This window comes from Salmo trutta, chromosome 23 (assembly GCF_901001165.1).
Source record: "Salmo trutta chromosome 23, fSalTru1.1, whole genome shotgun sequence".
Classification (NCBI taxonomy): Eukaryota; Metazoa; Chordata; class Actinopteri; order Salmoniformes; family Salmonidae; genus Salmo; species Salmo trutta.
In genome coordinates, this window is record NC_042979.1 from 147,683 (window position 1) to 291,861 (window position 144,179).

At 42.3% G+C, this 144,179-nt stretch overlaps 1 protein-coding gene across 14 annotated transcripts; it reads right to left on the minus strand.

The window, feature by feature from the left end:
- Positions 1 to 16,696: 16,696 nt before the first annotated feature.
- LOC115159070 (mitogen-activated protein kinase 10-like) lies at positions 16,697 to 110,811 on the minus strand. 14 transcript variants are annotated; one of them, XM_029708427.1, is made up of 15 exons: positions 110,742 to 110,811; positions 110,570 to 110,611; positions 93,823 to 93,894; positions 79,665 to 79,834; positions 66,858 to 66,987; positions 66,402 to 66,460; positions 64,982 to 65,120; positions 64,398 to 64,563; positions 63,314 to 63,385; positions 55,248 to 55,430; positions 39,480 to 39,604; positions 28,664 to 28,690; positions 27,445 to 27,508; positions 26,965 to 27,042; positions 16,697 to 18,011 (listed from the first exon to the last, which is right to left on the minus strand). In XM_029708427.1, exons 2-15 carry the CDS (start codon positions 110,570 to 110,572, stop codon positions 17,869 to 17,871), a joined length of 1,431 nt encoding a protein of 476 aa, XP_029564287.1. In that variant the 5' UTR covers positions 110,573 to 110,611; positions 110,742 to 110,811; the 3' UTR covers positions 16,697 to 17,868. The 14 variants fall into 14 exon arrangements, 11 of the variants coding, with proteins under 11 accessions (XP_029564287.1, XP_029564297.1, XP_029564290.1 ...); XR_003868835.1 differs by adding an exon at positions 25,650 to 25,823 and having other exon boundaries at positions 17,896 to 18,016; positions 110,570 to 110,811; XR_003868833.1 differs by adding an exon at positions 25,650 to 25,823 and having other exon boundaries at positions 17,896 to 18,016; positions 26,936 to 27,042; positions 110,570 to 110,811.
- Positions 110,812 to 144,179: the final 33,368 nt, after the last annotated feature.

Sequence of the window (144,179 nt, forward strand, 5' to 3'; positions counted from 1 at the left end):
TCTCTGTCTTTGGAGATCTGACTGCCGACCCACACGGACCAGACCGGGCCAATACCATCTGGATCCAGTTAGGGCTGTAGCAACTGAAACTTGTGAAAGGGGGGTGGGAGAATGTACCTAGGACTCAAGGAGACTCATTGAGAAGGACAATACCGTATGGATCCAGTAAGTGAATTGGCAGTGCAGTTTGCGATGGACTATCTAGGGGGCTGAAAGGGGTTGGAAGAATGAGACGTAAGGAGACACGTACATTGAGAGAGACATATAGAAGGACTGTACCACCTGGATTGAGTGAGGGGTGAGAGAGGGTGGGAGAATGTAAGGAGACAATATCCATTGGATCCAGTAAGAGGGGTGCAGATTGCACTGTACCACCTGAATCTAGTAACAGGGATGGGAGAGAATGTATGGAGACATATTGAAAGGGACAATAATGTATGAATGAAAGCAGAAGATGGGTAGAGGGGCAAGACTGGACTATATGGATTCAATGTGAAGTGAGATGGGGTACTGCTGGATCTCAACTATTCTGACTGACTGTGGCAATATTAGTGAAGATATCAGGGAGCTGGTTACCTGCCTTACCCTCCATAGACTCATCCTTAAAGACTGAACTACCCAGAAAACCCTTCTCCCCATTTACCTTTGCAATTCACCCAAATATATAACTAACCCTTGTTACTGTTACATGTTATCCTGTATCTGCCTAGCCTGAATGCCAGCCTGTTTGTTTTATCATTCTAACTCCCTGTCAGTCGTTTGAGTTGGCAACAGCTTAAACAGATCTGGGACCAAGCTAGTATCTGCCTGTGTACATAGTGGGAAAACACTGCTAAAGAAAACCATATTATGTATGTAAAAATGTTTACTAAAATATTTGAATGACACATTGTATATCAAGGCTTTCCCTTTTTTTCCAAAGTTCTGGTATTGATTGACATTATGTACTGTGATTTAATTTTCTGTCCCAAATTGAGTTTATATAACTTGTGGCTTTTGCTTCAGTGCCATTTCACTCATCCCATGACCAAAAAAGGAGAGACAGAAGTGAACATGTAAATATTTTATAAAATATGGTAGACACTTCACTTCGTTTGTCTGTACTGTGGCTTTAAGCATTTTCAGACAGGAATGATGTGGGTAGTAATGGAGAACGCTTTGTAGGTTATATTAAATCTAAATACAAGTCTGCCAAGGTTAGTGATGATTCAACATAATGATCATCTAAGTATCAGTGTCAAGAGGCGAGTAGAATAGGGTTTCTCTGTGATGGTTCTCAAGCACTCCTGGGTAGACTGTAGATAGTATTTTTCAAGATTGTAATATAGAGCACATATACTGTAATAGATAACTGTTTATGGTGGTACAGATTCAGACTGCAGGAGCGTAACCCTGGACCTTGTGGTGTATTATGATGGTGTAGAGAAGCACTCCGTCATGTAGAATAGGATTTCTCTGTGCTGGTTCTCACTCAGATCCACTTGTCAAAATCACCTGGTGTTGATACAGTGCCACTGTAGCACCATAGATATAGATACTAGCCCATGGTAGCCCATGTGTTGTCATTACAGACGGAGTGCTAGCCAATTGTAAGAATATGTTGGGAATCTTTAGCGTTACTGTGAACCAATGGGGGTGTAGCTTGTGTGCCTGTGTGGTTCCTCTAGTCTCTAAATATCACAGCTAGGTTAGTGTTGGTGGACCTTGTGAGAGTACGCAAATACAGCAGAACGTGTGCTAGTGAGCGAGCAAAGTTTGTATTGCGGGGACATTGGGAAAGTTTGCTTTTCTGATGTAGCTTTAAAAGTGACTGTCTTCAGATTGCTAAACTATACAGCTATGCAGAGGTGGAAAAAGTACAAAATTGTCATACTTGAGTAAATGCAAATATACCTTAATATAAAATGACTCAAGTAAAAGTGAAAGTAACCCAGTAATATACTACTTGAGTAAATATTACTTGAGTAAAAGACTAAAAGTATCAGATTTTAAATGTACTTAAGTATAGTGGTGGAAAAAGTACTCAATTGTCATACTTGAATAAAAGTACAAAGTCAAATTAAATGCTATACTTCAAATTCCTTATATTTAGCAAACCAGATGGCACAATTTTCTTTTTTATTACGTTTTCTGACAGCCAGTACTCCAATACTCAGACATAATTTACAAAGGAAGCATTTATGTTCAGTTTAGTGAGTCCACTTGATCAGAGGCAGTAGGGATGACCAGGGACGTTCTCTTGATAAGTTTGTGAATTGGACCTTTTTCCTGTACTACTAAGCATTCAAATTGTAGCTAATACTTTTGGGTGTCAATGAAACTGTATGGAATAAAAAGTACATTAGTACATTCCTAAATAAAGTAAAAGTAGTCAAAATTATAAATACCCCAAAAAACTACTTAAGTAAAAATATTTTAAAGTGCTACTTAAGTAAAGAAGTTTGACAATACAACAACAGAGTTACACATGGAATAAACAAACATATAGTCAATAATACAGTAGAAAAAGTATATATACCGTGTGTGCAAATGAGGTAAGATAAGGGAGGTAAGGCAATAAATAGGCCATGGTGGCGAAGTAATTACAATATACCAATTAAACACAGGACTGATAGATGTGCAGAAGATGAATGTGCAAGTAGAGATACTGGGGTGCAAAGGAGCAAGATAAATAAATAAATACATTATGGGGATGAGGTGGTTGGATGAGCTATTTACAGATGGGCTATGTACAGGTGCAGTGATCTGTGAGCTGCTCTGTCAGCTGGTGCTTAAAGCTAGTGAAAGAGATTTGAGTCTCCAGCTTCAGTGATTTCTGCAATTTGTTCCAGTCATTGGCATTAGAGAACTGGAAGGAAAGGCGGCCAAACGAGGAATTGGCTTTGGGGGTGACCAGTGAGATATACCTGCTGGAGCGCGTGCTAGAGGAGGGTGCTGCTATGGTGACCAGTGAGCTGAGATAAGGCGGTGCTTTACCTAGCAAAGACTTGTAGATGACCTGGAGCCAGTGGGTTTGGCGACGAGTATGAAGCGAGGGCCAGCCAACGAGAGCGTACAGGTCGCAATGGTAGATAGTATATGGGGCTTTGATGACAAAACGGATGGCACGGTGATAGACTGCATCCAATTTGTTGAGTAGAGTGTTGGAGGCAATTTTGTAAATGACATCGCCGAAGTCGAGGATTGGTAGGATGGTCAGTTTTACAAAGGTATGTTTGGCAGCATGAGTGAAGGATGCTTTGTTGCAAAATAGGAAGCCGATTCTAGATTTAATTTTGGATTGGAGATGCTTAATGTGAGTCTGGAAGGAGAGTTTACAGTCTAACCAGACACCTAGGTATTTGTAGTATTCTATGTCAGAACCGTCCAGAGTAGTGATGCAGGACGGGAAGACAGGTGCAGGCAGCGATCGGTTGAAGAGCATGCATTTAGTTTTACTTGCATTTAAGAGCAGTTGGAGGCCACGAAAGGAGAGTTGTATGGCATTGAAGCTCGTCTGGAGGTTAGTTAACACAGTGTCCAAAGAAGGGCCAGAAGTATAGAGAATGAAGTGATCATCTGTGTAGAGGTGGATCAGAGAATCACCAGCAGCAAGAGCAACATCCTTGATGTATAAAGAGAAGAGAGTCGGCCCGAGAATGGAACCCTGTGGCACACCCATAGAGACTGCCAGAGGTCCGGACAACAGGCCCTCCGATTTGACATACTGAACTCTATCAGAGAAGTAGTTGGTGAACCAGGCGAGGCAGTCATTTGAGAAACCAAGGCTGTTGAGTCTGCCAATAAGAATGTGGTGATTGACAGAGTTGAAAGCCTTGGCCAGGTCGATGAATACGGCTGCACAGTAATGTCTCTTATCGATGGCGGTTATGAAATCGTTTAGGACCTTGAGCGTGGCTGAGGTGCACCCATGACCAGCTCTGAAACCAGATTGCATAGTGGAGAAGGTACGGTGGTATTCGAAATGGTCTGTAATCTGTTTGTTAACTTGGCTTTCGACGACCTTAGAAAGGCACGGTAGGATAGATATAGGTCTATAGCAGTTTGAGTCTAGAGTGTCTCCACCTTTGAAGAGGTGGATGATCGCGGCAGCTTTTCAATCTTTGGGAATCTCAGATGATACGAAAGAGAGGTTGAACAGGCTAGTAATAGGGGTTGCACCAATTTCAGCACATAATTTTAGGAAGAGAGGGTCCAGATTGTCTAGCCCAGCTGATTTATAGGGGTCCATATTTTGCAGCTCTTCACAGATCATCAGCTATCTGGATTTGGGTGAAGGAGAAATGGGGGCGGCTTGGGCGAGTTGCTGTGGGGGGTGCAGGGCTGTTGACCGGTGTAGGGGTAGCCAGGTGGAAAGCATGGCCAGCCGTAGAAAAATGCTTATTGAAATTCTCAATTACAGTGGATTTATCGGTGGTGACAGTGTTACTAGCCTCAGTGCAGTGGGCAGCTGGGAGGAGGTGCTCTTATTCTCCATGAACTTTACAGTGTCCCAGAACCTTTTTGAGTTTGTGCTACAGAATGCAAATTTCTGTTTGAAAAAGCTAGCCTTAGCTTTCCTAACTGCCTGTGTATATTGGTTCCTAACTTCCCTTAAAAGTTGCATATCACGGGGCTTTTCAATGCTAATGCAGTACGCCACAAGATGTTTTATTGCTGGTCAAGGGCAGTCAGGTCTGGAGTGAACCAAGGGCTGGCTATACAGTTGAAGTCGGAAGTTTACATAGTTGGAGTCATTAAAACTCGTTTATCAACCACTCCACAAATTTCATGTTAACAAACTATAGTTTTGGCAAGTCAGTTAGGACATCTACTTTGTGCATGACACAAGACATTTTTCCAACAATTGTTTACAGACAGATTATTTCACCTATAATTCACTGTATCACAATTCCAGTGGGTCAGAAGTTTACATACACTAAGTTGACTGTGTCTTTAAACAGCTTGGAAAATTCCAGAAAATGATGTCATGGCTTTAGAATCTTCTGATAGGCTAATTGACATCATTTGAGTCAAATGGAGGTGTAGCTGTAGATGTACTTCAAGGCCTACCTTTAAACTCAGTGCCTCTTTGCTTGACATCATGCGAAAATCACAAGAAATCAGCCAAGAAATTGTAGACCTCCACAAGTATGGTTCATCCTTGGGAGCAATTTCCAAATGCTTGAAGGTACCATGTTCATCTGTACAAACAACAGTACACAAGTATAAACACCATGGGACCACGCAGCTGTCATACCGCTCAGGAAGGAGACGTGTTCTGTCTCCTAGAGATGAACTTACTTTGGTGCAAAAGTGCAACTCAATCCCAGAAGAACAGCAAAGGACCTTGTGAAGATGCTGGAGGAAACCGGTACAAAAGTATCTATATCCACAGTAAAACGAGTCCTATACGACATAACCTGAAAGGCCGCTCAGCAAGGAAGAACAGACGGCTCCAAAACCACCATAGAAAAGCCCGACTACGGTTTGCAACTGCACATGGGGACAAATATCGTTCTTTTTGGAGAAATATAATCTGGTCTGATAAAACAAAAATAGAACTGTTTGGCCATAATGACCATCGTTATGTTTGGAGGAAAAAGGGGGAGGCTTGCAAGCCGAAGAACACCATCCCAACCGTGAAGCACAGGGGTGGTAGCATCATGTTGTGGGGGTGCTTTGCTGCAGGAGGAACTGGTGCACTTCACAAAATAGATGGCATCATGAGGAAAGACAATTATGTGGATATATTAAAGCAACATCTCAAGACATCAGTCAGGAAGTTACAGCTTGGTCGCAAATGGGTCTTCCAAATGAACAATGACCCCAAGCATACTTCCAAATGTGTTGCAAATTGGCTTAACCTGTTGGGGACAGGGGGCAGTATTTGCACGGCCGGATAAAAAACGTACCCGATTTAATCTGGTTACTACTCCTGCCCAGTAACTAGAATATGAATATAATTATTGGCTTTGGATAGAAACCACCCTAAAGTTTCTAAAACTGTTTGAATGGTGTCTGTGAGTATAACAGAACTCATATGGCAGGCAAAAACCTGAGAAGATTCCTTACAGGAAGTGGCCTGTCTGACCATTCCTTGAGCTTCTTGACTCTGTTTATTGAAAACTGAGGATCTTTGCTGTAACGTGACACTTCCTACGGCTCCCATAGGCTCTCAGAAGGCGGGAAAAAGCTGAATGATGTAATTCCAGCCCAAGCTGAAACACATTAGCACTTTTGGCAAGTGCTCTATCAGAGGACAATGGGCTTAGGCGCGTGCACGAGTCGACCCCATGCTTTTATTTTCTTTCGTCTTTTATCCTAAACACAGATTCCCGGTCGGAATATTATCACTTTTTTACGAGAAAAATGGCATAAAAATAGATTTTAAACAGCGGTTGACATGCTTCGAAGTACGGCAATGGAATATTTTGAAATCTTTTGTCACGAAATGCGTCGTGCTCGTCACCCTTCTTTACCCTTTCGGATAGTTTCTTTAACGCACGAACAAAACGCCGCTGTTTGGATATAACTATGGATTATTTGGGACCAAACCAACATTTGTTATTGAAGTAGAAGTCCTGGGAGTGCATTCTGACGAAGAACACCAAAGGTAATAACATTTTTCTTATAGTAAATCTGACTTTGGTGAGTGCTAAACTTGCTGGGTGTCTAAATAGACTCTCGTTAATCTAACCACACTGTCCGATTTCAAGAAGGCTTTACAACGAAAGCAAAACATTAGATTATGTCAGCAGAGTACACAGCCAGAAATAATCAGACACCCATTTTTCAAGCTAGCATATAATGTCACAAAAACCCAGAAGACAGCTAAATGCAGCACTAACCTTTGATGATCTTCATCAGATGACACACCTAGGACATTATGTTATACAATACATGCATGTTTTGTTCAATCAAGTTCATATTTATATCAAAAAACAGCTTTTTTACATTAGCATGTGACGTTCAGAAAAAGCATACCCCCCGCAAACTTCCGGGGAATTTACTAACAATTTACTAAATTACTCACGATAAATGTTCACAAAAAGCATAACAATTATTTTAAGAATTATAGATACATTACTCCTCTATGCACTCGATATGTCCGATTTTAAAATAGCTTTTCGGATGAAGCACATTTTGCAATATTCTGAGTAGATAGCCCGGCATGACAGGGCTAGCTATTTAGACACCTGGCAAGTTTAGCCTTCACCAAAATCACATTTACTATAACAAAAATGGTCTTACCTTTCCTGTTCTTCGTCAGAATGCACTCCCAGGACTTCTACTTCAATAACAAATGTAGGTTTGGTCCCAAATAATCCATAGTTATGTTCCATCAGCGACGTTTTGTTCATGCGTTCTAGACACTATCAGAATGGTAAATAACGGTCGTGCGCACGGCGCATTTCGTGACAAAAGATTTCTAAATATTCCATTACCGTACTTCGAAGCATGTCAACCGCTGTTTAAAATCAATTTTTATGTCATTATTCTCGTAAAAAAGCGATAATATTCCGACCGGGAATCTGCAATTAGCTAAACAGCTGAAGGAAAATACTGCACGGGGTCGAATCGGGCACGCGCCTAATTCCATTGTCCTCTGATGGGCCACTTGGAAAAGGCGATAATGTGTTTCAGCCTGAGGCTGCCTCATCATCGTTCAGGTTTTTCCGGGCTCTGAGAGCCTATTGGAGCCGTAGGAAGTGTCACGTTACAGCTAAGATCCTGACTCTTCAATAAACAGAAGCAAGAACAACAACACCTTGTCAGACAGGCCACTTCCTGCATGAAATCTTCTCAGGTTTTTGCCTGCCATAGGAGTTCTCTTATACTCACAGACACCATTCAAACAGTTTTAGAAACTTTAGGGTGTTTTCTATCCAAAGCCAATAATTATATGCATATTCTAGTTACTGGGCAGGAGTCGTAACCAGATTAAATCGGGTACGTTTTTTATCCGGATGTGAAAATACTGCCCCCTAGCCCAAAGAAGTTAAGAATAAATGAATATATGGACGAGCAATGTCAGAGCGGCATAGACTAAGATATAGTTGAATAGTATGGAATAGTATTGAATACAGTATATACATATGAGATGAGTAATGCAAGATATGTAAACATTATTAATAAAGTGACTAATGTTCCATTTATAAAAGTGGCCAGTCTATGTATATAGGCAGCAGCCTCTAATGTGCTCGTGATGGCTATTTAACAGTCTGATGGCCTTGCTGTTTTTCAGTCGCTCGGTCCCAGCTTTGATGCACCTGTACTGACCTCGCCTTCTGGATGATAGCGGGGTGAACAGGCAGTGGCTTGGGTGGTTGTTGTCCTTGATTATCTTATTGGCCTTCCTGTGACATCAGGTGCTGTCGGTGTCCTGGAGGGAAGATAGTTTGTCCCTTGGTGATGCGTTGGGCAGACCACACCACCCTCTGGAAAGCCCTGCAGTTGCGGAGGGTGCAGTTGCTGTACCAGGTGGTGATACAGCCCGACAAGATGCTTACAATTGTGCATCTGTAAAAGTTTGAGGGTTTTAGGTGCCAAGCCACATTTCTTCAGCATCCTATGGTTGAAGAGGCGCGGTTGCGGGTGGACTGTGTGGGTGGACCAACTTGAAGCTTTCCACCTTCTCCACTGCTGTCCCGTTGATGTGGATAGGGGGGGGTGCTCCCTCTGCTGTTTCCTGATGTCCACAATAATCTCCTTTGTTTTGTTGACGTTGAGTGAGAGGTTATTTTCCTGGCACCACACTCCCAGAGCCCTTAGCCTACAGGGAGGAGCTGAGGGCTCTGGGAGTGTGGAATATTCCTGGTATCACACTCCCAGAGCCCTCACCTCCTTCATGTAGGCTGAGGGCTCTTTGAGTGTGGTGCCAGGAAAATAACCTCAACATCAACAAAACAAAGGAGATGATTGTGGACTCCAGGAAACAGCAGAGGGAGCACCCCCCTAATATGACCCATTATGAAATGGGCATGAACAAAAAAGACGTCATCCATATGCCCTGGAATAGCGAAAGGAGGCCACTTTCCCACCATTACGTTTTTCACTTATGTCAGGGCTACTCCTGTTATTTCGCTGTGCAACAGGTGATATTCTGACCAAACTCTGTATGCCATGGGCTCTCCAACCCTGCTACCCAGTGCTTAATTTGGGAAACCAAGTGAAATCTGTATGGGAACATCGCTAGTAACATGTTTTCACAACTAAACATATTTCATTAAACTGTTGACAGACCCGCTAGAGAAAGGAATGGAGAGAGGGGATGAGAAATGCATGATGGTGAGATATTCTGTTGCTAAAGGTAATGTGTCAGCCTATTAATTATGAAAATATAAAAAATTCCTTATTTTAGGCTATTCAAAATTTAGGCTAGACCAATTTGTTTGTTTTTCTGCTGTTTCATTATGTTAGGTTTTGAAACAACATCCACAACAAACATGTTTTCCACTCAGTTTCAACCTGTTGTTGAACTTTTTTCATACTGTTTTGATGATGTCAGAGGGACTAGAGGGACAATAGAGCCCTGAGCACCAGGCCATTAGCAACCTGATGATTGTTAGCCAGTTGGGTACTACTAATGCATGTCCAGAGTGCATAAGAGAAGATTACCGTGACTCAGTGGTCATGTAGAATTTCACTGCAGTCATGACTCATGATAAGGTCTCCGCAACAACACCGGGTGCTATTTGGGACATACCAAACTCAACGAGAAACTTTGTTTCCATGCCAACTCCGCCCTGTTTCTAAGGGAGATTTGGGAGATGGACAGGAGGCAGCACTGTAAGGCCAACGACAATAGTGTGCACACACACACAGATAGAAACATTCTCTTAAAGCAATATAAAAAAAAGCATACTCATTCCCAAGTTCAAAGTTTGTTTATTTTCAATCACATACATATATACATTTTTACATATACTGTGCTTTTAAAATGTTAAGTGTTTTAAACAGGTTTCAGTATTTTTTTTCTCTTTTTAACCATTTTCTTTGTGTTTGTTTTATTTGATTGCAATGCAAGCCTTGGAGCTTGAGATCGATCGTCAGTGTGAACCAGATAAATTATTTTCAACGTGATAACCATCATGTCAACTAAATGGTTCACTTAACTTACATCAGAAAAAGAGAAGGAATGGGAAAAAAATCTGAAACGCCCTGATTCAGACGAACCAAATCACCTGTTTAGATTTCAACTTCACATAACAACTCTCAACATCAACTATAATCTGTTCTGTTCTTAACATTATTAGCTATTCACAACATCAGCCTCTTGGTTTAACTATAATAATTGTTTATTGCGCTGTTATAGTATGATCATCAAGAAGTAATAATGGACACTAGCATTGTTGTTTCAATGACTAGGATAGACTCATTTGAAATGAGTCAAAGAGATTTTGGATAAATGTTATGCCACATATGTTCCTATGACATCTTATGGCATAAAAACAACGGTTGAGCAATACAGACAGGCCTCGTGGACAATTCATTAACTGTAAAGGCAAGATTTAATTTTGTCCAAAAGCTTTTGTGTCTTTCACAAAGACTTTCAGATCAAATGCATGTCATATTGAAGGGTCTTTAATAACAGAAATTATCATTCTGTATTGATACCCCTTCCCCAACCATAATGTCCCAACCAAGTCTAATTCTAGTTTTAATGTGACTATACACAAATACACTGTATATACCCCTGATCATTTTTCCAATGACATACTCTACCACGATACTGTTAAATGTACACAACAAGAACACACAACAGTTTAAAGAAAACCCTTACATTGACTCCTCTGCCCTGAGGGTCCTCATAACATAGTGTACAAAGTTAAGGCCCAAAACATCTGAGAACATTGTTAAAAATAACGCCCTTTGTCCACATGCCTTTTCCCATTAAATTCAGCTGACAAATACTGATTTATTTGAAGTCATAGGTGTAGTAGGAAACCACATCGTTTACATTCATTTCTGACACCTACAGTAAATACTGATGTGCTAGCTGTCTAAAAGAAGCAGTTGGAATAAAATAGGCCCACTTCCAGCACTTTAGAACATGTACTTTTCTGAAGAAATTTGAAGATGTTTTTGTTATTGTATGTGTAGGATAAAAAGTTCACAACAAATAAAATTTTTTGCATTTAATGATCGTCCCTGTACAGTTTTAGTTGTTAGTGAGAGATTCAGACTTTCAAAACAAGGACCCGCTTCACTTCACTAATAATAATGACAAACGTGTGGGTTCTTATATTTAAAAACATCCAGTGGAAAATGTACAACAGCACATCATGCTTCTGTCTGATTTGTGTGTAGTATGAACTAATTCCCACCATACTGCTCTACAAAGGCAAAATGCAGTACCAACACAATTGTTTTACTGCAAAATCTGACTTCAAAGTAGTTTTCTGTCTAGACAGATGGCAATTTCTGATACTCCATGATATATTCTGATCAACTGGCTTGTTCTTGTGTCAGGAAACGAAATACCACATTAAATCAGATAATATACCTGACCATTTCAACAGATCAAAGATTTTTGACCAAATTTGTAGTTACTGGGTTTTGCCTTTGTAGGGCAGCATAAACCAGTGGTAAGAAAACGATGTTGTTAATTGATCTAAAATACTATATACATTAAAGTTATACCCCGTTCTAAAACATTTCTTAGAGCCTGTGAACAGGAAGCCGAGCCCTATCCTGGATAAATCTCAGAACCCCCGTTTTGCACTTTATTAGCTCTTTAAAGTGTATATGACTGCACTGTACTGTATACAGTACTTACAAGTACTTGCCCACTTATTTACAGTATGGAGACATTAGAAATAAGGGTGTAATTCTAATTGAAATGTGACTATCAATATTACTTCTATAGGTTTTTATTAATTATGACATACTATCTATCTATTTACAGTATTTATATGGTATTGTCCATGTAAGCAAGAAAGTTATACATTTTTGCTAATGCACTGGCTTGCAACAAACATGCAGGAATACCTTAACAATTTGAATGTCATAACAAGACAAATACGCACAATGAAACATTGCTGCTATCCCAACCAATCTCCCAATGTTTCCGTAAACTGTGCTTAATCTAGAAGTGTAGTAGATTAAACTACCACGTATGGATCTCATGCTTATATACAGTATACAAACAAAAGTAAAACTGATTATTTCATCCCTTTATTGAAATGTAAGGACACTGATCAAATAAGACATTTACAGATACAAAACAAAACCATACAAATTAGGAGGTATTCTGCTCAGTTGCTAGGTAACTATATAGGTCAGAAGAACATTTATATGATGATGACTATCTGATAACAAGTCCATTGTGTTTTAAAAAGTAGGTTTAAATTCTACATTATTTAGTTATTCAAAGATGCAACAATAACATGGGAATGGTCGTAGTATAGTTCCAATAGGGAGGACATGGGCATCGGACACTAGTGGTGACTATGTGCATCTACAGTATGTGCAGACAATGGGTGTGACATCATGCGGAAACAGATTGAACAGGACACGCTAGACACTCGGTTTCAACATTTCTGGTAACTTTCCAAAAAATGTCCAGGTTTTCCAGAAAATCCTGGTTGGACAAGGGAATTAGCAGTGAGGGAATCTTCCAACTGGGAATCCTCCAAATGAGATTTACGGAAAAACACAGAATTTTGGGAAAGTTACCATAAATATTGCAATCCTAACAGACACCAACTTCAGATTCTACTTCAAATAATACCTAAATTCAGCATCTCAGTAATGGGATCCATCGATCTTTAGCTTAATTTCAGTGCCCGCATCATTGTTATTACTGTATATCTAAGATGAGGAAACAGCATCATTCCAAACAAGGCACTTCCCATTATTCTGATTCAGTCTATGAAAATAATAAATAAATCAATAATAAATAAACTTCCAGTCAAAAATTATATTTAACATTACTGGTTTTATAGGTAGTCTGTATATCATCAGATTCCCATTTGACAAAATATGGCATTACAGTTAGAGGTCGACCGATTAATCGGAATGGCCGATTAATTAGGGTCGATTTCAAGTTTTCATAACAATCGGTAATTGGTATTTTTGGCCACCGATTTGCCGAATTGTTTGTTATTTATTTATTTAAAAAATATATTTAACACCTTTATTTAACTAGGCAAGGCCTAGGAATGGGGGTTAACTGCCTTGTTCAGGGGGGATTCGGGGATTCGTTTTTGCAACCTTCTGGTTACTAGTCCAACGCTCTAACCACCTGCCTGACATTGCACTCCACGAGGAGCCTGCATGGCAGGCTGACTACCTGTTACGCGAGGGCAGCAAGAAGCCAAGGTAAGTTGCTAGCTAGCATTAAACTTATCTTATAAAAAACGATCAATCTTAACATAATCACTAGTTAACTACACATGGTTGATGATATTACTAGTTCATCTAACGTGTCCTGCGTTGCATATAATCGATGCGGTGCCTGTTAATTTTTCATCGAATCACACCCTACTTCGACAAACGGGAGATGATTTAACAAGCGCATTTGCGAAAAAAGCACTGTCGTTGCACCAATGTACAGTGGGGGAAAAAAGTATTTGATCCCCTGCTGATTTTGTACGTTTGCCCACTGACAAAGAAATTATCAATCTATAATTTTAATGGTATGTTTATTTGAACAGTGAGAGACAGAATAACAACAAAAAAATCCAGAAAAACGCATGTCAAAAATGTTATAAAATGATTTGCATTTTAATGAGGGAAATAAGTATTTGACCCCCTCTCAATCAGAAAGATTTCTGGCTCCCAGGTGTCTTTTATACAGGTAACGAGCTTAGATTAGGAGCACACTAGGAGCACACCAGCAGCATACCACCCTGCATCCAACTGCTGGCTTGCTTCTGATGCTAAGCAGGGTTGGTCCTGGTCAGTCCCTGGATGGGAGACCAGATGCTGCTGGAAGTGGTATTGGAGGGCCAGTAGGAGGCACTCTTTCCTCTGGTCTAAAAAATATCCCAATGCCCCAGGGCAGTGATTGGGGACACTGCCCTGTGTAGGGTGCCGTCTTTCGGATGGGACGTTAAACGGGTGTCCTGACTCTCTGAGGTCATTAAAGATCCCATTGCACTTATCGTAAGAGTAGGGGTGTTAACCCCGGTGTCCTGGCTAAATTCCCAATCTGGCACTCATACCATCACGGCTGTCTAATCATCCCCAGCTTACAATTGGCTCATTCATCCCCCTCCTCTCCCCTGAAACTATTCCCCAGGTCGTTGCTGTAAATGAGAATGTGTTCTCAGTCAACTTACCTGGTTAAATACGGTAAAAATAAAAAATAAATAAAAACACTCTTAAAGGGAGTGCTCCTAACCGCAGCTTGTTACCTGTAAAAAAGACACCTGTCCACACTCTCCACCATGGCCAAGACCAAAGAGCTCTCCAAGGATGTCAGGGACAAGATTGGAGACCTACACAAGGCTGGAATGGGCTACAAGACCATCGCCAAGCAGCTTGGTGAGATGGTGACAACATTTGGTGCGATTATTCGCAAATGGAAGGAACACTGTCAATATCCCTCGGCCTGGGGCTCCATGCAAGATCTCACCTCGTGGGGTTGCAATGATCATGAGAACAGTGAGGAATCAGCCCAGAACTACACGGGAGGATCTTGTCAATGATCTCAAGGCAGCTGGAACCATAGTCAACAAGAAAACAATTGGTAACACGCTACGCCGTGAAGGACTGAAATCCTGCAGCGCCCGCAAGGTCCCCCTGCTCAAGAATACTGTATATCTGAATGATTCAGAGGACAACTGGTGAAAGTGTTGTGGTCAGATGAGACCAAAATGGAGCTCTTTGGCATCAACTCAACTTGCCGTGTTTGGAGGAGGAGGAATGCTGCCTATGACCCCAAGAACACTATCTCCACCGTCAAACATGGAGGTGGAAACATTATGCTTTGGGGGTGTTTTTCTGCTAAGGGGACAGGACAACTTCACCGCATCATTTGACGGGGCCAGGTACTGTCAAATCTTGGGTGAGAACCTCCTTCCCTCAGCCAGGGCATTGAAAATGGGTCGTGGATGGGTATTCCAGCATGACAATGACCCAAAACACACGGCCAAGGCAACAAAGAAGTGGCTCAAGAAGAAGCACATTAAGGTCCTGGAGTGGCCTAGCCAGTCTCCAGACCTTAATCCCATAGAAAATCTGTGGAGGGAGCTGAAGGTTCGAGTTGCCAAACGTCAGCCTGGAAACCTTAATGACTTGGAGAAGCTCTGCAAAGAGGAGTGGGCCAAAATCCCTCCTGAGATGTGTGAAAACCTGGTGGCCAACTACAAGAAACGTCTGACCTCTGTGATTGCCAACAAGGGTTTTGCCACCAAGTACTAAGTCATGTTTTGCAGAGGGGGTCAAATACTTATTTCCCTCATTAAAATGGAAATCATTTTTGTAACATTTTTGACATGCATTTTTCTGGATTTTTTGTTGTTATTCTGTCTCTCACTGTTTAAATAAACCTACTATTAAAATTATAGACTGATCATTTCTTTGTAAGTGGGCAAATGTACAAAATCAGCAGGGGATCAAATACTTTTCCCCCCCACTGTACCTAACCATAAACATCAATGCCTTTCTTTAAAATCAATACACAAGTATATATTTTTAAACCTGCATATTTAGTTAATATTGCCTGCTGACATGAAATTGTGTCACTGCTCTTGCGTTCATAGCCTGGCTCGTTGCGAATTAATTTGCCAGAATTTTACGTAATTATGACATACCATTGAAGGTTGTGCAATGTAACAGGAATAATTAGACTTAGGGATGCCACCCGTTAGATAAAACACGGACCGGTTCTGTATTTCACTGAATGAAAAAAAAACGTTTTGTTTTGGAGATGATAGTTTCCGGATTCGACCATATTAATGACCTAAGGCTCGTATTTCTGTGTGTTTATTATATTATAATTAAGTCTATGGTTTGATAGAGCAGCCTGACTGAGCGGTGGAAGGCACCAGCAGGCTCGTAAGCATTCTTTCAAACAGCACTTTCGTGCGTTTTGCCAGCAGCTCTTCACAATGCATTGCGCTGTTTATGACTTCAAGCCTGTCAACTCCCAAGATTAGGCTGGTGTAACCGATCTGAAATGGCTAGCTAGCTAGCGGGTGCGCGCTAATAGCGTTTCAAACGTCACTCGGTCTGAGACTTGGAGTAGTTGTTCCCCTTGCTCTACATGGGTAACGCTGCTTCGAGGGTGGCTGTTGTCGATGTGTTCCTGGTTCGAGCCCAGGTAGGAGCGTGGAGAGGGACGGAAGCTATACTGTTACACTGGCAATACTAAAGTGCCTATAAGAACATCCAATAGTCAAAGGTATATGAAATACAAATCGTATAGAGAGAAATAGTCCAATAATTCCTATAATAACTACAACCTAAAACTTCTTACCTGGGAATATTGAAGACTCATGTAAAAAGGAACCACCAGCTTTCATATGTTCCCATGTTCTGAGCAAGGCACTTAAACGTTAGCTTTCTTACATGGCACATATTGCGCTTTTACTTTCTTCTCCAACACTTTGTTTTTGCATTATTTAAACCAAATTGAACATGTTTCATTATTTTTTTGAGGCTAAATTGATTTTATTGATGTATTATATTAAGTTAAAACAAGTGTTCATTCAGTTTTGTTGTAATTGCCATTATTACAAATAAATAAAACAATCGGCCCGATTAATCGGCATCGGCTTTTTCGGACCTCCAATAATCGGTATCGGCGTTGAAAAATCATAATCGGTCGACCTCTAATTACAGTAGTACTCATTCAATGTAAATTAAAATGGATGCGATTTGAGGAACAAAACTAAAAACTAAACTATGAGGTAAACCCCCCCAAACTGTTCTGTGCTTCCGACAGTAACACACATATAAGGCGACTGTCTCCTGAACTTCTCTCCTTCACACCAAAGTAGTGACACAGAAACAGAGTGAGTGACCTCCCTGGTTGGGGTTAGGTGACATTGGGAATGACATGCAAGGCTGTTGGTGGGACTGTCCACCCACAGTATCTATAGTTGTAATTTATCATATAATTAGTGTTAGCTTTTGTAATCATGCAGCAGGACTAAAAGGCAAGGGGTCAAACTAAGGTGAAAGGTTAGGGGTCAAATGTCAGGGGTCAAGGTGGTGATGTCATGTGGCAAGGTGTGCTATAGAAGAACTTCCATTACTGGCCGTCAGTCCCTCAGTCCGTCCGTCCGTCCGTCCGTCTGTCTGTCGGCCAAGCTCACAGCTGTACAGAATTACATGTTTACAAAGGGTGGGGGTGCTATGCTGTGTCGAGCACTAGCACTAACCCCTGCGGAAATAATTACATAAAAACACACCAATCTGTCAACCACACAGGAGACAACCCCAAAGACCAAACCCAGAGGTTATTAAAACATAGCAATACACTCACATAGGGGAAAGTGAATGGAGGTTTATATATTGCTGTACAGTAATGTATGAAAAGGGCCCACCTTGCCACATCGACTGAAGCACAGGCGCTTGCAAGGAATTGGGTTACCAGCAGCCAGTCAATTTACACTTCACAGAAAGATGCCTGTCTCAGTGTTTTTTAAAACATTTTATGGTGCCATATTTTTTTTGGGGGATGGGGTGTATAAGTAAAGTAACTAGAAGTTCATAAATGTATTATTTCAGTTTTTTCCTTATACTTTTGTGGTTTCTTTTTTAATGAAAATGCAGGCTTAACTTTCATAATCGTTATTCTTTACGTTTTTTTAAAAATCCCTTTTTTCTTTTTAATAATCTTTGTTCTTTTTCAGGTTTTGGTGGGTTGGTTGGTTGTTTGGACATAGCGTTTCACCTTCTGAAGAACATTGGGTTGTGCAGGCAGGCTGCTAGTCACCTGCAACACCCCAGGGGTCCTGCGGAGGTCTCCAGGCTGCTGTCGGTGTCTGAGGCCAGGGTCTGGTCAGTGGACATGGAGGAGATATCGTTGACGGAGGGGGAAGGGAGGCTCTCACCACTGCTGTTCACGGCTGCACCTGTGCTGAGGGAATCAACAGACAACCGGGTTACAACGAACTGAGAGCCCCACAGACCAGAGTTGGGGTCAATTCCATTTAAATTCCAGTCAATTAAGGAAGTACACTGAAATTCAAATTCCAATTTACTTCAACGCTTTTCAATTAGAAAAATGTGGAATTGGAATTCCGTTTGCTTTCTGAATTGACTGGAATTTTAATGGAATTGACCCCCCCCCCCCCCCCCCCCCCGCCCTGCCACAGACACTACTGGTCAGTCTCAGTCAGTCACAACCCGTATTGTGACACATGACCCCACACAGAAACTGGACACTCGGTCACAACACAACCAAATAGTACACCCAGAACCCCACATACAAACATGTGTTACCAGACAGGTGAGAGGCGAGTTAAGGCTGGGGTACTCTGTCGGCTATCTCCTTAAATACAATAATATCATATTAGTGTAATGATAAGAATGTAAGACTTTTATGTTTAAAGATGTGGTTCCCTATCTACCTACCTGTCTTTGGAAACATTACAGACCAGGGTGACATTTCAGCATTCATGTGCAACTTTTTACCACTAGATGGTGATGAATTTCTGCAAATATACAGACATGCTTAGGCTACAGGACAGTATAGTACAGTACAGTATTTTAATGCACTGTAGGTACAGTATGGATAGTAGCCAGACCATTTCTAATACAATATAAATATATTTGAGGCAAATGTCTTTCAATAGGCAGCCCTGTTTCAGTCTTAACTTCTTGAGGCTACCTGGGACGTTAGCGTGCCGCCCGTGGCGCACCCTATCAACAGCAGGTGCATTTCAAGAGCGGCAAATTTGAAACCAAATAAATGTACAAATTCAAATTTCTCAAACATACAACTAACTTACAGCCTTTGAAAGATAAACATCTTCTTAATCTAACCACGTTTACCGATTTCAAAAAGGTTTTACGGGGAAAGCATAAAGTTAGGTTATGTTAGGAGAGTACATTGACAATAGCGGTGTGCAATGCATTGTCGATTCAAAGACAGGCTTCACCAAAACCATACAATCAGCTAAAATTATGCACTAACCTTTTACAATCTCCATCAGATGACACTCCTAGGACATTATGTTAGACAACGCATGCATTTTTAGTTCTATCAAGTTCATATTTATATCTAAAAACAGTGTTTTACTATGGCGTTGATGTTCAGGAAATCGTTTCCCTCAAATACCGGCAGTCAAGTCATGACAACAAAATAATTAATTAATATTAGAAAACATTGCTAAAATATTATATTGTCATTCAAAGAATTATAGATTTACATCTCTTGAACGCAATGGACTTGTCAGATTTAAAATTAACCTTACTGGGAAATCACACTTTGCAATAATCTGAGCACTGCGCCAGAAAAATACGCATCGCGATACAGACTAACCGCCATGTTGGAGGAATCTAAAATCGAAAATACTATATAAATAATCCATTACCTTTGATTCTCTTCATCAGATGTCACTTCCAAAGAGTCCCAGGTCCATAACGAATGTAGTTTTGTTCAAAAAAGCTCATCATTTATGTCGAAAAACCTCTGTGTTGTAGCGCATGATCTAAGCCAGCCGGACTTCACTTCACTTCAAGAACGGAAAAAATATATTTCCGTTCGTTCAAACATGTCAAACGTTGTATCGCATAAATCATTAGGGCCTTTTTTAACCAGAACATGAATAAAATTCAAGGCGGACCATTGGGTTTTCTTTTAAAACGTTTCGGAATGAGAGTACCCACCATCAAATCGCGCGCCAGGTGTCTAATGGACCATCACGTTCCATGGCTCTTATTCGGTCAGATCTCACTGTAGAACACTCAAAACACTTTGTAAAGGCTGGGGACATCTTGTGGAAGCAATAGGAAGTGCCAGAATATTCCTCACCCCCTTTGTTTTTCAATGGCATAGGCTCAAAGTCAATTCAACACATCAGGTATCCACTTCCTGTCAGAATCTGTCTCAGGGTTTTGCCTGCCAAATGAGTTCTGTTATACTCACAGACACCATTCAAACAGTTTTTGAAACTTTAGGGTGTTTTCTATCCATATATAATAAGTATATGCATATTGTAGTTACTGGGTAGGTGTAGGAGGCAGTTAAAAATGGGCACATATTTTTTCAAAAAATTCTCAATACTGCCCCCTATACCCTAACAGGTTAAGTTTCATCTTGTAAGCAAGAGTTTGGTGAGTGGACAGTTATGCTTTTAAGATTAATAAGCGTTTGCCAGTGTTTGCCGGTGTTCTGGCTTGTTAGGATGTTTAACCGAGGGTTACATTTATACAAATGTTGAATTATACTGGGTTTGTTTTCCAATCATTTTTTTAAATAGATTTTTTAAGTCATCCCAAGTGGATGGGGTTGGTCACGGGGGATATATGCCTTCTTTTTTTTATATATATATTTTTTATTATCCTTCAAATATGCATATTGCATAAGATACATAAGGTAACTGAGGTGGTTCCCTCCAGAATCCCTTCCCTATGTGTTAACTTGATTATGTTCACCCTGGATAGAGCTCTACTGAGGTTCAGTTTAACATGGTAGTATTTTGCTCTAGTCTAGGAGAGGTAGATGCAGCCTTCCAACGGGGGGAAGGCCAGCATAGGGGTCCAAGGGGTCACAACCCGTATTGTGGATTTCTGGATTTCTTCTGGGTATTTTGTTGTTTTTAGCAGTTGTTTTTATTTTATTTATATTTTATTACTCTGACCTTTCAGCACACTGGCCATGTGATTGTACTAACATTCATTTCTAATTATTATGCCTAATTCACATACTCTAAGCTCCACTTGCTTTATCAGCTGGAACTTTAATGGAATTAACCATGCGGTCAAGCGTAGCCGAGTGTATGCTCAAGTCCGGACAGCAACAATGATAAACTAAAGAGAGGATGGGTAGACCAAATATTTAAAATACTTTGGTGCTAAGGCCAGAGGGGCAGCCATCCTTATCAGAAAAGGCACCCCGTTTGTCTCCTCCAAAGTAATTTCAGATACTAATGGCAGAAATATTATAGTGATGGAGAAATATTTTTACACACAGGTTGTTCTGGCTAACCTCTATGGTCCTAATTGGGATGACGCTCAATTTTTCTCAGACCTCATTGCAACACTTCCTGACCTTAACTCTCATAATTTGATACTGAGTGGAGATTTCATGTCACGACTCCTACCGAAGGTGGCTCCCCTTCCTGCTCGGGTGGTGCTCGGCGGTCGTCGTCACCGGCCTACTAGCTGCCACTGATTCACTTTTTCCCCCTTTCTGTTGATTGTTTACACATGTTTTGTGATGGGCTGATTAGCTGGGTTATTTTATCCAGTAGGCCCGCCTGCTCTGTGTGCGGGATTGTTTTGTGTATTTTGCTTCTGTGCACGCTCATGTTTGAGGTGCTGGTACGTGGTTTTCCTCGGACTGTTTCAGTCCCCAGTGTTTGGGGCACTTTGTTTTTGTGTGTGCCCTGTATATCCGAGGGGTGTCTTGCGTTCGCCGTTGTGTACATTAAAGCATTACCCTGTACTCTCTGCTTCCTGCACCTGACTTCGCACCCACTACGCCCAGAGCCTTACATTTCAATTGTGTATTACATCCAAGTCTAGGCAGATCCAGACCAAAGCCCAACAATGTAATTTCAAAATCAGGTGCAGTAATCAACAAATTTCTAGAATCCTATAATTTGTCTTATCCATGAAGCAGGAGCAATCCCACTGGTAAATATTACTCATTTTTTTATCCAGTCCACCACTCATACACTACGATTGACTTTTTCCTGCTGGATAATATAATTATTCCTTTTGTAACTAATAGCATCGTTTTCTCAGACCATAGCCCTGTCCAGCTAGATATCTGCTTTCCGGACAGTACAGCGTCCCAACGCGCATGGTGACTTGACCCACTACTACTATACTGTAGTGCCTTTAAAAAATACATATCAACTCACATTGATGTCTTTTTACAGATCATCAACTGCACCCCTGACGTGTCTCACTCTACTGTGTGGGAGTCGTTAAAAGCATATCTAAGGGGCCAAATTATTTCATACACAGTGTATGACAATAAACAGCGCACTAAACGCTTATGGTTGTTATCTCAACTCATTCTAGATGTGGACAACAGATATGCCTCTTCTCCAACTCCTGAACTCTACAAAGAGAGACTGCTACACCAATCGGAATTTGACAATCTTTCCACTGAACACACGGAGCAGCTTCTGTTTAAGTCAAGGCAGACATTTTATGAACACAGAGAGAAAGCTGGCAAGTTGTTATCTCACCAGCTTCAACAATCTGCGGCTAGCAGCACCATACCTGAAATGTGTGTTGCAGCTGATTTAACTTCTACCAATCCCAAAGAAATCGCCAATCAATTTAAGCAATTCTACTCTGCTCTTTACTTGTCAGAGTAAAGAGCAGAATTTCTAGACAATCTGCATGAATGCATGAATTTCTAGACAATCTGGACATCCCCTGTCTCAATTCAGATGAACAAACTAACATGGATGCCTCAATAAGTGATGACGAAGCTACTCTGGCAATCCAGTCCATGCAGAGCAGTAAAGCTCCTGGGCCTGATGGCTTCCCTATTGAATTTTATTAAGCATTCTCCTCTGAACTATCCCCTAGGCTCAGCTCAATATACAATGAAATCCTTTCTAGTCAGAAACTGCCCCAGACATTTACCCAGGAGACCCATTCTGTTTTGCTTAAAAAGGACAAGAACCCCCTAGACTGTGGCTCATACCGCCCTATAAGCCTTTTGTGCTGCGATTATAAAATTCTCACTAAGGTCCTCTCGTGCCGTTTAAAGACAGTGATGCCTAATATAATTAACTCTGACCAAACCAGTTTTATCTCAGGTAGGCAATATTTCTATGGTATGCGGCGGATGTTTAAAGTTCTTTATTCTGCCCACTCAACTCGACAGCCAGAGGTCGTCATCTCTCTTTATGCAGAGAAGGCTTTCGACCGGGTTGAGTGGGAATATCTATTTACAGTGCTAGAGAGATTTAGGTTTGGCCCGTCATTCCTTTCCTGGATTAAGATTTTGTACTCATTCCCAGTGGCTTCTGTTCGCACCAAGAATGTTAACTCAAGCTACTTCCCTCTCACACAGGGTTACGAATTGGTTAATTTGAAATGACTCACTCAGACATCTTATTGAAATATGCAGAACTTAATATTTCCTTTAGAGGATTAGATAGGGCTATTTCATTTAACTTCAGAGCAAATGGCTCTATCTATAGTTTCTTGTAGATTAAAATCTGATTGAGCTCGTTCTGTTTTCCCGGGCTGGATTCTACACCAGCATAACATGGTATGGCAGAATGGGTAACCCCTTGCCCCCTATGACATGGTTGTCTAAAAACATTAGCAGAAAACAAATAGATGAGGGGTCACCTAGTTCAGGATGTCCCACACAGCTGATTCAAATAATCAAAGCTTGATAATGAGTTTGTTATTTGAATCAGCTGTGTAGGCTGGAGCAAAAACCAAATGTGCACCCATGGAGGCCCCAGGACCGAGTTTGGGAAACTGACCAAGTTAAAGAGCAGAATTTTAAACTAAAGATACAAAAATTTAAGCAAGTAGGAACACAAAAGGTGTTTGGTTCTTGTAAAAGCCCTATGCTCCCATAGCAATAGAATAGTTTTATTTCTTTGTATGCTCCTATCTTCCCGGAGCAGACATTTAAGCTTCCTGTTGAATCTGGGGCGTTAAACTACAGTAGGTAGCTAGCAAACCTCAAGTCTTTGTCCTAGACAAAGCATCAGACAGCGAAGAATTAGAAAGATGACCAGATACAAAAGATCTACTGTACCTGGTCTTGTGTGGCTCACTTGGTAAAGCATGACACTTGCAACACCAGAGTTGTGGGTTTGATTCCCAATGGGCAACAAGTATGCAAAATGTATGCACTCACTACTGTAAGTTGCTTTGTATCTGTCTGCTAAATGACTTAAAAACCTGTTGGGGATAGGGGGCAGTATTTGCACGGCCGGATAAAAAAACGTACCCGATTTAATCTGGTTACTACTCCTGCCCAGTAACTAGAATATGCATATAATTGTTTGATTTGGATAGAAAACACCCTAAAGTTTCTAAAACTGTTTGAATGGTGTCTGTGAGTATAACAGAACTCATTTGGCAGGCCAAAACCTGAGAAGATTCCAAACAGGAAGCGCTCTCTCTGACTATTTATTGGCCTTCTTGATCATCTCTAAGCAAAACAGGGGATCTCTGGCATAACGTGACATTTTCTAACGCTCCCATAGGCTCTCAGAAGGCGCCAGAACGATGAATGGTGGCTTTGCAGGCCATGGCTGAAAAACATTAGCGCATTTGGATAATGGTCGATCTGAGGACAATGAGACTGGAGGTGCGTGCACGAGCCGACACCATGTTTACTTTCTCTCTCTTTGAAAGAAAACAACGACTCCCGGTCGGAATATTATCTTTTTTTTACGAGAAAAATAGCATAAAAATGTATTTTAAACAGCGTTTGACATGCTTCGAAGTACGGTAATGGAATATTTTGAATTTTTTTGTTACGAAACGCGTCGGGCGCGTCACCCTTCTTTACCCTTCGGATAGTGTCTTGAACGCACGAACAAAACGCCGCTATTTGGGAGTGCATTCTGATGAAGAACAGCAAAGGTAATCAAACTTTTCTAATAGTAAATCGGAGTTTGGTGAGTACAACACTTGGTGGGTGTCAAAATAGCTAGCCTGTGATGGCCGGGCTATCTACTCAGAATATTGCAAAAAGTGCTTTCACCGAAAAGCTATTTTAAAATCGGACATAGCGAGTGCATAAAGGAGTTCTGTATCTATAATTCTTAAAATAATTGTTATGTTTTTTGTGAACGTTTATCGTGAGTAATTTAGTAAATTCACCGGAAGTGTTCGGTGGGAATGCTAGTCACATGCTAGTCACATGCTAATGTAAAAAGCTGGTTTTTGATATAAATATGAACTTAATTGAACAAAACATGCATGTATTGTATAACATAATGTCCTAGGATTGTCATCTGATGAAGATCATCAAAGGTTAGTGCTGCATTTAGCTGTGGTTTGGGTTTATGTGACATTATATGCTAGCTTGAAAAATGGGTGTCTGATTATTTCTGGCTGGGTACTCTGCTGACATAATCTAATGTTTTGCTTTTGTTGTAAAGCCTTTTTGAAATCGGACAGTGTGGTTAGATTAACGAGAGTCTTGTCTTTAAAATGGTGTAAAATAGTCATATGTTTGAGAAATTGAAGTAATAGCATTTCTAAGGTATTTGAATATCGCGCCATGGGATTACACTGGCTGTTGAGTAGGTGGGACGCAAGCGTCCCACTGGCCCAGAGAGGTTAAATGTAACCAGCCAGTTAAGAGAAAAAGTGAGTTTGCGAAGGCTTTGCTAAAACGATCCCTCTTGGTCCAGAGCATGCCAATGGTGCGGTGATATGTAGGCAGCCCATCAATCTCATGTTTATGTGTCTGTAGCAGTGGGAGGCGGGTGATTAAAGGACAGTGGAAGACATTTCATCTGACCTCCAATAAAACAGGGAGGCAAAATTACAATTTATGGCTCAAACATAGATTGTATTCAATAACAGAATAACATGCTTACTCTAATGCTATCCATCTATGTAAGCCCTGAGCCAAGTGGTGCTGAAAGGCAGTGCTTTAGAGCCTGGTACTGCTACTGCTGTGAAATATTGCCATCTGGGGTTCTTCAGCTGCACTGCGTCTGTCCTCTGCTCTCCTCAGCAATAGGAATACCCATCTGCTTAATTGCAGAGTTCTAGAGAGGAAGGGAGACAGAGAGAGGGAGAGGTAGAGAGATGCGGGACAGAAAGAGAGGGGGGGTGAAGGGAGAGAGCTACAGTATCGCACTGCGTATTAAATCAATCCCAAGGAAGCAGTTTAGCCTTATCACTAGATCCCAAGCCATCCCCGAATACAGCATACATAAGGAGACTTTGTACAGTATGAAAACGTTCTCTGCAGAAAATTGCTGAGGAGAATGACCGAGGCAAGTTGTTTTCCTCTCTCAGCAACACTAGACTCTGGACGGACGCCATAATAATATTACCAATACTGTGCCATCATGATTCCACACTGCTCCACAGTGGCCATACAGGTGAATGACACGCAGCTGCCGCTTTGGTAAACACCACAATATTAAATTTTTTACTGAAAAAAGATTCTAGTGCTATCTAGAAGAGTATGGACCAAGGACCCCAGCCTTAAATCATGATATGTGACAGTGCATACACAGATGTGAAAAAACATATACATAGCCTACATGACCTTTTGCATAGAGTAGGTGGATAGCAACCTTTTTAATCAATACACATTAACACTGCTCTGTTACTCAATATAGACTGGAGTCACAGATATGTCTTTCTAAACACTTAATTGCATACAGTAATACCATTCAAATAAAGATGAATCACTGCACATACACAAAACATGCAAGTTTGGTGAAAAATGACCAAATCTACAGTTTAGATCAGGGGTGGGCAATTCCAGTAACCCGAGGGCCTGATTGGTGTCACAGTTTTGCCCCAGCCCCAGCTAACACACCTGACTCCAATAATCACCTATCATGATCTTCAGTTTAGAATGCAATGTGATTAATCATCTGTGTTTGCTAGGGATGGAGAAAAAGTGTGACACTAATCACGCCCCTAGTACTGGAGTTGCCCACCCCTGGTTTAGATGGATACTTTTACATACAGATATAATTACTCATGTACAAATTCCTACACATATAACACTTATGTAGCCTATCAATTATATTTGTCTCGGGAAAACACGATGGGAGACAAAGACGCATGGGTCAACGCACAGATGGATTTCTCTGTTACAAGAAGAACCCAGTGATTATACAGTATTATTAAATCAACTTACAGAGGGACTAGGTTATGCACTGAGAGTACCTGAGGGAGAGGGTTGTCCCTTCATCACCCCGTTCTTCGTCCTCTCCTCAAAGTTCATCACCTCTTTGTAGATTAGTTCTGAAAAGTGAGAGAAGGAGCGAGCATGAGAGAGAGAGGAGAGAGAGAGAGAAAGAAAAGGGGAGGATAAAACGTTAAAATACCAGCACAGAAATCTATTCTCTGCTCTAGCTGTCTGTTGTAAGTCTAATTATCATGGGAAGGCTACAAGGTCATTGGAAAAGTTAATATAGAAAGTTAGTAAACAGAAACAAATAGAAAACAGATAGGAAAACTTCATTGTTGACAAGCTTCTACAGTAGGTAACTAGATAGAAAAGCAGTGAATGTAAGTTGGGAATTGTCTCCATAGAGACCACAAACGTTACAACTTACAAATAATTGAGCCTTTATTCAGAGATACTCCAATAGAGGCATCCATAGCAATAGAATTAGTAAGTATAAAGGAATATGACATGTTTACCTTTCCATTCATCGATAGAGTGTTCTCTCTCATCCAGCTGTTTGTCGTAGATAGCAGGAGGAGGCTGGAGGGAGGAAAATAAATAGACTGTTTGCTGAACCTGGTTTTAGCAATGTCTAAGACATTGGTGATATCTAAGAACTGCCAGTATCATGACAGCATTTAAATTATCCCTTGAAAACAATACAATTTAAAGTTTCAACTATAAATTAAATGACACAAGCTCTAAATATATGCAACACTAGCCATCTTTACAAAATATGTAGTAGCCGTACGCACGCACAAAATGAATGAGAGTTCTGTAAATCAGCAGAGGGGACATAACATACACTCTCAGCATCAGTTGCATGAGGTGTTTGAACAGCCAAACCCATTCACTGCACAGAACAAGTGTAAAGGACGAGTAAAAGTAGAACAGAGATAATGATGAGAACAAAGAATGGTAAGATACAGAGGTGGGTTGGGATGACAATAGGCTACCGAATTGAGATGAAGAATGAAAGAAAAGGAAGATATTTCTTACAATCATTTACAATGCCTCTTTCATGACAATGAATCTCTGAACAACTAAGACAATCTACTCTAGTTTTCCTTTATGATTAGATGATTGACAGGAAGAAGGACAACACCTCCTCTGGGGATGTAGTAATAATAATAATATTTAACTTGTAGAACCTACAGACCAGGCTCTTCAAATATTTCCATATGATTATGTTGTTTAACATCCTATAGCATGCCAGCCTATATTGCTTTCCATTAGTGAGGAGAAAGCCACACAGACACAGCACAGCACACATACATTCTGCCACATCATCTCTGTAAGAGTTGTTGTAACAACTTAAAGGAAGTGTTATAATGCACCATAAAATGTAATATAACTCATTATAAATTCCCTTAAAGTCATTATGTGTGTGCCTCATAGAACATGTTAGTGAGGGGTTTCTTCGGATGGTGCAACTTTGGTCATATTATATTTGTAAAGCTCTATATGCTGTACAGTTTTTATATGCTGTTCTATATACTGTACACTTACAACCAAAAAGGTAGCACCATTTTTCTAAGAGGTCATTGAAAAAGAGCTGAAGATTGGGTTTTGGACAGCCGTCCCAAAATATATGTAGTACAGTTTTGTACAGTCATATCTGGTCATATCATGTTTGCAATGCTCTATATGTTGGATGATATATATTTCTTTTGAGGTAGGACAGTTTTTATTTACCATTGATATTTGGACGAGATCCCTGGCCTTCATCAGCATGAAATGACAATAGAGAGGGGGGAAAAACAGTACAACATTAGTTTCAGGGAAATTGTAATGTCATAGATGACCAATATAATATATATACAGTATATATACTGTATATCACATCTATACATCCTCATATATGCTACATCAACTAACATCATCATGTAGGGTATCACTTTTTGGTAATATTTGCTATGATAAACTAAAATGTATGTTTTAACAAAAGAATGAGGCATGCTACAAATTAAATATATACATTAACACAGTCATATAATACTTTAAAACACATATTACTATTTTCAAAGAAAGATATTATAGTGAAGGAGTGTGATTCGATCTCAAATAAGGAAGTAGCAATAAACTTGATCAATTTATTAATTGATCTTGTTGAGAGGCATTGATACATTTATTTTTATATAAAGTCGTAGCCTGAAATCCAAACTAATATACACTGCATTCAAAAAGTATTCTATTGTTACAGCCCTATTCTAAAATGGATTAAATATTTTTTTGTCCTCAATCTAAACACAATAACCCAAAATGATGAAGCGAAAACAGTTTATTTTTTATTTTTGCTAATGTATTAAAAATAAAAAACAGAAATACTTAATTTACATAAGTATTCAGACCCTTTGCTATGAGCATCGAAATTGAGCTCAGGTGCATCCTGATCTTCAACTGATCATCCTTGAGATGTTTCTACAACTTGATTGGAGTCCAACTGTGGTAAAATCAATTAATTGGACATGATTTGGAAAGGCACACACCTGTCTATATAAGGTCCCACATTCGAAAACATAATGTTAAATTTCACTGCGATGTGGATGACACACAGCTGTACATTTCATTGAAACATGGTGAAACCCCAAAATTGCCCTCGCTAGAAGCCTGTTTTTCAGACATAAGGAAGTGGATGGCTGCAAACGTTCTACTTTTAAACTCGGACAAAACAGAGATGCTTGTTCTAGGTCCCGAGAAACAAAGAGATCTTCTGTTGAATCTGACAATTAATCTTGATGGTTGTACAGTCATCTCAAATAAAACTGTGAAGGACCTCGGTGTTAGTCTGGACCCTGATTTCTCTTTTGAAGAACATATCAAGACTGTTTCAAGCACAGCTTTTTTCCATCTACGTAACATTGCAAAAATCAGAAACTTTCTGTCCAAAAATGACGCAGAAGAATTAATCCATGCTTTTTGTGAGAGATGTGAGAGATGCAGACTCGGTCTCAACCTTTAAGTCTTTACTGAAGACTCATCTCTTCAGTAGGTCCTATGATTGAGTGTAGTCTGGCCCAGGAGTGTGAAGGTGAAAGGAAAGGCTCTGGAGCAACGAACTGTCCTTGCGGTCTCTGCCTGGCCGGTTCCCCTCACTCCACTGGGATTCTCTGTCTCTAACCCTATTACAGGGGCTGAGTCACTGGCTTACTGGTGCTCTTCCATGCCGTCCCTAGGAGGGGTGCGTCACTTGAGTGGGTTGAGTCACTGACGTGGTCTTCCTGTCTGGGTTGGCGCCCCCCCTTGGGTTGTGCCGTGGCGGAGATCTTTGTGGGCTATACTCGACATTGTCTCAGGATGGTAAGTTGGTGGTTGAAGTTATCCCTCTAGTGGTGTGGGGGCTGTGCTTTGGCAAAGTGGGTGGGGTAATATCCTGCCTGTTTGGCCCTGTCGGGGGGTATCAACGAATGGGGCCACAGTGTCTCCTACCCCTCCTGTCTCAGCCTCCAGTATTTATGCTGCAGTAGTTTATGTGTCGGGGGGCTAGGGTCAGTCTGTTATATCTGGAGTATTTCTCCTGTCTTATCCGGTGTCCTGTGTGAATTTAAATATGCTCTCTCTAATTCTCTCTTCTCTCTTTCTCTCTTTCTTTCTTTCTTTCTCTCTCTTGGAGGACCTGAGCTCTACGACCATGCCTCAGGACTACCTGGCATGATGACTCCTTGCTGTCCCCAGTCCACCTGGCCGTGCTGCTGCTCCTGTTTCAACTGTTCTGCCTGTGGCTATGGAACCCTGACCTGTTCACCGGACGTGCTACCTGTCCCAGACCTGCTGTTTTCAACTCTCTAGAGACAGCAGGAGCTGTAGAGATACTCTCAATGATCGGCTATGAAAAGCCAACTGACATTTACTCTTGAGGTGCTGACTTGTTGCACCCTCGACAACTACTGTGATTATTATTATTTGACCATGCTGGTCATTTATGAACATTTGAACATCTTGGCCGTGTTCTGTTATAATCTCCACCCGGCACAGCCAGAAGAAGACTGGCCACCCCTCATAGCCTGGTTCCTCTCTTGGTTTCTTCCTAGGTTTTGGCCTTTCTAGGGAGTTTTTCCTAGCCACCGTGCTTCTACACCTGCATTGCTTGCTGTTTGGGGTTTTAGGCTGGGTTTCTGTACAGCACCTTGAGATATCAGCTGACGTAAGAAGGGCTATATAAATACATTTGATTTGATTTGATTTTAACAGTGCATGTCAGAGAAAAAAAACAAGCCATGAGGTCGAAGGAATTGTCCGTAGAGCTCCGAGACAGGGACAGATCTGGGGAAGGGTAACAAAACATTTATGCAGCATTGAAGGTCCCCGAAGAACACAGTGGCCTCAATCATTCTTAAATGGAAGAACATTGGAACCACCAAGACTCTTCCTAGAGTTGGCCGCCCGGCCAAACTGACCAATCAGGAGAGAAGGGCCTTAGTCAGGGAGGTGACCAAGAACCTGATGGTCACTCTGACAGAGCTCCAGAGTTCCTCTGTGGAGATGGTAGAACATTTACATTTTACATTTAAGTCATTTAGCAGACGCTCTTATCCAGAGCGACTTACAAATTGGTGCATTCACCTTATGATATCTAGTGGAACAACCACTTTATAATAGTACATCTATATATTTTTTTGGGGGGGGTGGGTAGAAGGATTACTTTATCCTATCCCATGTATTCGTTAAAGAGGTGGGGTTTCAGGTGTCTCCAGAAGGTGGTGATTGACTCCGCTGTCCTGGCGTCGTGAGGGAGCTTGTTCCACCATTGGGGTGCCAGAGCAGCGAACAGTTTTGACTGGGCTGAGCAGGAACTGTGCTTCCGCAGAGGTACGGAGGCGAGCAGGCCAGAGGTGGATGAACGCAGTGCCCTTCTTTGGGTGTAGGGACTGATCAGAGCCTGAAGGTACGGAGGTGCCGTTCCCCGCACAGCTCCGTAGGCAAGCACCATGGTCTTGTAGCAGATGCGAGCTTCAACTGGAAGCCAGTGGAGTGTGCGGAGGAGTGGGGTGACGTGCGAGAACTTGGGAAGGTTGGACACCAGACGGGCTGCGGCGTTCTGGATGAGTTGTAAGGGTTTAATGGCACAGGCAGGGAGCCCCGCCAGCAGCGGGTTGCAGTAATCCAGACGGGAGATGACAAGTGCCTGGATTAGGACCTGCGCCGCTTCCTGTGTAAGGCAGGGTTGTACTCTGCGAATGTTGTAGAGCATGAAACTACCGCCTTGATGTTAGCTGTGAAAGACAGGGTGATGTCCAGGGTCACGCCAAGGCTCTTAGCACTCTGGGAGGAGGACACAATGGAGTTGTCAACCGTGATGGCGAGATCATGGAACGGGCAGTCCTTCCCCGGGAGGAAGAGCAGCTCCGTCTTGCCGAGGTTCAGCTTGAGGTGGTGATCCGTCATCCACACTGATATGTCTGCCTGGTTATCAGAAAGGGGGAAAGGAGAAGATTAATTGTGTGTCGTCTGCATAGCAATGATAGGAGAGACCATGTGAGGATATGACAGAGCCAAGTGACTTGGTGTATAGCGAGAACAGGAGAGGGCCTAGAACTGAGCCCTGGGGGACACCAGTGGTGAGGGCACATGGTGCAGAGACGGATTCTCGCCACGGCACCTGGTAGGAGCGACCTGTCAGGTAGGACGCAATCCAAGAGTGAGCCGTGGCGAGCCGGGCAGGAGTAGTAACCAGATTAAATTGGGTACGTTTTTTATCCGGCCGTACAAATACTGCCCCCTAGCCCCAACAGAAACGAAGATAGAATGTCGTCAACCTTCTTTTCAAAATTTTTGACGAAGTCATCCGCAGAGTGGGAGGAGGGGGGGAGGGGGAGGAGGATTCAGGAGGGAGGAGAAGGTGGCAAAGGGTTAGAGGAAGATGCTTGGAATTTAGAGTGGTAGAAAGTGGCTTTAGCAGCAGAAACAGAGGAAGAAAATGTAGAGAGGAGGGAGTGAAAAGATGCCAGGTCCGCAGGGAGGCGAGTTTTCCTCCATTTCTGCTCGGCTGCCTGGAGCCCTGTTCTGTGAGCTTGCAATGAGTCGTCAAGCCACGGAGCAGGAGGGGAGGACCGAGCCGGCCGGGAGGATAGGGGACATAGAGAGTCAAAGGATGGAGAAAGGGAGGAGAGGAGGGTTGAGGAAGCAGAATCAGGAGATTGGTTGGAAAAGGATTGAGCAGAGGGAAGAGATGATAGGATGGAAAAGGAGAGAGTATCAGAAGAGAGAGAGCGAAGGTTGCGACGGCGCAATACCAACTGAGTAGGGGCAGAGTGAGTAGTGTTGGAGGAGAGCGAGAGGGAAAAGGATACAAGGTAGTGGTGTTGGAGGGGAGTTGCAGTGAGATTAGTAGAAGAACAGCATCTAGTAAAGATGAGGTCAAGCGTATTGCCTGCCTTGTGAGTAGGGGGGGACGGTGAGAGGGTGAGGTCAAAAGAGGAGAGGAGTGGAAAGAAGGAGGCAGAGAGAAATGAGTCAAAGGTAGACGTAGGGAGGTTAAAGTCACCCAGAACTGTGAGGGGGGATCCATCCTCAGGAAAGGAATTTATCAAGGCGTCAAGCTCATTGATGAACTCTCCAAGGGAACCTGGAGGGTTATAAATGATAAGGATGTTAACCTTTTGAGGATAGGGGGCAGTATTGAGAATTTTGGAAAAAATATGTTCCCATTTTTAACTGCCTCCTACACCAACTCAGAAGCTAGAATATGCATATTATTGTTCAGGTTTGGATAGAAAACACTCTGAATTTTCTAAAACTGTTTGAATGGTGTCTGTGAGTATAACAGAACTCCTATGGCAGGCAAAAACCTGACAAGGTTTCAAGCAGGAAGTACCCTGTCTGACAAGGAGTCGTGCGTCTTGCATCTTTTTATTGAAAAGTAAGGATCTTAGCTGTAACGTGACAATTCCCAGGGCTCCAATAGGCTCTCAGAACCCGCGAAAAACCTGAAGGTTTACGAGGGAGCCTCAGGCTGAAACACATTATCACCTTTTGTAAGTGGCTGCTCAGAGGACCTTTGAATGAGGCGCGTGCACGATTCGCTCCTGAGGAGAAATTTTATTCGGCTGTTTAGGCTCAATGCATACTCCCGGTCGGAATATTATCACTTATCTATGAGATAAATGGCATAAAAATTGGTTTTAAACAGCGGTTGACATGCTTCGAAGTACGGTAATGGAATATTTAGACATTTTTGTCACGCCAATGCGCCATGCGCGACACCGTGAAGAAGCATTCTGATAGTGTCTAGAACTCACGAACAAAACGTCGCTGTTTGGATATAACGATGGATTATTTGGGACCAAACCTACATTTGTTATTGAAGTAGAAGTCCTGGCAGTGTATTCTGACGAAGAACAAGCAAGGTAAGAACATTTTTCTTATAGGAAATGTGATTTTGGTGGAGGCTGACCTGGGTGGGTATCTAAATAGCTAGCCCTGTGATGCCGGGCTATGTACTTAGATTATTGCAAAATGTGCTTCATCCGAAAAGCTATTTTAAAATCGGACATATCGAGTGCATAGAGGAGTAATGTATCTATAATTCTTAAAATAATTGTTATGCTTTTTGTGAACGTTTATCGTGAGTAATTTAGCAAACTGTTAGTAAATTCCCCGGAAGTTTGCGGGGGTTATGCTTTTTCTGAACGTCACATGCTAATGTAAAAAGCTGGTTTTTGATATAAATATGAACTTGATTGAACAGACATGCATGTATTGTATAACACAATGTCCTAGGTGTGTCATCTGATGAAGATCATAAAAGGTTAGTGCTGCATTTAGCTGTGGTTTGGGTTTATGTGACATGATATGCTAGCTTGAAAAATGGGTGTCTGATTTTTTCTGGCTGGGCACTCTGCTGACATAATCTAATGTTTTGCTTTTGTTGTAAAGCCTTTTTGAAATCGGACAGTGGGGTTAGATTAACGAGATTCTTGTCTTTAAATAGCTGTAAAATAGTCATATGTTTGAGAAATTGAAGTAATAGTATTTCTAACGATTCAAAAATCGCGCCACTGGATTTCAGTGGCTGTTACGTAGGTGGGACGAGTTCGTCCCACATGCGCCAGAAAGGTTAGGGCTAGGGGGCAGTATTGAGAATTTTGCCCATTTTTAACTGCCTCCTACACCAACTCAGAAGCTAGAATATGCATATTATTGTTCAGGTTTGGATAGAAAACACTCTGAATTTTCTTAAACTGTTTGAATGGTGTCTGTAAGTATAACAGAACTCATATGGCAGTCAATACCCTGAGACAAATTCTGACAGGAAGTGGATACCCTATGTGTTGAATTACCTTTAAGCCTATGCCATTGAAACACACAGGGGCTTATTAATATTTGAGCACTTCCTATTGCTTCCACTAGATGTCACCAGTCTTTACAAAGTGTTTTGAGTCTTCTACTGTGAGATCTGACCGAACAAGAGCCATGGAACGGTGATGGCCGATTAGACTCTGGCGCGCGAGTTCATGTTGGTTACTCTCGTTCCAATACGTTTTAAAAGAGAACGCAATCGTCCGCCTTGAATATTATTCATGTTCTGGTTAAAAAAGGCACTAATGATTTATGCTATACAACCTTTGACATGTTTGAACGAGCGTAAATATTTTTTTTCCCCTCGTTCATGAAGTGAAGTCCGGCGGGCATAGATCATGTGCTAACAACACGGAGCTTTTTGGACATAAATGATGAGCTTTTTCGAACAAAACTACATTCGTTATGGACCTGGGATTCCTGGAAGTGACATCTGATGAAGAGAATCAAAGGTAATGGATTATTTACATAGTATTTTCGATTTTAGATATCTCCAACATGGCGGTTAGTCTGTATCGCAAAGCGTATTTTTCTGGGCGCAGTGCTCAGATTATTGCAAAGTGTGATTTCCCAATAAGGTTATTTTTAAATCTGGCAAGCCGGTTGCGTTCAAGAGATGTAAATCTATAATTCTTTGAATGACAATATAATATTTTACCAATGTTTTCGAATAGTAATTATTTAATTTGTTCTGCTGACTTGACTGCCGGTTATTGGAGGGAAACGATTTCCTGAACATCAACGCCATAGTAAAACGCTGTTTTTGGATATAAATATGAACTTGATAGAACTAAAAATGCATGTATTGTCTAACATAATGTCCTAGGAGTGTCATCTGATGGAGATTGTCAAAGGTTAGTGCATAATTTTAGCTGATTTTCTGGTTTTGGTGACGCCTGTCTTTGAATTGACAAAACATTACACACAGCTATTGTCAATGTACTCTCCTAACATAATCTAACTTTATGCTTTCGCCGTAAAGCCTTTTTGAAATCGGACGACGTGGTTAGATTAAGGAGATGTTTATCTTTCAAAGGGTGTAAGATAGTTGTATGTTTGGAAAATTTGAATTTTGACATTTAATTGGTTTGAAATTTGCCGCTCTTGATATTTCACCTGTTGTTGATAGGGTGCACCACGGGTGGCACGCTTGCGTCCCACATAGCCCCAAGAGGTTAATTAAGCTTGAATGGGCTAGTGACTGTGACAGCATGGAATTCAAATGAGGAGATAGACAGATGGGTCAGGGGAGAAAGAGAGAATGTCCACTTGGGAGAGATGAGGATTCCAGTGCCACCACCCCGCTGACCAGATGCTCTCGGGGTATGCGAGAACACGTGGTCAGACGAGGAGAGAGCAGTAGGAGTAGCAGTGTTTTCTGTGGTAATCCATGTTTCCGTCAGCGCCAAGAAGTTGAGGGACTGGAGGGTAGCATAGGCTGAGCATAGGCCTTGTTGGCCGCAGACCGGCAGTTCCAGAGGCTGCCGGAGACCTGGAACTCCACGTGGGTCGTGCGCGCTGGGACCACCAGGTTAGAGTGGCAGCGGCCACGCGGTGTGAAAAGTTTGTGTGGCCTGTGCAGAGAGGAGAGAACAGGGATAGGCAGACACATGGTTGACAGGCTACAGGAGAGGCTACGCTAATGCAAAGGAGATTGGAATAAACACTCTATGACACTCAATGACACTCAAATATAACTTTCCAACTTCCACTTTAGAAATTATAATTGATGTAAACTACAATGGTTCAATGTTACCAGGAATAGGCTCAAACTTTGTTTATTCAGCTAGATAACTTGGTACAGTATTCTTCCAGCTTCTTCCAGTGCACCGTGTCCTATGACGCTGTAGCTAACTAGCATGCTAGCATCCAATAACACACGGTTAGCACCAATACTTGGTTACAACAAACTACCAATGGATCATTCGTGTCCGTGTCTGGTACCTTTCATAACGCAGAAGTGATTAAACGTTGGCTAGCTAACACAAAGTCAGTCCTGCTAGCTACACAAGTGGACTACTCATCTCGAATGTTCAGAAAGTTAAGTAGGATAACCATCTCTGCAGCACTCCATCAATCAAGCCTTTATGGTAGAGTGGCTAAACGGAAGCCACTCCTCAGTAAAAGGCACATGACAGCCCGGCTGAGGTTTGCCAAAAGGCACCTAAAGGACTCTCAGACCATGAGAAACAAGATTCTCTGGTCTGATGAAACCCAAGCATCACTTCTAAAGGAAACCAGGCACCATCCCTACAGTGAAGGATGGTGGTGGCAGCATCATGCTGTGGGGATGGTTTGCAGTGACAGGGACTGGGAGACTAGTCAGGATCAAAGGAAAGATGAACAGAGCAAAGTGCAGAGAGATCCTTGATGAACATCTGATCCAGACTGCGCAGTACCTCAGACTGGGGCAAAAGTTCACCTTCCAACAGGACAACAACCCTGAATATCCGTGACTGGCCCAGGCAGAGCCCGGACTTGAACCCGATCGAACATCTCTGGAGAGACCAGAAAATAGCTGTGCAGCGACACTCCCCATCCAACCTGACAGAGCTTGAGAGGATCTGCAGAGAAGAATGGAAGAAACTTCCCAAATACAGGTGTGCCAAGGTTGTAGCATCATACCCAAGAAGACTCGAGGCTGTAATCGCTGCCAAAGGTGTTTCAACAAAGTACTGAGTAAAGGGTCTGAATATTTATGTAAATGTGATATATAAATTTGTATTTTTAATACATTTGCAAAAGAATCTCAAAACATGTTTTTGCTTTGTAATTATGGGGTATTGTGTGTAGATTGATGAGGGGGAAAAACAATTTAATTACATTTTTAGGTTGCAGGGATGTTCTGAGAACAATTTACTCTGGTTAATTGATTGTTTTCCTTTGAAGTTTTATTAATTGAATAACTTCCGTAAAACATTTATTGAATATTTCAATAAGTTTTGCTGATGCTAAGAACGGAATGTTTTTAAATAACTGTTAGTAATGAAATACCAAGAAAAAAACTTTTTTTTGTCAAGTTCCTTAAATGTGCTGAGAATTTTCCAAAGCCAAACAACTATCCTGCACCATTCCCAGAAAGTTGTGGGAAGGTTGTATGCAAAATACAACCATGCTTTCACCAAGCTCTAAGAAACATATGGTTCTCAGAACCAAAAAAGTGTTAAACAAATCAAAATATATTTAATATTTGAGATTCACACTCTTGGCATTCTCTCAAGCAGCTTCATTAGGTAGTCACCTGGAATGCATTTCAATTAACAGGTGTGCCTAGTTAAAAGTTAATTTGTGGAATTTCTTTCCTTCTTAATGCGTTTCAGCCAATCAGTTGTGTTGTGACAAGGGAGGGGGGTATACAGAAGATAGCCCTATTTGGTAAAAGATCAAGTCCATATTATGGCAAGCACAGCTCAAATAAACAAAGAGAAACGACAGCCCATCATTACTTTAAGACATGAAGGTCAGTCAATCAGGAACATTTCAAGAACCTTGAAAGTTTCTTCAAGTGCAGTCGCAAAAACCATCAAGCGCTATGATGAAACTGGCTCTCATGAGGACCACCACAGGAAAGGAAGACCCAGAATTACCTCTGCTGCTGGGTGATTTCCTGGTGACACTGTCTGTGATTTATTTAGAATTCAAAGCACACTTAACTAGCATGGCTACCACAGCATTCGGCAGTGATATGCCATCCCATCTGGTTTTTCAACAGCCCAATGACCCAAAACACACTGTGTAAGGGCTATTTGACCAAGAAGAGTGATGGAGTGCTGCATCAGATGACCTGGCCTCCACGATCACCCGACCTCAACCCAATTGAGATGGTTTGGGATGAGTTGGACCGCAGAGTGAAGGAAAATCAGCCAACAAGTGCTCAGCATATGTGGGAACTCCTTCAAAACTGCTGGAAAAGCATTCCTTATGAAACTGGTTGAAAGAATGCCAAGAGGGTGCAAAGCTATGATCAAGGCAAAGGGTGGCTACTTTGAAGAATCTCAAATATAAAATATATTTTGATTTGTTTAACACTTTTTTGGTTACTACATGATGTGTGTTATTTCATAGTTTTGTAGAAAATAGTAAAAATAATGAAAGACCCTGGAATGAGTAGGTGTGTCTAAACTTTTGACTAGTACTGTATGTGCTGGCTGGGTACAGACTCATCCACATAGAATGACGTCATTCTAATTCCTTCATTGCTTTTCCTACTCACCGCCTCCACCTCGGCTGGGTCGTACCAAACGTTGATGTAGGGGTGCTGTAAGGCTTCATCCACTTGTATCCGCTTGGCTGGATCAATAATCAACATCTTAGACAACAGATCTCTGGCCTGGCTAGCTGTGAAGACAGAAATAGAAGCAGATTCAGGTTCCATACCGGGGTCAGAGTCAAGGCAAAAGACATGAGAGAGGAAGAAAATCAATCAGCAATAACACACTGTATCAAACAGATTGCATCTGAAATGGCACCTTATACCCTATGTAGTGCACTACATTCGAATAGGGCTCTGATCAAAAGTAGTATGCAATATAGGGAATCGGGTGCCATTTCAGACACAGCCAAGGTGTGAGACAATAGTTTACAGTGCCTTTATGATTCTCCCTCTATTTCCATAGCCACCACAGTCAAGGCTTAAAGGGGAATGGAAACACTTTAGGAAGTAAATCTAAGCAAAGAGATGTATTCAATCCACAAATACTAAACATGTGCATTTAACATAAAAACATCTCTATATTCAGTATTTTGATCATCAACAAGGTTTATTTGTGCTATGGTCAGCACCCTTTTTTAATTGCCATAGTAACGACTGACGCCAGTGCGTCACTGGCAGGAATTAGCAAATTGTCTGTGGTATTGAGTTTTCGCGCGGAGAGTGAACCGAAGAGAGTAAGGTTAGGTGTGGACAATGAAGATGGCAACAACAAGTAGTAATTCAAACATGAACTGTATAGCGCCAGGCTATATGAATTGGCAACAAAAAAATTCCTTGGTAAACTACCATCCTGCCCAAGGACCCACAACTTTTGAAGAACTGGCTTCATGTCCTGAAGAGGAAGGACGTGCCAGTTCGAGCTAGAAGGATCTGCAGACAGCACTTCGCGGAGGCAGACTTCGTGATGAAGGGCACTTTCGATCCAGCAACCGGGAGTTTCCGAATGGAAAGGAGTCATAGGCCTACGCTGAAGCCCTCTGCTTGCGCCTCCATTTGACATTTTGAGGGTTATGGTATTTTTTTTATTCATTTCACCTTTACAGTATTTAACCAGGTAGGCTAGTTGAGAACAAGTTCTCATTTGCAACTGCGACCTGGCCAAGATAAAGCATAGCAATTCGACACATACAACAACACAGAGTTACACATGGAATAAACAACACATCGAGTCAATAATACAGTAGAACAAAAGAAAACAAAAAGTCTATATACAGTGAGTGCAAATGAGGTAAGTTAAGGCAATAAATAGGCCATGGTGGTGAAGTAATTACAATATAGCAAATAAACACTGGAATGGTAGATGTGCAGAAGATGAATGTGCAAGTACAGATACTGGGGTGGAAAAGAGCAAGATAAATAAATGAATACAGTATGGGGATGAGGTAGGTAGATAGATGGGCTGTTTACAGATGGGCTATGTACAGGTACAGTGATCTGTGAGCTGCTCTGACAGCTGGTGCTTAAAGCTAGTGAGGGAGATATGAGTCTCCAGCTTCAGAGATTTTTGCAGTTCGTTCCAGTCATTGGCAGCAGAGAACTGGAAGGAAAGACGACCAAAGGAGGAATTGGCTTTGGGGGTGACCAGTGAGATATACCTGCTGGAGCGTGTGCTACGAGTGGGTGCTGCTATGGTGACCAGTGAGCTGAGATAAGGCAGGACTTTACCTAGCAGAGACTTGTAGATAACCTGGAGCCAGTGGGTTTGGCGACGAGTATGAAGCGAGGGCCAACCAACAAGAGCGTATAGGTCGCTATGGTGGGTAGTGTATGTGGCTTTGGTGACAAAACGGATGGCACTGTGATAGACTGCATCCAGTTTGTTGAGTAGAGTGTTGGAGGCTATTTTATAGATGACATCACAGAAGTCGAGGATCAGTAGGATGGTCAGTTTTACAAGGGTATGTTTGGCAGCATGAGTGAAGGATGCTTTGTTGCAATATCGGAAGCCGATTCTAGATTTAATTTTGGATTGGAGATGCTTAATGTGGGTCTGGAAGGAGAGTTTACAGTCTAACCAGACACCCAGGTATTTGTAGTTGTCCACGTATTCAGAGCCATCCAGAGTAGTGATGCTGGACGGGCAAGCAGGTGTAGGCAGTGATCGATTGAATAGCATGCATTTAGTTTTACTTGCGTTTAAGAGCAGTTGGAGACCACGGAAGGAGAGTTGTATGGCATTGAAGCTCCTCTGGTGTCCAAAGAGGGTCCAGAAGTATACAGAATGGTGTCGTCTGCGTAGAGGTGGATCAGAGAATCACCAGCAGCAAGAGCAACATCATTGATGAGAGTCGGCCCGAGAATTGAACCCTGTGGCACACCCATAGAGACTGCCAGAGGTCCGGACAACAGGCCCTCCGATTTGACACACTGAACTCTATCAGAGAAGTAGTTGGTAAACCAGGCGAGGCAATCATTTGAGAAACCAAGCCTGTCGAGTCTGCCAATAAGAATGTGGTGATTGACAGAGTCGAAAGCCTTGGCCAGGTCGATGAATACGGCTGCACAGTAATGTCTCTTATCGATGGCAGTTATGATGTCGTTTAGGACCTTGAGCGTGGCTGAGGTGCACCCATGACCAGCTCTGAAACCAGATTGCATAGCGGAGAAGGTACGGTGGGATTCGAAATGGTCTGTAATCTGTTTGTTAACTTGGCTTTCGAAGACCTTAGAAAGACAGGGTAGGATAGATATAGGTCTGTAGCAGTTTGGGTCTAGAATGTCACCCCCTTTGAAGAGGGGGATGACCGCGGCAGCTTTCCAATCTTTGGGAATCTCAGACGATACGAAAGAGAGGTTGAACAGGCTAGTAATAGGGGTTGCAACAATTTCGGCAGATCATTTTAGAAAGAGAGGGTCCAGATTGTCTAGCCCGGCTGATTTGTATGGGTCCAGATTTTGCCGCTCTTTCAGAACATCAGCTATCTGGATTTGGGTGAGGGAGAAATGGTGGGGGCTTTGGCGGGTTGCTGTGGAGGGTGCCGGGCAGTTGACCGGGGTAGTGGTAGCCAGGTGGAAAGCATGGCCAGCCATAGAGAAATGCTTATTGAAATTCTCAATTATAGTGGATTTATCGGTGGTCACAGTGTTTCCTAGCCTCAGAGCAGTGGGCAGCTGGGAGGAGGTGCTCTTATTCTCCATGGACTTTACAGTGTCCCAGAACTTTTTTAAGTTAGTACTACAGGATGCAAATTTCTGTTTGAAAAAGCTAGCCTTAGCTTTTCTAACGGCCTGTGTATATTTGTTCCTAACTTCCCCGAAAAGTTGCATATCACGGGGGCTATTCGATGCTAATGCAGAACGCCACAGGATGTTTTTGTGCTGGTCAAGGGCAGACAGGTCTGGAGTGAACCAAGGACTATATCTATTCCTATTTCAACATTTGTTGAGTGGGACATGCTTATTTAAGATGGTGAGGATGGCACTTTTAAAGAAGAGCCAGGCATCATCTACTGACGGGATGAGGTCAATGTCATTCCAGGATACCCCGGCCAGGTCGATTAGAAAGGCCTGCTCGCAGAAGTGTTTTAGGGAGTGTATGACAGTGATGAGGTGTGGTCATTTGGTCGCAGACCCATTACGGATGTAGGCAATGAGGCAGTGATCGCTGAGATTTGGATTGAAAATAACAGAGGTGTATTTGGAGGGCGAGTTAGTTAGGATGACATCTATCAGGGTGCCCGTGTTCACGAATTTGGGGTTGTACCTGGTAGGTTCACTGATAATTTGTGTGAGATTGAGGGCATCAAGCTTAGATTGTAGGATGGCCGGGGTGTTAAGCATGTCCCAGTTTAGGTCACCTAGTAGCATGAGCTCAGAAGATAGACGGGGGGCAATCAATTCACATATGGTGTCGAGGGCACAGCTGGGGGCAGAGGGAGGTCTATAGAAAGCGGCAACAGTGAGAGACTTGTTTCTGGAAAGGTGAATTTTTAGAAGTAGAAGCTCGAATTGTTTGGGTACAGACTTGGATAGTAATACAGAACTCTGCAGGCTATCTTTGCAGTAGATTGCAACTAAGACACGACTAAGACATCCAGGTTGGCAGAGTGTGCTAAAGCAGTGAGTAAAACAAACTTAGGGAGTAGCCTTCTAATGTTAACATGCATGAAACCAAGGCTTTTACGGTTATAGAAGTCAACAAATGAGAGCACCTGGGGAGTGGGAGTGGAGCTAGGCACTGCAGGACCTGGATTAACCTCCACATCACCAGAGGAACAGAGGAGAAGTAGGATAAGGGTACGGCTAAAGGCTATACGAACTGGCCGTCTAGCACATTCGGAACAGAGAGTAAAAGGAGCAGGTTTCTGGGCACGATAGCATAGATTCAAGGCGTAGTGTACAGACAAAGGTAAGGTAGGATGTGAGTACATTGAAGGTAAACCTAGGCATTGAGTAATGATGAGAGAGATATAGTCTCTAGAGACGTTTAAACCAGGTGATGTCATCGCATATGTAGGAGGTGGAACAACATGGTTGGTTAAGGCATATTGAGCAGGGCTACAGTGAAATATGACAGTAATCACTAACCAGGACAGTAATGGATGAGGCATATTGATATTAGAGAGAGGCATGCGTAGCCAAGTGAACATATGGGTCCAGTGAGTGGTTGGGCTGACTGGGGACATGGCGATTCAGACAGTTAGCAGGCCGATGCTAACAAGCTAACAGTTAGTAGGCCATGGCTAAACAAACTAGCAGTTAGCAGACCGGGGCTGGCAAACTACAAGTTAGCAGGCTGGGTCAGCAAGCAAGCAGTTGGCAGACCGGGGCTAGCAGTTAGCAGACCGGGGCAGGCAAGCTAGCAGTTAGCAGACCGGGGCAAGCAAGCTAGCAGTTAACAGACCGGGGCCAGCAAGTTAACCTTTGGGGGATGTCGTGATGGGGGTAAGTCTGTTTTTTTACCTCTTCGTGTGGTGACGTCGATAGACCAGTCGTGGAATTAGTAGGGTTTCAAGTAGCTCTAGGTTGCTAGTAGGCCGCGGTTAGCAGAATGGGCCTTCAGCGGACATCGCGCCTGAGGGGCCTGTTAGAATCCCCGGGCAGATTATGTCGGTATTCCAGTCGGACCCCTTCTACCGGCAGTAGAAGGGGTCCGGATATTGTAGCCCAGGAGTGGGCTTCGGTGGTAGCACAGGAGCCCTGGCCGGGCTAGCTTCAGGCTAATTGGTGCTTGCTCCGGGATGGAAACGCTAGCCAGGAGTAGTCTCCCGGGATTGTGGTTAGCTAGTTGCGAAGATCCAGATGAAAATGTTCAGAGTTTGCGGTAGGAATCCGGGGATATAGGGAGAAAAAATAAATAATAATAATAGGTCCGTTATGCTCTGGTTTGAGTCACGTTGTTCGAACTGGCGAGAGCTTTCCGAGCTAAAGGTGAGCTGATGACCGCTAGCAATGGTTTGCTGACTGATAGCTGGTAGGTAGTTAGCTGGCTAGCTTCAGTTGAGGGATTCCAGATCCGAAGTACATAGAAATACTTTCGGAAAAAAAACAGATCCACGCCACATTGGGTGAGGCAGGTTGCGGGAGAGTATTTAGAAGTTGGGGTTTAGGAAAATATTTTTTTTAAATAATGCGAAGAAAAAGATGTAAAAAGATATATACAAGGGACACGACAGGACAAAGACAAAGACGTCTGACTGCTATGCCATCTTGGATTCATAATGGTTAACCTGTTAGGGTATAGGGGGCAGTATTGAGAATTTTTTGAAAAAATATGTGCCCATTTTTAACTGCCTATTACACCAACTCAGAAGCTAGAATATGCATATTATTGTTCAGGTTTGGATAGAAAACACCCTAAAGTTTCTAAAACTGTTTGAATGGTGTCTGTGAGTATAACAGAACTCATTTGGCAGGCAAAACCCTGAGACAGATTCTGACAGGAAGTGGATACCTGATGTGTTGAATTGACTTTAAGCCTATACCATTGAAAAACAAAGGGGGTGAGGAATGTTTTGGCACTTCCTATTGCTTCCACAAGATGTCCCCAGCCTTTACAAAGTGTTTTGAGTCTTCTACAGTGAGATCTGACTGAAGAAGAGCTTTGGAACGGCGATGGCCCATTAGACACCTGGCGTGCGAGTTGATGGTGGGTACTCTCATTCCGAAACGTTTTAAAAGAGAACCCAATGGTCCGCCTTGAATTTTATTCATGTTCTGGTTAAAAAAGGCCCTAATGATTTATGCGATACAACGTTTGACATGTTTGAACGAACGTAAATATATTTTTTCCGTTCGTGATGTGAAGTGAAGTCCGGCTGGCTTAGATCATGTGCTACAACACGGAGGTTTTTGGACATAAATGATGAGCTTTTTTGAACAAAACTACATTCGTTATGGACCTGGGATTCTTTGGAAGTGACATCTGATGAAGAGAATCAAAGGTAATGGATTATTTACATAGTATTATCGATTTTAGATCTCTCCAACATGGCGGTTAGTCTGTATCGCAATGCGTATTTTTCTGGCGCAGTGCTCAGATTATTGCAAAGTGTGATTTCCCAGTAAGGTTAATTTTAAATCTGGCAAGTCCATTGCGTTCAAGAGATGTTAATCTATAATTCTTTGAATGACAATATAATATTTTACCAATGTTTTCTAATATTAATTAATTATTTTGTTGTCATGACTTGACTGCCGGTATTGGAGGGAAACGATTTCCTGAACATCAACGCCATAGTAAAACGCTGTTTTTAGATATAAATATGAACTTGATAGAACTAAAAATGTATGCATTGTCTAACATAATGTCCTAGGAGTGTCATCTGATGGAGATTGTAAAAGGTTAGTGCATAATTTTAGCTGATTTTATGGTTTTGGTGACGCCTGTCTTTGAATCGACAATACACTACACACAGCTATTGTCAATGTACTCTCCTAACATAACCTAACTTTATGCTTTCCCTGTAAAACCTTTTTGAAATCGGAAAACGTGGTTAGATTAAGGAGATGTTTATCTTTCAAAGGCTGTAAGTTAGTTGTATGTTTGAGAAACGCTAACGTCCCACATAGCCCCAAGAAGTTAACGACCGACCATCATCAACATCACTGACTTTGGAGTCAAGCAAAAGCGACTGAATGGAGGAGTCAATGCAACGGAGCCTGAGGTAACGTTAATGTTAACCAGTCATGACTGTTGTTGACTAGGCTATTGTTAGACACTGGACAACTTTGTTGCAACTCTAGTTCAAGGTAACTACCTAATTGCGTCTGAAGTGTTTTGTGTAACACCCCCCAGCAAATAACGTTAGCAAGCAACTCAACTGCAACTAAAATTGCAACAGTTTCTCCTTGTACTCCTGTTATTAGGTAGTTACTGTAGCTAATGTAGCTTCCACCTCAGATTGTCAAGTACTGTAATACATTTTGTTGACAGATTTGTTTTTGTCATGTTTTGTTAGCTCCACCTCATTTAGCTAGACTGAAGTTGACATAGTTAATGTTTGCTGAAAAATAAATGTCCCTGTATTTGCTGTGTGTGTGTGTGTGTGTGTGTGTGTGTGTGTGTGTGTGTGTGTGTGTGTGTGTTGACAAAGCATACGAGACAGAGAGCTTGTTAATGCTGATATATTGACTGATATATTTGGGTTGAGTTGTTTTAGGATGACATCTTCATCCCTGAAAATTTTTTCATCCTGGAAGAGACTGTGCAGGTTAGTGCAGCATGCCAAACTGACCCCTAGGTGCCAGAGTGTTCCTGTGCTGCTGTGGAGAAGAGGTCCACCATCACTAAAGAGCCCAGCAGGATTGCGCTCACAACCATCAGTATACAACCGAGTAATGTCCTTATACGCCACAGATGGAGCTGACGGAGAGTGAGATCAGTGAAGACCAGAACTCGCTGTATGAACCTGAGAGCTCAGAATCACAATCATCACAGTGCGAGCCAAGATGTAGTATCGATCACTTTGGGGGAGCAGCTGGTGTTCCGAAAATGAAGAAAGAGCAGGCCATTCAACAGCGAATTCAAAGATACACATCGGAGTGGAATTGTTTTTCCACATCAACAGATGTGCTACCTTGTCCCAGTCCCGCTGTTTCGATTCTCTCTCTCAACCTGTGAATACTCTGCTATGAAAAGCCAATTGACATTTATTATTGTCATGTAAAAAGGGCTTTGTAAAATACATTTGAGTGATTGATTGTTTGCTGTGCTGGATGCTGTGTATTCACTAACTGTCTGAGTAATGGGACATTTTTATAGTATCTGCAACATATTTTGGTGTGTATTTAATCTGCATCTTAACTTCTTAAATGGCAATCAGCAGTAGAAACAATAACACAGTATCTCCCTGCTCCTCTTTCGGTAAAAAGCTGAGGGATGGGGCTGGAGAAATGTAACCACTTTCAAATTCATAGACAGAGCTATAGATGCAAGGACTGACCATCCATGATATCAAAATTGCAATCTTGTTTCTATGATCTGTACCCAGTTCGCTTTGGATACAGGCGTCTGCTAAATGGCATATATTATTAAAGTCTACTTTGACTCTGCCAACTAGTGTAGCTGCCCAGTGTAGTTACCATTCCTTTCCAATAGATGGCATCCAAAGCTAGTTGAAGTCACTACTCTAGCAACAGGTACACGGATTAGTGCGTGTTGAAAGTAGTTTTATCTTCAAAGCAAGTGTATCTGGTGACGCTTGAACCTGTTGTTATAGTGGACAAGCTAACTAATACTATTTTTACATAAGGCGCAGGCATTAGGTCTTTGACTTGAAAAAAATGACAGCAGGCTAGATTTACTAAATTAACTTTGCCTTTGCTTCGGGGTACGTGCGCTTTATGGAAGAAACGACACTCGCAGGGATGAGACACCATACACCTTGTCCAATTCTCCCTTGTGCCCATAGGGTGAACTGGCAATAAACTGTTAGCCTGTATGCTCTGCAAACAAAATCACAAGAAAAGTTAGTCTGATATCGAAACTAAATCACAATGTATGATTGTGTAATGGAGCACGCCCCATTATTGGTTAGAATGAGATTTCATGAATGATGATGCTGTCTGCGATTTGAACTCCGGTCGTCTAATCTAAAAGGTAAATGTCTTACCATCGCGCTGAACAGCGCTGGGGATAAACATCATTATAGGATACTGATTGTATATATTGAGCACCTATCCATCTATCGATATTAACCTTAAACAATTTATAATCAAGCAACATTTCACCAATTATTTAACTGACATATCGGCTGCTGACTGGTTGAGTAACCTCTTCTGCCAGGAAGTCCTTCATAAGGATTAGTGACACGTCCAATAAATACATTGCCATCCAGACTTACAGGAACCTCTGACTGGATGTAATACAGCCACCATCCGCTGGGATTTTGTAGAGAAATGGTGGTGATACAGCACAACACACACACTCCTACTCTAGCCATTATCTGGCAGCATCCCCACTCACACCTGTTTGTGTTTGGTTACGCAGACCCTCTAGCTGAGGTGATTCAGGCGGCATATCTGTGTTTTTACTACTACAAGAATGAAGTATTTGTTCTGGGGCAACGATTGGCTCAAACATGAACGGCTTCAGTAGGTTTATTGGTTCCCTAACTACCGTAAATTCCGGACTATAAGCCGCAACTTTTTTCCCATGCTTTGAACTTCGCGGCTTAAACAATGACGCGGCTAATATATGGATTTTTCCCGCTTTCAAATTTGTGGGTCCTGACAGCGTGGAGCATTGTCAAAAAATCCACTATCATCAACGGGTTTCGAAAGGCTGGAATGCTGCGTGTTGAAGAGGGCTCAGCGGGGGATTTGCCTCCGGATGAAAGTGACGAGAGCGACAATGAAAACGATCCAATATCGGATGAAGCAATTCTGAGGCTATTCAACTCTGACACCGAAGGAGATGGTTTCAGTGCACAGGAGGAGGAAGATAGTGACCAATGACTTTCTTGGTAGGCTACTGTTTACTGCTAATTTTTATTTTTTGTTACAAGCCGTCTTTCGTTAAAGCCTATTTATTTTTGTTACAAACCGTGTTTCGTTAAAGCCTATTTATTTTTGTTACAAACTGTGTTTTGTTAAAGCCTATTTATTTTTGTTACAAACCATGTTTCGTTAAAGCCGATTTATTTTTGTTACAAGCCGTGCTTCGTTAAAGCCTATTTATTTTTGTTACAAACCGGGTTTCGTTAAAGCCTATTTATTTTTGTTACAAGCCGTGTTTCGTTAAAGCCTGTGAAAAGTTAATTTGTTTCAATGTGCCGGTAAGCACCTGCGGCTTATAGACATGTGCGGCTTATTTATGTTCAAAATATTTAAAAAAATTAAATTCAGTGGGTGCGGGTTATATTCAGGTGCGCTTAATAGTCCGGAAATTACGGTAACATTATTTCATTCTCTGTAATAAACTAATTCTCAGACTTGGAGCTACTCGGTAAATTCAGCCATTTTTGGGAGTTCCAGCCAATAACTGACAGCTAAATACATAATGCTCTCAAACATTTTTCACACTATCGTGCTGACCTGAACCGTAATGTGCTGGCTCAGATATGTTATTTTAATTTTGTCCATGGTGGATGCGTAACCAGGCCAGCATAGTACAGCTCAGCTTTGCTCGGCTAAGTAGTGTAAAAATTGTTTACCATAATTTTTGTAACACCATTGGTGTAACACAGTAGCTCTAAAACAGTCTCTAACACACTCCCTCTCAAATACAATCGCTCTAACTCTTACGCTTCCTTACATCTCTACTATGTCTCTGGCTGTGAGTATCCATTACAGCCTCTATGACTCAGTGGGTGATTCCTCCTATCGCCCCTTTCCTGTGCCATGTATCTGCAGAGATCAGGCAGGCAGCAGGCAGCAGGAGGAATATAGAGTGATTCCTGTGAATTTCCTTCCCAAACGTACAACATTAGCAGCAGCAACAACAACACACCAGAGCAGCAGCTTTAATTATACAGTATTTAGGGAATATGTCTTCCTTGGATATATCCTACTAGGATATTCTCTGGTAGCCTCCTGTAGGAATACTTAATGGGAATATTTTTTGTAAAGATTTTTTTCTCAGGAAATGTAGTGCATGACATCTTGGTTTAAAACATCTTCCTCTGAATTCATTTTATTTTTTAATATATATATATTTTTTTTACATTTGTGGGACAAAACTGTTTGTATTATTTAAAATGTTTATTTTTTATTCCAAATATTTGAAAAATGTATTTCTTTGCAAAGAGAGGTATTTTTTATATATTTTTTTTTCTTCTTCATTTTTTGGTATTTCTTTCCTTAATTGTTTTCAATCATTGGCATGTAATACCATTGACATGGACCCCCAGACTACCCTCCACACCTACCCCAGAACACCCCATCCTCTTCAGCCCAATACCTCCATGTGGTGGACACACAAAACAAACAAGCAATTACTCTAACTACAAAAGCACATTAAATAAAAACACCACAATAAAAAAATTATAATACAAAAATAATAATATTGAGAATTGTAATATAACTGTCGATCAGGAGCACATTTCCATTGTCAATGAAATCAGGCCCATCTCTCATGACGTGTTATTTGGTCCCACTTATCAGTAAAATCTTGTGACCTCCCAGTTTCTTTTGAAATCAATCCTTCTAGTGTATAAAAGTGTTTGACAGTTATTTACAAGTTTAAAAAAGGAAAGCTTTCCCCAGCAGAATTAAGAGATTGTATATCATGTTGCGTCTATCCCTTAAGTCACCCAATATAACTGTTGGTCGAGATATAACAAAATTGTTTAGAACAGGGAGTAACCACTGTTTTACTTTTACCCAAAAGTTAGCAGCTATGGGCCTCCCGAGTGGCGCAGCGGTCTTAGGCACTGCATCGCAGTGTTGTGGTATCACTACAGGCTGGGGTTTGATCCGGACGTGACCGGGAGACCCATAGGGGGGCGCACAATTGGCCCAGTGTCATCCGGGATTAGGGGAGGGTTTGGCTGGGGGGGCTTTCCTTGGCTCATCGCGCTCTAGCGTCTCCTTGTGGCGGGCCGGGGACCTGCAAGCTGACTTCAGTCATCAGTTGAACAGTGTTTCCTCTGACACATTGGTGCAGCTGGATTCCAGGTTAAGCGAGCGGGTGTTAAGGAGCAGCGCAGCTTGGCGGGTCATGTTTCGGAGGATGCATGACTCGACTTTCACCTCTCCCGAGCCCGTTGGGGAGTTGCAGCGATGAAACAAGATTGTAATTGGATCGCAATTGGATATCACAAAATTATATCTTCAACTAAAGATGGAGTGTAATGTTGTTTTATAAATCAAACCAAAAACCTGTTGTTTTCAAGGGATTGGAGTATCAAACTGCTCTTCCTAGAAAGAGTGGAATATGTGTGTCAAGACAACCAATTTGTTGTTTTCCAAATGAAAATGGTATGGCTTCATTGATTTTAACCATAGTTCCCATCTGTGAGATTTAATATGAAGTCTACAAACAAACAGTTTCTCTTTTCTTTCCCTTAACTTTTTCCTCCATTCTGTTGGAATTGCTGCCAGTAACTGATTGTTATTATAATTTGTACATACACTCAGTTGACAGTTTATTAGGTACACCACCCCGTTCACAAAAATTGATCGCTCCTACAGACAGTGAGTCATGTGGCCGTGGCTTGCGATATAAAGTAGGAAGACAGGCATCAAGGCATTCCGTTACTGTTCGATTGAATGTTAGAATGGGCAAAACGAGTGACCTAAGCGACTGAGCGTGGTATGATCGTCAGTGCCCGGCACGCCGGATCCAGTATCTCATAAACGCCCTCCTGGGCTTTTCAAACCCAACAGCATATAGGGTTTACAGAGGATGGTGCGACAAACAAAAAACATCCAGTCAGTGGAAGTTCTGTGGGCAAAAACATCTCATTGGTTAGAGAGGTCGAAGGAGAATGGCAAAACTCGTCGATCCACTCCTAGAAGCGGCTCCAGTGGGCATGCGATCACCAACAGTGGACAATTGAGGAGTGGAAAAACATTGCCTGGTCTGAGTCCCATTTCCTGTTGCATCATGCTGATGACAGTGTCAGGATTTGGCATAAACAGCATGAGTCCATGGACCCAACCTGCCTGGTGTCAACGGTATAGACTGGTGGCGGTGGTTAACCTGTTAGGGTATAGGGGGCAGTATTTTCACGGCTGGATAAAAAAATGTACCCAATTTAATCTGGTTACTAATCCTACCCAGTAACTAGAATATGCATATACTTATTATATATGGATAGAAAACACCCTAAAGTTTCTAAAACTATTTGAATGGTGTCTGTGAGTATAACAGAACTCATTTGGCAGGCAAAACCCTGAGACAGATTCTGACAGGAAGTGGATACCTGATGTGTTGAATTGACTTTAAGCCTATGCCATTGAAAAACAAAGGGGCTGAGGAATGTTTTGGCACTTCCTATGGCTTCCACTAGATGTCACCAGCCTTAATAAAGTGTTTTGAGTCTTATACTGTGAGATCTGACCGAATAAGAGACTTGGAACGGTGATGGCCGATTAGACCCCTGGCGTGCGAGTTGATGGTGGGTACTCTCGTTCCGAAACGTTTTAAAAGAGATCCCAATCGTCCGCCTTGAATTTTATTCATGTTCTGGTTAAAAAAGGCACTAATGATTTAAGCTATACAACGTTTGACATGTTTGAACGAACGTAAATATATTTTTTCCGTTCGTGAAGTGAAGTGAAGTCCGGCTGGATTAGATCATGTGCTAACAACACGGAGCTTTTTGGACATAAATGATGAGCTTTTTTGAACAAAACTACATTCGTTATGGACCTGGGATTCCTTGGAAGTGACATCTGATGAAGAGAATCAAAGGTAATGGATTATTTACATAGTATTTTCGATTTTAGATCTCTCCAACATGGCAGTTAGTCTGTATCGCAATGCGTATTTTTCTGGGCGCAGTGCTCAGATTATTGCAAAGTGTGATTTCCCAGTAAGGTTAATTTTAAATCTGGCAAGTCGATTGCGTTCAAGAGATGTAAATCTATAATTCTTTGAATGACAATATAATATTTTACCAATGTTTTCTAATATTAATTAATTATTTTGACTGCCGGTTATTGGAGGGAAACGATTTCCTGAACATCAACGCCATAGTAAAACGCTGTTTTTAGATATAAATATGAACTTGATAGAACTAAAAATGCATGCATTGTCTAACATAATGTCCTAGGAGTGTCATCTGATGGAGATTGTAAAAGGTTAGTGCATAATTTAGCTGATTTTATGGTTTTGGTGACGCCTGTCTTTGAATCGACAATACATTACACACAGCTATTGTCAATGTACTCTCCTAACATAACCTAACTTTATGCTTTCCCCGTAAAACCTTTTTGAAATCGGACAACGTGGTTAGATTAAGGAGATGTTTATCTTTCAAAGGGTGTAAGTTAGTTGTATGTTTGAGAAATTTGAATTTTGATATTTATTTGGTTTCAAATTTGCCGCTCTTGAAATGCACCTGCTGTTGATAGGGTGCGCCACGGGTGGCACGCTAACGTCCCACATAGCCCCAAGAAGTTTTAAGGGAATGTTTTTCTGGCACACATTAGGTCCCTTGATACCAAGTGAGCAACAATTGAATGCCACAGCGTATTTGAACATTGTTGCTGACCAAAACATTGTTGCTGACCATAGGGCATCTTTGGGATGAGATCGAACGGGCTGTTTTCAGCATGAATGTACCGTGGTCCAATCTGCAACAACTGCATGATGTCATTGCGTCAACATGAACCAACATTCCTGTGGAACGTTTTCGACACACTGTAGAATCCATGCCTCAAAGAAATCAGGCTGTTCTGTGGGGTCCGATACGGTACTAGATGGGTGTACCTAATAAACTGTCTGTTCATATACATTGTGCAGTGTTTGAAATTAAAATTCCCATTACTGTCAATGATATCATTTTTAAATCAAATCAAATTTTCCATCATCTGCATATAAGGACATTTTGGTTTCAAGACCATCGATACTTAGAGCTACTATATTACAATTGTTCCTGATTCTGATGGCCAGCAGATTGATAGCCAATTAGAATAAATAAGGCAATAGTCGGACCGCTCTAAATAACTAAAAGTTGTCAGATAAATACCCATTATTCACTAACTTACAGACTGTATTCGGATATAAGACTCTAAACCATTGAATAAACAACCAACATTTTAATACTGAAGGCATCCATAAATGAAATCCCATTTTATCTCATCAAAAGCCTTCTCAAAAGCTGCAAGAAAAAATCAAACCTGACTTTTCTTCCTTTACATAATGTTCAATAGTTTCAAGAAAATAATGAATATTGTCACTAATGTAGCCAGATTCCTCACTTTGGTTAATTCTACTCATAACTTTCTTAATTCTAAGTGCTAAACATTTTGATAGAATACGGGAGACACAGCACAATTCAGTGAGTGGTCTCCAGTTACATGGCTTTTATATTGACCATTTGCCTCCTGCTTCAATAGTAATGTAATCATCCCATCTCTTTGGGTGGTTGATAGTTACCCCCCATTGAAATGAAAAATGTAAGCAGGCGAGAAAAGTTTATTTAATTTCTGTAAAAAAAAAAGAAAAAAAAGAAATTGGTAAAACATCAAAGTCAGGAGATTTGCCTGAATTGATCTAACCAATTTAAGTGAAGCTATATTACTTAAATTAGGCTGGCCCCTAGCGAGCCACATTGCCTCAAACTGCACAACCTCCACACACATACTCTAAGGGCTGTAAGCATAGAATTAGAAATACCAGAATTATTAGGCTATAGAATACTTTATTGTCTCACTTACCTTTGAGTTTGTTGTGCTCTGAGTCTGCAGGGAAGAGGCAGTCGGGGAAGAGCTTGGGAAAGGTGAGGCCTGCATATTTGGGTCTGTTCTCTACATAGTTACGGACAGTGGGCTGCAGCTTCTTCATAAACTCTGGTGAGGGCGTGCCCAGCTGCTCAATCACCTTATTCCATTGGTCGATATCTGAGAGGGGGTGGGGTTAAAAAAAACACACAACAAACCTGTACAGGACAGCACTCTGGCTGTCTCAAATAAAAAACATATAGGCTTTAACATATAGCACTAACCAATTGAAGGGGATAATTGCATAGGCCTACAATAGTCCTACAAGCAGATGCGTAAGAGCCACATTGGGACATATCACTAAATGGAGGGACATGAGCAAAGTGTAACAGTAACAGACCACTTTTCTATAATCTGCCATTTCTTAAACAAGTTCTCTTCCATACTCTCTTCCATATTTAATTAGTTCAATCGCAGTAAACCAGCAGATTTCTTCCTATTCTGAGAGTCAAACAGATGTGGATCAACATTGTGCAATATTGTGCAGTGGCGGTATGGACTGTGAGTAGGTTCACAAACGAACAAGGCCTTGTAAATTCTATGAATCACTGCAAAAAGGTGTCAACTTGGTAAGGAGGGATTTCCAGTGGAGTGGAGTTTGCCAATTTTGCAATATGTGTTGTGCATGGTCCCTGACAAATAAACTAATTAAATAGATAATAAAAGATCTACATTGTCGACAATAAACACTAGTATAGTACCTTCTATACTGACGCAAAACTCTCCAGATGTACGTGTCAGAACGATGTATAGAGAGTCCTGTCTGAATGTACTATTTGTCAGAGACTTCACCCCCCTCTCCTCATCTCATCTGCAATGGTAATTCCACTGCTTTAGTCTGCTATAAGAAAGACCCTATTAATACTAAAGCTTTTGTTATTACGTTATAGCCCTTCCCATTTCCCATAGCCTTAAAGGGGTTCCAAATGGCAGCCTATAACCTATATAGTGCACTACTTTTACCAAGGGCCCCTATGTATGTAAGGACACACGCTGGAGATGAGAAGCAGGTACAGAGAATGAACATTTAATGGAAAACGGACTTCAAACAAAACAAGAACAGCATCTGGACAGGGGGAACAAAACAACATTACGACAATAATGCTGACACAGGGAACAAAACTGAGGAACAGACAGATATAGAGGGAGCAATAAACAACGTGAACGAGTCCAAGTGAGTCCAATGAGCACAGATGCGCGTAATGATGGTGACAGGTATGCGTAATGGAGGGCAGCCTGGCGCCCTCGAGCGCCAGAGAGGGGAAGCGTGAGCAGGTGTGACAGTACCCCCCCCCTCTAGGGGCACCACCCGCCATCCCACCTGGGCGAGCCTGACGGGCCAGCTGAGGCATGGGCACTGGACTAACCGGCTGAGGCGTAGAAGCACGACGAGCCGGCTGAGGCGTGGGAGCCTGACGAGCCGGCTGAGGCGTGGGAGCCTGATGGGCCGGCTGCAGCATGACGTGAGATGGGAGCCTGCCGAGCCAACCGAGGAAAGGAAACCTCTCGAGCCAGCTAAGGCGTGAAAGCCCGACAAGCCAGCTGAGGCACCCCCGGTTCCATCAGCGGCAGCACCCGGACCCGACGTCACCACCAAAAACAAAAAACAAGAACTACCTGATGCTTCAAATAGTGATGTCAGCATTCTGTAAGGACAGACACTGGAGACGAGAAGCAGGTACAGGGAGTGAACATTTAATAGAAAACGGACATCAAACAAAACAAGAACAGCGTTTGGACGGGCGGAACAAAACGACATTACGACAATAATGCTGACACGGAGAACAAAACTGAGGAACAGACATATAAAGAGGGGTCAATCAACAACGTGAAGGAGTCCAGGTGAGTCCAATGAGTGCAGATGCGCGTAATGATTGTGACAGGAGTGCGTAATGGAGGGCAGCCTAGTGCCCGAGGGGAAGCGGGAGCAGGCGTGAGAATATAGGGAATAGGGTGCCATTCGGGACATAGTCACAGTGTTAGTGAGCGAGGCCAACACTTCACTGGTGGGAATGATTTCCTCTTTGGTTTCCTAGCCCTTTAAATGATTTAAACTGTTTCCTAATGCTGGGTTAAATAAGTTGCAAGCACATTTGTGTTTAATGTGCGTTTTACAACTAGCAGATAGCAGATTGAAACAGCTCCTAGTTCTCTCTCTAATTTATAACCAATGCTTTATGAATATGCAGATTATTGTACTGGTACTGTACAAAGTTCCAAATGCCAATTGGTGTGATTTTGTGTTAGATTGCTGTTTTTATTGGGAGATATCGATTTCCATTTCATTTATTACAAATGGCAAATAAACTTGAAACTTGATTTGAATTATCAGCACTATTTTGGGATAGGAACAGAGGGGGAAAGGATGGTGTGTGTGTTTGTGTGTGAGGGTGGCCAGGCTGGGGGGGTCTATGTCTTTTTTCTCTCCATCTCGCACAGGTGGGTGCCAGTTCAAAGAGAGCGCAAGCAAGCCAGGACATCCAGAAACACATGACCTCATCCTGCTGGAATGCCGTTTTCATTTCCTCTTTGTCTACATCACACTTTGGGAATCACATCTACACAATGCAGGAAAAGGAGTCCAATCTACACAATGCAGTGAGAGGAGCCTTGGCTTTCATTCCTTAACATTATTCTACATTGATGTTAAGCTGTCTAATTTGATTTAAAACATTGCTGGAATTAAAACAGTTCCATATAGATAAATATGTTAATTTGTGTTTAATTAAAAATAAAGTATTTGTTTTTTTATACATATGAGTATCCCTCATCATGAAATTAGGCTATTTTCTAAATGTTCAGATTTTATGATGGTGTTCAAACTGCTCATCTCGATGACAGACCTGATATATTGTAAAGGCTGGAAGAAGGCCAGAATGATATATGTGTAGCCGATGTGAAATCACTAGCTAGTTAGCTGTGGTGAACTAGTAGCACAGCCAATGTGTCGATGTATTGATACGAGTTACAGTCTACAGACGGAGGCAAGGATACCTCTCCAAATGTTCTATATAGAACTGCTTTAAGGGCCATGTATGACGCTAGCCATTTAACCCTATACAGTATTTGGTTCTTCTAGCAGTGTACAGTATAGTGTTGATGACAGTACCAGAAGGAGACAAGGAGGCAAGGATATGGTCGGTGCCTGGGAACAGCACTGTTCCTCTTATCACCTCTCCAAAGATGCAGCCCACAGACCACATGTCCACTGCAGCCAGACACAGTCCCATACCAGTCACCCAGCATACATGACATGCAGATACATACATGACACGTCACACAAACTCCATAAACCACACACTGCACGCAGACATGCAAAACAATGCCACGTCTTTGTGAGTCCTGTCTGTCATGTAATTGCAAACAAGTTATGTTTTGTGTACCACAACAATGGCTGTTAAACTTAAGACACTGCTGTCTTTGTCAGTTATTATCTAGCAGTGGTCACCAACCGGTCGATCGCGAGACATTCCTAGTCGATCACCAAACATTTCTTTAGAAAAGCCAACGATAAAGTCTTGTACAATTTTTTTACTTATTCGTGTTTTGCGCTGTTGGCGGTAGATGCACCTGATTCAGAAGCATTGCGAACTGGGTAGGCGAGGTGTTCACATTTGGGACCATTTCATTTGTCTAAAAAGACAAACTCCGCCTACCCGGTGGACCGGGAGATCTGTGGCTAAATAATGTGTGTCTACTGCCCTGGAGATCTGTGGCTAAATAATGTGTGCCTACTGTGCTGGCCAATCCGATAGCTCAAACCACTGTACCTACAGGTTCCAAGACTCTGGCCACAGCAAAGTTTGATACTAGCCTACCTAAGATTTAATAACTTTTAAAATCATGACCAGAGAGAGAATATCAAAGAATACAGCAAAGAGCTGCTGTTTTTATGAGTGAGCCCACATTTAAGTTTTTATTAAGCACTGTGAACACTATTACAAAACATTATTACAAAACATAAAACACGCTTCTCCCTACTTCCGCTCGGGCTGCAATGAATGAGTAGCCAAGTGTATCGATAGCCCTGCATTTTTATTATTAGCAGCTCGTCTTGTCTATTTTAATATTGAGGAATATTTTACTTTCTCTGGTCATAGGAACAACATTAATTTGTGCATGAGGCAGATGCGGATGCGGTGCAACTCGAGTTTCTCCAGGTGGAAGACGGTGTCCCCTCTGTCTGGCCAGTCTCACCAGAGGAAAGGAAGGAGAGCAGGGACCGTGAGAGGCGGACCCTCTGCTGCTCTCTCCCTCCCTTTGCTGAGACTAATGCCGTGTTCAAAACAACTGGGAACTGGGAATTTTGTTTTTGAACGATCATCCAACTCGGAATTCCAAGTCAGAAACTCATCTTTCTGAAGCGCAGACTTTCCGACCTGAAGATCACTGACGTCATGATTTGAGCTGATTTGTTTTTTGTTTTTTAGTTCCCAGTTTATGCTCAGCTGTGCCTCGCAAGTGCTACACCAACTGATCTATTTTGTTATCAAAGCTTTAGTTTTGAAATATATTATTGTCGGGGAGAACAATATTGGCAGGCCAGGCATATAACCAATATGCTGTGATAATGTATTAGGCCTACTGCACAAACCTTATTCCTAAAGAGCTGTTTTTATTAGGTTAATGTTAAAAAATGTAATCATGTAAAAAAAAACTCTGCGCAATAGATCTTGCTTTTTGACTGCGAAAGTGATCTTGACTCAGAAGAGGTTGGTGACCACTGATCTTGCAAGAGTATGTGAGTAACGCCACACTGTCCTTACAGGGCTTTTCTTAAAGTACAAATCATGCAGAAGAGGACTGTAGGTTCTCGTAACTTCGTAACTTCCAGATGATGACACATTGGCCTTACAGTGCATTCTGGATTTCAGCATGAATACAGGTTTCTGAAGGGGTTCAACTCAATTCACTGTTGGTGAATAAATTAATACTTATGATTGATTATTACTTATGACTGATTGTCTAAGAGCCACCCAATATCCTTGTTTTGTCCTGGCATACACCCTGATAGATGCACGCACGCACGCACACACCCTCAAAGCTAGAATGCTAAAAATCGGTAATTATCGGCATGCATGTTGCTCTCCCATTAGCTCCAGGGGGTGGCCCGGTGTCTGACCCCACAGTGTATACAACACACTCCAGGCAGACGCACATGGCGCCAGAAATATTCCAATAAATATTCAGAGTGAGGGATGTCTCATTCTGCCAAAGGGGTGCCAAAATAAAATAGGTTAAATACAGGATGGATTCCCATAGAAATATAATTAGTCATTCCATGATGGATCCATGGCTTTGTCATCACATACTTCAAGTAATTCCTTTATATAAACAGGACTTGGAGAAAAACATTTTTTTTTAGGGGTTACTGAATTTATGGTGAATTATTGAAATAGTGATATATTATTATTAAATATATTATTTGAGCTATTAGAGGTGTTGTGAAGCCAGCCAGTACAGTAGCAAGATTGGTTAGAGACAATAGAGCTACGTGGAAACCATTGTACCTAACAGAGGAGTACAGGCCACGTATTGATTTGATTCACCTTCAGAGAGTCTGAGAGTCATAGGGCTCTATTTTCGGCTGCCATTAACGCACGCTCTTTGGCAATTTTGACTTGTAAAAGCCAGGCGCCAGGGTTGGTAATTTACTTGTCTTATATCAGCTTACTTGTGCTGAGGAGGGAGGGGTGGAAATATTTTAGTTGTGTCCTTAAAAACGTGCACCTATGTGCAAATTTCAAGCAGCGCTACTGGTGATATTTAAGACTCACAAAAACCTGTTCTTAGCTGTAACTCAATTGGTTATGGCATCGATTTTTCCAGCGGAGGCGCACAGTAGCCTGATCAATGATTATATGCTAATGTTTTATTAAAATATCACCAGCAGCAAAACAGTCAACAGACATTACATTTTTTTCTTTATATTGGACATTATTTTTGTCCATGCAGCTTCTGTGAAAAGCTTGGACTCATTATGCCCATTGAATGAAAGTTGTCAGTGACTGTAGGGAATCTGTTTAGGCACATCAAGTTATTACAATAGACTGCTTATTGTTTTTCCTTTGTAATTTTGTTAACAAAATGGATCTTCCACTTTCGTCTGTTGGACGTAACTGTCAAATTGCGGGAATAGTGGAGCAGGTTGAGAGTTTCAAGTTCCTTGGTGTCCACATCACCAACAAACTAACATGGTTCAAGCACACCAAGACAGTCGTGAAGAGGGCACGACAAAACCTATTCAGAAGAAAATATTTAGCATGGGTCCTAAGATCCTAAAAAGGTTCTACAGCTGCACCATCGAGACGATCCTGACTGGTTGCATTTTTCCTGGTATGTCAACTGCTCGGCCTCCAACCACAAGGCACTACAAAGATAAGTACGTACGGCCCAGTACATCACTGGGGTGAGCTTCCTGCCATCCAGGATCTCTATACCAGGCGGTGTCAGAAGAAGGCCCTAAAAATTGTCAAAGACTCCAATCCACCCTAGTCATAAGACTGTTCTGCGCTAAGATGTACCATTGCATTAGGTTTGTTAAAATAGAGCTCATAGTAATAATCTAAAAATAAATAGATTTGTCTGCATTTATTTTTCAAAATGTTGTATCAGTAGAAAAAGTGCACTGCATGCATTGAATATGTATTTTTTGTGATACAAATAACTTCCATAATCTAACTGTTCATTCACTATATATACAAAAGTATGTGGACACACCTTCAAATTAGTGGATTTGGTTATTTCAACCACACCCGTTGCTGACAAGTGTATAAAATCGAGCACACAGCCATGCAATCTCCATAGACAAACATTGGCAGTAGAATGGCCTTACTGAAGAGCTCAGTGACTTTCAACGTGGCGCCGTCATAGGATGCCACCTTTCCAACAAGTCAGTTCGTCCAACAAGTTCATTTCTGCCAAGATAGAGCTGACCCGTTCAACTGTAAGTGCTGTTATTGTGAATTGGAAGCATCAAGGAGCAACAACAACTCAGCCGCAAAGTGGTAGGCCACACAAGCTCACAGAATGGCACCGCCGAGTGCTGAAGCACATAGCACGTAAAAATCTGTCCTCGGTTGCAACACTCACTACCGAGTTCCAAAGCTTGCCGCCATTGAACTATGGAGCAGTGGAAACGCGTTCTCTGGAGTGATGAATCAAGCTTCATCTGGCAGTCCGACGGACAAATATGATTTTGGCGGATACCAGGAGAACGCTACCTGCCCCAATGCCTTGTGCCAACTGTAAATTTTGGTGGAGGAGGAATAATGGTCTAGGGCTGTTTTTCATGGTTCAGGCTAGGCCCATTAGTTCCAGTGTAGGGACATTTTAGCACTACAGCATACAATGACAATCTTCCAACTTTGTGGCAACAGTTTGGGGAAGGCCCTTTCCTGTTTCAGCATGACAATGCCCCTGTGCACAAAGCGAGGTCCATACAGAAACGGTTTGTCGAGATCGGTGTGGAAGAACTTGACTGGCCTGCACAGAGCCCTAACCTCAATCCCATTGAACACCTTTGGGATGAATTGGAACACCGACTGCGAGCCAGGCCTAATCGCCCAACATCAGTGCCCGACCTCACTAACACTCTTTGCTATTATAGCAGCAAAGAGGGGACCAACTCCATATTAATGCCCATGATTTTGGAATGAGATGTTCGACGAGCAGGTGTCCACATACCTTTGGTCATGCAGTGTAAAATCCAAACATGATTGCAAACACGACATGCACAACTCTTGTTGAAACATTTTCATACAACAAAGACACCTTCCCTGTAAACTAACACAATGTAAGATTTTAAATATACAGAACGAGTGAAATTATAATCTGCAGTGCAATTTATGTAACTTTTTTTGAACAATTTCTGTGAGGTCGTACTTTATCGGAGCTCCTGTTTATTAAACATTTTACAGTGTGTTCACAGCTGTGGGGAAATGGCACCCTTATTCTTTGAACGAGATCAACTGCCATTATTTACATTATCTGAATAAGGATACAGTCACGGCCAGGGAACAGGATTTTGTGACGCACCATTTCTCCCATAATGCACCCCACCGACCATATATCCACTGCAGGTACAGAGAGAGAGTGAGAGATAAGTCAGAGGTTAGCATTAGAAAAGAAAACGTAGGCTCTTTCTCAGTTTCTTTATCCTCGATTCCTTGCATCCTTTCTCCTCTCTTCTTTCTCAAAACGAATTAGAGGTGAAGATTCAAGGTCCCTCCCCTTGGACCTTCAAGTTCTCCTCCGATGCGTTTTCAGAATGAGGTGAGGATATGATAGAGGGTGCAAGGAATCGAGGAATTGAGAAAGAACCCTTGTCGGTAGAGAGCTATTGGAAACAAAGTAATTTGAATGTGGCAGATGATTATTCAGACTGAGAAATAATTAGTGTGAGAGAAGAGAGGTAGCATGCAGACAAATGACTATTCCACTAATAAAGAGAAGCAGTTAGAGTCTCCAGGGGCTTTGCTGGTGGCAGCTAAATTGTAATTACTTGCTACTATGGCCTATTTATTGCCATACCTCCTCATGCCATTTGCACACACTGTATATAGACTTTCTTTTTTTCTATTGTGTTATTGACTGTACGCTTGTTTATTCCATGTGTAACTCTGTGTTGTTGTTTCTGTCGCACTGCTTTGCTTTATCTTGGCAAGGTTGCAGTTGTAAATGAGAACTTGTTCTCAACTAGCCTACCTGGTTAAATAAAGGTGAAATAAAAAAAATAAAAAAATAAAGGTTTATTTACGCATTCATTTACTCAATCCATGCAGTGGAGGCTAGAGTTAGCTACCGGAAGTAACTTTATCTAATTTTCAAAAGGGTACGCTGATTCGAAACACAGTGCACTTCAGTAATAGATAAGGTGACAAAGAAGAAGATATGCTTGTGTTCTGTGTTACCAGAGGTGTCAGTGAGTTATGGGTGTTAATTGACCACAACCCTGGCTGTTAGTGCAAGTGCATGTTACAATGTTAGAACGCACCCAGCAGAGGTGTGTTACAGTATTAGAACACACCCAACCAGCAGCATGTTACAGTGTTAGAACACCATAACACATTCTCGAACCTGTCTTACCGTTCTCTTTGTACCCCATGCCCAGGATGACCTCTGGAGCTCTGTAGTACCGTGTCACCACGTACGGGGTCATCATGAAGCTGGTACCTGCAGTCCTGGCCAGGCCAAAGTCCAGGATCTTCAGCGTACAATCAGACTTCACCACTATATTGCTAGGTTTCAGGTCCTTCAGAGGGAAAGCAACATCAAAGAGATGAGGATTATTGAGTAAAAGTTTAACGGGTGATGCTAGCTACTACAGTATTTTTATTTTAAATGTCGACAGATGGTGTTTCACAGCAGACAAAACCGGTTGCAACGACGTAATTTCCACCAGCGCTGCCCACTGGGTTATGAGCAATGCAAGGTTGAGCATGAGTAATGTTTACTATATCCAGAACATCCTAGTACATAATATCAATGGCTAGGGTTACTGCTGGAGACCTGATGGAAAATTTGATTAATTATATTTCTAGGTTGGAGGACGTCTCACCATGTGAATGATGCCAGCGGAGTGCAAGTGTTTGATGCCACACACACACATGCGTACAGTACACGTAAAGGCACACGCACTCACACACACACACACACACAAGCCTTCTCACCCTGTGTATAATTCCAGCTGAGTGCAGGTGTTTGATGCCACACAGCATCTGGTAGAGCAGGTAGGACATTCTCTCATGGTCTAGCTCCATCTGAATCACCTGGCATAGGTTGGCATCCATCAGCTCCATCACCAGGTATCTGGGATGGTGATACATACAGTTATAGTATGTTTTCACAACTGGTAATGCACTGAGGCTGAGACTGGCTTTCTGGACACAGATTAAGACTAAAAAGCATGTTCAATGGAGAATATGGCTGTAGTAAAATAATCTCCAGAATGTCACTGTCATCTTTGCTTCAGAAAACCCTATGAACACCAGAGAGAGACGGGGTAACAAGGAGAGGTTCTAATAGCCTACACTTCGGCATAACTCTTATAATAACTTTCACTGGAATAGAGGTCTAATAAAAGAGATGAGATGCTTCAACCCAAGAGGCCCTACTCTAATGTGGGCTCCCGAGTGGCGCAGTGGTCTAAGGCACTGCATCTCAGTGCTAGAGGTGTCACTACAGCCCCTGGTTTGATTCCAGGCTGTATCACAACCGGCAGTGATTGGGAGTCCCATAGGGTGGCGCACAATTAGCCCAGCGTCGTTAGGGTTCGGCCAGGGTAGGCTGTCATTGTAAATAAAAATGTGTTCTTAAATTACTCGCCTAGTTAAATAAAGGTTAAATAAAAAAAATACTTATGATTCCCTCTCCTCCCTACCACATCTCTTCTCTCCTTCCTCCTTTATTCCCCCTTTACATCTATTCTCAACACAATGGACACCACACAGCAGAACATCAATGGGAATCTACATACACTTTGTTTTACAATGATTAATGACTGTCATCGTGCTCGTTACCATATTGAGCATCTTGTCATCTTATCATAATGCCTTGACACACATAATTGACTGAATTCGCAGGTGTATTTCTCCTTTTCTGTACATACAAAAATGTACATACTTAAAAATGATTTTACTGTACATAGAAAAGCCCATACTTTTTTAAATTGCTGTAATACATTTTTCATTTCAAGCACATACTTTGTTTAATTTTGTGCAGTTTTGGATTGAAAACAAACTCCATTCCTCAGAGACACACCATTCCTTGCACTGCCTTAGACAAGCATGCTGCCTTCCATTCACTGCAGTATCAGCAACCTACACATTCATGAATCATTCAGTAAAAGACACAGAGCCTGAGGCTTCAAATTATACTACACTAATATCACTTTCTCTGACATCACTCTTAGTGGTTATTTTCTCACACTGAGAATAATTTAACAAGAGTCTTGTAGGTAGGTAATATAATCTTGCTCATCTGAAATCAGATTTAAAAGTCAGATGAAACTAGAAATGTATTTGCCTACATAAAGTAAATATAATCTCACAATTATTCCTTTTTCCTCTGAATATTGTTAACTGTACTTACACATCCTGAAAGTCTTCTAGTGATTTCTGTGGTGTGAAAACATTTAATAAACTGATGATCTGAAAAAGAAAGACAACAGAGAAAAAAACTGGGTCAACATTCAGTATCAGGTTAACCGAGTCCATCTACAGTAACAACAATAACAGCACATTGATTTCTTTTGCCATATTGAAAACTGGATATAGGGACAGAGAAAGAGACAAAGAGAGAGACAGACAGAGAAAGAGAGGGACATCTGCCCTGTGAGGATTATATCAATGGAAAGAGCTCTCTCTCTCTCTCTCTCTCTCTCTCTCTCTCTCTCTCTCTCTCTCTCTCTCTCTCTCTCTCTCTCTCTCTCTCTCTCTCTCTCTCTCTCTCAGCACCACAGAATGGGCCAATAAAAGACGACAAAACACCAGCTAGACTATCATCTTGTTATTTGTTTAGCCATAGAGACAGGACATTGTATCTCACATTTTTGTGATTGACACATTTCATGAGCACCAGTTCCCTGTATGCCCTCTTGGCATGGGTCTGGTTCTGAAAGGGTCTGCTGAGCTTCTTGATGGCCACGTTTCTGTCGAGGACTGCATCGTACCCGGCACTGCAGAAAACACAGGACAAAAACATTGAATTAGAACCACAGGAATGTACCAGTCAACTTCCTGTCGTATGGGGGGCTTTGTCCATTCTAGTCATTCTGTTTCTATATGACAAAACAGGAAGTGAGTCAGAGACTGCACATGGCAGACAAATGAGAATGATAAGTGAAGTCCTGTGAAAGATTGAAGGGTTTGTTATTGATCAAGATCGGTGGTCCTGGGCTGTTCCAGGGCCTTTCTGTCTGTTCTGACCATGATTGTAAACTAGCCTGGTCCCTGATCTGGTTCTGCTGTATAGCCAACTTCTATGGTAGTTGGCATGCCAAACAGCACAAACAGATGTGGGACCAGGCTAGGGTGTAACCATATCAAGCCATTTGTGCTGATAATAGAATTACATAGGGAATACCTGTACATTGACTTTAATGCAGACTTTTGATGCCAGAGAAAATCCACCGAACCACCAGTGTAGACATATCCTTTGGGGCCCTGGTCAAAAGTGGTGCACTATATACAGTGCCTTCGGAAAGTATTCAGACCCCTTGACTTTTTCCACATTTTGTTACGTTACAGCCTTACTCTAAAATGGATAAAACAAAAATCCTCAGCAATCTAGACACAATATCCCATAATGACAAAGTGAAAACAGGTCTTTAGACATTTTTGCTAATTTATTAAAAATAAAAAACAGAAATACCTTATTTACATAAGTATTCAGGGCCTTTGCTAGGAGACTCGAAATTGAGCTCAGGTGCAACCCAATGGTCACTCTGACAGGGCTCTAGAGTTCCTCTGTGGAGATGGGAGAACCTTCCAGAAGGACAACCATCTCTGCAGCACTACACCAATCAGACCTTTATGGTAGTGGCCATAAAGGTTGTTCTTCCTTTACTCCTCAGTAAAAGGCACATTACAGCAGGCTTGGAGTTTGCAAAAACGCACCTAAAGACTCTCAGACCATGAGAAACAAGATTCTCTGATCTGATGAAACCAAGATTGAACTCTTTGGCCTGAATGCCGAGCGTCACTTCTGGAGGAAAGCTGGCAATATCCCTACGGTGAAGCATGGTGGTGGCAGCCTCAAGCTGTGGGGATGTTTTTCAGCGGCAGGGACTGGGAGACTAGTCAGGATCGAGGGACAGATGAACGGAGCAAAGTACAGAGAGATCATTGATGAAAACCTGCTCCAGAGCGCACAGGACCTCAGACTGGGGTGAAGGTTCACCTTCCAACAGGACAACAACCCTAAGCACACAGCCAAGACAACGCAGGAGTGGCTTCGGGATAAGTCTCCGAATGTCCTTGAGTGGCCCAGCCAGAGCCCGGACTTGAACCCGATCTAACATATTTGGAGAGACCTGAAAATAGTTGTGCAGCAAAGCCCCCCATCCAACCTGACAGAGCTTGAGAGGATCTGCAGAGAAGAACGGGAGAAACTCCGCAAATACAGGTGTGCCAAGCTTATACCCAAGAAGACTCGAGGCTGTAATCGCTGCCAAACGTGCTTCAACACAGGACTGAGTAATGGCTTTGAATACTTATGTAAATGTGATATTTCAGTTTTATATTTTTTTATACATTTGCAAAAATGTAAAAAACCTATTTTAGCTTTGTCATTATGGGGTATTGTGCGTAGATTGATGAGAAAAAAGTTTAGAATAAGGCTGTAACGTAATATACAGTACTCATTCAAGCGTTTTTCTTAATTTTTTACTATGTTCTACATTGTAGAATAATAGTGAAGACATCAAAACTATGCAATAACACATATGGAATAATGTAGTAAGCCAAAAAGTGTTAAAAACAAATCCCCCCCCCCCGGATAGATTGTTGCTTCCATCAATGTAATTGTCTGCATCATTTCCAATCACCCATATATTTTTGGGGTAAATATATATCTATATATACATATGAACATACGTACATACACACACATACCCATATACAGTTGAAGTCAGAAGTTTACATACACCTTAGCCAAAAACATTTAAACTCCGTTTTTCACAATTCCTGACATTTAATCCTAGTAAAAATTCCCTGTCTTAGGTCAGTTAGGATCACCACTTTATTTTAAGAATGTGAAATGTCAGAATAATAGTATAAAGAATGATTTATTTCAGCTTTTATTTCGTTCATCACATTCCCAGTGGGTCAGAAGTTTACATACACTCAATTAGTATTTGGTAGCATTGCCTTTACATTGTTTAACTTGGGTCAAACGCTTCAGATAGCCTTCCACAAGCTTCCCACAATAAGTTGGGTGAATTTTGGCCCATTCCTCCAGACAGAGCTGGTGTAACTGAGTCAGGTTTGTAGGCCTCCTTGCTCGCACACGCGAGCAAGGAGTTCTGCCCACATATTTTCTATAGGATTGAGGTCAGCGCTTTATGATGGCCACTACAATACTTTGACTTTGTTGTCCTTAAGCCATTTTTACACAACTTTGGAAGTATGCTTGGGGTCATTGTCCATTTGAAAGACCCATTTGCGACCAAGCTTTAACTTCCTGTCTGATATCTTGAGATGTTGCTTCAATATATCAACATAATTGTCCTACCTCATGATGCCATCTATTTTGTGAAGTGCATCAGTCCCTCCTGCAGCAAAGCACTCCACAACATGATGCTGCCACCCCCGTGCTTCATGGTTGGGATGGTGTTCTTCAGCTTGCAAGCCTCCCCCTTTTTCCTCCAAACATAACAATGGTCATTATGGCCAAACAGTTCTATTTTTGTTTCATCAGACCAGAGGGCATTTTTCCAAAAAGTACAATCTTTTTCCCCATGTGCAGTTGCAAACCGTAGTCTGACCTTTTTATGGCGGTTTTGGAGCAGTGGCTTCTTCCTTGCTGAGCAGCCTTTCAGGTTATGTCTATATGTCTATAATCCATGCTTTTGTTACTTCTAGGCTGGACTACTGCAATGCTCTACTTTCCGGCTACCAGGATAAAGCACTAAACAAACTTCCGTTAGTGCTAAATATGGCTGCTAGAATCCTGACTAGAACCAAAAAATGTGATCATATTACTCCAGTGCTAGCCTCCCTACACTGGCTTCCTATTAAGGCAAGGGCTGATTTCAAGGTTTTACTGCTAACCTACAAAGCAATACATTTACATTTACATTACATTTAAGTCATTTAGCAGACGCTCTTATCCAGAGCGACTTACAAATTGGTGCATTCACCTTATGATATCCAGTGGAACAACCACTTTACAATAGTGCATCTAAATCTTAAGGGGGGGGGGGGGGTTAGAAGGATTACTTTATCCTATCCTAGGTATTCCTTAAAGAGGTGGGGTTTCAGGTGTCTCCGGAAGGTGGTGATTGACTCCGCTATCCTGGCGTCGTGAGGGAGCTTGTTCCACCATTGGGGTGCCAGAGCAGCGAACAGTTTTGACTGGGCTAAGCGGGAACTGTACTTCCTCAGAGGTAGGGAGGCGAGCAGGCCAGAGGTGGATGAACGCAGTGCCTTTCTTTGGGTGTAGGGCCTGATCAGAGCCTGAAGGTACGGAGGTGCCGTTCCCCTCACAGTTCCGTAGGCAAGCACCATGGTCTTGTAGCGGATGCGAGCTTCAACTGGAAGCCAGTGGAGAGAGCGGAGGAGCGGGGTGACGTGAGAGAACTTGGGAAGGTTGAACACCAGACGGGCTGCGGCGTTCTGGATGAGTTGTAGGGGTTTAATGGCATAGGCAGGGAGCCCAGCCAACAGCGAGTTGCAGTAATCCAGACGGGAGATGACAAGTGCCTGGATTAGGACCTGCACCGCTTCCTGTGTGAGGCAGGGTTGTACTCTGCGAATGTTGTAGAGCATGAACCTACAGGATCGGGTCACCGCCTTGATGTTAGTTGAGAACGACAGAGTGTTGTCCAGGATCACGCCAAGGTTCTTAGCACTCTGGGAGGAGGACACAATGGAGTTGTCAACCGTGATGGCGAGATCATGGAACGGGCAGTCCTTCCCCGGGAGGAAGAGCAGCTCCGTCTTGCCGAGGTTCAGCTTGATGTGGTGATCCGTCATCCACACTGATATGTCTGCCAGACATGCAGAGATGCGATTCGCCACCTGGTTATCAGAAGGGGGAAAGGAGAAGATTAATTGTGTGTCGTCTGCATAGCAATGATAGGAGAGACCATGTGAGGATATGACAGAGCCAAGTGACTTGGTGTATAGCGAGAACAGGAGAGGGCCTAGAACAGAGCCCTGGGGGACACCAGTGGTGAGAGCACGTGGTGCGGAGACAGATTCTCGCCACGCCACCTGGTAGGAGCGACCGGTCAGGTAGGACGCAATCCAAGCGTGGGCCGCGCCGGAGATGCCCAACTCGGAGAGGGTGGAGAGGAGGATCTGATGGTTCACAGTATCAAAGTCAGCCGATAGGTCTAGAAGGATGAGAGCAGAGGAGAGAGAGTTAGCTTTAGCAATGCGGAGCGCCTCCGTGACACAGAGAAGAGCAGTCTCAGTTGAATGACTAGTCTTGAAACCTGACTGATTTGGATCAAGAAGGTCATTCTGAGAGAGATAGCAGGAGAGCTGGCCAAGGACGGCACGTTCAAGAGTTTTGGAGAGAAAAGAAAGAAGGGATACTGGTCTGTAGTTGTTGACATCGGAGGGATCGAGTGTAGGTTTTTTCAGAAGGGGTGCAACTCTCGCTCTCTTGAAGACGGAAGGGACGTAGCCAGCGGTCAAGGATGAGTTGATGAGCGAGGTGAGGTAAGGGAGAAGGTCTCCGGAAATGGTCTGGAGAAGAGAGGAGGGGATAGGGTCAAGTGGGCAGGTTGTTGGGCGGCCGGCCATCACAAGACGCGAGATTTCATCTGTAGAGAGAGGGGAGAAAGAGGTCAAAGCACAGGGTAGGGCAGTGTGAGCAGGACCAGCGGTGTCGTTTGACTTAGCAAACGAGGATCGGATGTCGTCGACCTTCTTTTCAAAATGGTTGACGAAGAGAGAGAGGGGGGAGGGGGAGGAGGATTCAGGAGGGAGGAGAAGGTGGCAAAGAGCTTCCTAGGGTTAGAGGCAGATGCTTGGAATTTAGAGTGGTAGAAAGTGGCTTTAGCAGCAGAGACAGAAGAGGAAAATGTAGAGAGGAGGGAGTGAAAGGATGCCAGGTCCGCAGGGAGGTGAGTTTTCCTCCATTTCTGCTCGGCTGCCCGGAGCCCTATTCTGTGAGCTCACAATGAGTCGTCGAGCCACGGAGCAGGAGTGGAGGACCGAGCCGGCCTGGAGGATAGGGGACATAGAGAGTCAAAGGATGCAGAAAGGGAAGAGAGGAGGGTTGAGGAGGCAGAATCAGGAGATAGGTTGGAGAAGGTTTGAGCAGAGGGAAGAGATGATAGGATGGAAGAGAGAGTAGCGGGGGAGAGAGAGCAAAGGTTGGGACGGCGCGATACCATCCGAGTAGGGGCAGAGTGAGAAGTGTTGGATGAGAGCGAGAGGGAAAAGGATACAAGGTAGTGGTCGGAGACTTGGAGGGGAGTTGCAATGAGATTAGTGGAAGAACAGCATCTAGTAAAGATGAAGTCAAGCGTATTGTCTGCCTTGTGAGTAGGGGGGGAAGGTGAGAGGGTGAGGTCAAAAGAGGAGAGGAGTGGAAAGAAGGAGACAGAGAGGAATGAGTCAAAGGTAGACGTGGGGAGGTTAAAGTACCCAGAACTGTGAGAGGTGAGCCATCCTCAGGAAAGGAACTTATCAAGGCGTCAAGCTCATTGATGAACTCTCCAAGGGAACCTGGAGGGCGATAAATGATAAGGATGTTAAGCTTGAAAGGGCTGGTAACTGTGACAGCATGGAATTCAAAGGAGGCGATAGACAGATGGGTCAGGGGAGAAAGAGAGAATGTCCACTTGGGATAGATGAGGATCCCAGTGCCACCACCCGCTGACCAGAAGCTCTCGGGGTGTGCGAGAACACGTGGGCAGACGAGGAGAGAGCAGTAGGAGTAGCAGTGTTATCTGTGGTAATCCATTTTTCCGTCAGTTCCAAGAAGTCGAGGGACTGGAGGGAAGAATAGGCTGAGATGAACTCTGCCTTGTTGGCCGCAGATCGGCAGTTCCAGAGGCTGCCGGAGACCTGGAACTCCACGTGGGTCGTGAGCGCTGGGACCACCAGGTTAGAGTGGCAGCGGCCACGCGGTGTGAAGCGTTTGTATGGCCTGTGCAGAGAGGAGAGAACAGGGATAGACAGACACATAGTTGACTGGCTCCCGAAGATGCTACGCTAATGCAAAGGAGATTGGAATGACAAGTGGACTACACGTCTCAAATGTTCAGAAAGTTAAGCTTACGTTGCAAAAATCTTATTGACTAAAATGATTAAAATGATACAGTACTGCTGGCTGGTGAAGTATGCTAGCTAGCAGTGGCTGCGTTGTTGACTTTGTTTGAAAGTGTAGCTGGCTAGGTAACCTCGATAATTACTCTAAACTACACAATTATCTTAGATACAAAGACAGCAAAGACAACTATGTAGCTAGCTAACACTACACTATTCAAATCGTTCCGTTGTAATGTATTATTAGTTTCTACAGTGCTGCTAGTCGGTAGAAGTTGACTAGCTAGACACTGTGGGCTTGCTCCAACCTATCTTTCCGATTTGGTCCTGCCGTACATACCTACACGTACGCTACGGTCACAAGACGCAGGCCTCCTAATTGTCCCTAGAATTTCTAAGCAAACGGCTGGAGGTAGGGCTTTCTCCTATAGAACTCCATTTTTATGGAATGGTCTGCCTACCCATGTGAGAGACGCAGACTCAGTCTCAACCTTTAAGTCTTTACTGAAGACTTATCTCTTCAGTAGGTCCTATGATTAAGTATAGTCTGGCCCAGGAGTGTGAAGGTGAACGGAAAGGCTGGAGCAACGAACCGCCCTTGCTGTCTCTGCCTTGCCGGTTCCCCTCTTTCCACTGGGATTCTCTGCCTCTAACCCTATTACAGGGGCTGAGTCACTGGCTTACTGGTGTTCTTCCATGCCGCCCATGGGAGGGGTGCATCACTTGAGTGGGTTGAGTCACTGACGTGGTCTTCCTGTCTGGGTTGGCGCCCCCCTTTGGGTTGTGCCATGGCGGAGATCTTTGTGGGCTATACTCGGCCTTGTCTTAGGACGGTAAGTTGGTGGTTGTAGACATCCCTGTAGTGGTGTGGGGGCTGTGTGCTTTGGCAAAGTGGGTGGGGTTATATCCTGCCTGTTTGGCCCTGTCTGGGGGTATCATCGGATGGGGCCACAGTGTCTTCTGATCCCTCCTGTCTCAGCCTCCAGTATTTATGCTGCAGTAGTTTATGTGTCGGGGGGCTAGGGTCAGTCTGTTACATCTGGAGTATTTCTCTTGTCTTATCCGGTGTCCTGTGTGAATTTAAATATGCTCTCTCTAATTCTCTCTTTCTCTCTTTCTTTCTTTCTCTCGGAGGACCTGAGCCCTAGGACCATGCCTCAGGACTACCCGGCATGATGACTCCTTGCAGTCCCCAGTCCACCTGGCCATGCTGCTGCTCCAGTTTCAACTGTTCTGCCTGCGGCTATGGAACCCTGACCTGTTCACCGGACGTGCTTGTTGCACCCTCGACAACTACTATGATTATTATTATTTGACCATGCTGGTCATTTATGAACATTTTGACATCTTGACCATGTTCTGTTATAATATCCACCCGGCACAGCCAGAAGAGGACTGGCCATCCCTCATAGCCTGGTTCCTCTCTAGGTTTCTTCCTAGGTTTTTGGCCTTTCTAGGGAGTTTTTCCTAGGGAGTTTTTCCTAGCCACCGTGCTTCTTTCACATGCATTGCTTGCTGTTTGGGGTTTTAGGCTGGGTTTCTGTACAGCACTTTGAGATTTCAGCTGATGTACGAAGGGCTATATAAATACATTTGATTTGATTTTGATTTTGATTTTGATTTGATTTATATCGGACTCGTTTTACTGTGGATATAGACACTTTTGTACCTGTTTCCTCCTTCAACTTCACAAGGTCCTTTGCTGTTGTTCTGGGATTGATTTGCGCTTTCGCACCAAAGTACGTTCATCTCTAGGAGACAGAACATGTCTCCTTCCTGAGCGGTATGACGGCTGCGTGGTCCCATGGTGTTTATACCTGCGTAGTATTGTTTGTACAGATGAACGTGGTACCTTCAGGCGTTTGGAAATTGCTCCCAAGGATGAGCCAGACTTGTGGAGGTCTACAATATTTTTTCTGAGGTCTTGGCTGATTTCTTTAGATTTTCCCATGATGTCAAGCAAAGAGGCACTGAGTTTGAAGGTAGGCTTTGAAATACATCCACAGGTACACCTCCAATTGACTCAAATGATGTCAATTAGCCTATAAGAAGTTTCTAACGCCATGACATCATTTTCTGGATTCTTCCAAGCTGTTTAAATGCACAGTCAACTTAGTGTATGTAAACTTCTGACTTCATCTGTATACACAGGGTGCTTTAGCAAACAAACAGCAGAGACCTGAAGACACCATACAACCTGGAACTGAGCTTGCTAGGACAGACCAGAATAAATGTTGTGGATCTTAATGTTTTTCCTCATAAACCTGGACTATCGGACCACCATTTTATTACGTTCGCAATCCCAACAAATAATCTGCTCACACCCCAACCAAGAAGCATTAAAAGTTGTGCTATAAATTCTCAGACAACCCAAAGATTCCTTGATGCCCTTCCAGACTCCCTCTGCCTACCCAAGGACGTCAGAGGACAAAAATCAGTTAACCACCTAACCGAGGAACTCAATTTAACCTTGCGCAATACCCTAGATGCAGTTGCACCCCTAAAAACTAAAAACATTTGTCATAAGAAATTAGCTCCCTGGTATACAGAAAATACACGAGCTCTGAAGCAAGCTCCAGAAAATTGGAACGGAAATGGCGCCACACCAAACTGGAAGTCTTCCGACTAGCTTGGAAAGACAGTACCGTGCAGTATCGAAGAGCCCTCACTGCTGCTCGATCATCCTATTTTTCCAACTTAACCTGTTATGGATAGGGGGCAGTATCTTCACGGCCGGATAAAAAACGTACCCGATTTAATCTGATTATTACTCCTGCCCAGAAACTAGAATATGCATATAATTATTAGTTTTGGATAGAAAACACCCCAAAGTTTCTAAAACTGTTTTAATGGTGTCTGTGAGTATAACAGAACTCATTTGGCAGGCCAAAACCTGAGAAGATTCTGTACAGGAAGTACCCTGTCTGACCATTTCTTGGCCTTCTTGATCATCTCTATCCTAAACAAGGGATCTCTGCTGTTACGTGACACTTCCTATGGCTCTCATAGGCTCTCAGAAGGCGGCAAAAAGCTGAATCGTGGCTTTGCAGGCCCTGGCTGAAAAACATTAGCGGATTTTGATAGTGGTCAATCAGAGTACAGAGACTGGCGCGCGCGTGCACGAGGCGACCCCATGTTTTTATTCTTTCGTCTTTGAACGTAAACAACGACTCCCGGTCGGAATATTATCGCTTTTTTACGAGAAAAATGGCATAAAAATTGATTTTAAAGAGCTGTTGACATGCTTCGAAGTACGGTAATGGAATATTTAGAATTTTTTTGTCACGAAACGCGTCAAGCGCGTAACCCTTCGTCACCCTTGGATAGTGTCTTGAACGCACGAACAAAACGCCGCTATTTGGATATAACTATGGATTATTTTGAACCAAACCAACATTTGTTATTCAAGAAGTCCTGGGAGTGCATTCTGACGAAGAACAGGAAAGGTAATCAAACTTTTCTAATAGTAAATCGGAGTTTGGTGAGGGTCAAACTTGGTGGGTGTCAAAATAGCTAGCTGTGATGGCGTGCTATCTACTCAGAATATTGCAAAATGTGCTTTCACCGAAAAGCTATTTTAAAATCAGACATAGCGAGTGCATAAAGGAGTTCTGTATCTATAATTCTTAAAATAATTGTTATGTTTTTTGTGAACGTTTATCGTGAGTAATTTAGTAAATTCACCGGAAGTGTTTGGTGGGAATGCTAGTTCTGAACGTCACATGCTAATGTAAAAAGCTGGTTTTTGATATAAATATGAACTTGATTGAACAAAACATGCATGTATTGTATAACATAATGTCCTAGGAGTGTCATCTGATGAAGATCATCAAAGGTTAGTGCTGCATTTAGATGTGGTTTTGGTTTTTGTGACATTATATGCTAGCTTGAAAAATGGGTGTCTGATTATTTCTGGCTGGGTACTCTGCTGACATAATCTAATGTTTTGCTTTCGCTGTAAAGCCTTTTTGAAATCGGACAGTGTGGTTAGATAAAGGAGAGTCTTGTCTTTAAAATGGTGTAAAATAGTCATATGTTTGAAAAATGGAAGTTTTTGGATTTTTGAGGAATTTGTAATTCGCGCCACGCCTATCATTGGATATTGGAGCAGGTGTTCCGCTAACAGAATGCCTAGATGTAAGAGGTTATTAACAAACAGATTACCGACCATTTCGAATCCCACCGTACCCTTCTCCGCTATGCAATCTGGTGTCAGAGCTGGTCATGGGTGCACCTCAGCCACACTCAAGGTCCTAAACGATATCATAACCGCCATCGATAAGAGACACTACTGTGCAGCCGTATTCATCGACCTGGCCAAGGCTTTCGACTCTGTCAATCAACACATTCTTATCGGGGGAGACAGCCTTGGTTTCTCAAGTGATTGCTTCGCCTGGTTCACCAACTACTTCTCTGATAGAGCTCAGTGTATCGAATATGAGGGCCTGTTGTCCGGACCTCCGGCAGTCTCTATGGGGGTGCTACAGGGTTCAATTCTTGGGCCGAATCTCTTCTCAGTATACATCAATGATGTCGCTCTTGCTGCTGGTGTTTCTCTGATCCACCTCTACGCAGATGACACCATTCTGTATACTTCAGGCCCTTCTTTGGACACTATGTTAACTAACCTCCAGACGAGCTTCAATGCCATACAAATCTCCTTCCATGGCCTCCAACTGCTCTTAAATGCAAGTAAAACTAAATGCATGCTCTTCAACCGATCGCTGCCCGCACCTGCCCGCCCATCCAGCATCACTACTCTGGACGGTTATGACTTAGAATATGTGGACAACTACAAATACCTAGGTGTCTGGTTAGACTGTAAACTCTCCTTCCAGACTCACATTAAGCATCTCCAATCCAAAATTAAATCTAGAATCGGCTTCCTATTTCGCAACAAAGCATCCTTCACTCATGCTGCCAAACATACCCTCGTAAAACTGACCATCCTACCGATCCTCGACTTCGGCGATGTCGTTTACAAAATAGCCTCCAACACTCTACTCAACAAATTTGATGCAGTCTATCACAGTGCCATCCGTTTTGTCACCAAAGCCCCATATTCTACCCACCACTGCGGCCTGTACGGTCTCGTTGGCTGGCCCTCGCTTCATACTCGTCGCCAAACCCACTGGCTCCAGGCCATCTACAAGTCTCTGCTAGGTAAAGCCCTGCCTTATCTCAGCTCACTGGTCACCATAGCAGTACCCACCCGTAGCACGCGCTCCAGCAGGTATATCTCACTGGTCACCCCCAAAGCCAATTCTTCCTTTGGCCGCCTTTCCTTCCAGTTCTCTGCTGCCAGTGACTGGAACGAACTGCAAAAATCTCTGAAACTGGAAACACTTTTCTCCCTCACTAGCTTTAAGCACCAGCTGCCAGAGCAGCTCACAGGTCACTGCACCTGTACATAGCCCATTTTTAAATAGCCTATCCAACTACCTCATCCCCATACTGCATTTATTTATTTATCTTGCTCCTTTGTACCCCAGTATCTCTACTTGCACATTCATCTTCTGCACATCTACCATTCCAGTGTTTAATTGCTATATTGTAATTACTTCGCCACCATGGCCTATTTACTGCCTTACCTCCCTTATCCTACCTCATTTGCACACACTGTAAATTTACTTTTTCTACTGTATGTTTTTTTTATTCCATGTGCAACTCTGTGTTGTTGTATGTGTCGAACTGCTTTGCTTTATCTTGGCCAGGTCGCAGTTGTAAATGAGAACCTACCTGGTTAAATAAAGGTGAAATAAATAAATAAAAAATAAAAACGTATGGTTCAGTTTGGCTGCATGGTGGCTCTGTGGACAGGAAAAAACATTCATGCAAGCTCATTGGCTCATAGCGGCCATATTGTTTGAGCTACAGTCCTGCATTCAAAAACATGGGTACATTGATGTTATGTACCAAATTTGGTAGTGATCAGTTAAGCGGTTCTGGAGAAGAAGATGTTTAAAGTAGTCAACATTAATACAAATGGTCCAAAATACATCAATCGCATATTGCATGATCTGTTTGATGTTGAGTTGTAATATTTGGCAAGCATGGTAAAATGACAGAAGTAGCTCATCCTAGGGCGATGTACCCTATTTGTCCTAATGGTGGCACAGTGGGCCCACAGCTTGAACCCCAGCATTGCTGCTTGCAGCTTTAATAATCCATTTGGTATTCTTCTATGACTCTTCATTAATCAAACTCATGGTTTTTATCTCACACATACTGTACAAACACATATACAAATACATGTGCCACCTTGATGCACAGTATAAATCTTTGCAAAGACCAAAAATACAAAAATGCAATGACCAAAAATTAAGTTATACAGTTGGTTTTTCCTCTATAATGTACATTTTCATTCACTACACTATAAAGAGTGTAAAATGAGGATTCCAGTACTCACCAGACGATTCCCTGAGCTCCAGAACCGATGGGTTTTAGATTCTGGTAACGTTTGAGAACTGTGAAGGTGGAATCTCCTACTTCCACACTGTAGAACTGGTTGTCCACTTTGCATTTGCTCATGTTGTAATGCTTACCAATGTATGACACATCCAATTGTTTACCAAAACCCTGCAGTAAACAAACAAACAAAGGTCAGTGACGTCATGTTCACCTCTCTGACTGGCTCTACCACCAGTTGAATTATTACATTTAAGTAATTTGTTCGTCCATTTGTTTGTGCGTTTATTCGTTCATTCAAATCAAATCAAATGTTATTAGTCACATGCGCCGAATACAACACAGTGAAATGCTTACTTACGAGCCCCTAACCGACAGTGCAGTTTCAAAAAATACAACAAATACGCTATATATACAAAAGTAAATTAGTGGATTCGGCTATTTCAGCCACACCCATTGCTGACAGGTGTAAAAAAAAATTGAGCACACAGCCATGCAATCTCCATAGACAAACCTTGGCCTTATTGACGAGCTCAGTGACTTTTAATGTGGATGCCACCTTTCCAACAAGTCAGTTCATCAAATTTCTGCCCTGTGTGGTGGATGAATCAGAATTAGTTGGGTAACATAGATAATTAACCTCTCTCGGGTCAACAGCCAGTGGAATCGAGTGGCGCGATATTCAAAAACCTTAAAAATGCTATTACTTCAATTTCTCAAACATATGACTATTTTACACCATTTTAAAGACAAGACTCTCGTTAATCTAACCACATTGTCTGATTTCAAAAAGGCTTTACAACGAAAACAAAACATTAGATTATGTCAGGAGAGTACCCAGCCAGAAATAATCACACACCCATTTTTCAAGCTAGCATATAATGTCACAAAAACCAAAACCACAGCTAAATGCAGCACTAACCTTTGATGATCTTCATCAGATGACACTCCTAGGACATAATGTTATACAATACATGCATGTTTTGTTCAATCAAGTTCATATTTATATCAAAAAACAGCTTTTTACATTAGCATGTGACATTCAGAACTAGCAAACATACCGAAAACTTCCGGTGAATTTACTAAATTACTCACGATAAACGTTCACAAAAAACATAACAATTATTTTAAGAATTATAGATACAGAACTCCTTTATGCAATCGCGGTGTCAGATTTTAAAATAGCTTTTCGACAAAAGCACATTTTGCAATATTCTGAGTAGATAGCTCGCCATCACGGGCTAGCTAATTTGACACCCACCAAGTTTGGCGTTCACTAAACTCAGAATTACTACAAGAAAAATTGGATTACCTTTGCTGTTCTTCATCAGAATGCACTCCCAGGACTTCTACTTCATCCACAAATGTTGTTTTGGTTCAAAATAATCCATAGTTATGTTCAAATATCCTCTATTTTGTCTGTGCGTTCAGGTCCCTATCCGAACGGTGATGCGCGGACGCATGTCGTGACAAAAAATGTCAAAATATTCCATTACCGTACTTCGAAGCATGTCAAACGCTGTTTAAAATCAATTTTTATGCGTTTTTTCTCGTAAAATAGCGATAATATTCCGACCGCGAGACGCTGTTTTCGTTCAAAGACTGAAAGAAGAAAATGGACTCTTCACGTGCAAGCGCGTACCTGTTTCATTGTTCTCAGATCGACCACTATCCAAATGCGCTACTGTTTTTCAGCCAGGGACTGCAGAGTCATCATTCCCCGTTCTGGCGCCTTCTGAGAGCCTATGGGAGCCTTAGAAAATATCACGTTACAGCAGAGATCCTCTGTTTTCGATAAAGAGGCTATAGAAGGCAAAGAAATGGTCAGAGAGGGCACTTCCTGTATGGAATCTTCTCAGGTTTTGGCCTGCCATATGACAGCCACCATTCAAACAGTTTTAGAAACTTTAGGGTGTTTTCTATCCAAATCAAACAATTATATGCATATTCTAGTTTCTGGGCAGGAGTAATAACCAGATTAAATCGGGTAGGTTTTTTATCCGGATGTGAAAATACTGCCCCCTACCCAAGAGAGGTTAACCTCTTATGGCTAGGGGGCAGTATTTTCACGGCTGGATAAAAAACGTACCCGATTTAATCTGATTATTAGTCCTGCCCAGAAACTAGAATATGCATATAATTATTAGCTTTGGAGAGAAAACACTCCACAGTTTCTGAAACTGTTTGAATGGTGTCTGTGAGTATAACAGAACTCCTATGGCAGGCAAAAACCTGAGATGCTTCTGTTCAGGAAGTACCCTGTCTGAACATTTCTTGCCCTTGTTGATTCTCTCTATCTTTTACAAAGGATCTCTGCTCTTACGTGACACTTCGCACGTCTCCAATGAGGTCTCAGAGCCCGGGAAAAACAGGAATGACGTAATTCAAAGCCCTGGCTGAAGCACACGAGAGCAAAAGCTGAGTGGTCACTCAATGGACTAAGCCTTACGCTCGCGACCCGCCCCGCCCCCGGCTTTCGGTTTTTCCCTCAGTATACAGACAGGTAGATTCCCGGTCGGAATATTATCGCTTCTCTACGAGATAAATTGCATAAAAATTGGTTTTAAACAGCGGTTGACATGCTTCGAAGTACGGTAATGGAATATCTAGACATTTTTTGTCATATTTTGCGTCATGCTCGTGGCCGAGATTTAGCGTTGGAATAGTGTCTAGAACGCACGAACAAAACGTCTTGATGGAACATAACGATGGATTATTTGGGACCAAACCTACATTTGTTATTGAAGTAGAAGTCCTGGCAGTGTATTCTGACGAAGAACAAGCAAGGTAAGAACATTTTTCTTATAGGAAATGTAATTTTGGTGAAGGCTAAACTTGCAGGGTGTCTAAATAGCTAGTCCTGTGATGCCGGGCTATGTACTTAGATTATTGCAAAATGTGCTTCATCCGAAAAGCTATTTTAAAATCGGACATATCGAGTGCATAGAGGAGTTCTGTATCTATAATTCTTAAAATAATTGTTATGCTTTTTGTGAACGTTTATCGTGAGTAATTTAGTAAAATCACCGGAAGTGTTCGGTGGGAATGCTAGTTCTGAACGTCACATGCTAATGTAAAAAGCTGGTTTTTGATATAAATATGAACTTGATTGAACAGACATGCATGTATTGTATAACATAATGTCCTAGGTGTGTCATCTGATGAAGATCATAAAAGGTTAGTGCTGCATTTAGCAATGGTTTGGGTTTATGTGACATGATATGCTAGCTTGAAAAATGGGTGTCTGATTATTTCTGGCTGGGTACTCTGCTGACATAATCTAATGTTTTGCTTTCGCTGTAAAGCCTTTTTGAAATCGGACAGTTTGGTTAGATAAAGGAGAGTCTTGTCTTTAAATAGCTGTAAAATAGTCATATGTTTGAAAAATGGAAGTTTTCGGATTTTAGAGGAGTTTGAATTTCGCGCCCCGCCCATCATTGGATATTGGAGCAGACGTTCCGCTAGCGGAATGTGTAGATGTAAGATTAAGATGTTTTATTAGTATAATATGCTTATGTGAGATACTTGTCATTAGAAAGTGTCCTTTGGACTCTGGTGTCTTTCAGTTGCATGTTTCCCTTAGCTGGGGCTCAGTCACGTGGGGCCCAGAGAAGGGGAGAGGTCAGACTTGTCTTCATGTGAATGTGTCTTTACCTATTCTTAAACCATGTGAAGGGATGGCGTGATTAATGGGGAACCAATGACTTGTCTCCACAATGTCTGTGAGCAAGTCACTCCCTCCTTTTCTTTATTGTGGGGAGGTTTATGGCAGTGTCTGGGAACATTGTATGTCCTCACTTAGATCTCGCACTTATCCTGTGATAGTATATGGCATAGAGGTTCACTCCCCCTAGTGAGCCTGTCCAGGAGTGGGGTCAAGAGGGGGTTTGCTTGAGATGGGAGTATCTAGAGTTGACAATTGATATATGCCATTGGATGAAATTGTGTTTTTGTTCTATGAAGTACCAGGGATAGAACCTCGTCATTAGGAATCAAACTGAACAATAATTTATAGTGAATGCTATCTGGCTGTAAATACTCCTCTCTAAAGTAAACAGTCTTTCTTTGTGAACCATTCCTAAATGTCTGTGGTTTGTCATGTCAAAAGGGGGTGGATATTTGGGTATAAAATATCTCAGTAGCCATTGTGTTGAAACCTTACTAGTTCATTCAAGAGAGTGCATTATTGAAGGTTAAGTGCTTTTGCAAAAGTATCTTAAGTATTAAAGATGTAGTTTAACTCCGACTGGTGTGTTTGTAACTCTCCTCATTTGGTAACGCAGAAATTAGCCACCACACCTGATAGAGCTACCCCAGTCAACTAAGTGATGTTATTGTGCTGTTTTGCTCAGCTGCAAAGTGGTAGGCCGCACAAGCTCACCGAACGTGACCACCGTGTGCTGAAACATGTAAAAATTGTCTGTCCTCGGTTGCAACATTCACAACCGAGTTCCAAACTGCCTCTGGAAGCAACGTCAGCACAATAACTGTTTGTCGAGAGCTTCATGGAATGGGTTTCCATGTCCAAGCAGCCGCACACAAGCCTAAGATCACCATGTGCAATGCCATGCGTCGGCTGGAGTGGTGTAAAGCTCGCCACCATTGGACTCTGGAGCAGTGGAAACGCGTTCTCTGGAGTGATGAATCACGCTTCATTCACCATCTGACAGTCCGACGGATGAATCTGGGATTAGAGGATGCAAGAACACTACCTTCCCAAATGCATAGTGCCAACTATAAAGTTTGATGGAGGAGGAATAATGGTCTGGGGCTGTTTTTCATGGTGCGGGCTAAGACATTTAGCTCCAGTGAAAGGAAATCTTAACGCTACAGCATACAATGACATTCTAGACAATTCTGTGCTTCCAACTTTGTAGCAACAGTTTGGGTAAGGCCCCCGTGCACAAAGCGAGGTCCATACAGAAATGGTTTGTCTCGAATGGTGTGGAAGAACTTGACTGGCCTGCACAGAGCCCTGACCTCAACCCCATTGAACCTTTGGGATGAATTGGAATGCCGACGGCGAGCCAGACATAATAGCCCAACATCAGTGCCCGACCTCACAAATGCTCTTGTGGCTGAATGGAAGCAAGTCCCCACAGCAATGTTCCAACATCTAGTGGAAATCCTTCCCAGAATAGTGGAGGCTGTTATAGCAGCAAAGGGGGAACCACTCCATATTAATGCCCATGATTTTGGAATGAGATGTTGGACGAGCAGGTGTCCACATACTTTTGGTCAAGTAGTGTATATAATACATTTTTTATTAATATCATGATGACCACAATATGTCTGCAACATAAAGGCATATATTATATATTCAGACTGCATAATACAAACAAATCAATCAATCACGCGCCTTCAAAAAGAAATTCACACACCTTTACTTTTCCCCATTTTGTGATTTTACAGCCTGAATTTACAAAATGTTCACTGGCCTACACACAATACCCCATAATGTCAATTCGGAATTATGTTTGTTTTCTTTACAAATACATTAAAAATAAAAGCTGAACTGTCTTGAGTCAATAAGTATTCAACCTCTTTGTTATGGCAAGTCTAAATAAGTCCGATGTTTACATACACCTTAGCCAAATACATTTAAACTCAGTTTTTCACAATTCCTGACATTTAATCCTAGTAAAAATCCCTGTTTTAGGTCAGTTAGGATCACCAATTTATTTTAAGAATGTGGAATGTCAGAATAATAGTAGAGAGAATGATTTATTTCAGCTTTTATTTCTTTCAACACATTCCCAGTGGGTCAGAAGTTTACATACACTCAATTTGTATTTGGTAGCATTGCCTTTACATTGTTTAACTTGGGTCAAACATTTCAGGTAGCCTTCCACAAGCTTCCCACAATACGTTGGGTGAATTTTGGCCCATTCCTCCGGACAGAGCTGGTGTAACTGAATCAGGTTTATAGGCCTCCTTGCACGCACACGCTTTTTTAGTTCTGCCCACACATTTCCTATAGGATTGAGGTCAGGGCTTTGTGAATACCTTGACTTTGTTGTCCTTAAGCCATTTTGCAAACAACTTTAGAAGTATGCTTGGGGTCATTGTCCATTTGGAAGACCCATTTGCGACCAAGCTTTAACTTTCTTACTGATGTCTTGAGATGTTGCTTCAATATATCCACATAATTGTCCAACCTCATGATGCCATCTATTTTGTTAAGTGCACCAGTCCCTCCTGCAGCTAAGCACCCCACAACATGGGTTCAAATACAGCCCAATACCATTTGACTCATTCTCCCCTGTCTTTCCAACATTTTACTATCTCTTCAATAAAGTAACAAAATTACAAAAGGAGTGGGACTGCTCCACTCCATGTGATCCCTGCAAGAACTGAACCCACGGCCTTGGTATTGCCAGCGCCACGCTCTCACCAACTGAGCCACATAGGACCCACACATGACTCTGTGTGCATATCAGTATATGTCCAGTCCAGTCTAGTAATTGATTGTCCAAAGATGCATACATAATCCAACTATACTCCATGACAAATCACGTCCGCATAATTCTGGATAAGAGAGCTGTGAACTTGCACTACAGAGATACTGTATATAGCGCTTTAATTATATTTCTATGCACAGCACACTGTGGGCCCTGGTCAGAAGTAGTGCACTACATAGGAAATAGGGTGGCATTTGGGTCACATGCAATATCTAAAGAGAACTAGACTAAGGGAAAAAAATCTACAGTCAGTCCATTAAATCCAGTTCTATCAAGAGACCTGCTTTTCATCCTAAGAGCCTACTAACAATTAAACTGACAAGGCTAATTTGATCGTAATTAATAGAAATGTTATATAATTGCAATATTTTATTGAAGTTAGTGGGGGGCTCTAGACAGCTTTTATTAACTACAGGTTACATCCCAGAGATGTATCCATCCATTCACTGTTGACTATGCTGCAAATGATCAAAATCTTTTTTTCTATATATTTTACACAATTGGATGCCATTTATGATATGATGCCAGTGGTTAGAATCGCAACAAATAACAAATAATCAACCCCAATCAGTTTCAGTCTAACATAAGAATCTTCCATTGGTTCGTTATCAACACTAGCACCAGTAGTGTAACATTGTCCCATACTGTATGTGATGTAGCTAACTCTTGGATGACATGACAACTATAATGATAACAATCTATTACAGGGCTTCCCAAATAATTTTGGCTCACAACCCCATTTTGATATTTGAAAAATCTCATGACCCCAACCATGTGAAAAAAGTATTTAATTAACAGCCAATGCTAACTTTTTTATTTGGGGCTATGGCAGTCAATTAAAAAACATTCTAACAGTATTTCTGATGGTCTTCTCAACTCACCATCACATACTTTTAATGTGGGGTTATGACAGTCAATTGCAAATTTGTCTGACAAAATGTATTTTATCTCACCAACACTAATGAGATGGGTGTGCTAGATGCATGTCGCATCAGAGCTTCTCAAAGTCAGGGGGTGCACCTCATCTCTGCTGTCATATCCAACCTGGATCGATATTTGGTTTTAATGCAGATGAGAGCACTGATGGTACTTTCAAGACAAATGGGAAATCTGAAGAGGTAAAATCATGACGTCAGTGATCTTCAGGTCAGAAAGAGTTCCAGAGTTGGAATTCCGAGATGGATGTCCATTCAAAAAAATGTTTTCCAGTCAGAGCTAGATTTCCCAGTTGTCTTGAATTCACTGATGTCTGAAGTCGGAGATTTCCGAGTTCCCAGTTATTTTGAAAGCGGCATTAATGCCCAGAGGGTATTTATTCCCTTTGAGTCAGGAACCAAATCTCCCCCGTAGAGACCCGTGAATGCATTCGATCACATGACAGCTCAATCAGCTGTCCGATTTCACTTACCGGCATGTCAACTGAGCCAGGATCACAGTCAAACGGATTGAGAAGTAGGTCCCAAAGTGCTCTTCCAAGCGTTGGCGGTGAGCAGTCATCACTCGTGTGGGACACTTACTGATGCTGTTTTCTGTTAGAATCTTGCACAGCCGAGGGAAGTTGGCATGGTTCGCTTTTGAAAGACTCTCTTTCCAATAATAATAATTTCCTCTGAATCCACTGATTCGGTCACTCATCTGTAGAATGTTTTTGTATTTCCCCTGCATGCTTGCGTTCAGTTCATTCAGTTTCTCAAATATATCTATTACATAGGCAAGGAGACATAGTTTATTTTCATTACACAGAAAGTCAATCAGGTTTATTATTTATTGCTTTACATCCATTGTGAATGACAACAGGTCCTCTCTCAATGCGAAAAAATCTTTCCAACACTCCCCCTTGATAACCACCAAGATGTAAAATAAAACATTGTCATGCTCTGATCAATATCTCCACATAGTTTTGCGAATAGGCGAGCGCGCAGTGGATGTGGTTTACAATCAAAGTTACCTGCTGCAGTATATCTCAGAGTTCTGTGCTCAGCTCTTTCATAAAATGTGTCCATATGGCAGAGGGAGACACATTCATGACTAGAGTGCAGAGGCCTGCCCGCCCTCCCGCCATAGATGGAGCCCCATCTGTGCAAAAGCCCACCATTTGATCCCATGGAATTTTTCGGCAATATAGCCACACAGCACACTGAATATCCCCTGTGCCGTTGCATGCACAGGAATCGTGAGACAGAACAATATGTCGTTGTGAATAGCAGTCCCGACGTATAGTATAGCAAATAAAAGTCAATGCATGGGCATCTCGGACCTCACAGCTAACGTCCATTTGGGGAGTTTTTGAGTTGTTCAGTCAGAGTTTCCTCTTGATTCCTAGCAATAGCATACATTCTTTGTTTAATAGTGTTATCTGACAAAGGTATTGATCTGAGTTTCTATGCCTCTACTTCCGCACACATTGTTTCACCATATCAATTGCGGCCGGCAGTGGCGGACTGGCCGTCGGGACATTTCCCGGTGGCCTGAGGGTCGCTTTGGCCTGCCGTGAATAGTCAACTTGACCAGCTATAATATAGCAAGCAGGAATGAGTTGACGGAGAATCCACGCATCAGGCGCGACTCTCACTCTCTCGCTGCAGTGTCCCCGCACGAGGCTGCGCGTGACAAAAATGACATCAGGTCTCTCCGCAACGCAGATAGCAACCGTCTACCTGCTTCTCTACTGATAACATTTTAGACAAGTCGCACGGTGAAATGGACGGTCAGAAAAGGAAAGGTGGAGCAGAGAAGGAGAGAATAAAAAAGAGAAAGGTCCTTGCCACAGACGCAGCTAAATGTTGCAAAATAAGCGACATGTTCGCCAGGAAGGGACCAGGTCAGTCAAAAACATTAGCTAAAACACACACGCCACCCAGCTAAGTAGCCTAGCTAATAATTTTATTTACATTTTTTTATCTTTATTTAACTAGGCAAGTCAGTTAAGAACACATTCTTCTTTTCAATGATGGCCTAGGAACAGTGGGTTAACCGCCTTGATCAGGGGCAGAACGACAGATTTTTACCTTGTCAGCTCAGGGATTTGATTTTGCAACTTTTTGGTTACTAGTCCAACGCTCTAACCACTAGGCTACGCTGCCGCCCCCAATAATAGCGACACAACAGCCGGTAGGCTTAACAGTTTGCACGTCTTGTGTTTTCGTGGAGGAATTATATCATAGCAATGAGTGCAACATAGCGATCAACTAGTAAAAAATAGTAAACCTAGACTATGGACTTGCCAGCATTCGGTCATGACTCATGCTCATAAGCTAGGGAAAGTGCACATACACTGTACAGCGAAACAGGCTACAGTAACGTATCCATAATACATTCATGAACATAACACAGTACTGCCTGTGTGACACAGCACAAGCAATGACAAAGATAATTAGCACCATTAGTACCAGCATTACAAGTTACTACAATAATATACAGCTCTGGGAAAAATGAAGACCACTCCAAATTAAGAGACGACTCTTAATTTTTTCCAGTGCTGTATTAATGTAGCCTACTGATACACTAATGATAGTGTGTATGACAATAGAGTATTTTCTTTGCAAAGGTGGAGAAGGAAGCAGCAGCAGCACTAGAGCTTCAGGTGCTCCTGCAGAACTGGAGATGGTGGTCAGTTCAGAGTCAGACTCAGAGCAGGAACCTTCAGGTACAACTTAAGAGCACAAACCTAAACATGTAGGCTATGCTTTTAGATTAATATGTGCTTTATTTATGAGATTATCAGTAGGACTGTAATCGGGGGGCATACAATCGATAACTGCACAAGTAATGTAAATGTAAATCTCATTCTGCATAGCAACCAGAAGTGCAGAGAGAGAGAAAGAGAGAGAGAGAGGTTCAGAGCCCAGTACAGGGAAAATAGAAAGGGACAGCAAAAGCACTGTAAATCCATTTTGTTATTTTTCCAGTCCTCAGTCCAAGGATTTTGACTTATTTTTTCAGTACCACCCAAAACAAACCCCTCAATGTGTCATTCCCAATGTATCCCAATCCAAAGATGGCACAAACAGAGGATGGCTGACATACAATAAAGTAACTCACTTCTGCTCAGTATGTCTGGCATTCGCAAAACCTTCAGCCAGTGGTAGTGCATTTGTCAAAGGAGGCATGCAGGCCTGGAAACATGCCCATCAGAGTACAGGAACATGAGAGAAGCAAGATCCATAGAGAAAGTGCAGAAGCCTTTTTCCACAGAGCCAGCAAGCAGACATCTGTACCTTTCTGAGTGATAAGCAAATGTCACTTCAACAAGACCAGGTCAGAAAGAGGAGGCAGGTCATGGAACGTGTGATTGATGTAGTTAAAGTTATTGGTAAATGTGGGCTTAGCTACACAGGCACGAAGCTGCATATAACTTGGAAAATATGGCCGTCAATCATGGCAAATTCCTTGAGCTTATATTGTTGTTAAGCAAATATGATGTCTGCCTACAAGAGCATGTTATTGATTGCATTGAGAAGAGCAAGACGCAGATGGGAAGTAAAGGAAGAGGGTCCTTGGTAACTATGATGTCCAAAACAACAGCAAATAAAGTAATTGAAGTCATCAGAATGTTGATTCAGCAGACAATTGCTGTTGAAGTGAGAAAGGCAGGGATGTTCTCGATACAAATGGACACAACACAGGATTTAACATCCAAAGACCAGTGTGCAGTAGTTCTGCAATATGTCACTGATGTTGTCCACGAGAGACTGATTGCGGTCATTGACTGTGAGTCATCGACTGGACAGTACTTAGTGGACCTTGTGAAACAGACCCTTGAGAAGATGGACATAGATATCAAACAGTGTGTTGGTAATGCAACAGACAGAGCAGAAAATATGCAGGGACAATACAGGGGCTTCTCTGCATTGCTCACAGTAGAGTCTCCTAACCAAGTACACAAATGGTGTCACTCACATGTCCTCAACCTTGTGCTAACTGACACCACTGGGGTTGTTGTGGCAAGTGAATCCCTTTTTTCACTACTGAATGACATTGCAGTGTTCGTTCGAGATTCCTACAAGTGCATGAAGCTATGGGAGGAAACCAGTGAGGACAGGAGACACAGACGGCTTGATGTATTTTGGTGAAACACGCTGGTGGGCCAAAGACGAGGCCTTGAGGAAAGTATTTGGAAGCTTTGCAAAGTCTGACCGTGCACTTTACATAGATGTGGCCATCACTTTGGAAAGAATTGAAAAGGATGTGACCATAAAACCTGCCTTCTGAAGCAAGGCCCAAGGGTACAAGGATGCTCTCCTAAAGTATGAAACCATACTTACAGCTGAGGTTTTTCTCAGGATATTTGAGCAGCCGTCCCCTCTCTCTAAATACTTGCAAACAAGTGGCATGGATATTGTAAAAGCACAGCACTTGGTGACCGGAACAGAGGATAACATGAGAAATTGTGCCCGAGACTTTGAGGGTGTGAAGAAGGCAGCAGACAACTTTGTTGAGAGGGCCAATGGCATTCTGGAGGAGTAGCAGGACTGTGATGCCAAAGCTCAGACTGCTCTCCCAGAGAAGAGAACAAAAAAAGAAGAGAAAACCAGGTGAGTTGGTAGAAGACGAGCCCATTGCTACTGGACACTGTTGTTGAAAGTATTCACTGCCTTTATGCAGCAAATGCAGTGCTGTGAGCAGATGTCTCCTGCATGAATCCAAAGCATTTTCCTGAGATCAGAGAAAAGGGCCTTCCAAAGATAGCCATGAAGGAGCTCAGCAAATGCTTACTGAAATTTGATGAACATGCCACTGTTGAGGCATTGCAGGCTGAACTGATCAGCCTTGCACAACAGTGGGAAAGACTGAAACAGTCAGCATTGGAGGAGTAAAACACCAGGGCTGCCGCCACCAGTGATGAATCAGTGGAAGGCTTTGAGGATCCTGATGAAAGTGTGGAGTTGGTGAGCAGAAGTTGTTCTACATGTAAAAACTGCCCGATATGCTGCTATCTTCTCCTGTTTCAGTACAATCTGCTCACGGATCCGTATCACATCATTGGTTTGGGCTACAAGTGACCTCCTCACCCTATCCATCACTCAGGTGGCTAGTGAGAGGACCTTCTCCACCCTGAAATTCACGAAAAACCGCCTAAGAACCTCCCTCACTCAAGAGAACCTTGAAGCGTTCCTTTTGATGGCAACAGAGAAGGATATTCTTATGGGACTTGACAAAGATGACATCATTGACAAGATGGCAGAGAGCAGTGAGTTACTTCGCCGCCTACTGGTTTACTAGTGGTAATTACTTACTGGTTACTCTGAAGTAGCTATGCTGTGACTATTCCTTAACAGGCTGACATGGGTGAAAGAAAATTTGCTGTTGACTTAAAGCTTTTGTACAGAGGCATGTTTTTGGACTTTCGTATTATACTTGCAGTTATGTAGCCAATGTTCAATTTCATTGACTCAGTGTATAGATGTGTTTATTTTTGTGCTGTTTGCTTTATGGACACCAGTGAGTGAACATTGTAATCCCCAAAAAATTGTAGAGGAGTGCTTTTTCGACTTTTGTATTATACTTACTTACATTGTTGTAGCTGATGTTCAAGTTCAGTGAATGTGTGTGTGTGAAGTTTTTTGATACTTTTGAAATGCTTGATGCTTGAATATAAAGATAATCATTCGAACATTTGCGCTAACTCTGTATATCTCCTTCTCTTTTTAAAAAGTGTAGGCTAATAGTTTTGTGTGTCTAGCCTTGTACATTTGTATATGCTATGATTGGTGTACTCCTAGTGAGTTTTTGCCATAGCATACCTTGAAAACTCAGTGTTCAGATTGGCTACTTGTTGGTCAGTCCCAAATGTTTGTATTTTGCAATGTGCATAACTTTCTTCCCAGATGAACATAGTGGCCAAATGTATAACTAGTTTGGTACCCGTTACATCAACAAATAGGGTTAGCCTACAAAATTAGCAGTCTGGTGGTTTGCGTGAACAGGGTGGCCTGGGATGGAGTCAAATTCCCGGCCTGAATTATTGTTTCAGTCCGCCCCTGGCGGCCGGTAATGTCAAAGTCTCTGCAATAGTGTGTGGTTTCATAGCATAGCGGGCCTAGCCATGTGTGGCCTTTTCCCATGATCTAAGGGCGCTCTCTGATTGAATTTCTCTTTAACTCTGTAAGATTTGAATAATTCTCATAAAATGTTTTAAGGCTAACCACATTAGAATGATTTTTAGATACAAAGACGATGTTATAATATATATATATATTTTTTTGTATGTATATTTTTTCGGAAATTCTGCCGGGACCCCGTTTTCACAATAGGTGGCCCAACATGGGGTCGTGACCCCTGGTTTGGGAATCGCTGATTTATTAACACTAACGCTAACAAAAAGTAGTTAGCTACAGCACATACAGTATAGGACAAGGCTACAGTGGTGTGTTTGTGTCTCATATGATGACCCAACAGGTCTCATATGATGACCCAACAGGTACTACAATGGTGTGTTTGTGTCTCATATGATGACCCAACATGATGATGCATGATGACCCAAAACCATTGATTTGGATAGATGGTACACTTGCCACAAAGCCTGTTTTAGCATGGGTGGCCCCGTAGAAGGCTTTCACCACCACCATTTTAAGGCAGACCTAGTCCCTCAATAGTGCTGACCCCCTTTCCAGCTCTATGAAACAGACATAACACTAATGAAGAGGAAATGGAAGTGAATGAATACTGTACCTTATTTTACCTGTAAGGAACACACACCTGACAAAAGGCTATTTTCACATCTAGGACTGGTTCACTGCAGTAATAGAAGAAATGCCTGCTCATAAATACCTGCAAAACACAAACAGAGGAGAGAGGAGAGGTTAGAGAGGAGAGGTTCATTCATTTATTAATCCTTGTTTTATCAGTTAGGTTGCCTAAGAACACATTCTCTCCAGCAACAACATTTACATTTAAGTCATTTAGCAGACGCTCTTATCCAGAGTGACTTACAAATTGGTGCATTCACCTTATGATATCCAGTGGAACAACCACTTTACAATAGTGCATCTAAATCTTTTAGGGGGGGGTTAGGATTACTTTATCCTATCCCAGGTATTCCTTAAAGAGGTGGGGTTTCAGGTGTCTCCGGAAGGTGGTGATTGACTCCGCTGTCCTGGCGTCGTGAGGGAGCTTGTTCCACCATTGGGGTGCCACAACCTGTGGAAGGCAGAGGAGAGGGGGGGTCTTTCTAGACTTTGGCAGTGTAGCCTGGTCTCAGATCTGTGCGTACGGTAGCCAACTTGTATGTTTTTTTTTTATGACAATAACTATAGTAGTTGTCAAGACACTGGGTGAAAAGGGATATCTTTACATTACACGTTTTTTATATTCTAAAGAATACGGACCATTTTCAATGCATAATTTGAGTTTTGTGGATATGCACCATATCCTATATCTGAATCCAGATATGTCTTTTAGATATACAGTTCCAGTCAAGTTTGGACACACCTACTCATTCAAGGGTTTTTCTTTATTTTCACTATTTTCTACATTGTAGAATAATAGTGAAGACATCAAAACTACGAAATAACACATATGGAATCATGTAGTATGTTGCATTTATATTTATGTTCAGTATAGATAAAAAGACAAATTATGTTACAACTTCCTCCAGTCTCCTCCTACTAATAGTGAGCGTGCAACTTTCAAACAATGTCCCCCACTCTTCCTTAACAGCAAATCAAGGAAATTCTGATGAGCACGACAATTTTTGGGGGATATTTTTCATCAAAAGTAAAGGACAGTAATGTTACGAGTAAAACAGGAAGCCCAGGTTTCAATAGGCAACAAGATATTAATGTGTCATGAAAGGAGTGTGGACATATGGCCTGGCGAAGCGGTTTTTAGGTACTGATAATTTTGAGTTTTTCACTCTGCTGGTCTCGGCAAGAAATTACGAGTCCTCGTTGTCCGAGACCAAGTAAAAAAAATTCAGACACCGAGACAAAACCTAGGGACTCAATATGTGGTGTTGAGACTGGATTCAGGACTGAGACCGGTCTCAAGTCCTGCAACACTGCAAAGCAGCACACATAAAACATGAAAGTAAATTGCAGCAGCAGCAGCAGCAGACATATAAAAATAATGACGACGGGCTGAAACCCTGGAAATTTTACTCATGTGGCTTTCTGGTATTATGATGCAATAATTTCCATGGTAATGTAGAATGTTCATTCAAATTGTTAACTGATGTGGCTCATGCAACGGAATGTATTTTTTGCAAGGTCAGTTGAGTTGAATCAACAAATCACAGCACATATTGATAAGTACACTTGCTTTTACTTCCTGCTTTTACTTCCTGCTTTGCTCCTATGGATACACTCGCAATGGCCGCCAGTCCACCCATTATGTCATTGTGTAGTTAGCTGTTTTCTTTGGCAACTGTGGTATTCGCGGGATAAACGCCTCCATTCTGTACATTAGCTTGGAAAAATGAACTCCCTGAAGGGACTCAGCACTGCGTCGTCTATTATTTCCAAGGTAATTTACAGAACGTCTATATCCCTTACATAGTATAGTGGTTGAGCATTGGGCAGCATATTACTAAAGTAGTGATCCTTTATTTGGCCTGAATATCTCTGGCCATCCTATTCTCCCCAGTAGGATCCTACACTATATATACAGGTTTTATCTCTGAGATTAGAGTACCTCATGATAAGCTGTAGACCACACTACCTACCAAGAGAGTTTTCCTCTATATTTTTCATAGCTGTCTATTTACCACCACAAACCGATGCTGACACTAATACAGCTCGTTGAGTGCGGTCTAAGGCCATAAGCAAAATGCTCATCCAGAAGCGGAGCTCCTAGTGGACCTGGACTTTAATGCAGACAAACTTAAATCCGTTTTACCTCATTTCTACCAGCATATCACATGTGCAACCAGAGGAAAAAAAAACTCTAGACCAGCTTAACTCCATGCACAAAAACATATAATTCTATCCTCCTGATTCCTGCTTACCAAAATATTTTCTGAACGTCACGCGCCGATGTAAAATGCTGTTTTTAGATATAAATATGAACTTGATCGAACAAAAAATGCATGTATTGTGTAACATGATGTCCTAGGAGTGTCATCTGACGAAGATCGTCAAAGGTTAGTGCTGCATTTAGCTGTGTTTTGGGTATTTGTGATGCATGCTAGTTGCTTGGAAATGGCTGTGTGGTTATTTGTGTCTATGTACTCTCCTAACATAATCTAATGTTTTGCTTTCGCTGTAAAGCCTTTTGGAAATTGGACAACGTGGTTCGATTCAGGAGAAGTGTATCTATAAAATGGTGTAAAATAGTCCTATGTTTGAGAACTTTGAATTATGACATTTTGTGGTTTTAAATTTGGCGCTCTGATTTTTCACTGGCTGTTGAATAATGTGGGACGATTTCGTCCCACCTCCCCTAGAGGTTAAGAGCAGTTGGAGGCCACGGAAGGATAGTTGTATGGCATTGAAGCTCGTCTGTAGGGTTGTTAACTTCTATGGGCTAGTCCCACCTGCGGGACACAGCCAGTGAAATATCAGGGCGGAAAATTCAAAAACAACAAAATGTCATAATTCAACTTTCTCAAACATACGACTATTTTACACCATTTTAAAGATACACTTCTCCTTAATCTAACCACATTGTCCGATTTCAAAAAGGCTTTACAGCGAAAGCAAAACATTAGATTATGTTAGGAGACTACATAGACAAAAATAATCACACAGCCATTTTCCAAGCAAGGACATATGTCAATAAAACCCAAAACACAGCTAAATGAAGCACTAACCTTTGACGATCTTCATCACATGACACTCCTAGGACATTATGTTACACAATACATGTATGTTTTGTTCGATAAAGTTCATATTTATATCCAAAAACAGCATTTTACATTGGCGCGTGATGTTCCGAAAATGTATTCCCACCAAAACGTCCGATGCACATCAATTTACAAAAATACTCATCATAAACGTTGACAAAATACATAGCAATTATTTTAAGAATTATAGATAGACTACTCCTGGATGCAACCGCTGTGTCAGATTTTAAAATAGATTTACGGAGAAAGCACATTTTCAATATTCTGAGTACATAGCTCAGCCATCATGGCGAGCTATTAAGACACCCGCCAAATTCGGGGCAACCTAAACTCAGAATTAGTATTAGAAATATTGTATTACCTTTGCTGATCTTCGTCAGAATGCACTCCCAGGACTGCTACTTCCACAAGAAATGTTGTTTTTGTTCCAAATAATCCACATTTATATCCAAATATATAACGTTTTGTTTGTGCGTTCAGGTCACTATCCAAAGGCAAACCGCGCTCGACGAAAAGTCAAAATGTTCCATTACCATACTTAGAAGCATGTCAAACGCTGTTTAAAATCAATCTTTATGGTATTTTTAACGTAAAATTGCAATAAATATCACTGAATTACAGAAATATCCTCCAATCCTCTATATGTAATTATTGGCGGAGAGTTACATCATATTTTTCTATATACTGTAGGCCTACCATAGGCGACATGAGTCCCACTAGTGTTGAGTATTTGAACCCCAGTGTCCCGCGTGCCTGCATTCTCTAGTACAGCCACTATTGAAGGCTATCAAATGCTTCTCAAAGATGCCCTCTGGTGGTCAAACTAGCACTAATGGTACCAGTGGTTCACACTTAAATAACTTGCCATAGAATTCTGTGTCACCGTGCAAGCTGCGCCACAGTACGCTGCAAATTTTAAAGGACAAACCACTGTATATAGGGAAAAGGGTGACATTGGGGATGCACACAACTACAATATGGCTACCTGGCTGGCTTAGCATTAGTCAGCTGGGTGGGTGCATAGAGACAAAATAAAAACCACATCCAGTATTCCCATCGGCTCAATCAATTTATGTAACCTAATAACTGTAGCTCTCTGCAGAGCATATTGCTTTGGTTCTCAACAGACAGTGGCTATCCTTACTGTATTCACATTTTATTGAAGCCTTATTAGGGTCTCATTCACAAGGGTGCCCTGATCACAGTAATACAACAATCAATATAATATGAAACAAAACAGCAATCAATACAATGTTAAATAAAATGAATTTAGGGCTGACCCCAATTAGTTGACTGGTCAATTATTTGGTTGATAGGCTGTTGGTCGACCAAACTTTTTTTGTCGAGCAGCAGTAGCAAATATATATATAGATATGTTTTTTTTATGGCACACGAGACACCTGTCTGATTCGCACCCATCTCATTGAAGAGGCTGAGACAACAACCATCGTGGAGGCTGTGTGGATGGCATAGTCCAAGAAGAAGAGTGTTTAAAATGTACAATGCAAGTTTCTATAAAATGCACAATGCGCTCCCTCACGCCAATTTGTGCACATTCAATGTTTCATTGTGTGAATTGTTTGCCTTGATTGTTAGTGTCTATCAATTCCCCATTACATATGTAACCAGTAGTAGCCTACGTGTACCATTAATTACTATAATTTCTAATATACTGTATAATGTTTGTTTGGTTATGGTAATTTCTGTTAATGCATTCAATATACAGTTGAAGTCAGAAGTTTACATACACCTTAGCCAACTACATTTAAACTCAGTTTTTCACAATTCCTGACATTTAATCATAGTAAAAATTCCCTGTCTTAGGTCAGTTAGGATCACCACTTTATTTTAGGAACGTGAAATGTCTGAATAATGGTAGAGAGAATGATTTATTTGAGCTTTTATTTCTTTCATCACATTCCCAGTGGGTCAGAAGTTTACATACACTCAATTACAATTTGGTAGCAATGCCTTTAAATTGTTTAACTTCGGTCAAACGTTTCAGGTAGCCTTCCACAAGCTTCCCACAATACGTTGGGTGAATTTTGGCCCATTCCTCCTGACAGAGCTGGTGTAACTGAGTCAGGTTTGTAGGCCTTCTTGCTCGAACACGCTTTTTCAGTTCTGCCCACAAATGATCTATTGGATTGAGGTCAGGGCTTTGTGATGGCCACTCCAATACTTTGACTTTGTTTTCCTTAAGCCATTTTGCCACAACTTTGGAAGTATGCTTGGGTTCATTGCTTTGGTTCATTTGGAAGACCCATTTGCGACCAAGCTTTAACTTCCTGACTGATGCCTTGAGACGTTGCTTCAATATAGCCACATAATTTTCCTACTTCATGATGCCATCTATTTTGTGAAGTGCACCAGACCCTCCTGCAGCAAAGCACCCACATAACATGATGCTGCCACCCCCGGGCTTCACGGTTGGGATGGTTCTTTGTCTTGCAAGCCTCCCCCTTTTTCCTCCAAACATAACGATGGTCATTATGGCCAAACAGTTCTATTTTTGTTTCATCAGACCAGAGGACATTTCTCCAAAAAGTACGATCTTTGTCCCCATGTGCAGCTGCAAACCGTAGTCTGGCTTTTTTATGGCAGTTTTGGAGCAGTGGCTTCTTCCTTGCTGAGCAGCCTTTCAGGTTATATCGATATAGGACTCGTTTTACTGTGGATATAGATACTTTGTACCTGTTTCCTCCAGCATCTTCACACGGTTCTTTGTTGTTGTTCTGGGATTGATTTGCACTTTTCGCACCAAAGTACGTTCATCTGTAGGAGACAGAACGCATCTCCTTCCTGACTGGCGGGCGGCTCTGGCTGCGCCGGACTGGCGGGCGGCTCTGGCAGCGCCGGACAGGCGGGCGGCTCTGGCGCAGGACGCACCAGGCTGGGGAGACTTGCAGGAGACCTGGCTCTGGGCGCAGGCACAGGACTCACCAGGCTGGGGAGACATGCAGGAGGCCTGGCTCTGGGTGCAGGCACAGGACTCACCAGGCTGGGGAGACATGCAGGAGGCCTGGCTCTGGGAGCAGGCACAGGACTCACCAGGCTGGGGAGACTTGCAGGAGGCCTGGCTCTGGGCACAGGCACAGGATTCACCAGGCTGGGGAGACATGCAGGAGGCCTGGCTCTGGGAGCAGGCACAGGACTCACCAGGCTGGGGAGACATGCAGGAGGCCTGGCTCTGGGAGCAGGCACAGGACTCACCAGGTTGGGGAGACTTGCAGGAGGCCGGGCTCTGGGCGCAGGCACAGAACTCACCAGGCTGGGGAGACATGCAGGAGGCCTGGCTCTGGGCGCAGGTACAGGATTCACCAGGCTGGGGAGACTTGCAGGAGGCCTGGCTCTGGGCGCAGGCACAGGATTCACCAGGCTGGGGAGACATGCAGGAGGCCTGGCTCTGGGAGCAGGCACAAGACGTGCAGGGCTGGGGAGGCGCACAGGAGCTGGGGCTGGCACCTGGTGCGTGGGGCTGGCACAGTCTTCACCAGACAGCTAGCACGCACCTCAGGACGAGTATGGAGAGCTGACTCAGGTGACATCAATTCGAGGACACGCTCCGTAGGGCGAACGTCGTGCCTCATGCACCAACACAGCAGCTCTCTCATATCTCTCTCCTCCAATCTCCCCATCAACTCCTTCACTGTCTCTGCTTCGCTCCCTTCGCTCACCTCCAACTTCACCCCGACTGGATCTGGTTCCATCATCGGCACCGCAGACCGTCCCGTGTGCCCCCCCTCAAAATAAATCTTGGGGCTGCCTCTCCTCCTCTTGCCGTGCCAGCCGATCCTCCCAGAAATGCCGTTCTGCCTTCCCTGCCTCTATCTCCTCCGGCGGGCGGCGGTATTTTCCAGCCTGTCTCCAGGGTCCCTTTCCGTCCAGTATCTCTTCCCAAGTCCAGGAGTCCTGAACCCTCTGCTCCTCCATACCACGCTGCTTGGTCCGTTGAAGGTGGGTGGTTCTGTAACGGCTGTCTTTGGAAGAAGAGGACCAAGGCGCAGCGTGGTGAGTGCTCATCATTTAATATATATTCTGAGAACACAAAGAGAAAACGACAGCCTAACAGTTCTGTCAGGTCTACAAAACACTAAACAGAACTTATCCACCCACAAAACCCAAAGAAAAACAGGCTACCTAAGTATGGCTCCCAATCAGCGACAATGATGTACAGCTGTCCCTGATTGAGAGCCATACCAGGCCAAAACAAAGAAATACAAACACATAGAAAAAAGGACATAGAATGCCCAAAACCCCAAAACACACAGAAAAACACCCCCTGCCACGCCCTGACCAAACTACAATAACAAATAACCCCTTTTACTGGTCAGGACGTGACAATTATAAGTGAAATAATCTGTCTCTAAACAATTGTTGGAAAAATTACTTGTGTCATGCACAATGTAGGTATCTTAACCGACTTGCCAAAACTATAGTTTGTTGACAAGAAATTTGTGGAGTGGTTGAAAAATGAGTTTCAATGACTCCAGCCTAAGTATATTAAAACTTCCGACTTCAACTGTATTATTATTCCAGTCTTTTACCATTCCCATTGTTGTCAGAGTGGACACGTTGTTTACAGAGCGCACAACCAATGCTACACAAGTTTGGTTCATTTTATTTCATTTATGAGTTTTGTCAATTTAGTCTCTGTCTTTCGTTTGGAGTGCTACTGTCAATGTTGAGTAAAGACATGCACCTGATTACGCATAGAAGTAGACCTATAGACTACCTGGCCTGTGCGCAAATGTAGGCATATAAATGTGCCCATTTGGGGATCTGATAGTATTTCTGATTGGCTTAACGCACCACCACTAATGAGCTGTGGAGCTTCTCAAAGTAATGTTTTCTTCACCTCAAACAGCAAGCAAATTAAGTATTTTACATCCATTGAGAATGACAATAGTTCCTCAATGTATTTTAAAAATCTTTCCAGCACTCTCCCTTTCGATAACCACTCAGCGTGAAAGGGAAAAATATAATGCTCTGATTCAGTGGAAACGTCATAAAATAAGTCTACCTGATGAGCTCTTATCCCTTGCGCAAAATAGCCTACAGCTGTGTCTGCCCCAAGTTCACTGGAAACTCTGAGGGACCAGAATATTTCATACAATGTTGCAAGTTTGCTAGCGAGAGCTTTTGGATGGACCCGATAGTTGATACAATGTTTCAAGTTCGTTGCAGACAGGCATGTATAGCCAATGTGATTCATAGGATATTTAATTTTATCAGGATATTTTCTACCTGCAGGATGCAATGATTTTATTTGTTGGCTTTATATGTAATCTATTTTTATATACAGTGGGGGGAAAAAGTATTTGATGCCCTGCTGATTTTGTACGTTTGCCCACTTACAAAGAAATTATCAGTCTATAATTTTAATAGTAGGTTTATTTGAACAGTGAGAGACAGAATAACAACAAAAAAATCCAGAAAAACGCATGTCAAAAATGTTATAAAATTATTTGCATTTTAATAAGAGCGTCTGCTAAATCGCTAAAATGTAAATTAAATGATGGGTGAGGTATCCAATAGTCAATTATTTGGTGGTTCTCGCTTTTATTCCTGATATTTTAAATTCTTCAAGTTTTATATTCTACGGGCTGCCATTATAAATAATGGATGATCAGGCGATGTTTAGAAAAATGTGTTTATTATTCATATATGCTCCTCAGAAAGGTAACAGTGGAGGGAGAGCTGTCTAGTAGTAATTGTTCGATATTCTTCGGGCTGCTAGCCTGATCCTGAGACTTCAATAATTACAGTGCCTTCAGAAAGTATTCATACCCCTTGACTTATTCCTCATTTTGTTGTTTTACAGTCTGAACTCAAAATGGATTAAATATATGTTTTTCTCACCCATCTACACACAATGCCCCATAATGACAAAGTGAATCCATTTTTGATAATTTATTGAAAGTGAAATACAGAAATATCTCATTTACATAAACATTCACACCCCTGAATCGATACATGTTAGAATCTTCTTTGGCAGCGATCTTCCTGGCTAAGTCTCTAAGAGATTTGCACACCTGGATTGTACAATATTTGAACATAATTATTTTTTAAATTCTTCAAGCTTTGTCAAGTTGGTTGTTGATCATTGCTAGAAAGCCATTTTCAAGTCTTGCCATAGATTTTCAAGACGATTTAAATCAAAACTGTATCTAGGCCACTCAGGAACATTCAATGTCGTCTTGGTAAGCATCTCCAGTGTATATTTGACCTTGTGTTTTAAGTTATTGTCCTGCTGAAAGGTGAATGTGTGTCCTAGTGTCTGTTGGAATACTGACTCAATGTAATGCTGTGCGCTAAGAGTCAGGAAGCAAGTTCAGAGAGTGAGAGATTTAATCAATAAACGAAACATAATACAAAACAAGAAACACGAACAACGCACAGACATGAAACAGAAACAATAACGCCTGGGGAAGGAACCAAAGGGAGTGACATAAACTCAGCAAAAAAAGAAACGTCGCTTTTTCAGGACCGTCTTTCAAAGATAATTTGTAAAAATCCAAAATAACTTCACATATCTTCATTGTAAAGGGCTTAAACACTGTTTCCCATGCTTGTGCAATGAACCATAAACAATTAATGAACATGCACCAGTGGAACGGTCGTTAAGACATTAACAGCTTGAAGACGGTAGGAAACTAAGGTCACAGTTATGAAAACTCAGGATACTAAAGAGGCCTTTCTACTGACTCTGAAAAACAACGAAGAAAAATGCCCAGGTCCCTGCTCATCTGTGTGAATGTGCCTTAGGCATGCTGCAAGGAGGCATGAGGACTGCAGATGTGGCCAGGGCAAAAAATTGCAATGTCCGCACTGTGAGATGCCTAAGACAGCGCTACAGGGAGACAGGATGGACAGCTGATTGTCCTCGCACTGGCAGACCACGTGTAACAATACCTGCACAGGATCGGTACATCCGAACATCACACATGCGGCACAGGTACAGGATGGCAACAACAACTGCCAGAGTTACACCAGGAACGCACAATCCCTCCATCAGTGGTCAGACTGTCCGTAATAGGCTGAGAGAGGCTGAACTGAGGGCCTGTAGGCCTGTTGTAAAGGCAGGTCCTCACCAGACATCACCGGCAACAACGTCGCCTATGGGCACAAACCCACCGTTGCTGGACCAGACAGGACTGGCAAAAATGTCTCTACACTGACAAGTCACGGTTATGTCTCACCAGGGGGGATGGTTGGATTCGCGTTTATTGTCGAAGGTTTGAGCATTACACCGAGGCCTGTACTCTGGAGCGGGATCGATTTGGAGGTGGAGGGTCCGTCATGGTCTGGGGCGGTGTGTCACAGCATCATCGGACTGACCTTGTTGTCATTGCAGGCAAACGCAACGCTGTGCGTTACAGTCAAGATATCCTCCTCCCTCATGTGGTACCCTTCCTGCAGGCTCATCCTGACATGACCCTCCAGCATGACAATGCCACCAGCCATACTGCTCATTCTGTGCGTGATTTCCTACAAGACAGGAATGTCAGTGTTCTGCCATGGCCAGTGAAAAGCTTGTATCTCAATCCTATTGAGCACGTCTGGGACCTGTCGGATCAGAGGGTGAGGTCTAGGGCCATTCCCCCCCAGAAATGTCCAGGAACTTGCAGGTGCCTTGGTGGAAGAGTGGGGTAACATCTCACAGCAAGAACTGGGAAATCTGGTGCAGTCCATGAGGAGGAGATGCATTGCAGTACTTAATGCAGCTGGTGGCCACACCAGATACTGACTGTTACTTTTTATTTTGACCCCCCCCTTTGTCCAGGGACACATTATTCAATTTCTGTGAGTCACATGGCTGTGGAACTTGTTCAGTTTATGTCTCAGTTGTTGAATCTCGTGTGACTATGGTGACAGGTTTGTGGGATAATGAGCAGCATGATGACCTAGAGGCCGGAGAGGCAGCACACGTGACACTGAATCAGGTTGTCCTCTAGGATTGTGCTTGTGCTTAGATCGATTCTGTTTATTTTTGTACATATTGTTTTATCTCCCTAGTCCTTGCCAATGACAAGCATACCCATAACATGATGCAGCCACCATGCTTGAAAATATGAAGAGTGGTACTCAGTGATTTGTTGTCTTGGATTTGCCCCTAACATAAAGTGAATTGCTTTGCCAAATTGTTTTTGCATTTGTTGCAAATAGGATGCATGTTTTGAAATGTTTTTATTCTGTACAGGCATCCTTCTTCTCACTCTGTCATTTAGGTTAGTATTGTGGAGAAATGACAATATTGTTAATTCATCCTCAGTTTTCTCTTATCACAGCCATTAATGAGTAGTGCAAGTGTATTGCCTAATGTCAAAACAGTGTTATGTACTGTAACATCACATTCAAAGGGTAATTTTATTGTATTAACTGGTTGTTAAAATGTTTTATTTTATTCAACTAGGCAAGTCAGTTAAGAACAAATTCTTATTTACAATGACGGCCTAACAAAAGGCAAAAGGCCTGCTGCGGGGACGGGGGCCGGGATTAAAAATGAAAAATAAATATAGGACAAAACGCACATCACGACAAAAGAGACAACACTACATAAAGAGAGACCTAAGACAACAACATAGCAAGGTAGCAACACATGACAACACAGCATGGTAGCAACACAACATAATAGCAGCACAAAACATGGTACAAACATTATTGGGCACAGACAACAGCACAAAGGGCAAGAAGGTAGAGACAACAATACGTCACGAATGCTTGAGTCTTTGAATGAAGAGATTGAGATAAAACTGTCCAGTTTGAGTGTTTGTTGCAGCTCGTTCCAGTCGCTAGCAGGAGTAGTAACCAGATTAATTCGGGTACGTTTTTTTATCCGGCCGTGCAAATACTGCCCCCTATCCCCAACAGGTAGGGGGCAGTATTTGCACGGCCGGATAAAAAACGTAACCGATTTAATCTGGTTACTACTCCTGCCCAGAAACTAGGATATGCATATAATTATTAGCTTTGGATAGAACACACCCTAAAGTATCTAAAACTGTTTGAATGGTGTCTGTGAGTATAACAGAACTCATATGGCAGGCAAAAACCTGAGAAGATTCCAAACAGGAAGTACCCTCTCTGACCATTCCTTGGGCTTCTTGGCTCTGTTTATTGAACATTTAGGATCTTTGCTGTAACGTGACACTTCCTACGGCTCCCATAGGCTCTCAGAACCCGGGAAAAGGCTGAATGATGTAATTCCAGCCGCTGGCTGAAAAACTTTAGCACGTTTGGATGGTGGTCGATCAGAGGGCCATCAGACTGAGGCTCGTGCAAGAGGGGATCCCATGCTTTTACTTTCTCTCTCTCTGAACGTAAACACGCTTTCCCGGTCGGAATATTATTGCTTTTTTACGAGAAAAATGGAATAAAAATTTATTTTAAACATCGGTTGACATGCTTCGAAGTACGGTAATGGAATATTTAGAATTTTTTTGTCACGAAAAGCGTCGGGCGCGTAACCCTTATTTACCCTTTCGGATAGTGTCTTGAACGCACGAACAAAACGCTGTTGTTTGGATATAACAATGGATTATTTGGGACCAAACCAACATTTGTTATTGAAGTAGAAGTCCTGGGAGTGCATTCTGACGAAGAACAACAAAGGTAATTAAACTTTTCTAATAGTAAATCGGAGTTTGGTGAGTACCACACTTGGTGGGTGTCAAAATAGCTAGCCTGTGATGGCCGGGCTATCTACTCAGAATATTGCAAAATGTGCTTTCACCGAAAAGCTATTTTAAAATCGGACATAGCGAGTGCATAAAGGAGTTCTGTATCTATAATTCTTAAAATAATTGTTATATTTTTTGTGAACGTTTATTGTGAGTAATTTAGTAAATTCACCGGAAGTGTTCGGTGGGAATGCTAGTCACATGCTAATGTAAAAAGCTGGTTTTTGATATAAATATGAACTTGATTGAACAGACATGCATGTATTGTATAACATAATGTCCTAAGATTGTCATCTGATGAAGATCATCAAAGGTTAGTGCTGCATTTAGCTGTGGTTTGGGTTTATGTGACATTATATGCTAGCTTGAAAAATGGGTGTCTGATTATTCATGGCTGGGTTCTCTGCTGACATAATCTAATGTTTTGCTTGCGTCCCACCTACTCAACAGCCAGTGTAATCCCGTGGCGCGATATTCAAATACCTTAGAAATGCTCTATTACTTCAATTTCTCAAACATATGACTATTTTACACCATTTTAAAGACAAGACTCTCGTTAATCTAACCACACTGTCCGATTTCAAAAAGGCTTTACAACGAAAGCAAAACATTAGATTATGTCAGCAGAGTACCCAGCCAGAAATAATCAGACACCCATTTTTCAAGCTAGCATATATAAGCTAGCACAGCTAAATGCAGCACTAACCTTTGATGATCTTCATCAGATGAAAATCCTAGGACATTATGTTATAAAATACATGCATGTTTTGTTCAATCAAGTTCATATTTATATCAAAAACCAGCTTTTTACATTAGCATGTGACTAGCATTCCCACCGAACACTTCCGGTGAATTTACTAAATTACTCACGATAAACGTTCACAAAAAACATAACAATTATTTTAAGAATTATAGATACAGAACTCCTTTATGCACTCGCTATGTCCGATTTTAAAATAGCTTTTCGGTGAAAGCACATTTTGCAATATTCTGAGTAGATAGCCCGGCCATCACAGGCTAGCTATTTAGACACCCACCAAGTGTGGTACTCACCAAACTCCGATTTACTATTAGAAAAGTTTGATTACCTTTGCTGTTCTTCATCAGAATGCACTCCCAGGACTGCTACTTCAATAACAAATGTTGGTTTGGTTCCAAATAATCCATAGTTATATCCAAATAGCGCCGTTTTGTTCGTGCGTTCAAGACACTATCCGAAGGGTAAAGAAGGGTGACGCGCCCGATGCATTTCGTGACAAAAAAATTCAAAATATTCCATTACTGTACTTCGAAGCATGTCAAACGCTGTTTAAAATCAATTTTTATGCGATTTTTCTCGTAAAAAAGCGATAATATTCCGACCGGGAGTCGTTGTTTTCGTTCAAAGACTGAAAATGTAAACATGGAGTCGTCTCGTGCATGCGCGCGCCAGTCTCATTGTTCTTAAATCGACCACTTACCAAATGCGCTACTGTTTTTCAGCCATGGCCTGCAAAGTCATCATTCAACGTTCTGGCGCCTTCTGAGAGCCTATGGGAGCGTTAGAAAATGTCACGTTACAGCAGAGATCCCCTTTTTTGGATAGAGATGATAAAGAAGGCCAAGAAATGGTCAGAGAGGGCGCTTCCTGTTTGGAATCTTCTCAGGTTTTGGCCTGCCAAATGAGTTCTGTTATACTCACAGACACCATTCAAACAGTTTTAGAAAATTTTGGGTGTTTTCTATCCAAATCAAACAATTATATACATATTCTAGTTACTGGGCAGGAGTAGTAACCAGATTAAATCGGGTACGTTTTTTATCCGGCCGTGCAAATACTGCCCCCTATCCCCAACAGGTTAAATGTTAATTTGTGGAATTTCTTTCCTTCTTAATGCATTTGAGCCAGTCAGTTGGGTTGTGACAAGGAAGGGGTGGTATACAGAAGATAGCTCTATTTGGGCCAAGTCCATACTGCTATGGAGGATAAGTTCATGAGAGTTAGCTGCACCTCAGATTGCAGCCCAAATAAATTCAGTAACAGGCACATCTCAACATCAACTGTTCAGAGGAGACTGCATGAATCAGGCCTTCGTAGTCGAATTGCTGCAAAGAAACCACTACTAAAGGACACCAATAAGAGACTTTCTTGGGCCAAGAAACACGAGCAATGGACATTAAACCCGTGGAAATCTGTCTTTTGGTCTGAGTCCAAATGAGAGATTTTTGGTAACAACCGCCGTGTCGTGGTTAGACGCAGAGTAGGTGAACGGATGATCTCTGCATGTGTGGTTCCCACCGTGAAGCATGGAGGAGGAGGTGTGATGGTGATGGTGCTTTGCTGGTGACACTGTCAGTGATTTTTTTAGAATTCAAGGCACACTTAACCAGCATGGCTACCACAGCATTCTGCAGCGATATGCCATCCCATCTGGTTTGTGTTTATTGGGACTATCATTTGTTTTTCAACAGGACAATGACCCAACACACCTCCCAGCTGTGTAAGGGCTATTTGACCAAGAAGGAGAGTGATGAGTGCTGCATCAGATGACCTGGCCTCCACAATCACCCGACCTCAACCCAATTGACATGGTTTGGGATGAGTTGGACCGCAGAGTGAAGGAAAAGCAGCCAATAAGTGCTCAGCATATGTGGGAACTCCTTCAAGGCTGTTGGAAAAGCATTCCATGTGAAGCTGGTTGAGAGCAAAGCTGTCTTCAAGGCAAAGGGTGGCTATTTCGAAGAATCCAAATAATTTGTTTAACACGTTTTTGGTTACTACATGATTCCATATGGGTTATTTCATAGTTTTGATGTCTACACTGTTATTCTACAATGTAGAACATAGTAAAGATAAATAAAAACCCTTGAATGAGTAGGTGTGTCCAAACTTTTGACTGGTACTGTAAAACTATAATGTTTGAAGGCCACTATTAAGACATATTCTAATGAGATCTTGTTTTCTCATTGTACCAAGATCACCACAACAACTTAATGGCTATATAGTATATTGACTACCTTAAAACTGATGAGTGTCTCATTCACATAGCATAACACAACTCAGCAAGAAGCTCCCATGCATATATTGACAACTCCAAAACAATCCGTGTGTTTTGCTGTGTTCAAATTTCAAGCACCTGTTACTGTATCAATAATGTATTCAATCTCTTTGCTGCATTATGATGCCTACTGCTCCTCACCCAAATAGCCTAGTTTTTCACACTCCAATCTTTCTATATCATATGGCACTGCCTTTACACATCTCATCATGCATTGTGAAATAATATGTCAGGTGGTCCATTCATTCATGATCTTTCTGGACTAATCACGAGTTTGTAAATGTGCACTTTTATAACTGAGATGCATTGATGCAAAGTCATTCTGTAGGTGATTGAGTCCATAGCCCACACAAGGTGCAGCTGACATCTGAGAGTGGGTGCATAGGCCTATCTATAAAGTCCTGGCTGAATGGTCTACCGTTTAAATGTATCAAATGTAAGTTAAATGTAGCCAGGCCCAGATCTAGCCTTAAGTCCTATCGTGATGCCTTATAAACGCTAAATAATATACCATTCATTGATGTATTGCCATATTTATATTGCAACATTGTTGATAATATATTCTCAATTGCTGATAGGCCTACATAATAAGACATCAGCCTAGTGATAATGAAAGGGATGTTATGAAATGTCGGTGCATGTATATGACCATCAATCGAGGGTAGAAAAAAACATCCTTGTGGACAACATTTGTGTCCTACATCAATAACATATCAAGTCAACGCCTTATTAATTCCATCACTGACCACATATTTATAACAAACACTGGACAAGTCAAATCAAAAGAGGTTTGTTATTGTCACTGTCGCGTTCTAAGACAGAAAGAAATGCTATTAGTCGACGTCATTAACCTTTGAGCAGATCGATATTCATCACCCCATCCTTCAGCAGGTTCCCGCTGCATCAACATCACTGTTCCACCACACCACACCGAGCAAACCTACCATTCCGTGCCAGCTGACGACGATCCTTGGCCGGTGACAGTTCTGTTCAAAACATTCAGACGGGAGACATTTAACGACTTAGCACGCACAGAAAAATAAACGTGAACATGGAGATAACTAAAAACAATTGCAGCGATGGAAGAAAAAAATAGCGGAATAGCCTAGAAATTACGATTGCAATGCTGAATCACTCCCCGTTTACCGTCTTGCAACCATTGTGCTGCAAGATGCTGTCTGTACCATTGTGGACGTACCAGAAAGGAGGAGGGACAGAAAAAAGAACGGGGTTAGGGAAAGAAATTGCTATGGCAACCTAAGGGAGCACATGTGACGTCATGGATGGGAGGGGTGTGCATGAAGGAGAGAAGCTCGAGCTTCCCTCTCTCCGATCCTGCGACATCCTGCCAGTGCGCTCAAGATATGCGGGGAGGCGGGCAGGCGTGCTTAAGGTTCCACCCTCTGGCCATATCATAGGCCTCACTCACTCATTCCACACACACACACACACACACACACACACACACACACACACACACACACACACACACACACACACACACACACAACATTATAAACATGTAAACATTAAAGGATGCATTGTGCACACATACAAATGATTTTTAAGGAATTCTGATTTTATGTTTGTTTTTTACCAAGTAAATTGACTGAGAATACATTCTCATTTACAGTTTGGGAATTTAGCCAGGACACTGGGGTTAAGACCCCTACTTTTACAATAAGTGTCATAGGATCTTTAGTGACCACAGAGAGTCAGGACACCCATTTAACGTTCCATCCGAAAGACAACACCCTACACTGGCACATGAGATGTTCAATGGTGATGTAGCCTACTGTCTTCCCTCCAAATGAACATTGACCAGACGCATCTCACCGAGATCCCTTGAACACGCACACATTTGCAAATCTGATAGTAATTAGTCCTTATGACCTCTTTGTGTCTGTACAATTCACATGTCCCTGAAAGGTATTCCACTCAAATTGAAGAAGGAAGTATGCCTCACTGAGCAAAATACACACCATCTCCACTATCACATCCTGCTTGCAATGATTCTACTATCACATCCTGCTTGCAATTATTTTTTTACTCCACTAGAGGGCAAATAGTGAGCTAGAAACAGGTGGCTGGGCCCAAACTGAGGAAGGAAGTCCTTGATGCTAAATTACTTCCTGACTGAATAGGATCAGAGTTCCCCAAAAAATTGTTGATGTGTCAGTGCTCATTGTTGCTATTTTTAACTGCTATGCTAAAAAGGCTTTTGTTGATAATATAGATACTTCTGAGAGACATATAGGGATATGGGCATCACACAATACAACTGGGGTCCCCAATTCAGCCATGGGCCGAATTTTCCTTGAGCGGATTATCTGGGGGCTGGAACATAGTTATAAATAATTTGGAAACCCAAACTGATAAAGTATTAATTGCACTATAACGGTGACAAACAGTGCCTGCAAACTGTTAGGGCCTACATAAAGCTGTCCCTCTAGCAGAGTCCCAACAGCAGTCCCAACACCTTACCACTGCTACACCTGGCTATCAGCCGAGCATTGTCTGGCAGCGAAACAGTTCATTCAGCCTCATTTACTGCCTTTAAAAAAATCATCATGACATAAATATTAATTTCCACAAAGTTTGCTGCTTCAGTGTCTTTAGATATTTAGGTCAGATGTTACTATGGAATACTGAAGTATAATTACAAGCATTTAATAAGTGTCAAAGGCATTTATTTACAATTACATGAAGTTGATGCAAAGAGTCAATATTTGCAGTGTTGACCCTTGTTTTTCAAGACCTCTGCAATCCGCCCTGGCATGCTGTCAATTAACTTCTTGGTCACATCCTGACTGATGGCAGCCCATTCTTGCATAATCAATGCTTGGAGTTTGTCAGAATTTGTGGGTTTTTGTTTGTCCACCCGCTTCTTGAGAATTGACCACAAGTTCTCAATGGAATTAAGGTCTGGGGAGTTTCCTGGCCATGGACCCAAAATATCGATGTTTTGTTCCCCGAGCCACTTAGTTATCACTTTTGCCTTATGGCAAAGTGCTCCATCATGTTGAAAAAGGCATTGGTCGTCACCAAACTGTTCCTGGATGGTTGGATAGTTGCTCACGGAGGATGTGTTAGTACTATTCTTTATTCATGGCTGTGTTCTTAGGCAAAATTGTGAGTGAGCCCACTCCCTTGGCTGAGAAGCAACCCCACACATGAATGGTCTCAGGATGCTTTACTGTTGGCATGACACAGGAATGATGGTAGCGCTCACCTTGTCTTCTCCGGACAATCTTTTTTCCGGATGCCCCAAACAATCGGAAAGGGGATTCATCAGAGAAAATGACTTTACCCCAGTCCTCAGCAGTCCAATCCCTGTACCTTTTGCAGAATATCAGTCTGTCCCTGATGTTTTTCCTGGAAAGAAGTGGATTCACTTCCGGTCCGGAGCGAGCAGTCGCACTTCGCTTCGCTCCACAGGTAATATTACACTTCTTTACATTACAACGGTTTGGTTTGTTTGATCTGAGCAATTTTTCTTAGCTATCAAAGATAATTGTGTAGTTTAGAGTAATTAGAGTAATTATCGAGGCTAGCTATTTTTTCGTCCTCCTAACGTAGTCAACACTGCTAGCTGCTAGCTGCTAGCTAGTCAACACTGCTAGCTAGCCAACTTCTACCGACTAGCAGCACTGTAGAAACTATTACATTACAACGGAACGACTTGATTAGTGTAGTGTTAGTTAGCTAGCTACATAGTTGTCTTTGTATCTAAGATAATTGTGTAGTTTAGAGTAATTATCGGGGTTAGCTAGCCAGCCGCGACGCCTTGTCCACACTCCAGACTTAGTCAACACACCTAGTCATCAAACCCACTGCTAGCTAGTGGGTTTGCTAGCTAGCCAACCATTACCGATTAGCAGCGCTGTAGATACTAATACATTACAACGGAACGATTTGACTAGTGCAGTGTTGGCTAGCTAGCTACATAGTTGTCTTTGTCATAGCTTGATAATTGTGTAGTTTAGTAATTATCGAGGTTAGCTAGGTTAGCTAGCCAGCTATTTCCGTCCCCCGCGACGCCATTGTTCCATACCTAGACAACTATTACCGACGAGCAGCATTGTAGAAACTAAATACATTACAAAGGAACGTCTTGATTAGTGTTATGTTAGCTAGCTACAAAGTTGCTTTTGTATAATAGCCAACCTCTACCGACTAGCAGCACTGTAGAAACTATTACATTACAACGGAACGACTTGATTAGTGTCGTGTTGTGTTAGTTAGCTATCATTTTCGACATTTTAGTCAATAAGATTTTCGCAACGTAAGCTTAACTTTCTGAACATTCGAGACGTGTAGTCCACTTGTCATTCCAATCTCCTTTGCATTAGCGTAGCCTCTTCTGTAGCTTGTCAACTATGTGTCTGTCTATCCCTGTTCTCTCCCCTCTGCACAGGCCATACAAACGCTTCACACCGCGTGGCCGCTGCCACTCTAACCTGGTGGTCCCAGCGCGCACGACCCACGTGGAGTTCCAGATCTCCGGCAGCCTCTGGAACTGCCGGTCTGCGGCCAACAAGACTGAGTTCATCTCAGCCTATGCTACACTCCAGTCCCTAGACTTCCTGGCGCTGACGGAAACATGGATTACCACAGATAACACTGCTACTCCTACTGCTCTCTCCTCGTCTGCCCACGTGTTCTCGCATACCCCTAGAGCATCGAGCCAGCGGGGTGGTGGCACTGGAATCCTCATCTCTCCCAAGTGGACATTCTCTCTTTCTCCCCTGACCCATCTGTCTATCTCCTCATTTGAATTCCATGCTGTCACAGTTACCAGCCCTTTCAAGTTTAACATCCTTATCATTTATCGCCCTCCAGGTTCCCTTGGAGAGTTCATCAATGAGCTTGACGCCTTGATAAGTTCCTTCCCTGAGGATGGCTCACCTCTCACAGTTCTGGGTGACTTTAACCTCCCCACGTCTACCTTTGACTCATTCCTCTCTGCCTCCTTCTTTCCACTCCTCTCCTCTTTTGACCTCACCCTCTCACCTCCCCCCCTACTCACAAGGCAGGCAATACGCTTGACCTCATCTTTACTAGATGCTGTTCTTCCACTAATCTCATTGCAACTCCCCTCCAAGTCTCCGACCACTACCTTGTATCCTTTTCCCTCTCGCTCTCATCCAACACTTCTCACTCTGCCCCTACTCGGATGGTATTGCGCCGTCCCAACCTTCGCTCTCTCTCTCCCGCTACTCTCTCCTCTTCCATCCTATCATCTCTTCCCTCTGCTCAAACCTTCTCCAACCTATCTCCTGATTCTGCCTCCTCAACCCTCCTCTCCTCCCTTTCTGCATCCTTTGATTTTCTCTGTCCCCTATCCTCCAGGCCGGCTCGGTCCCCCCCTCCTGCGCCGTGGCTCGACGACTCACTGCGAGCTCACAGAACAGGGCTCCGGGCAGCCGAGCGGAAATGGAGGAAAACTCGCCTCCCTGCGGACCTGGCATCCTTTCACGCCCTCCTCTCTACATTTTCCTCTTCTGTCTCTTCTGCTAAAGCCACTTTCTACCACTCTAAATTCCAAGCATCTGCCTCTAACCCTAAGAAGCTCTTTGCTACCTTCTCCTCCCTCCTGAATCCTCCTCCCCCTCCCCCCCCTCCTCCCTCTCTGCGGATGACTTCGTCAACCATTTTGAAAAGAAGGTTGATGACATCCGATCCTCGTTTGCTAAGCCAAACGACACCGCTGGTCCTGCTCACACTGCCCTACCCTGTGCTTTGACCTCTTTCTCCCCTCTCTCTCCAGATGAAATCTCGCGTCTCGTGACGGCCGGCCGCCCAACAACCTGCCCACTTGACCCTATCCCCTCCTCTCTTCTCCAGACCATTTCCGGAGACCTTCTCCCCTACCTCACCTCGCTCATCAACTCATCCTTGACCGCTGGCTACGTCTCTTCCGTCTTCAAGAGAGCGAGAGTTGCACCCCTTCTGAAAAAACCTACACTCGATCCCTCCGATATCAACAACTACAGACCAGTATCCCTTCTTTCTTTTCTCTCCAAAACTCTTGAACGTGCCGTCCTTGGCCATCTCTCCTGCTATCTCTCTCAGAATGACCTTCTTGATCCTAATCAGTCAGGTTTCAAGACTGGGCATTCAACTAAGACTGCTCTTCTCTGTGTCACGGAGGCTCTCCGCACTGCTAAAGCTAACTCTCTCTCCTCTGCTCTCATCCTTCTAGACCTATCTGCTGCCTTTGATACTGTGAACAATCAGATCCTCCTCTCCACCCTCTCCGAGCTGGGTATCTCCGGCGCGGCCCACGCTTGGATTGCGTCCTACCTGAATGGTCGCTCCTACCAGGTGGCGTGGCGAGAATCTGTCTCCGCACCACGTGCTCTCACCACTGGTGTCCCCCAGGGCTCTGTTCTAGGCCCTCTCCTATTCTCACTATACACCAAGTCACTTGGCTCTGTCATATCCTCACATGGTCTCTCCTATCATTGCTACGCAGACGACACACAATTAATCTTCTCCTTTCCCCCTTCTGATAACCAGGTGGCGAATCGCATCTCTGCATGTCTGGCAGACATATCAGTGTGGATGACCGATCACCACCTCAAGCTGAACCTTGGCAAGACGGAGCTGCTCTTCCTCCCGGGGAAGGACTGCCCGTTCCATGATCTCACCATCACGGTTGACAACTCCCTTGTGTCCTCCTCCCAGAGTGCTAAGAACCTTGGCGTGACCCTGGACAACACCCTGTCGTTCTCCACTAACATCAAGGCGGTGACCCGATCCTGTAGGTTCATGCTCTACAACATTCACAGAGTATGACCCTGCCTCACACAGGAAGCGGCGCAGGTCCTAGTCCAGGCACTTGTCATCTCCCGTCTGGATTACAGCAACTCGCTGTTGGCTGGGCTCCCTGCCTGTGCCATTAAACCCCTACAACTCATCCAGAACGCCGCAGCCCGTCTGGTGTTCAACCTTCCCAAGTTCTCTCACGTCACCCCGCTCCTCCGCTCTCTCCACTGGCTTCCAGTTGAAGCTCGCATCCGCTACAAGTCCATGGTGCTTGCCTACGGAGCTGTGAGGGGAACGGCACCTCCGTACCTTCAGGCTCTGATCAGGCCCTACACCCAAACAAGGGCACTGCGTTCATCCACCTCTGGCCTGCTCACCTCCCTACCTCTGAGGAAGCACAGTTCCCGCTCAGCCCAGTCAAAACTGTTCGCTGCTCTGGCACCCCAATGGTGAAACAAGCTCCCTCATGACGCCAGGACAGCGGACTCAATCACCACCTTCCGGAGACACCTGAAACCCCACCTCTTTAAGGAATACCTGGGATAGGATAAAGTAATCCTTCTAACCCCCCCCCCCTAAAAGATTTAGATGCACTATTGTAAAGTGGTTGTTCGACTGGATATCATAAGGTGAATGCACCAATTTGTAAGTCGCTCTGGATAAGAGCGTCTGCTAAATGACTTAAATGTAAATGTAATGTAAATGATTCTTTGCTGCCCTTCTTGACACCAGGCCATCCTTCAAAAGTCTTCGCCTCACTGTGCATGCAGATGCACTCACACCTGCCTGCTGCCATTCCTGAGCAAGCTCTGTATTGGTGGTGCCCCGATCCCGCAGCTGAATCAACTTTAGGAGACGGTCCTGGCACTTGCTGGACTTTCTTGGGCACCCTGAAGCCTTCTTCACAACAATTGTCATGGAAAAGACGACTGGGTGGACAAAGTGAAAAGGAGGGGAAATAATTCACACCATGCAGTAGAACACCTTCACCTGCGGGGTCTGTGTAATGCAGGTTTGATAGTTATATTTTCAATAATTAATGGTTAGCTGTTATGTGACAATTAGGTCAAAAACTCTATATTAGTTTTTGGTGTAGATGGCCAAGGAAGTTGCACAGAACTTCCCCAACATCTCCTCCAAAATTGATATAGAACCTTCACAAAAACACATGGAGCAACTGTGAAAAGAAATGGCTGAGGATATACTAAAAATGTCTGGTATGTAATGACATTTAATTCTAAGAAAATGCTCATTCTTTATTTTGATATAGTTGTGTGGGACAGCCATATGTTCAGTTCATGCCTATGATTTCAGAGTTCAACAAAGCCAACAACTGCTTCATGTGTGCCACTGATAAAGAACATGGATTTGGCCCAAAGACTGTCTGTGTTAGTAACTTTATTTAACATGTATATAATCTTTTGACAACAGTGACGGCATGTAAGACAATTTATGATATAACAATGGATGGCTAATTCGTCATACTGCATTGATATTTGATATTATTTATAACGTGTTACGCTTTGTTTTGTTTAAGATTGAATGTTTTGCATGCCAACGGTAGTTCTATGTGCTGTGCCTAGGAATGAAGACAAAAGAGTTCAACAGAGTAAAGAACACAAACTGGAAGTGCTGTCTTTGTTGTTGAAAATGTATGCTATACCCCATCCACACCGAAGAGGCTCTGAAATATACATCAACCATGGATAAAGAGAAAGTTAACACTGAAATGTTTCGTAGTTATTTGAAGTAAAGTGTCAGATGAAAATGGACAAACTAAAGGTTGTGCAATGTGTAGGCCCACTGAGTGGACATTCTGAACCCTGTTTGAAGTCAGTAGGTCACATGACCAAGGAGCAATTGACATTTTTTAATTTTGAAAAATGAATGTAAAATCATGTGAGATGAAAATGGACAAACTAAAGGGTGTGCAATGGCTAGGCCCACTGAGGGGACATTCTGAACCTCATTTGAAGTCATTAGGTCACATGTCCAAGGAGCTATTGAAATTCAAATGTAAAACAAGTTTGTACTTTCTTTACGCTCCCTAACTAATTCAACTAGGAATACAAAATGCTGCAAACATTTCCACATGTTTATTAGCTGTAGAAAGCGAATTAATGTCCAAATAGTGAAAATAACACCTGTGCAATGTTGTGTGCAATTTTTCCAACATCATGACACTTATTTGGAGTGTCTGGCTCAAGTGGTTTGAAAGCTATTGAGGTTTGAAAGAGCGAATATCCGTTGAATATCCAACTTCAAACTGTCTTAACCTCGGTTGTTGGTCAATGTGCGAATCACTCTTCCAAGCGCACAGTGACAGATAGTGCGCAGTTCGACTAGGCTACTGATATTGCCTGGGGTTGTTCGGCATGCAAAATGACTTGCAGATCAATGACTCAACGCAGTTACATGCTTAGTTTTGACAGTGAAGGAGAGGACACATCAGTTCTCAAAAAATATGAGGTATTTTCAGAAGGTAGAAAGAAAGTGAACTGACGATTCGTAATGTTTGAATCAATTATATGACCAATGCATGCTACATTTTGATCGATTTGGGGTCTCGCGGACTGATGCACTTGTATCTTAAAAGCATTTGAACCAGGGACCGATGTGTATAGGTACATCGTTACACCCCTAGTACCATACCGGTTCACTTTTTATGTGTTCGGTTCTGTTTCGATTTAGCACACTTTGGGTTAGCTGTGTGGATCAACTGTTGTGAGGTCTCCTGACAGCTGCTTCATCCAATAGAAAATTTGTGGGCAGAACTGAAAATGCGTGTGCGAGCAAGGAGGCCTACAAACCTGACTCAGTTACACCAGCTCTGTAAGGAGGAATGGGCCAGAATTCACTCAACTTATTGTGGGAAGCTTGTGGAAGGCTACCCGAAATGTTTGACCCAAGTAAAACCATTTAAAGGCAATGCTACCAAATACGAATTGAGTGTCTGTAAACTTCTGACCCACTGGGAATGTGATGAAAGAAATAAAAGCTTAAATCATTCTCTACTATTATTCTGACATTTCACATTCTTAAAATAAAGTGGTGATCCTAACTGACCTAAGACAGGGAATTTTTACTAGGATTAAATGTCAGGAATTGTGAAAAACTGAGTTTAAATGTATTTGGCTAATTGAGGAAAGAAATTCTATAAATTATCTTTTAACAAGGAACACCTGTTAGTTGAAATGCATTCCAGGTGACTACCTCATGAAATTGGTTGAGAATGCCAAGATTGTGCAAATCTATCATCAAGGCAAAAGGTGGCTACTTTGAAGAATTTCAAATATATTTTGATTTGTTTAACACTTTTTTGGTTACTACATGATTCTACAATGTAGAAAATATTTTGACCATGATAGCTTGATATCTAGGGTGGCACCCAGCAGTTTAGCCAGATTATTGTCACATCCTGACCAGTAAAGGGGTTATTTGTTATTGTAGTTTGGTCAGGACGTGGCAGGGGGGTATTTGTTTTATGTGGTTTGGGGTTTGTTAGTATATGTGTTTATGTAAAGGGGTGTTTGGTTAGAGTATTCCGGGGTTTTTGGGTTATGTTCTTTATTTCGTATTTCTATGTTCTGTCTATGTTGTGTATTTCTTTGTTGGCCTGGTATGGCTTTCAATCAGGAATAGCTGTACATCGTTGTTGCTGATTGAGAGTCATACTTAGGTAGCCTGTTTTCACCTGTCCCTTTGTGGGAAGTTGTGGTTGCATAGCTGTGTGTTTAGCCTGCAATCCTGTTCGTGCGATCGTTTTGTTTGTTACGTGTTCAATAAAGTCATTATGAGCACTCAACCCGCTGCGCCTTGGTCCACTACGTACGACGACCGTTACAATTATTAAATAATAGATCCAGATGAGGTTTAGGGTTGAGAGAGGGATTTGTCCCAAAAATTTTACTTTTAGTTTTTGTGATACCAGCCTATTGCTAGTTACACATTCTAAAACTGACTGGAGCTCTATGTTAAGGATGACGTTAATTTTACTGCAGCTGATGCATATACTGTTCAGTCAGTGTACATGGACACATGCTTTATTCAAGGTCAGTGGAAGGTCATTAGGAAACACAGAAAATAATAATGGTCCAAGCCAGCTGCCCTGCAGTACACCACACTCAAGCAAATTTGCATTACAAAGGCTTCCATTTATGAAAAGCCTCTGTGTTATATTAAATAAGTTTGTTTTTTCAGCAATAGGTTATGATCAATGATATCAAAGGCTGCACTGAAGTCTAACAAAATAGCTCCGACAATCTTCTTATTATCATCATCTTCTTTCAGCCAATCATCAGTCATTTGTGTCAGTGCCAAGCATGTTGAGAGCTCTTCCCGATAAGCATACTGAAACTCTGTTAACTTGTTTTCTGTAAAATAACATTTATTTCGTTGAATCATTAAAGAATGTTTTGCTATTTTTGGGCAGCGGAATGACCTTTGCCTCTCTCCAGACCTGAGGTCACACTCCATCTTCTTGCCTTAGATTGAAGATGTGGCAAATAGAATTTGCAATGTATTCCGCTATCAACCTCAGTAATTTAGCTTTCAGGTAGTCGGTTCCAGATTGTTTGTCCTTATTTATAGATAGCAATAATTGTTTCACCTCTTCCACAGTAACGTTGCGGAATTCAAAGATACAGTGCTTTTCTTTCATTATTTGGTCTGTTATGCATGAATATGAAGGCTCAGCATTTGTTGTTTGCATGTCATGCCTAAGTTTGCTAATCTTGTCAACAAAAATGTATTACACGCATCAGACCAACAAATATTTTTAATGTCTTCAACATAGGAATCATTGCAAAATGTCTTGTATGATTATTTGCACACTATTTTAGGTCCAGTCTTTGGTTTTCCTAGATATGGCTATTATATTATGATCACTACATCCGATGGGTGTGGATAGTGCTTTAGAGCAGATTTCTGCAGCATTAGTAAAGATGTGGTCAATACAAGTGGATAATTTAGTACCTGTTCTGTTTGTAAATACCCTGGTAGGTTGACTGATTGTTTGAAGCTTTTTCGTGAGTGGACAGCTTGATGAAAGCCAGTCAATATTTAGGTCACCCAGAAAATATACCTCTTGATATTACATACATTATCAAGTATTTCACACGTATTATCCAGATACTGACTGTCAGCTCTTGGTCTATAGCAACTTCCCACAAGAATAGGCTTTAGGTGAGGCAGGTGAACCTTTGACATGAGATCCTCTAAGCTTTACAGAAATATGACTCTGCACTTAAACAGCAATACCTCCTCCATTGGCATTCCTGTCTCTTCTGTATATGTTATAACCATATATTGCTACAACTGTATAAAAAGGAAGTATCTAAGTGAGTTTCAGATATGAATGATTTCTGTTGCTAGCAAGTTATTGATTTCATGTACCATGTCTATTAGGCTAAATATGTTAATGTGGGCTATTCTTAGCACTTTTCTGGGATTCTTGATTGTTTTTATTGCTTTACTGGGAGGCTTATCAGAGGTAGACATGTTAGTGATATTTATTTTTGAGATGATCATGCATGTTGAACTGGTCACAGTGGGCTTACTACTAGGGTAAAATGTATCACTGCTAACAGTATAACTCAGGTTCATAGGCACATGATTACTGCTGACGATGGCTGTCGGCTTGACAAAGCCATTTAGAGGAACATAAATTAGGTTACTTACATTATGACTGCCAACACCCCTGGGAAAATGTACATTTGCAGCAGCACTATGACAGCTCAGCAACACAATGGTAGCGATTACTTGAGCAGGGCTTGGGTCACTGACATGTCATTTTCTCAACGCGGCCTTGAAATGAGAGGACAGGGTCCAGGCACCAAGATGATTTCTCAACATTCCTGTACAGCATCTTCTGTTCCCAAAAATGCCGAAGTTCTTTAAAATTCAGTTTCAGCAGTTCCGAGTTAGTCCTCCTAATGTCATTTGACCCCACATGGACTACGATAGCTTGAGCCCCCAGCAGCTTTCATAGAACAATAGGAAGCAGCCTATTAATATCCTCTACTAGTGCTCCAGGATAGCACAGGGTTTTTGCCCTGGGAACAGAGAGTTGCCGATGAGCTGCCAATGATAATGGTTGGTGAAACGGCAGAGGAGGTCCAGCAGTTTTTGCACCACGAGCCAGCCCCCCCAAAATATAGTGGCTGTCAGAGGAGCCTGTGCATCAGACACCCTTGATGTCTGGTAAGAGGAGGAGGGCAGCAGATCCGAGTCAGAATCCCCCTGAAAAAGGAGTCAGGATAGGGGACGTTGGTGTGGGAACCTCCAAAGCCAGGAGGGCGAAACTCTTTGACAACAGGATTTGGGTCGTGCTTCCCAATGCTAAAGAAGCCCCACTCGCCAAAGGCCACTTCCCTCCGTTTGGCCTACGGCGGGCAACATGCTTCCATGGGAGTGGGAGACTTCTTTGCAGAGGGGTACCTGGAAGGTATTGGCCATTCAGTCAAGGAGTGTTGACATGGCGGTGATACTCTCAATATATCAGAGCAGTGATACTCAACACATCAGAGCATCGTCCAGCCTTTGGTGTAGAGAAGGAGAAGGTGTTTCCCCAATAGATTGTGCAAGTTCTTAATCTGTTTGCTAAGAGTAGCCAATTCTTCCTTATAGTTCTCCATGAGTAAACAATTGTTGCATCGGAAATCCGGTCGGCCCACACTGTCCCCGAAAAGAGCATAGTAAATACAGCTCCTGCAACGCATGAAACACTACATTTTTCCTCAATGGGGAAGCCTCCATGGAAAGAGACAGCAGCTAAATAAGTGTCGCAGAGACAGTGATTTACAGGCAGAGTAAAAAAACAACAAAAAAGGACCTATACAGGCCGTCGGTAAATATACCCAATACATTTTTTTATGAAATAGACTCGAGCCTGTTAAACTTAACTTTCTGCGACAAACAATTCACTCAAACAAATTTGTGCACTCGGACGCCTTCCAGTCTAAGAGTGGGCGTGTCCTGTTAAAAACTCTCGTGCCTGTCTGAGTAGTCCGGAATAAAAGGCCAGCAACACTCCATTTACATCATTTACATTTAAATCATTTAGCAGACGCTCTTATCCAGAGCGACTTACAAATTGGTGCATTCACCTTAAGATATCCAGTGGAACAACCACTTTACAATAGTGCATCTAAATCTTTTGGGGGGGGATTAGAAGGATTACTTTATCCTATCCCAGGTATTCCTTAAAGAGGTGGGGTTTCAGGTGTCTCCGGAAGGTGGTGATTGACTCCGCTGTCCTGGCGTCATGAGGGAGCTTGTTCCACCATTGGGGTGCCAGAGCAGCGAACAGTTTTGACTGGGCTGAGCGGGAACTGTGCTTCCTCAGAGGTAGGGAGGCGAGCAGGCCAGAGGTGGATGAACGCAGTGACCTTGTTTGGGTGTAGGGCCTGATCAGAGCCTGAAGGTACGGAGGTGCCATTCCCCTCACAGCTCCGTAGGCAAGCACCATGGACTTGTAGCGGATGCGAGCTTCAACTGGAAGCCAGTGGAGAGAGCGGAGGAGCGGGGTGACGTGAGAGAACTTGGGAAGGTTGAACACCAGACGGGCTGCGGCGTTCTGGATGAGTTGTAGGGGTTTAATGGCACAGGCAGGGAGCCCAGCCAACAGCGTGTTGCAGTAATCCAGACGGGAGATGACAAGTGCCTGGACTAGGACCTGCGCCGCTTCCTGTGTGAGGCAGGGTCGTACTCTGCGAATGTTGTAGAGCATGAACCTACAGGATCGGGTCACCGCCTTGATGTTAGTGGAGAATGACAGGGTGTTGTCCAGGGTCACGCCAAGGTTCTTAGCACTCTGAAAGGAGGACACAAGGGAGTTGTCAACCGTGATGGTGAGATCATGGAACGGGCAGTCCTTCCCCAGGAGGAGGAGCAGCTCCGTCTTGCCGAGGTTCAGCTTGAGGTGGTGAGCCGTCATCCACACTGATATGTCTGCCAGACATGCAGAGATGCGATTCACCACCTGGTTATCAGAAGGGGGAAAGGAGAAGATTAATTGTGTGTCGTCTGCGTAGCAATGATAGGAGAGACCATGTGAGGATATGACCGAGCCAAGTGACTTGGTGTATAGTGAGAATAGGAGAGGGCCTAGAACAGAGCCCTGGGGGACACCAGTGGTGAGAGCACGTGGTGCGGAGACAGATTCTCGCCACGCCACCTGGTATGAGCGACCTGTCAGGTAGGACGCAATCCAAGCGTGGGCCGCGCCGGAGATGCCCAGCTCGGAGAGGGTGGAGAGGAGGATCTGATGGTTCACGGTATCAAAGGCAGCAGATAGGTCTAGAAGGATGAGAGCAGAGGAGAGAGAGTTAGCTTTAGCAGTGCGGAGAGCCTCCGTGACACAGAGAAGAGCAGTCTCAGTTGAATGCCCAGTCTTGAAACCTGACTGATTAGGATCAAGAAGGTAATTCTGAGAGAGATAGCAGGAGAGCTGGCCAAGGACGGCACGTTCAAGAGTTTTGGAGAGAAAAGAAAGAAGGGATACTGGTCTGTAGTTGTTGATATCGGAGGGATCGAGTGTAGGTTTTTTCAGAAGGGGTGCAACTCTCGCTCTCTTGAAGACGGAAGGGACGTAGCCAGCGGTCAAGGATGAGTTGATGAGAGAGGTGAGGTAGGGGAGAAGGTCTCCGGAAATGGTCTGGAGAAGAGAGGAGGGGATAGGGTCAAGTGGGCAGGTTGTTGGGCGGCCGGCCGTCACGAGACGCGAGATTTCATCTGGAGAGAGAGGGGAGAAAGAGGTCAAAGCACAGGGTAGGGCAGTGTGAGCAGGACCAGCGGTGTCGTTTGGCTTAGCAAACGAGGATCGGATGTCATCAGCCTTCTTTTCAAAATGGTTGACGAAGTCATCCGCAGAGAGAGAGGAGGGGGGGAGGGGGAGGAGGATTCAGGAGGGAGGAGAAGGTAGCAAAGAGCTTCCTAGGGTTAGAGGCAGATGCTTGGAATTTAGAGTGGTAGAAAGTGGCTTTAGCAGCAGAGACAGAAGAGGAAAATGTAGAGAGGAGGGCGTGAAAGGATGCCAGTTCCGCAGGGAGGCGAGTTTTCCTCCATTTCCGCTCGGCTGCCCGGAGCCCTGTTCTGTGAGCTCGCAGTGAGTGGTCGAGCCACGGCGCAGGAGTGGAGGACCGAGCCGGCCTGGAGGATAGGGGACAGAGAAAATCGAAGGATGCAGAAAGGGAGGAGAGGAGGGTTGAGGAGGCAGAATCAGGAGATAGGTTGGAGAAGGTTTGAGCAGAGGGAAGAGATGATAGGATGGAAGAGGAGAGAGTAGCGGGAGAGAGAGAGCGAAGGTTGCGACGGCGCAATACCATCCGAGTAGGGGCAGAGTGAGAAGTGTTGGATGAGAGCGAGAGGGAAAACGATACAAGGTAGTGGTCGGAGACTTGGAGGGGAGTTGCAATGAGATTAGTGGAAGAACAGCATCTAGTAAAGATGAGGTCAAGCGTATTGCCTGCCTTGTGCGTAGGGGGGGAAGGTGAGAGGGTGAGGTCAAAGGAGGAGAGGAGTGGAAGGAAGGAGGCAGAGAGGAATGAGTCAAAGGTAGACGTGGGGAGGTTAAAGTCACCCAGAACTGTGAGAGGTGAGCCATCCTCAGGGAAGGAACTTATCAAGGCATCAAGCTCATTGATGAACTCTCCAAGGGAACCTGGTGGGCGATAAATGATAAGGATGTTAAGCTTGAAAGGGCTGGTAACTGTGACAGCATGGAATTCAAATGAGGAGATAGACAGATGGGTCAGGGGAGAAAGAGAGAATGTCCACTTGGGAGAGATGAGGATTCCAGTGCCACCACCCCGCTGGCTCGATGCTCTAGGGGTATGCGAGAACACGTAGGCAGACGAGGAGAGAGCAGTAGGAGTAGCAGTGTTATCTGTGGTAATCCATGTTTCCGTCAGCGCCAGGAAGTCTAGGGACTGGAGGGTAGCATAGGCTGAGATGAACTCAGCCTTGTTGGCCGCAGACCGGCAGTTCCAGAGGCTGCCGGAGACCTGGAACTCCACGTGGGTCGTGCGCGCTGGGACCACCAGGTTAGAGTGGCAGCGGCCACGCGGTGTGAAGCGTTTGTATGGCCTGTGCAGAGGGGAGAGAACAGGGATAGACAGACACATAGTTGACAAGCTACAGAAGAGGCTACGCTAATGCAAAGGAGATTAGAATGACAAGTGGACTACACGTCTCGAATGTTCAGAAAGTTAAGCTTACGTTGCGAAAATCTTATTGACTAAAATGACGAAAATGCTAGCTAACTAACACAACACTACACTAATCAAGTCGTTCCGTTGTAATGTAATATTTTCTACAGTGCTGCTAGTCGGTAGAGGTTGGCTATTATACAAAAGCAACTTTGTAGCTAGCTAACATAACATAACACTAATCAAGACGTTCCTTTGTAATGTATTTAGTTTCTACAATGCTGCTCGTCGGTAATAGTTGGCTGGGTATGGAACAATGGCGTCGCGGGGGACGGAAATAGCTGGCTAGCTAACCTAGCTATTACTAAACTACACAATTATCAAGCTATGACAAAGACAGCTTTGTAGCTAGCTAGCTAACACTGCACTTGTCAAATCGTTCCGTTGTAATGTATTAGTATCTACAGCGCTGCTAGTCGGTAACGTTTGGCTAGCTAGCGGTGTTGACTAGCTAGCAGCTAGCAGCCAGCAGTGTTGACTACGTTAGGAGGACGAAAAAAAAATAAAAAAAATAGCTGGCCTCGATAATTACTCTAATTACTCTAAACTACACAATTATCTTTGATAGCTAAGAAAAAAATGTTCAGATCAGACAAACCAAACCGTTGTAATGTAAAGAAGTGTAATATTACCTGTGGAGCGAAGCGAAGTGCGACTGCTCGCTCTGCTCGCTCCGGACCACTCCGTATTATGATGAAGGGGAGACTATGTTGAATTCAATTTGAATTTCAACAATTGTCATGTTATGAAATTGGAAATGAATTAGATTTGTTTGGACTGTTTTAATATGAATTGTAATTGTAAAATTATACATTTCCCAGTTAAGGCCAGGTTGAAATGCCATTTTCGAATCTACCTATACATTGAGATAATTTTTATATTTTGTTCCATTAACATTGTTTTGTTTTTGAAAATACTAGACATTATCATAATGTTTTTGATGTTTCTATGTTTTTTCGTTTATCATTCTGCAGTCATCAACATTAATACATTTTATCCAGTTTAAAATAGACACAGTGCCTTCAGAAAGTATTCACACCACTTGACGTTTACCACATTTTGTTGTGTTACATCCTAAATTTAAAATGGATAAAATGATTTTTTTTTTCCACTAGCCTATACGCAATAACCCATTATGTCAAAGTGGAATAATTGAAGTTACAAAAACAAACACAAAAATTATTCAAAAAGAGTCAAAAAGTATTCAACCTCTTCGTTGTGGCAAGCCTAAATAAGTCACATCATAAGTTGCATGGACTCACGCGGTGTGCAATAATAGTGTTTAACATGATTTTTTATATTTTAGTCATTTAGCAGATGCTCTTAAGTGGCTTGCTCAAGGGCACATCAACAGATTTTTCATCTAGCTGGCTCAGGGATTTAAACCAGCGACCTTTTGGTTACGGGTCCAACACTCTTAGCCTGCAGGTAGCCTAGCAGTTATCTGACTACCTCATCTCTGTAACCCTACACAATGTTTTGTAAAGTCCCTCAGTCAAGCAGTGAATTTCAAACAGATTCAACCACAAAGACCATAGAGGGTTTCCAATGCCTTGGAAAGGGCACCTATTGTTAGATGGGTAAAAAAAATGGACATTGAATATCTCTTTGAGCATGGTGAAGTTATTAATTACACTTTGGATGGTGTATCAATTTCACCCAGTCACTACAAAGATACAGGTGTCCTTCCTAACTCAGTTGCCAGAGTGGAAGTTAACCGCTCAGGGATTTCACCAAGAGGCCAATGGTGACTTTAAAACAGTTACAGAGTATAATTGCTGTGATAGGAGAAAACTGAGGATAGATCAACAACATTGAAGTTACTCCACAATACTAACTTAATGGACAGTGTGGAAAAGAAGGAAGCCTGTTCAGAATACAAATATTACAAAACATGCATACAGCAAAAAATGATGCAAAGCAATTCACTTTTTGTCCTGAACATAAATTGTTGTGTTTGGTGCAAACCAATACATTACCGAGTACTACACCCCATATTTTCAAGCATAGTGGTTATTTTCAAGCATCACGTCATGTGTATGCTTGTAATCGTTAAGGACTACAATGTTTTTCAGGATAAAAATAAATTGTATGGAGCTAGGCAGGCAAAATCCTAGAGGAAAACCTGTTACAGTCTGCTTTCCACCAGACACTGGGACATGAATTCGCCTTTCAGAAGGACAATAACCAAAAACACAAGGCCAAATCAACACAAGTTGCTTAACATGAAGACAGTGAATGTTCCGGAGTGGCCGAGTTACAGTTTTGACCTCAATCTACTTGAAAATCTATAGCAAGACCTGAAAATGGTTGTCTAGAAATGATCAGCAACTAATTTGACAGAGCTTGAAAAATCGAGAAAATAATGTTTAAATATTGTACAATCCAGGTGTGGAAAGCTCTTAGAGACTTACCCAGAAAGACTACCAAGTGCACAAACTGCCAAAGGTGCTTCTACAAAGTATTGGCTCAGTGGTGTGAATACTTATGTAAATGAGATTTCTGTATTTAACAAAAACACTAAAACATGTTTTCACTTTGTCATTATGGGGTGTTGTGTGTAGTTGGGTGAGGATTTGTTTAGTTTTTTTAATCAATTTTGAATTCAGGCTGTAACAACAAAATGTGGAATAAGTCAATGGGTATGAATACATTCTGAAGGCATTTCAAAGCTCACTACATTAAATGAATTACACAATTTTAAAGCCCATTTTTATAGAGCGTTAGAAACTACTATAATGATGTATGTCCATATTTAGTGTCTTTGAAGAGATGGCGATTGGGTCTAAATAAGCGTTTGGTAGTCTAAATTTAGTGTTACCGTCTTTAACTGCCATTTCCCGAAAGTCAGACTCTTCCGACACACCACCTACACTTAATAACAAAAATATAAACACAACATGTAAAGTGTTGGTATCATGTTTCATGAGCGGAAATAAAATAACAGAAATGTTCAAAAAAAGCTTTTCTCACTCAAATGTTGTGCACAAATTTGTTTACATCCCTTTTAGTTAGCATTTATCCTTTTCCAAGATAATCCATCCAGCTGACAGGTGTGGCATATCAAGAAGCTGTTAAACAGCATTATCATTACAAGCATTTCACTACACTCGCAATAACATCTGCTAAACCTGTGTATGTGAACAATAACATTTGATTTGACTTTACAGGTGCACCTTGTGCTGGGGAAAATAAAAGGTCACTGTGCAGTTTTGTCACAACACAATGCCACAGATGTCTCAAGTTTTTGAGGGGAGAGTACAATTGGCATGCTGACTGCAGGAATGTCTACCAGGGCTGTTGCCAGAGAATTGTGTTAATTTCTCTACCATAATCCGTCTCCAACGTCATTTTAGAGAATTTGGCAGTACATCCAACTGGCCTCACAACGGCAGACCAAGTATAACTACGCCAGACCAGGACCTCCGCATCTGGCTTCTTCACCTGCGGGATCATCTCAGACCAGGATAGCTGATGAAATTGTGGGTTTGTACAAACTAAGAATTTCTACACAAATGGCTCATCGTCCTCACCAGGGTCTTGACTGGACTGCAGTTCGGCGTTGTAACCAACTTCAGTGGGAAAATGCTCACCTTCGATGGCCACTGGCACAATGGAGAAGTGTTTCAACTCTACCGGGCAGATGGCAGACAGAATATATGGCGTCGTGTTTGCTGATGTCAACATTGTGAACAGAGTGCCCATGGTGGCGGTGGGGTTATGGTATGGGCATGCATAAGCTACGGACAATGAACACAATTGCATTTTATCGATGGCAATTTGAATGCACAGAGATACCGTGACGAGATCCTGAGCCCCACTGTCATGCCATTCATCCGCCGCCATCACCTCATGTTTCAGAATGATAATGCATTGCCCCATGTTGCAAGAAACTGTACACAATTCCTGGAAGCTGAAAATGTCCCAGTTCTTCTATGGCCTGCACACTCACTAGACATGTCACCCGTAGAGCATGTTTGGGATGCTCTGAAACGACGTGTACGACAGCGTGTTCCAGTTCCCGCCAATATCCAGCAACTTCGCACAGCCATTGAAGAGGAGTGGGACAACATTCCACAGGCCACAATCAACAGCCTGATCAACTCTATGTGAAGGAGATGTGGGTTCCCGAGTGGCGCAGCAGTCTAAGGCACTGTGTCTCAGTGCTAGAGGCGCCACTACAAACAGCCTGGTTCGATTCCAGGCTGTTACACAACCGGCTGTGTTTGGGAGTCCCATAGGGCAGCGCACAATTGGCCCAGTGTCGTCCGAGTTTAGCCGTTGTAGGCTGTCATTTTAAATAAGAACAAAATCTTAACTGACTTGCCTAGTTAAATAAAGGTTAAATTAAAAATGTAAAAAGAAAGTGTCACACTGCATGAGGCAAATGGGTGTCACACCAGATACCGACTGGTTTTCTGATCCACGTCCCTACCTTTTTAAAAAATATATGTGTATTCCCAGTCATGTGAAATCCATATATTAGGGCCTAATGAATTTATTTAAATTTAGTGATTTCCTTATATGAACGAAACAAAGTAACATTTTTGAAACTGTTGCATGTTGTGTTTTATTTTTGTTCAGCATACATATCTACCTCAATTTCCTCGTACCCCTCCACATCGACTCAGTACTGGTAACCCATGTAAATAGCCAAGCTACCATTGCTCATTGTGTATTTATTACTCATGTTACAATATTTATCTATTATTATATTTTTGGGAAGGGCCTGTAAGTAAGCATTTCACTGAGTCTAGACCTGTTGTTTTACGAAGCATGTGACAGTTAAAATTTTATTTAAACTGCTTATAAGCATTAGTAAACACCCCCGCTAATAGGTCAAGTTTATCTACATGAAAATAAAGTTATTAAAATAAAGAAATTAATGTAGTTCTATTTAAACATGTTCGAAGGTTTTTATTTTCATGGCGGTCCTCATCCATACCTGTCAGTTACTACACGTTTATTCAATTACCATCACAGCACCAGCTGGCGTGTGTGCGAGACCGTGTGCTGTGTGCAAAAAGTAGAATATACAAATAGCAAAGGAAAATAAATAAACATAAATATAGGCCTAGGTTTTATTTAGTTGGGTGTTTTCCACTGGTTAACCTTATCGCAATAGGTATCAAATGTTGCTGCGATGATTGATTGCACACTGCGGTATTTCACCTAACCGATACAGGCCACAATCAACAGCCTGATCAACTATGTGTCGCGCTGCACGAGGCAAATGGTGGTCACACCACATACTGACAAGTTCTGATCCATAGCCCCTACCTTAAAAAAAGAACAAAATAAAAAAAAGATATCTGTGACCAACAGATGCATATCTGTATTCCAGTCATGTGAAATCCATAAATTAGGGCCCAATTTAATTATTTCAATTGACTGATTTCAACGAAGTAAAATCGTTTAAATTCACCACGTTGCATTTATATTTTTGTTCAATGTAATTTCTCACCTTCAGAAGTATCTGTACTCACCACATGTTGTGTGGTTATCCTTAGATATATTCTCAAAACCTGTCAAGAGGGAATTGTTGATATGTTGTACATTTTTTATTCTAGGTCATTTTCTTCTGAAAAATGCACCAAAAAAACATTTTATTTTATAGATAAAAAAAGCATTTATCCACAATCTGATCTGGACAATATAATCCTGTCAGTGTCTTAAAATTAAAACATCTTTAGGCTGACTACATCTAGTGTCCAGAAAAATGAATTTGTGCAATATGCAAATACAGTGCTTTCGGAAAGTACTCTGACACCTAGATTTTTCCACATTTTGTTACATTATAGCCTTATTCTAAAATGGATTAAATAAATAAAAATCCTCAGCAATCTACACACAATCACCCATAATGACAAAGCAAAAACAGACGTAGAAATGTTAACTAATTCTACGACCATCGCAAGTGTCACAAGACTTGGGGTTAAATGTGTAATTTATATAGGTATGTAACACATACGTATATATACAGTGCATTCTGAAAGTATTCAGACCCCTTGACTTTTTCCACATTTTGTTACGTTACAGCCTTATTCTAAAATTGATTAAATTATTTTCCCACACTGAATCTACACACAATCCCCATAATGACAAAGCAAAAACAGGGTTTCATAAATGTTTGCAAAAGAAAAAATAAAGAAAAAATATCACATTTACCTAAGTATTCAGACCATTTACTCAGTACTTTGTTCAAGCACCTTAGGCAGTGATTACAGCCTCAAGTCTTCTTGGGTATGACGCTACAAGCTTGGCACACCTGTATTTGGGGAGTTTATCCCATTCTTCTCTGCAGATCCTCTCAAGCTCTGTTGGGTTGGATGGGGAGTGTCGCTGCACAGCTATTTTTAGGTCTCTCCAGAGATGTTCGATCCGGTTTATGTCCGGGCTCTGGCTGGGCCACTCAAGGACATTCAGAGACTTGTCCCGAAGCCAATAATGTGTTATGTTGGCTGTGTTCTTAGGATCGTTGTCCTGTTGAAAGGGGAAATTTCGCCCCAGTCTGAGGTCCTGAGCAGGTTTTCATCAAGGATCCTTCTGTACTTTGCTCCGTTCATATTTAACTCAATCCTGACTAGTCTCCCAGTCCCTGCCTCTGAAAAAGATTCCCACAGCATGATGCTGCCACCACCATGCTTCACCACAGAGATGGTTCCAGGTTTGCTCTAGACATGACACTTGGCATTCAGGCAAAAGAGTTCAATCTTGGTTTCATCAGACCAGAGAATCTTGTTTCTCAAGGTCTGAGAGTCTTTAGTTGCCTTTCTGGCAAACTCCAAGCATGCTGTCATGCACCTTTTTCTGAGGACCTCATGGCTTGGTTTTTGCTCTGAAATGCACTGTTAACTGTGGGACATTATATAGACCGGTGTGTGCCTTTCCAAATCATGTCCAATCAATTGCATTTACCACAGGTGACCTCCAATCAAGTTGTAGAAACGTTTCAAGGATGATCAATGGAAACAGGATGCACTTTTAGCTCACTAAAAGTGGCAGTAATAAAGCCTCTCTTGAAAAAGCCGAATCTTGACCCAGAAATTATAAAAAACTATCGGCCTATATCGAATCTTCCATTCCTCTCAAAAATTTTATAAAAAGCTGTTGCACAGCAACTCACTGCCTTCCTGAAGACAAACAATGTATACGAAACGCTTCAGTCTGGTTTTAGACCCCATCATAGCACTGAGACTGCACTTGTGAAGGTGGTAAATTACCTTTTAATGACGTCAGACCGAGGCTCTGCATCTGTCCTCGTGCTCCTAGATCTTAGTGCCGCTTTTGATACCATCGATCACCACATTCTTTTGGAGAGATTGGAAACCCAAATTGGGGTATGCTTTTTCCGAACGTCACATGCTAATGTAAAAAGCTGGTTTTTGATATAAATATGAACTTGATTGAACAGACATGCATGTATTGTATAACATAATGTCCTAGGTGTGTCATCTGATGAAGATCATCAAAGGTTAGTGCTGCATTTAGCTGTCTTCTGGGTTTTTGTGACATTATATGCTAGCTTGAAAAATGGGTGTCTGATTATTTCTGGCTGTGTACTCTGCTGACATAATCTAATGTTTTGCTTTCGTTGTAAAGCCTTTTTGAAATCGGACAGTGTGGTTAGATTAACGAGAGTCTTGTCTTTAAAATGGTGTAAAATAGTCATATGTTTGAGAAATTGAAGTAATAGCATTTCTAAGGTATTTGAATAACGCGCCACGGGATTCCACTGGCTGTTGAGTAGGTGGGACTCAAGCGTCCCACCTAGCCCAGAGAGGTTAATCTAACCACACTGTCCGATTTCAAAAAGGCTTTACAATGAAGGCAAAACATAAGAAGTTTTTAATCTTTGGCCCTCTGACACCCCTTGATGACTAAGTTAATGTATAACATGTCCCTCTAGTCTAGGGGTGTTTCCGAAATGGCACCCGATTCCCATATACCGTAATATCCGGACTATAAGCCGCAACCTTTTTCCCACGCTTTGAACCTCGCGGCTTAAACAATGACGCGGCTAATATATGGATTTTTCCCGCTTTCAATTTTTTTTGAAAGGAGATGACTTCAGTGGTTTCAGTGCACAGGAATAGGAAGATAGTAACTAATGACTTTCGTGGTAGGCTACTGTTTACTGCAAATGTTTTATTTTTTGTTACAAACCGTGTTTCGTTAAAGCCTATTTATTTTTGTTACAAGCCGTGTTTCGTTAAAGCCTGTGTAAAGTTCATTTGTTTCAATGTACCGGTAGGCACCTGCAGCTTATAGACATGTGCAGCTTATTTATGTTCAAAATAATATATATTTTTTTTAATTCAGTGGGTGCGGCTTATATTCAGGTGCGCTCAATAGTCCGGAAATTACGGTAGTGTACCACATTTGACCAGAACTAAGTCTCCTAGTGGGCTGTCATGGTAACAGTCTAACAGCAGCCTACTGCTGGCTGGCTGTAGTGCTGTAGTGTGGTGTTGTATGTTAATCAGTTTGATTTCATAATTGATATTGTGTGAAGGCAGAAAGAGAGAGAGGGCACAGGGCCACAGAGTGGATCCACACACACCAAATGGCTGGGTCGGTTCACATGCCTGTGCACAGAGGTCACTGTGATGTATGAACCCTATTCAGCACTGATCTGACTCTAATCTTTGGCAGCACATAGCGTGTGTGTGTCTCAATTTAAATCGATAACTCCATGCAAAGTGTTGACAGTAATACCAGCCCAAACTGGCCGTGACACGGATGCTAAAATCATGGCAGAACAATTATCCTCTGTCCTAGTAACCATTTTGTTTTTTACTGATATGTTCTGGTGCTTCAGATTTTCACATTGAACCTTCACCTTTTAATGCTGTTCAGATTGGAATGAATTTTGACATGATGAGAGGCTTAAAATGGTATTTTATGTGACTCAATGCTTTAGTGTAACATTCAGTGGTCATGGTCATATGACATCAATTAAAGAGTGTCTTCTCCTTACCATAAAACCAATGATGCATAATATAATGAGTTTACACAACCTTTCTCAGGCATTTAACCTTGTCACCATGTCCAGATAGATATGTCTAATGTAGAACAGATATGCTTGTCTGAGTCATTTAGAATAAGGAATCAGGGCAGTTCTATTTATTGCATTTCTATCTGCAACATTTCCTCATTCCTGTCTTCTGCAGACTGTATGAATGTGCAACCACAGAATTAGAATTCGATTTTTTTAAATAAATATATATTTAAGGTATTAAGTAAAATGCCTTTATTTGAATGGCACTCCCTGATGAAGGCCATGCAGACGAAATCTAATTATTACACTACCATTCAAACATTTGGGTTCACTTAGAATTGTCCTTGTTTTCCATGAAAGCATACATGAAATGAGTTGCAAAATGAGTAGGAAATATAGTCAAGGTTATAAATAATGATTTTTTTAATTGAAGGCCAGCTTCCTGGAGTTGCCTCTTCACTGTTAACGTTGAGACTGGTGTTTTGCGGGTACTATTTAATGAAGGTGCCAGTTGAGGACTTGTGAGGTGTCTGTTTCTCAAACTAATGTCCTCTAGCTCAGTTGTGCACCGGGGCCTCCCACTCCTCTTTCTATTCTGGTTAGAGGTGTTCTGTGAAGAGAGTAGTACACAACGTTATATGAGATCTTCCGTTGGTTGGCAATTTCTCACATGGAATAGCCTTCATTTCTCAGAACAAGAACAGACTGACGAGTTTCAGAAAAAAGTCTTTGTTTCTGGCCATTTTGAGCCTGTAATCGAACCCACAAATGCTGATGCTCCAGATACTCAACTAGTCTAAAGAAGGCCAGTTTTATTGCTTCTTTAATCACAACTACAGTTTTCAGCTGTGCTAACATAATTGCAAAAGGGTTTTCTAATGATCAATTAGCCTTTTAAAATGATAAACTTTGATTAGCTAACATAACGTGCCATTGTAACACAGGAGCGACGGTTGCTCATAATGGGCCTCTGTACGCCTATGTAGATATTCCATTCAAAATCAGCCATTTTCCAGCTACAATAGTCATTTACAACATTAACAACATGATCAATTTGATATAATGGACAAAAAAAATGTTTTTCTTTAAAAAACAAGGACATCTCTAAGTGACCACAAACTTTTGAATGGTAGTGTATATGAAGTTATTATATGAAGAGTGCCTTGATCCTCTTATGTTTTTGATGACCAATTTGCCCCTTTTACCTTTTATCTACAAAGACCTACTATTGTGTACCCTAGGAGCACTTCCCTTTATTCTTTTTTCTATACGGTTTTAAAGGTCCAATGCAGTAATTTTCATCTCAATATATTATTTCTGGGTAACAATTAAGTACCTTACTGTGATTGTTTTCAATTAAAATTGTAAAGCAATTTACAAAAATAGCTTTTTAGCAAAGAGCAATTTCTCAAGCAATAATTGTGCTAGGACTGTCTGGGAGTGGTCTGAGCGGGGAGGGTAAAACTGGCTGTTGGTGGCAGAGAGAATTGGAACTCTTTCTTATTGGTCTATTAACTACACTGAACAAAAATATAAAAGCAAGATGCAACAATTTATATGAATTTACTGAGTTACAGTTCATATAAGGAAATCAGTAATTTTAAATAAATTCATTATGCCCTAATCTGTGGTTTACACATGACTGGGAATCCAGATATGCATGTGATGGTCACAGATAACTTAAAAATATAGGTAGGGGTGTAGATCAGAAAAACAGTCAGTATCTGGTGTGACCACCATTACCCTTATGCAGCGGGGGGCAGGTAGCCTAGCCGTTAAAACCTCTAGGGGCTATGTGGGACGCAAGCGTCCCACCCCTGGTACACCCTATCAACAACAGGTGAAATATCAAGAGCGCCAAATTTGAAAACAATTAAATGTCATAATTCGAATTTCTCAAACATACAACTATCTTACACCCTTTGAAAGATAAACATCTCCTTAATCTAACCACATTGTCCGATTTCAAAAAGGCTTTACGGAGAAAGCATAAAGTTAGATTATGTTAGGAGAGTACATAACCTTTGAGTACATAACCTTTGACAATCTCCATCAGATGACACTCCTAGGACATTATGTTAGACAATACATGCATTTTTAGTTCTATCAAGTTCATATTTATATCCAAAAACAGCGTTTTACTATGGCGTTGATGTTCAAGAAATCGTTTCCCTCCAATAATCGCCAGTCAATCAGCACAACAAATTAAATAATTACTATTCGAAAACATTGGTAAAATATGATATTGTCATTCAAAGAATTATAGATTTACATCTCTTGAACACAACCGGATTGCCAGATTTAAAAATAACCTTACTGGGAAATCACACTTTGCAATAATCTGAGCACTGCGCCCAGAAAAATACGCTTTGCGATACAGACTAACCGCCATGTTGGAGAGATCTAAAATCGAAAATACTATGTAAATAATCCATTACCTTTGATTCTCTTCATCAGATGTCACTTCCAGGAATCCCAGGTCCATAACGAATGTAGTTTTGTTCGAAAAAGCTCATAATTTATGTCCAAAAAGCTCCGTGTTGTTAGCACATGATCTATGCCCGCCGGACTTCACTTCATGAAAGAGGGGAAAAAAAATATTTATGTTCGTTCAAACATGTCAAACGTTGTATAGCATAAATCATTAGTGCCTTTTTTAACCAGAACATGAATAATATTCAAGGCGGACGATTGCATTCTCTTTTAAAACGTATTGGAACGAGAGTACCCAACATGAACTCGCGCGCCAGAGTCTAATCGGCCACCACCGTTCCATGGCTCTTGTTCGGTCAGATCTCACAGTATAAGACTCAAAACACTTTGTAAAGACTGGTGACATCTAGTGGAAGCCATAGGAAGTGCTCCACGATTAATAAGCCCCTGTGTGTTTCAATGGCATAGGCTTAAAGGTAATTCAACACATCAGGTATCCACTTCCTGTCAGAATTTGTCTCAGGGTTTTGCCTGCCATATGAGTTCTGTTATACTTACAGACACCATTCAAACAGTTTTAGAAAATTCAGAGTGTTTTCTATCCAAACCTGAACAATAATATGCATATTCTAGCTTCTGAGTTGGTGTAGGAGGCAGTTAAAAATGGGCACATATTTTTTTCAAAATTCTCAATTCTGCCCCCTAGCCCTAAGAGTGTTGGGCCTGTAACCGAAAGGTTGCTGGTTTGAATCCCAGATCTGTTGATGTGCCCTTTAGCCCTTAACCCTCTTGTAAGTCACTCTGGATAAGAGTCTTTGCTAAATTTACTCAAATGTAAAGCTAAAATGCAGCGTGACATATCTCCTTCGCATAGAGTTGATCAGGCTGTTGATTGTGGCCTGTGGAATGTTGTCCCACTCCTCTTCAATGGCTGTGCGAAGTTGCTGGATATTGGCAGGATCTTGACTACTCTGTCGTACACGTCGATCCAGAGCATCCCAAACAAGCTCAATGGGTGACATGTCTGGTGAATATGCAGACCATAGAAGAACTGGGACATTTTCAGCTTCAAGGAATTGTGTACACATGATCTTTGTGACATAGGGCCGTACATTACCAAATCAAATGTTATTTGTCACATGCGCCGAATACAACAGGTGTAGGTAGCCCTTACAGAGAAATGCTTACTTACAAGCCCTTAACCAACAATGCTTTAAGAAGTTAAGAAGAAAAACGTGTTAAGTAAAAAATAGGTAAGTAAAAGTTACAAATAATTAAACAGCAGCAGTAAAATAACAATTGCGAGGCTATATACAGGGGTTACCAGTTCAGAGCCAAAGTGCGGGGGCCCCGGTTAGTCGAGGTAATTGAGGTAATATTTACATGTAGGTAGAGTTAAAGTGACCATGCATGGATAATAAACAGAGAGTAGCAGAAGAGTAAAAGAGGGGTCTGGGTAGCCCTTTGATTATCATGCTGAAACATGAGGTGATGGCGGCAGATCTTTGTGCATTCAAATTGCCATCGATAAAATGCAATTGTGTTCGTTGTGTGTAGCTTATGCCTGCCCATAGTATAACCCCACTGCCCCCATGGGGCACTCAGTTTCACAACGTTGACATCAGCAAACCGCTCACCCACACGACGCCATACACGCGTCTGCCATCTGCCCGGTACAGTTGAAACCGGGATTCATCCGTGAAGTGCAGCGTGCCAGTGGCCATGGAAGGTGAGCCTTTGCCCACTGAAATTGGTTACGACGCCGAACTGCAGTGAAGTCAAGACCCTGGTGAGGACGACAAGCACGCAGATGAGCATCCCTAAGGCTGTTTCTGACAGTTTGTGCAGAAATTCTTTAGTAATGCAAACTCACAGTTTCATCAGCTATCCGGGTGGCTGGTCTCAGACGATCCCACAGGTGAAGAAGCTGATGTGGAGGTCCTGGGCTGGCGTGATTACATGTGGTCTGTGGTTATGAGGCCGGTTGGACGTACTGCCAAATTCTCTAAAACGACGTTGGAGGTCGTTTATGGTAGAGAAATTAATATTAAATTCTCTGACAACAGCTCTGGTGGACATTCCTGCAGTCAGTGTGCCAATTGACGGGGGTCATCTCCTGGGTAGAGGGAGGCTCGGGACAGACTTTTCGCTAGGTGAGCCTGGAGCCTCAAACTGTCGCTGGAGCATCAGCTCTGCTCCTACCAGCCCCTAGTCTGCTGCACCTTTATACAACATGCATGGGAAGGATATAGAAATTAGATACATAGAACTGAGTTTCCAGTGTCTCCCGATCCATCTGTCTCAGCCTCCAGTATTTATGCTGCAGCAGTTTGTGTCCGGGGGCTAGTGTCAGCCTGTTATATCTGGAGTATTTCTCCTGTCTTATCCAGTGTCCTGTGTGAATGTAAGTATGCTCTCTCTAATTTTCTTTCTTTCTCTCTCTCAGAGGACCTGAGCCCTAGGACCATGCCTCAGGGCTACCTGGCCTCATGACTCCTTGCTGTCCCCAGCCTACTTGGCTGTGCTGCTGCTCCAGTTTCAACTGTTCTGCCTGTGGCTATGGAATCCTGACCTGTTCACCGGATGTGCTACCTGTCCCAGACCTGCTGTTTTCAACTCTCTAGAGACAGCAGAAGCTGTAGAGATACTCTGAATGATCGGCTATGAAAAGCCAACTGTCATTTACTCATAAGGTGCTGACCTGTTGCACCCTCGACAACCACTGTGATTATTATTTGACCCTGCTGGTCATCTATGAACATTTGAACATCTTGGCCATGTTCTGTTATAATCTCCACCCGGCACAGCCAGAAGAGGACTGGCCACCCCTCATAGCCTGGTTCCTTTCTAGGTTTCTTCCTAGGTTTTGGCCTTTCTAGGGAGTTTTTCCTAGCCACCGTGCTTCTACACCTGCATTGCTTGCTGTTTGGGGTTTTAGGCTGGGTTTCTATACAGCACTTTGTGACATCAGCTGACGTAAGAAGGGCTTTATAAATACATTTGATTTGATTTGCTCACATCCACTATCACACTCACTATCACACCTCAAATCTAAGGTAGCCTCCCTACCTCTCAGGCTTAGAGCTGGATCAAAGCTGTCTCCTTGAATTGTTTCTTTGTGAAACATAGCTACTGCATGATTCAGATAGAACACGTAGTCCTAATTTACAGCACAACACAGTACAGTATGTGTTTGTAACCCAACCTCTTCTTACTCTGTACACTGTTTTCCTTCCCCACTGTAGAATTTATTTTGTCCTGAATTTGTGAAGATGATGAACGAGCCATGTGCTGCCTTAACTGTTCCTTCTTCAATAATGGTGAGACTCATTACATCGATGCGTTTCACACAGGCTACTGGAGCGAACTGATTAGAGACTGGTTGTGGAAGTGAGGGTTAAGTCAGTGGAATGGAATGGGTCTTTCCTCTCCTCTTCAGATCTGGGTTCAAACCGTATTTGCTTTTATTTGAATCATTTAGCTGTTCATACATACAGTTGAAGTCAGAAGTTTACATACACTTAGGATGGAGTCATTAAAACTAATTTTTCAACCACTCCACAAATTTCTTGTTAACAAACTATAGTTTTGGCAAGTCGGTTAGGACATCTACTTTGTGCATGACACAAGTAATTTTCTCCAACAAATGTTTACATAGAGATTATTTCACTTATAATTCACTGTATCACAATTCCAGTGGGTCAGAAGTTTACATACACTAAGTTGACCGTGCCTTTAAACAGCTTGGAAAATTCCCAAAAATGATGTCATGGCTTTAGAAGCTTCTGATAGGCTAATTGACATAATTTGAGTCAATTGGAGTTGTACCTGTGGCCGTATTTCAAGGCCTACCTTCAAACTCAGTGCCTCTTTGCTTAACATCATGGGAAAATCAGAAGAAATCAGCCAAGACCTCAGAAAAAAAGTCTAGTTCATCCTTGGGAGCAATTTCCAAACGCTCATTTGTACAAACATAATATGCCAGTATAAAAAAATTGCTTTGCTGCAGGAGGGACTGGTGCACTTCACAAAATAGATGGCATCATGAGGTAGGAAAATTGTGGATATATTGAAGCAACATCTCAAGACATCAGTCAGGAAGTTAAAGCTTGGTCTCAAATAGGTCTTCCAAATGGACAAACACCCCAAGCATACTTCCAAAGTTGTGGCAAAATGGGCCGGTCATCCTGCTAGGCTAACACGTCTATCTGTTGTTTTGTCTGTTGCCGTCTATTGCTGTAGCATCACCATGATGACAATCTCTACGGTTATTGGTATAGGTATGATGCCTCTGGGTCTGTACATCTACACACACTCCTGTGTGGAGGCAGGCACCATCAGAATGCCTTACTTTAATATTGGTAATGACCTTTTGGTTCTTTCACATTTCAATAAATGGCAGTTTTATTATTTTTTTGCCGTCTTGATGTTTTGAATCTTCTCTCTCTTCGGACTCACTATTTACTTCTCTCTCTTTCTCTCGCTCTCATTCTCTCTCAGGTTTTCCATCTGAGTCTTTAACTATTTAACATTGGGGAGTGCAGTGTGATAAACTCCGTAGGTCAGAAATTGTAAGATTCTTCAAATGCATTGTGCCGTGTCTTTGGCTATGCCGGATTAAGTGATATGACATGCTAATTTATAAAATTATTTCTCTGTAATTAATATTACCTGATTAAGCTAATCATGTAAATGTAATGAACTAGAAAGTCGGGGCACCACAGAAGAACGTTTATAGAGCTGTTATCTTCCGAATAAACTCTTAAAATACTTAGTAATATTTTACATCGATTGCAGTCAATATTAACCCTTATCTTATTTTCAGTCTCATCATGAAAGTTGTCAATTCTTGGTTATCTTCACAAACCCTGGCTAACAAGTTGAATCAGCAATACAAAATTGGGTTTAATTATTTATTTACTAAATACCTAACTAATCACACAGAATTACAAATACACAGAATACAATGTCATACAGAATTCACCCCTGGTGAACGGAACCTGTATGAAAGCTGGTTACACAAAGGAAAGGGGGGTTGGGCCTGAATGAAAGGGCGGGAAGACTTAGGAACAAAGAAACAGCAGCTATGCTATTGTAAATACATTATCAAAAGGATTCTAAATTACCGCCCATTTGGAAAAGGAAAATGCAATAAATATTTACTCTGAGCTGCGCTTCGGTAGATTGGTCGTAGATGCTGACCGGGTTGGCCAACCGATCTTCCTGTAGTGGAAGAATGTCAATGGTGGTAAATTGGGTACGTGGTGGTATCTTCGTCTGGTTGTTAGACTGGATCCGTCGTCCGTCCTTTCCTAGCCCACGTTAGCAGCGGCTAACTCAACGGCTAGGAAGTATCACTTCTGTAGTGAATAAGCTCAAAGTTCATACCATTCGCCATCAAAGCTCACGCCGAGGTTGGCTTAGTTCTGTCCTTGATATGGTTTAGTTAACATGTGTGTCCTTCTGACGCAGGCTGCAGACCTCCCGTACTGGAACACACTGGTTATCTTTTCGTCAAAGACTTATATAGTGGAGAGGGGAAAAGGAGGTGTTTCATCGTTTATAACCCCATGTCTCTTCACAGGGTTGGCCACTGATCGGGCAGGGCCCTTTCCTTATGAAAACCCAATTCTCTCATTTGGAAGCTAAAATTACATTTAATCTCCTAACAAACAATTTCAATATCAAACATTTCAATTGCATAACAATTCCATGTGACTCTGATAACTAGAGGGTGTATACTTTCTCAGGTACAGTTTATGTCGTCCTGTCATCAATCATAATGTCTCAGCTAACAATGAACTGACATACATACTCATTACGTTATCAAGCATATTTCCAACTGGTTTTATTATCAAAAGATGGTTCCTTTTCCCCATTTGTTTGATGTTCCCAGACTTTCTATATTTAACACAGGCTATTCAAGTCCTTCAGTAGGGTCAGAGAGAGAGGGGAAGGGAGAAAGGTATTTATGGGGGGGTCATAAACCTTACCCACAGGCCAACGTCATGACAGTCCCCCCCATGTTGGGTTCAATCTTGCGATTAACCTGCATGTTGTAAACCAACATAAAAATGAACGTGGGTTGTCCTGGTTGTGGATCATCGTTGTGGTCCCCATCTGGCGGTCGACCCGGGCAGG

Excerpts from the sequence above, each read along its gene's own strand:
- LOC115159070 (XM_029708437.1), bottom strand. Across the intron at positions 28,691-39,479 it reads ACCCAGCCGAGGTGGAGGCG|GCCAGGGATCTCGTCCAAAT; the intron begins GTGAGTAGGAAA and ends ATGCTGATGAAG. Across the intron at positions 27,043-27,444 it reads CTCTATCGATGAATGGAAAG|AACTAATCTACAAAGAGGTG; the intron begins GTAAACATGTCA and ends CTCACTTTTCAG.